Source organism: Sebastes fasciatus, chromosome 11 (assembly GCF_043250625.1).
Source record: "Sebastes fasciatus isolate fSebFas1 chromosome 11, fSebFas1.pri, whole genome shotgun sequence".
Classification (NCBI taxonomy): domain Eukaryota; kingdom Metazoa; phylum Chordata; class Actinopteri; order Perciformes; family Sebastidae; genus Sebastes; species Sebastes fasciatus.
The window spans coordinates 26,027,222-26,159,418 of record NC_133805.1 but is presented as its reverse complement, the minus strand read 5'-3'; the positions used below and the strand labels follow the sequence as shown (position 1 = coordinate 26,159,418).

The 132,197-nt window shown below is 40.4% G+C and overlaps 1 protein-coding gene across 3 annotated transcripts; it reads left to right on the top strand.

Moving 5' to 3' along the window:
• The first annotated feature begins 52,824 nt into the window (after positions 1 to 52,824).
• LOC141777538 (netrin-G1-like) lies at positions 52,825 to 130,259 on the top strand. 3 transcript variants are annotated; one of them, XM_074651889.1, is made up of 7 exons: positions 52,825 to 53,122; positions 59,780 to 60,445; positions 88,079 to 88,722; positions 112,609 to 112,781; positions 118,216 to 118,242; positions 119,877 to 119,921; positions 127,924 to 130,256. In XM_074651889.1, the coding sequence occupies exons 2-7, from the start codon at positions 60,188 to 60,190 to the stop codon at positions 128,160 to 128,162; spliced, it is 1,386 nt and encodes a 461-aa protein (XP_074507990.1). In that variant the 5' UTR covers positions 52,825 to 53,122; positions 59,780 to 60,187; the 3' UTR covers positions 128,163 to 130,256. The 3 variants fall into 3 exon arrangements, with proteins under 3 accessions (XP_074507990.1, XP_074507991.1, XP_074507989.1); XM_074651888.1 differs by lacking the exon at positions 52,825 to 53,122 and adding an exon at positions 53,997 to 54,563; XM_074651890.1 differs by lacking the exons at positions 52,825 to 53,122; positions 119,877 to 119,921 and adding an exon at positions 53,995 to 54,563 and having other exon boundaries at positions 127,924 to 130,259.
• The last annotated feature ends 1,938 nt before the right edge of the window (positions 130,260 to 132,197 follow it).

The following is a 132,197-nucleotide window of genomic DNA, read 5'->3' as shown; positions in this document are numbered from 1 at the left end:
TAAATGGTGGATAATTGGAAAGGCGATGGCCTGGAACATGAAAATGGAAAATCAGCCAGAGGCATTTTGGGATTTTTGAAAATCTTAAAATTAATATTTTTTTCTTTACTAGAATTAATTCAGCACAGATAGAAGTAATTGCCGTAGCATTTGCATATTGTGCAAGGTTTGTATATGTCTGCAAATGGATTTGGATTTAAGATATTTAAGTTTATTAATCTCTTCGCTGGTTTGATCCTCCTAAATAAAGTATAATACAGTAGTTTATATGGATTTGGAAATGGATCTATAATGTCAAACAAAGGTATGAATTAAAGGCTTTTTTACATTGCAGGTGTAGAGTCATGGAGGAAGTAATCCCTTTTGTTTAAGAAAATAGCGATTTGCGGCTCACACCGTGACTTGTGTGAAAACCACGATGCATAAAACAAACATTTGTCACCAGATAACACTATGCTGTATATATCAGCAGGGTGCTCCCCCCATTAGTCTGCGGAGTAACGGCCACCACAGGGAATTGTTTCTTCACCCCCTAATGTGTAACATCATTCTTTAAATTTAAATATCCTATTACAATTCAATAGATGGAGAGAAAAGGGATGAGCATCTGAAGGAAAGGTACTGGACCTGCCTGGGCATACTAAACAGATTATACATATGCGTAGGGGCCAGCACTCCTCTGTGAATAGAGAGCTATGGATTTGCCCAGACTCTGTCTCTGGCATTTTAATCCAGTGTGGAGATTAAAGCAGTAATCCACCTTCATTTCAAATAAATCGACACATACTGTACATCAGGTCCTCATCATTGCAGGTGTGGTCTTAAAATCTTTTGGAGGGTTTTAATAAATATTGTATGGATACATTTCTATTGAAGGACAAATGCAATGTACAGCAACGAGGCAACGAGATTGTTAATATAATTTCAGTGAGGGAGAAGTGGGTTTTCATGTTATGTTTATGCATGCAACGTATCCTCATGGTACATATGAAAGGTTATTCCAAATTTTGCATACGTTCTCCTATGAATGTCCAGCAACGTGTCAATTTCAGCAAGTTACATGCATACAGTCTTTTCAAAATAAACTTCGGTCTTCACAGGAAACAACTAGGTTAGGTTTAGGAGAAGATCGTGGTTTGGGTTAAAATAACTTACATCGTTTGTATGTCAGTTAAAGCTGAAGTAGGCGATATTGGAGCAAATATGATTAAAAAAAGTTATTTTTATATAACCTGAAAAACATAATGTGCCTCTGTGTCCTCCATTGCTCCTAACGGCATCTGCAAGATTTCACAGACCGGAGGGAAACAAGCAGTAAGAGCTGATCTGAGGTCTGCTGTCCAGCTGCCGTCTATGAGAGCCGGCTATCAATCACTCGCAAACTCTGACCAAACGGTCAAACTAGGCAACGCTGATCAAATATGAATCAATATCATGTTACGTTAATGCCTATTTCTCGCCTCAAATGTTTTCAGAATCATCTTGTAGTGTACGATTTAGCTGTAAAATGAGAAAGTTTGTGTACAATCTGCTGAAAGAACGCCAAGTTCTGGTCACATGATCGGAGCACAGCCAATAGGAACGCTCTCTCAATAAAATGACCTGTGATCGGTCAAAGTCTACCGTCAAGGGCTAGATTTTCTAAAGCATGAAAACAGAGCCATGAGGAGGTGCAGAAGTCTAGTTATCTCTTAGATCACTTGAATTATAATATGCTGAAAGGTTTTAATGGAATTTTTGCCCAATGATATCAAAAATATACTGCCTACTGCCACTTTAAGTGACAAATACATATAAATCTGTTGATTTCTGGTTTCACGCAGGACACGAACACCCATCCAACCCGACCTCCTTTCTACGCAGTTGTAGGAGCCATGAACGATTTCAGACAGGAGTAACGTTTGTAGTAATGTAAATTAGGTTTGAGACGCTTTATATTTTTTGCTATTGGTATTCGTTAATGTTTGGTATATTGTAATTTATTACTATGTAATTGTGATGATTTGGGAGATTTGGGTGACATGGATATAGGCGGCACTAATTGTTAATATAATCAGCTGCTTACCTGGGTGCCAGACGGAAGAGGGGGTGAGTGGGTCGCCGTATTTTTTGCTATTTTCTTTTGATCGCTGTTGATTATCCTGATTTTGTGCATGTTATGATAAGTTGATCATTTTCATTTAATAAGATTTTGTTCAAACTATTTTTTGAATCTCAGTATATCATTTTGGTAGCGCATCGGATAAGCAAGCCGGGCCCGACCTCAGCCTCTCAGCAGCTTTTAGTTTGTTTCCTGAAGTCGCTACAGCAGTGTTTGTCGCTCTTCATACTTCACAATAGCGTGAATTAAATACGCATTGATTTCGTGGGGTAAATACCAATTACAGTGCCTTCCTTTTTCATAGTTATAGCTATGGGCGATGTATGAGAACAGCCTGGTTTATGATCAAAAGAGGTCGTCTTTACATGCTTTTGACAAGCTTAATCAGAGATCTCTTGTGCTAATGATCTATAAAAGGCTAAGCAGGTCTATTTACGTCATAGTTTTACTAGTGGTATTGTTGTGGCCAAGTTCAGAATCAACCATAAATTCCCAGCTGCAGCTGCAAAGAGGAGTATGACACCAAATGTTTTAGAGTGAAGAGTTTTGGATCTTTGAGCTCCTATGTTTAGTCCCCGAGGGCAAAACATAGACCTGTCTTTTAGCTGTTGCTTCGAATGTTTCTAACTGCTAGAAATCTTGTGACACAGATAGCTACTGAACTCAATGTTGTGACATTGTCTTGTGTGCTGTGTTGCTGGTGCTGTCTTGATGTACTTTTTTCTGTTTCTGCTCGTGCTGGCCAAGTGTCCTCCACTCTCTTTAGGAGGCATCAAACGATGGTATATCCTGGACCTTGTGCGCCGCAAAAATATCTATCGATTAAATATCTGCTTGCTCAGTTTATCCTTTGTTTTAATCTCATGAATTTAGGAGAAAGATCGTGGTCATGGTTGAAGGAGACAACTGTTGACTGTCAACTGTCAAAACTCAAAAATGTGTTTCGCTCATTGTTTCTTCATTTGATGCTTGAGCTTCACTTTGCAGAATGATGTATGTGCAGAGTTTGGAGGCTGCTGAGGAAAGTAAAGTTAAAGTTTCTCTGTGCTCACCTTAAATCTGACTTTAAGACGTGTTCATATGAGCAGGTTTTTACGACATCACAACTAGTTTGGAAGCCAATTGTGGTGAAATTTGAAACCTCCAGAGCACATGCCTACACTTCTCTGTAGTAGGAAAGATCTTGTGTCCACCACTTGAAATGAACATATTCATAGATTTTGAAATTTTCAATGAGGGAGAGGAAGTGAATGTAATTTTAAGAATTTTGAACCAGTCTTAAAATATGTCTGGATGGGATCTTTAATATAGGATTACGTTAATATTAGACAATTCTGCAGCACACAATTTAGGTCCAATGCCAACATTCAGGGCCAATGCAGGAAGCATTGCCCTTTGTGTAGCGAGGCAGAAATAAGGGTGTTGAGGTCGGGTTGGTGGATGGACATATTGTGTGTCAGACTAATCTTTCCCTAATCTTTTCCTGGTGTTCCTAGCCCTATTTGTGACCTCAACGCTCTGTATGTTACATGTTGCAATGCTTTCGTTTAAAAGCTGCAGGGCACAGCCTGTGGAAATATTTAAACATCGGTTTCACCCCAGGCGAAGATGGGTCTTATCCTGTTTCGACAATTAACACCTGTGAGATCACAAAAATACCTTTGAAATTGTAAATCGCTGCCCAACAGAAAAAAATTTACATAATGCGGAATAATGTATGATGCACCGAGGTCACAAATATGGCTAAGCAGCCCTATTAAGACAATTACAAAGACAGCCTTCTATCACCTGAAGAATATAGCAAGAATTAGAGGACTGATGTCTCAGCAGGATTTGGGAAAAAACTAGTCCATGCATTTATCTTCAGCCGACTTGACTACTGTAACGGCATCTTTACTGGTCTTCCTAAAAAAATGATCAGACAGCTGCAGCTGATTCAGACTGCTGCTCCATCAGTCCTCACTAAGACCAAGAAAGTGGATCATATCAGTCCAGTTCTGAGGTCTCTACACTGGCTCCCTGTCTCTCAGAGAACTGATTTCAAAATACTGCTGCTGGTTTACAAAGCACTAAATGGTTTAGGGCCAAAATATATTTCTGATCTTCTGCTATGTTATGAACCATCCAGACCTCTCAGGTTCATCTGGATCAGGTCTGCTTAGTGTCCCCAGAGTCACAACTAAACATGCAGAAGCAGCGTTCAGTTTTTATGCACCAAATATTTGGAACAAGCTCCCAGAAAACTGCAGGACCAACTCCAACTCTGAGTTCTTTTAAATCAAAGCTTAAAACTTTCCTGTTTGCTGCTGCCTTTATTAAACCAGATAATGATCTTATACTGCACTAGAGCTTTTACTCTTGTGTGTTATATTCTATTTTAGCTTCTATCCTAGCTTTTATTTTTTAGCTTGTTTTATTATCTAATCTTTAATGTTTTTATGTTTTTATAACTGTTTTAATTATGTCTTAATGTTCTTTTGCACTTTGTCGCAATGTTCTTGAATGTTTATGTAAAGCGCTTTGAATTGCCCTGTTGCTGAAATGTGCTCTACAAATAAAGCTGCCTTGCCTTGCCTTGCCTAAGCAAACACTTTGTTTCTCGTCTTTGTACTAAAGTAGGATAAACATGTCCTGGACTTAACTTAGCACTACACTGTTGGATAACTGAACGGAAACTCTGGATAACTCAAGCGTATTTCCAAATCTGTTAGAGTTCCTGTTCCTTGGTAACCAATGGTTACAGAACATACCACATAACCGCAACGTCCGCGGTTCGATTCCAGTCATGTTGAATGTCATACCTCTCACTCCCCCCATTTCCAGTCTCCTTCTACTGTCATCTGTCCAATAAAGATGAAAATGCCAAAGAAATATATAAAAACACACAACATACACCCTAAAGGGACCCACTGTTGGTCGACAAAAGACAACCCCAACTATAGTTTTGTTATCCAAAATGAACACCCCAGTTCTTTTCCAATCAGCGCTCGCCGTGGTGATGATGGTACCGTCTGTAGGATATCAGCCAGAAAATGTGATACTGTATTGATCAGTGTCGGGGAATTCTCTTTTCATTTGTCCCTCTCACAGTGAGGTTACTGCTCGAGGTCAGCCAGAGAACAATACGCTCGGAGGGAGTCTTGATCTCACTGAAACACGCTTCAGCCAGGGCTGACTGAGGCAGCAACATCCATCTATCCATCTATCCATCCATCCATCCATCCATCAATTTTGGAGTTTGCCATGCACATGCAAATGTGAAAAGGAAATAAGGTATTATTTTCTTCACTCGCTGTCAGAAAGGACACTATGGGGTAAATCTTTCCTCTGTGATAGCCTCAGGCAGTCAGGATCTCACTGCTATCAGCATGCTCCATCTTCATAATCCTGCCTTATTCAAATGGTGACTGTTTGCCAAATGTTGCTATGTTTTATTAAATCCTCATGTATTTGGATCCACTTGGCTGGATCACGGAACTGGATGAGACACCGCCACGAAAAAACACAATCACATTTTTAGACACGTATTGAAATTAGACTCGAACCAATTTCAGCTAATCTCATTTTTGGATTTTTCAGAATGTAAGCTTTAATGCATCTGAATATATTGTGAATAGTCAAAGTGTTTGGGAAGAATTATAAAAAAGCGCCCTTGCTAAAATATTCATGCGTAAATTATTCTGGAAAGGAAAGCATCAGTGCTTAAATGCTGCATTAAACATCAACACATTGGGATAATTTGCATTGTTTCATGGCCTCCTTATACAAAATAACCAAGTGTAGTTGCGCATATATTGTTGGCACTGTATAGACCGTTGCTCTTATCATTACTTTTGAGAGTAGCGAAACATTGTGCATAAAATAAGCTGGCTTTTCTATTCAAGTTAATGACTTGTTATTAGCAGGACAATGACGATGATACATTTCATCCATGCTTCGGTATTTTATTATATGCTTCCTATGAATCTATTCAGTCTTAATCCAATAAATCACGATAGAAGGCAAGTGGTGGGCAACAGTGAACTGGCTAACAAATCAGACTGGAGCTTTAGAATTTAGGTCACACTTAATTTTTCATCTAATATGGAAAATACATTACTGTATATTGAAAAAAATATATACCCTCTACAATTTATGTGTGCATGGCTTGGATCACTTTTTCCCAAGACATAAGTGGACATCTTTTTTTCTGCTCTGCTCTGTGTGCCATCTTCAGCTCAGAGGAGAGCCAACAGTCAGGAAAAGCCAAGACGGCAAAGTTTTCAAGAGGATTACAGGCAGACTTTGTCAAACAACCCAGGACAAGGAAATCACTTTCACTAATCCCACTCTCTGATGTCCGCCCCACAAAATGTCCCTTTCATCAGCAATAATTGAACATTGAGCAGACTACCATTGTGCTGGAGTCATTTCCTATGCCCTTAGCCTTTTGACTTTCAAAGTATCTTGTCTCTCTGTGCCGTCTCAGATTTAGAGAATGTTCCGTCAGTGCTCTGATACTGTATGTTGAGTGATTCCCTTACAGGATATAGCTTACAATTTTTGGCCCACATCTAAATTAGCATTTCAACTTAAACTATAAGAATTCCTTAAATTCCTGACAGAAGCACATGGCTAATTGTTATACAGAAGGACATCAACTGACCTTCCTGTCTTGTTGCCTTTAATGCCTTCCTTGGTTGGGTTGGTTAGCTTTAAGAATGAGGAGGTGAGATTAGTTGGGTTTAGAGTAAGAATATCAGGGTGAGCCAACCAGAGGCAGAGTAGGGCGGGTCATGCCTTCGCCAAAGTATAAAAAAGTATCACGACCGGGAAGGTCCGATGACTCATTTGGCATAATAATTAGCCATTTGCTTCTGGGCTGTTCAGACTATTGGGTTTTCGAAATAATGGGCCGTCAGAACAATGGGATGGCACCCCGAATTCTACGTTAATTTTTCTAAAACAGTGGGTTTTGTATTTCAGACAGAAGAAGACGAATATGAGTGTCTTATTTCTAGCCGCTAACTGCTGATTTTGTGGTCTAAAATGATGACTATCACCAGCAGATTTAATTAAATGTAGTTAGCAAGGTAATTAATAAAACTTTAGCTCCGTGAGTTGGTTGAAAATGCTGTCTAGGCTGACTGAATTTCCAGCTGAGTTGTGTTGAAATTTGAATCTTGCAATAGTGGTCTTAAACATGTAATTCATGGCATCATACATGATGTCATGCCAAAAGACTGAGACTGAGGTTAAAGCTCATGTCCCAGCTGATGATCCAGGAAGAAGACATGGAAATAATGTCCACTTGTACTGCAGCGTAGAGCTAGTTAGTCCTAGTCCTAAAAATCACATGATTTCCTTCATACCCTGTTTAGCTGCTTAACTTACGCTGGGTTGCTGGAGTGTATCTTTCTCAAGCAAAAGTGCAGGAAAGAGCTGTTAACATTAGCCTAAACTGATGATGTGCTACTCGCTGTTTTTAATGTGACCTTTAAACCCACAAACTAATGTAGTTAGTTAATGATGTGCTCCTTGGCTTAACGGTCAGTTACTACTGGAAGCATTTAGCCAGTTAACTGCTAATGATTGCAGCTCATAGACTGTGTATAAAGATGGACGACATGGCCCCCTGGTGGCTGGCTGCAGTATAGGTCATAAATCCCGCCCTCTCGATGTTAGCGGATGGGACATGGCCAAAACTAAAAAGTACAAGTACATGTCAAATAAAACGTTCCCAAAGATGGTTTCTACCATTTTAGGTAGTTCTTATCACACTGATTTATGTTCAAATGTTAATTTTTCTGATGAATTTGGTTTTAATTAGTTATTTGAGGCTATAAAAAGGGGGTGAGACGTCATGATTGACAGCTGCGAGTCTCTCTCGCTGTCAAGCTGCGGCCATGCTCGGCTCACGATTGGTTCGGGCGAGTGACCTCGATACCACGGCCCCACTGCCCGATCACTACTGCGCAGACTCTGGCTCCAAATGATGTCAAAATATCAAGATGGCATGTGTCCGGAATACTTTGGCTTCACTTCTGTACAGTGGGAGGAAGTGGTGATGTGTCGTCCATACAATCTACGCAGCTTATGTTAGAGCAAACACACAGTTCCTTACACTTTTACTGTTGTGTTTTTGGTTTCTTCCAACAGCCCTGTACATTGTTGAGAAATCCAAAGCTTGACAGAACATACCCTTCCTAGTTACGGTTGCTAAACTATGATTGGACAATCGCTGTTTGGGAAAAAGGTTTACCGAATGGTCAGTCCTCATCCTCTGTGTAAAATTCAGCAAGATGGTTCAGTTTAACCTAGTGTATCTCAATTCAGCAGCGCCTGCATGTGAACCATAATTTCAAAGTGCTCTATCCCAAACTGAGTTAGTGAAATGTCAAAGTGGGCTTTGGGTATTGCTCATGCATTTACAAGGAAGGACAGGGTGTTAAAGTTTATACATTTGGGCTTGTTGTTTTGTCTTGTTCCCCGGCAGCAGGGAGTTCTCAGGCGCTGCCATCTTCACACGTGGTTTAGCCTGGGGCATTTTAAACCCCCTCCACGACACACACACACACACACACACACACACTCACTTCTCTCCTCCTGTCTCTCTTTTTCTGTGTCTGTCACTCTCTCTCTCTCTCTTTGTCTGTCTCTCCTTCTCGCTCTCTCTCACCTTCTTTCTTCCCCTGTTCAGTGTTCAGTTAGTGAGTCCCTCAAGTCTATACCGGACCACTTCCTTTGACACACACAGCAAAAGCCTGTCTGTCAGCGCCTGCACTGACAGGATGAGGCCAAGCTTCCCCAAAAGTTGTGTGGGTGTACGTGAGTATATGTAAGACAGAGCTGTGTGAATACAGTACTTCTTTGCACGCTTTTGCATGAATGTGATGTCACATAAGCAAGGATGAAAATCCTGTGTCACATTTGATTTGACAGGGTTTTATCGACTTAAACTGAAGTCATTTAGTCTCGTTTGGAGTCCATCATGGTTTTTGTCACTTTACAAGAGCTTGACATTGATTGTTTCCACCTTATTTGATCGTTTAAGTCACTAAGAAGATTGGCTGTTTTGGTTTTTATTTTTGATATCCTCTCCGTGAATCTTAAAAGTCCTCAACGACTGATTCAAAGTTTGATGAATGGACACGATGGCAGGACGGCTACTGTAAAAGAAGCTGCTCAAAACCCATTTTGAGCCATAGACTATATACAAGAAAGAAGTGATAGTCACCGTGACGTCACCCATTGGTTTGCGGACTGCCGTTTTGAAGCCTCGAATTCAGCATTTTGGCCGTAACCATTTTAGTTTTTGGCCGTCGCCATCTTCTTTTTTTGCAACCAGAAGTGACATGAGAGAGTAAAGCAGTACAACCGAACGCTGAATAAGATATTTTTAGGCGACCAACATGTTACAATTAACTTTCGTAAAATGAAAACACACTGTCAAAGTGTTAAAGTTTAAGATGAAAACACGGACAACTCCAGATCGGACAACGCCGTGGTAACAACTTGTCAATCACAAGGTAGCCACGCCCTAAAGCATCCCCTGCTTTATGGTCTATTTGACTCTAAATGGGACCATCATTTACTAAATGAACATCATGCTGTATTGAAGAAGACTTGAAACAAGCGATTGAAACCATAAACTCATGTTTACAATGTTTACTGAGGTAATAAATCAAGTGAGAAGTAGGCTCATTTTCTCATAGACTTCTATACAATCAGACTTCTTTTTGCAACCAGAGGAGTCGCCCCCTGCTGGCTGTTAGAGAGAATGCAAGTTTAAGACACTTCAGCATCGGCTTCACTTCTCAGAACCTGTTTTTTTTTAGCTCTATTTGTCATTATCACAAATATTTCTGTTTTCCCTCTTTGTCTGTAATGTGCTCCTAATTAAAGAACATTGTTGCGGTTAGGTAGGATGTACACAAATGTTCATGCAGCAGCACTGTACTGTATGTGAATGCCAGCATTGTTAGGTGATACACAGCAGTTTCCAATATGAGGTAACATATAAACATGTACAAACGGCAGTATTCACTCAGCAATTTCATTCAAATGTGGTAATCAAAGACAGAATTATGCAGATGAATTAATTCTTTATCAAAGTCAAAATGGATTAAAGCAGTTGACATCAGTTTCTGCCAGGATTGGGTATTTTTAAAAGCAACTGAGATCGTTTCTTTTAAAACAGCAATTGGATTTAGTATCCTCTCGCTTTGACAATGTACGACGCACCGTGAGATAATATATTGGAAGGACAGAGAGGATTAACAAATGAGTCACAAGGTGATTGTCTACTACCTTTGCACCTTCACGAGAAAATGCTTGAGAAAAAGAGACGCGCCTGGACAAATTGCTTGGTCGACTTTGTTATTCTCTTCAAGGGCATTACGCCATCCTTACCTCTTTGTCTCTGCAGGCTTGACTGGTGCAATGGAACAAAAACGTTGACACCTTGTTTCAACAAATGACAAATGACAAATGCATAAATCATTCAGGCTCTGCCGCGTAGAGATTTCAGTTTGACACAGTCTCAGGATGTTTGATGCTCCACTGATGAAAACTTCCACGGAAGCCCACGGAAGGCTCATGCCAACGCCGATGTGCTAGAATGGTCAGTGCTGTCGTTCACGCCTTGAATTTGTATCATCATAAGACCCACGACGGTGTGAGATGCCAACGTGTACATTTATGTTGCTACAGACTTGAGCACAACTGCAATTTTACACATTTAATCATTCATGCATCTTACTTAAGGACATTATTGGTTTGGTAAATATAATTAAAAAATAAATACTGTGAATCAATAGACTAATGCAGGAATAATTCAATTTACAGCCTCACTGCACTCATATATTGCACTCATATTGTGCTTGACCTCAATAGTGAAAGAGTCCTTCCTCTGTCAGAGGTTAGTATTCCTGCGTGAACTGAAACAATATGTGAGATTTCCAGAGAGAGTTCATCTTATTGAATGAAGATATATAATAGCACTGCAGCTTAGGTAATATTGTAAACACACCAACACAAAGTGGTTCAATATTTGCTCTTTGCTGAGATAACACAATGAAAATACAGAATATTTTACCAAGCCTGAAAATATTCCATGTCTAATTTGTCCAAAACGGCAATTTCTTCCGCTTTCATTAACTTGCAAATCATGCAACATTTCAATTATTCTCATAGTACGAGTATGGAACACAATTACTGTAAATTGCTTCCATTTCTTCAAAAGTTACTGTATTTCCCAAAAAAAAACAATGTTCCACCGATGCACTAATCTATCTTCATGCCCATTCAATTATCTATTTAGCCAAACGTATAATTACTCGTCAGTGCGCCAGAGTGTTTATTAGGATTCCTTACACACAATTTAAATTGCCCCATAAACAATTTGTAGGAGCCATTAGAGCATCTCAAGAAGTGATTCACTTAATGAGGGGGCGGGATGGGAATGTTGAGATGATGAGACGGGAGGTTGTAGCGAATACGCACCATCCGGTGACATTGGGGAAATAGACAATTAGATCTTGGCAAGCTAAACGGCTACACACTATCATGATGGCTTGTTTGAAATCAATATAATGAGCTACATGTGGAGTGTTGTAACACTTCTCTTTTTACAGAAACAGATGGAAATCACCCCTCCCTTGTGCTATTTATGAATGAGTGCTTGTATAGAAAGCTGAGTTGGATTTTAAAGGAGATCACACTGTATCTCACTGGTGTTATCAAGTGGGCTTCTTCCCGTCACTGACGTCTTGTTGAAGTTGGTTCGTGCTGCCTCCAGAAGGCTAAACAGTAGATGTGTGAGTGGAATAATTAATCTGTGTAGCAGCTGTCCCTCATTTATGATGATTGATTTACCCACTCACAAGCCTGCAGTTGTAGATGTGCAACACGGAATACATATTTAGAATAACGCAGTCAGCGGAGGAGGGAGTACTCAGATCCTTTACTTGAGAAAAACATAATACTCAATTACTGCAACAAAACTCTATGTAAGTAAATGTATAGAAGTATAATCACCAAAATGATTTAAAAGTATTAAATGTACAAGTACCTCTGCAGAAAAACATTATTATTACAGAATATATGACATATAAAGAGCACCATTATAGCTGGTCAAGGTGGAACTAGTTTTCACAACTTAAAGCTGAGATAGGTAGTATATTTTTTTTGGCATTATTGGGCAGAAATTCCAAAATAACCTTTCAACATAATTGTAATTCAAGTGGTGCTTCTGGAAAAGGCAAAAAAAAACAAAATTTGAATACACAGCTCTTATCCTGCAGCTCTCCTCTCTCCATCCTCTCTGTCCAAAGCCCATCCCACTAGACGAGCATGGGCATATGCACACGTTTCATACAGTAACCTGTATGAGTACTAGTCATTAATTTCAATCATCATCCTTCATACAGTAACCTGTACGAGTACTACTCATTCACTACCCTTTAGAAAGTGCATTACTATAATCGTAATGCTTAAATTATATGTTTTCATATAATTTCTTAAGTAAAAGTCAACTGAACAGTACAGTATGTCTTTTGAACTTCCAAACAAACCTTGAAGAATAAAACTTAGACCACAAGAGGTACTGTCATAACTTATTCACCAGCAGGCTAGGACTTGTGTTTTGACACCTCACTTCAAAGTATCTGGATTCTATTTCATGTCGGCATTGGAGGAAAGTCAAAAGGATGCCAAATGCAAAATCCGTCACCGAGGTCAAAGCTACTTCCCAAGATGACAGAGGGGTCGACAGATTCATTGTCAGTGCAGAGATACAATGCCACCTGTCCTTGAAATCCTGTTCTAAGCATTAGCTTTGTCTTTTCTATCCAGCGTGACCAGCTCTCTTTTCTCTTTAGCTGCTCTTTCATCTGTTATTTAATGGAGGGATTGCCAACATGAAAGACATGACCACTTTGCCTTTCATCACAATGACATCATCCCTCTGGCTACACCTGAGAACTTGTCTGATTAAAATCGAATGCTGTAAGTTAAGAAGGAATCCTATATATCACTCCTGTTGTTGTGGATGGTTTAATCAAAAGCCCTGCTTAGACATTAAGGTAAGATATCATCAGGGGGTCTGAAGCCTCTGGATTAAGAGTGAACGGGAGACAGGTTTGTTTCCGTATTCCCCTCAGTGCTTCCCATACATGCCAAAAGAATACGCCATATATGCCCATACGACAAACAATACAGAAGAGACCGCTCAGGGACTTGTTCATGTATTAGCCTGTTAGCCTGTGGATACTATTCATGGCTGTGTGCAGACTTTGGCGAGCCTCTCAGCTACACTTTGGTTGATAGTTAGACAACTTTTAGAGCCTGTTAGTCTTTTGCTCTTCAATTTAAAGGTGCAGTGTGTAGGATTTGGTGACATCTAGCAGTGAGGTTGAAAATTGCAGCCAACTGAAACTTCTTCCGTGTGCCAAGCGCGTAGGAGAACTACAGTGGTCGATGTGAAAATGTGAATGGCCCTCTCTACAGCCAGTGTTTGATTTGTTCGTTCTGGGCTACTGTAGAAACATGGCGGCCAGCTCCATGAAGAGGACCCGCTCCCTACGTAGATATAAACGGCTCACTCAAAGGTAACAAAAACACAATGCTTCTTATTTTAGGTAATTATACACTAAAGAAAACAAACGTATTAATATCATATTCAATTTATGCCAATAAATGCTATACACTGTTCCTTTAAATGTCAAGGTCATTTCATATTTCTGCTGCTGTCATGATGCAACATACATGAGTTGATCGATTTTTGTTTATTTACTTTAAAAACACATAGCAGCAGCACAACTATTACATTAAATATTTCTTGATTTTATAAGTTTTCAGTTTTATGTAGCCTACAGCATATTTTTTTTGGAGGATAATGAAGTTTACTGCCTTACTTCAACTCCATACCCGCATATCATGTTAGTGTAGCCCGCAGCCTGGTGGCCAAAAAGATGTGCAACATTCAATACTTGAAAACATGAAATACACGATACATTTAAAGGAACAGTGTGTAGCATTTAGGAGGATCTATTGGCAGAAATGGAATATAATATTAATAAGTATGTTTTCTTTAGTGTGGAATACTTGAAAATATAAATCATTGTGTTTTCATTACCTTAGAATGAGCTGTTTATATCTACATAGCGCCCAGAACGGACAAACCAAACACTGGCTCTAGAGAGGGACATTCACATTTTCACATTTTTGCATGGGTGTAGTTCTCCTACACACAGTTGGTTGCAATCTGCAACTTCATTGCTAGATGTCGTCAAATCCCACACACTGCACCTTTAAAAAGGTCCATACCCGGCTATACCAAGGCAACATAACACTCAAAACTCCCAGCACTAGAATAATGAGCATTTTCTATATGCTATATAAGTGTGGACAGCATCTCCCTCAGCGTCCCTGCTGTTTTCTGCTGTTCCCTCAGTATCGCAGTATCAGACTCAGTACCAAGCAGGTGTTTTTACTAGATCGTTATCCCAACTTTGCAGTCCTCTTATCTGGATCCTGATAAGACCTCTAGGATCTGTCTATTTGTAAAGTACTTCAGGATAAAAAAGGCATCTCTGAGGCACAATAATTCGCATTTATCTTGGACTTTCTGTGTTGAGAAAGAGAAGGAAAGAGAGGACGAAGGTGCAGCTGGGTGCCTACTTCTTAACGTCATTAATTACAAGGCTTAGACATGCAGTAACATCAGTAGTTTCACTTTAGATTCTAACCAAACATTTATTGAAGAGAGCCCCTTGAACCGCTGCACTGATTTTAACAGAAGCTTTCTCTTTTTCATTGAAGTAGAAATGTTTCGCTGTACTCGGTCCCCCGGAGACTGTGAAGACATCTTCAAAAGAACACCTGCCCTTATCAGTGTGCTTGACCTATTTCCCCAGCTCCTTTGCTTCAACCCTCCCTTCTGTACAGCCCGGGCTACAGAGGACAGGTAATCCCATTGACACCAGCAGAGACTGATGCAGCGCACCTGTGATCTGGTTATCTTGCCCTATCTCGATCGCAGATAAAGCTGGCAGCGATCCAGCGAGGTTCTTGTGAGAGTTATGGGGTTGTCACAGATCATTGACTAGTGTTCAGCTAAGTGAGCATTAAACTGGATGTTATTAGGGTTAACATTGCATGGCAGACTTTAATGATGCTGCTGATAATGGCTACAGTCATGCTAAGCATGCAGTGTTGTTTTGCGCTGTTAGGCAAGCAACAGGAATTCAAGGTAAAAGAGTGCGGGTATTTATGGAATCACCGAAGAGAAGACCATGACTATATACTTTAGCAGCACAGTATGGATCATGTTATATAAATAATATGCACAGAACAACACACAAATCTGACTGGAGAGGGCTTCTACATTATGAAAACAAAGATAAGTAAAGAAAATATAAAAGTAGCCTGGGCATGGTCAATGAAGTGGAAACAGCTAAACATAAACAAACTTAAATATTGATGGAGGATGCGAGCCTCCTGGGAGGAAAAGCGAAGGCGTCTTCTGGTGCCTCTGCGTCTGTCTGAGCTGCAGCGAAGCACGGGGAGCTTCTGCAGCTATAAAAGATGTGAAGCAGTGAATGCAGTCCTGATCATTGCTGGGCATCGAGGTGCTTAACGCATTTTTTACTCAGTTTAAAACATAATGTGCACTTTGTTTTATCACAGCAGTGCAACTCAATCCGCGCAAGAGTTGTCCACTCATTCAATTAATCGATTTCGCTGTCATCAGCCACTCTCTCCCCGCGCGCTCTCTTCTCTATCCTGTGCAGTCTCTCTTCCTCTCCGACCTCTCTGCGGGCTCTTGATGGCAACCGAACGGTCATGGCGAGGCCCAGCAGGTATTTAGGCTTTCAACGGCTCAGGATAATGTGCATCTAGTGCATGAAGCTAAAAATGTAGCTACTCAGGCCTCCCTAATTCATTTAGCGAAGCCCAAGGAGGCTGCGCTCGGGATATGCAAAATCCATCAGCTGGCGGAAAGAGTTCAGGCGGGAGCACACCAAACAAAACTGCCTCCAAGAAGCTGAGTGTGTGGAAGAGTTTTAACCCCCTCTGTCACAATAGCTGCTTCCCATCAGATGAGGCCTGATCAGTCACATATAAAGGTGCATAACAGGAACAAAAAAAGGCAGAAGTGCTAATTAGCGTCACTACTATCAGATCAGATCTATGTTGTTTGGCTTTGCTGGTGAATTCCACTGGTTTGGGAGCTTTTTCGATGGTTATTTTTTTCTCTGCAGGTTGCATCTCCTGCACAACCCCAGAGGCTTGTGCAGGAAATGCTCATCTTTCTTGCTAAGGAAACCAGGGCAACCACCTTCTGACAACTCCCTCGACTCCCCTGGCTTATAGAGTCAGACAGCGAACACATGCATACTCACAGGCACACGCCAACACATACTGTAGGTGGTGAGAGACAAGCACACATGCATAGAGATGCGGGCAGACAGATGGATAGGGAGTTAGCAAGACACAGACAAATGTGCTTAAAGTGCAATTCATATATTGCTATTTGTTATTACTCACACAATCCCATTACCTTTTTAAAAAAGCCTCTCTATCAATGTGACAAATCTCGGTATCATTTAAAATGCTACAAATATTTTCAACATCCTCCTAAGAAATGTTTCATACCCAACGTGCTGCTATTCAATTCGCAACCTCTAGCACGGTGGGGTTTATTAAAAATTGATTGACTCTTGTCTACCCTGATGATTTTGCTATGCATTAAAGAAAAATGTCATCTGCAAACTTTTTTGATGTATTCACACTCTCGCACCAAATTTTCTCTGGTGGCGACAGAGGTATTGAGGCCCGTCTTTGACTGATGCGCTGTGGCACGAGTTGTCTTCGGCTGAGACGCGGACTGCGGAGGGTTTTGACAGTGTTCACTCCAAATATCCTGCTCCAAGTAGAGCTGATCAGAATAGACGCTTCTCTCCGCATTGCTAAGCGAGTTCCACATCACAGTCTGTCACCACTGTCAAAAAGTGGGGACCGCAGTTGTTATGCTCACTTTACGACACGGCGATGGCCTGTAACATATTGTTACCCTCTCAAATATGTCAGTTTTCCCTTTCATGCTTGAAGTATATGTCTGGACTTGTTATACACAAAATATAATATTAAGTGGATAGGAAATGGCTAAAAATATATCAAGAAATACGGTGATTTCTGTATGAATTGATGTCTAAGACACCTTCGTCTTCCTTTCAGGTACAAAATATCACACATATCCTTCCATCAGAAGCAACATACTGTACATACAGTACCTGTGTGTGTTGCTTTATTACTTACTGACTTATCCAGCCAAATATTAGAAATTAAATTTTCTAGTTATTGTGAAATGAAAAGTTATGATCACTACGCCTGCAGGTATTAAGGTATAGTTATTAAAGAATTCCCTTGAACATAGGATAGTGCTCACTTAAAGGCCCTTAGCCAAGTGTTTGTTCAATAAAAAGTTTTCTGCTCTGACCTCAATACATTATATACTGGAGTTTGATTTCAACATTTGCTCCATCAGTTTAGTGTTCTACTCCAAAAAGTAAGATATCCACCATGAAAAAACACATTACCTAAAATGTACTCGTTGATATTTCTAAAGTTGAAATATCGAGTGTCACTGTTTGGTCACTATGGAATGAAGTTATCCAAGATCTGTGAAATCTGACTCCTGCTACTTTATGCTGGGACTCCATACAGAGCAGACACTTTCACTCTCAGTTTGTAGCGTCCGACGTCTGACTTTGTATTGATAACAAGGTGCTGATGCGAGAAAATAAACTAAATGTGTTTTATTTCTATAAAAAAAAGCAAAACGGCGGTGGGTACGTAATGTAATCGGTGTGTGCCCGACCACTGTGTAACACCGACTACCACGGCAAGCCCAGGCAACCACACTGTGGTCAGTCTGTCACACCTGTAACCACACCCAACAGTGATGTCATGGTGTACTGACCACACCCTGAAGTACGTTTCTACATAACTGCAGCAAGGTGAGAAGTTAAACCCCTGGACATTAGTAAAATCAACATTTCCAGCTGCTGTTGCTCTTTACAGTGGCAATAGAGTTTTTTTGCTTTAACTTAACATTGTAAGTAAGTGTTGATTACACACTGTAATGGCTATAGAATAATGACACCATCAACATTTAGATTGGTTCCCTATAAGCCCCACTTTCACTAAGCAATTTTGTCTGCCTCCACGGTGGAACAACTGGAGTAATGTTAACGTTAACTATGGAAACTATGCCCGGCAAAAGACTAGACCACTGCACTGGTCATAGATTAGATTTACTGCCATTTGCACAGGTACAGTACAGTACAAATTGGAAATCTTGTGCATATCTCTCAGTCAGCTTAATATAAAAGAGGCAAAGAAAAGCAGTTAAAAAGAGCAGAAATGAAAAAGAAACACACTATGAGTTAGTTAGTTATATATAAAAAATGTAGAAATACACATACAAAACACTATGAATTATTGCACCATGAATTGTTTCACTATGTAAAGAAAATACTCGACAGACTCCAACTAGAACATAATGCTGCTGCTAAACTTTCAACTACAACCAGGAACATAGATCAACACGACTCGGCTTGTAGCATCTCTGCACTGGTTTGTTTTAGGATTGATTTTAAGATTTTTGGCTACTTTGCTCTTGCCCTGTTTCCAGACTCCAAACCTCCCAAGCTGACCAATTGTTTTTGGTGGTGCCATGCAAAGATGAAATAATCAACTTTCTGCAAGTTTTTGTAAAAGGTTGCAAGGAAGCCTCTTGTTTATTTGATCCAACCGTTGCAAAAGTTGGAAAATGTGCCAAGACGCAAAGTATGATACAAATAGATTTAGCTCATAATGTTGATTACAAGTAAAAAACTAAAAGCTTCCAGTGTGCAAGTTCGGCTTTGAACAGACTTTATTGGAATTCGACAAGGACAACAAGGACCTGACAAGCCGATCAGAGTACAACAAGCAGGGGTGTATGAAAATATCAAAAATTTGTGATACTGTATCGATTCTCAAAAACACTATTGATTTAAAATTAATAGTTTACATGCAAGATTAACTCAGTAGATACTTTATTTCATTTGCAAAGAGATGTGCCCTCTCCAAAGAGTGCTATGGTGTTGGATGTTGCAGTGACTGTGATAAATGCAAATGCAGATCCCACTGTTCTGATTGCATCAAAAAAAAAATTCACTCAGATTTCCTGCATATGGTGGTGTGTTATTTATACTATGACAGTTTTCCTACAATTTGATTAAAAAATTGCAATATAACTCTTTGCTTACAGTATTGCAAAATATCAATATAGCAATATATTGAATCTTAACCCCTGTATGTGGTGTATCAAAGTGTATCAAACCATGGTAAATGAGTACGCTTGTGTGTTTAACAATATCCCACCATAAGATGGGTATATCAACAATTAATCATCATGATCAAAACAGGTACCAGCTTTAAGGAGAGGTGGACTGTTGCCATTGAAGTGCTGTTATCTTTTTTTGCATATCATCTTTATTTCTGTCTCTTCTTTGGTCACTTCATTTGTTCCTTTAAACTGAAATCTAAAAATTCAAATCAGTCTTAACAACTGTGGCCATTTAAGTTTCCTTTCCCTACAGACAGCCAGAAGGTAACTCACAAAGTACATGCTGCGCTCCTGCTGAGCCCTCTGGTGATAATAGCCTCCCAACTTTCAGGTACTAACAATAGATGGTGTGAATTAGTAAAAGTTAAGGAAGGACAGAACAAGTCATTTGGGTAATAGGACCTTGTAATAATCTCATTAAAAAGAGGGAGATGAGCACAGGGACGAGACCATTAGAGGTATTTATTACTTTAGTTCTGCAGTGTTTTTTCTCATCAGCACCTTGATTGGGATTCTGCCTCGGTGTTTGGCTGCTGGGCAGGATGGCCAGAGAGAGCTCCCATCAACACTCAGGTGAAGTGAAATCTCAGACTGACGGAGCTTTCCCTGGTGACTCGGCGACATGGCTAATGGCTTTGCTCAGGGCCTGCCCAGGCATAGCTTGTCGATACAATTCTCTTACGTTTTGCCACTTGCCAGTTCCCATCTGGAGCCAATTCATGAACTGAGATGGTGTGTAACTTTCCCACGAGGTCACCGCCTGTCTCCGCATAACACTTAGCCCCAGTCCTTCCTTCCACATTCCCCTCTGGTCCACTCTCCTCGCGCTCCACTGAGCTTCTGTTCGTTGTGACAGGCCATACAGTGCAGTGCATTACAGTGAGTCAACTTCTTCTTTACTGTAAAGGCTTTTTTTCCCCTGAAAAAATGGCAATAAGTGCTGCTGTGGGCCAATGAACACAGTCAATGCACCACTTCACAATATATATGCATGTTTTAATACTTATGTAGAATGTGAGCACAATTTTGAGAAAGTGTTATATTAAGGTGTTTTTATTCTTTGTTCCTGTGTTTATTATTCAGATATACATGTATCTTGGTATATCTCAAGTATTTGTCAAAAATGCATTTTGGAATATTTATATTTCAAGGTCCTTTTCTTTTTTTCCTCTGTATAACATTACAATTAGGGCTGTCAATCGATTAAAATATATAATCACGATTAAGCGCACATTTTTCATCTGTTCAAAATGTACCTTAAAGGGAGATTTGTCAGGTATTTAATACTCTTATCAACATTGGAGTGGCCAAATATGCTTGCTTTATGCAAATGTAATACTGTATATATTATTGAAAATCAATTAACGACACAAAACAATTACAAATATTGTCCAGAAACCCTCACAGGTGCTGCATTTAGCATAAAAAAATATGCTCAAATCATAACATGGCAAACTGCAGCCCAACAGGCAACAACAGCTGTCAGTGTGCTGAATTGACTATGAATTGCCCCAAATTGCATGTGATTATCATAGAGTTTTCTACGTTCATATGATACCGGTATCTTCACTCTAGCTTTAAAGGTCACATATTATGCTCATTTCCAGGTTCATAGATGTATTTTAATGTTGCACTAGAACATGTTTACATGCTGCAATGTTCAAAAAACCCTTTATTCTTCTCATACTGCAGCCTGAGTCTGCCTGCCTCAGAGCCTAATTCAGCCTCTGTCTGAAAACCCCTGATTCACAGCCTGTCTCCTCCCACTCTGCTCTGATTGGTCAGCGTTTTCTGTCAATCAAACTTCCTCAACAACAACAGCGTCACCCTCCCCCTCCCTCCCGGAGAAGCTCTGGAGAGAGAGGAGCTAGAATAAAGTTTATAAACCACTTTAAAGTTTATAAACCAGAAACTTCACCCAGCGCACGTTACCGGAGGAATCTGATCAGAAATCGGCGACAAATGATGAAAATCTGCGTCCAGATTCCAGGTTTTCCTGACGGTTTCTCTCAGGTAAATAATGCTATTTATAGCTCTGTTGGTTAGCTCAGTGTTTACCTCATGCATCAACTCTGTAAACCGTAAACATACACTCTGTTTTACGTCTGTCTTTACAGATCCATCTGTGAGAAATGACCGACAGAATCATCCCAGAGGAGAGCAGACAGCTGAAAGCAGATAGCTGTGAGCAGACAGCTGAGAGCAGATAGCTGTGAGCAGACAGCTGAGAGCAGATAGCTGAGAGCAGATAGCTGTGAGCAGACAGCTGAGAGCAGACAGCTGAGAGCAGATAGCTGTGAGCAGACAGCTGAGAGCAGACAGCTGAGAGCAGACAGCTGAGAGCAGACAGCTGAGAGCAGATAGCTGAGAGCAGATAGCTGAGAGCAGACAGCTGAGAGCAGATGGGAGATACAGAGCTAACCCGTTAGCATGTAGCTACATGCTAACGGGTTAGCTACATGCTACCGCTATGAGACGGTGTGTAAACACAGCGACCATCAGGGTGGAAAATAGAAGATGTGAAACAGTAGTCAGTTCATTATTTCTGCTAAAAGATAAATGTATGGAAGATCAGAGTAATGGTATATTATTTACAGTAGTAGCTGTCTCTGTGTTACCATGACTACAGACCACCGGAGCTTAGCTTACCATAGTTTACCAGAGCTGAAGACTTTCTCCTGTACCATGTTAACATAACTAACTAACAGGTGAGATGATTACAAATGCTGTGAATAATTAATATTGTCATCTGTCTACTCAAATAAAGTTTGACTGTGAAACAGAAATGTGTTGTGTTGCTTACAAGTCACTATTTACTACCTGTACTCTGCTACATGCATGACATCAAATATATATAATATATAAATATCATCTGTTTAAACAGTGTAATTACATAAAGCCTTTGTGAAAGAACATGTTATATTTAGATGATGGGAGTACATGAAGACGGTTCTGCTGGTTCTTGCAGACTAACAGTAGGAGCTACTTTGCTCAAGTTCGGTTGAGGAGGAGAGACAGTGACGCGCTGTGGGGCGGGGTCAGCTACTGAAGGTTCTGCTCTGGTTCGACCAGGAAACCCTCACGTGGCTTGCATTTCTCAAACGACGTCAGAAGAGAAGGAAAAGCTGCGCAGCGTTTTTCGACACCCATTTCCGGACAAACGGAGGAGGAGAAAAAGAGAGAGGATGGTCTTTTATGATACTATGGTGGCCTGTAGACACACTGGGGACAGATATTGATGTTTAAAAGACATGGAAAAGTGCATTTTGCATAATAGGTGACCTTTAAAACAGAGCCCGCTTCAACCTTAAAATTGCAATTTGCATTAATGCGTTAAAGAAATTAGTGGCATTAAAACACATTTGCGTTAATACATTATTATCGTGTTAACTTTGACAGCCATAATTTCAATTTTAAAAAAAAATTATGACTCAGGTGCAGTCACACCAGATTTCACTCCCCATTGATTTCTGTAAGGAATGGGCCAAGGCGTATTTGCTTCCACTCTTTCGTTCACATTCAAAATGGCGAGGCTCTCTCTAATGTCCAGCCGGTTTTAATTTGGAGGTTGGGATTGACTTCCCCTTCAAGAAATAGTGATTATTTAAATTCTTGTTTATAATTTAATGACATGGCGAAACAATACAAACAACAAAAAGGAAGGGATACTGACTGGCTGCAGTGAGCGCTATAGGACAATGATAGATGTTAATGACAGCAAAGTGTTTAATAAGCTGTTTAGCCTTTGTTGACTGTTGTAGCCCCATACACTGTTTATAAGAAGTGGACGTAGTCACCGTTTGTAGTGGGGACTACCATTTTGAAGCCTTGATTTTGTCATTTTGGCTGTCGCCATCTTGCTTTTTTGCAACCAGAAGTGACACAAGAGGGTGGAGCTAAATACAACCAAGTGACATTTTTAGGCGACCAAAACGGTTATAATCAACTTTAATGAACTGAAAACACACTGTGAAAGGGTTGTAAGACGAAAACACAGACAACACCGAGACCGGACAACGGCGTGGTAGCGACCTGTCAATCACAAGGTATAGCCACGCCCTAAAGCTTACCCTGCTTCATGGTCTATTTGACTCTAAATGGAACCATGAGCATGAACATCATGCTGTATTAATGCTGATCTTGATGGCTACAACTGAAATCAAGCAAGACTTAGAATAAACAGCGTAAATAAATTGTGTGAAAGATATCCATAAAGTATTTAGCGAAGGTTTGTAGTGTACTGTCTGTACAAATAGCTCCTCTGTCAGTCGTCCAGATAATAAAGCGGTGAAGAGGGCTGAGCCGTTTTAACAACTTAATCTAAAAAAAGTTTTGCTCATCTCATTTCAGAGTGGCTTAAGCTTGTGATCCACCAAAACATACCATCCATAATAAAAACAAAAAACTTTGTAAGCTGCCACAAGTCAAGTGCTGAACAGCAGGAGGCTGTCAGACAGCCCGGCTGAGGGGGTTATGGTTCCCACTCACCCAGTCAAAGTGCATATTCATTCACGCTGCTCCGCTCTGGTTCAGCGCTGAACTGTTCAACTGTGTCTCAAGGGTGAGCATCAGACAGGCATAATTTCAAGGCCATGCACTGTTGCTCTCATTACTATTCTGAGCCATATTTACCTGTTTAGCAGAGGGAAGAAAAGGGTGAACAGGTAAGACTGAAATGACGTTTGATCAATTTAAACAGGGGGGACTTGTTTTAGATTTTTTTCTATCAGAACCTTGAAATAATGATCTGTAATTTTTGACGGCAAAATAAATAATTTATGGAGAACATCTTTTTCAGACCCACTCCATGACCTTTTTAGAGTCCAGAGGCCTGAGCATATGCCAGGATATATTGGTCAGAAAACATGGAGACACCCTGGACAGTTCATCACAAGTGCTAAAACACACAAACACACACACACACACACACCTACACGTTCACACCTATGAGGCTCCACTTGACTGGACATGTATATCTTTAGAATATGGAGGGAAACAAGTAGACACAGTGAACACACACATGCAAATACACACAAAACACAAAAAGGTTGACGGCTACATATTCTAATCCTGGTTCTTTGAACCCCATACAGTATAATGCTGCTGTCTATTCAACCTCTTGTCTTCATGAGTCAGTGTTCTGGAAATTTGCATGTTTTCTGTTCAGCCTAAGTTGATGAGCTCCAACATACTGTATGGGGAACTGGCTCATTTGTGTTGAACTAGAGGAGTAGTGGGACGGCAGGAAAGCTGAGGGCGTGTAGAGGGCTCTGCCTCTAGAATTTGCGTTCAAGTGCACCATAATCATTCTGACACAGATACTGTAATTGTACCCCATGCTGTAATACTGACACAGAGACCCACATTATAAGTGGTCACATAAGGCTGCCACTCTAGACTGGAGCCTACTTGTCGCCTCTTGTCAGCATATTCCTATTGCTTGTGAGCTATTTAAGTTTTCTTTCTCCCTATAGCAACTTATAATTATAGATATGTAGACAGAGTTGGCTCTAATAGGTAGTATATGTATGAGGCTGTTCTCATATATCGTTCATACCTATACCTACTAAAAGTAATGCACTGTAATTCGTACATATCCTACGAAAATCAATTTGTAATTGTCCAGGTAATTGTGAAAAAGGAAGTATAAAGAGCGAGAGACATGATGTAGGGAGGGTGTCGGGGTGGATCGAAAAACACCGGACTTTTGCTCAAGAGACCGGTGTTTGTACCCTGTGTGAAACCAGAAGTTAACGTTGATTCATTCGTCACGTAACTTCTGTACTTTAGTTACGCCACTTCCGTATATTTTAACACAGACCATGATCTTTTCCTCAACCTAACTAAGTAGTTTTTTCATGTAACTTCCGTACTTATTTTAACCCAAACCACGATCTTTTTCTAAACCTAACTTGTTGCCTAAACCTAACCGAGTTGTTTCCTGTGAAGACAGAGGTTTATTTTGAAAAGACTGGAGTGGAAATTGACCCATGCTTCGCGTGCTGCTGGACATTCGTAGAAAAATGCACAAAAAATGAGGAATAGATATCATACGGACCGTTGTATGAGGATATGTTGTATATATATGACAGCTATTTCGATTTATATATTTGTGTATTTGCTTAATGCATTTCCTTGTATGTATTTGTAACAGTATATCACGCGTGTTTATACATTATTTTTAGTACATATTTATAGGGGTACTTTTTTCTATATATACTGGTATGATCCTTTATAAACCATCATCATCTTTATGTACCTTTCTGTACTTTATATATGTTATACAGTATATGTAGCCTTGATATACTATCGGTGAATATGCAATGTATTTTCTTACTAATATTTAATATTTGACTAACTCTTTGCAACAGGTGCAGTATGTCTCATGTGTTTGTATATGCATTATATTAAATGAACCATTAATTCACAAGACAGAGATAATTGGAAAGTCTGTAAAAATAGATGAATTGTAGATATATAGATGTATGACAGCTGGATACTGGAATACAGAATGGTACCCAATCATTCTAATGAAAGATGCTCTCCAAGTGCATCCACTAAAAAAGTATATTTTCTCTTCCAGGTTTGCTTTGATGTTGCATGGCTCACAACATACATTAGTGTTTTTCCTTGGCTTTTCTTGCTCGTTCTATAGGCTTTATACATTTTCATGGTCTATAATTATTGACTGTATTTCTAGTTCAAGTTTGTGTCATGTCAACAGTTTGTACTAGGGGTGGAGCGGTTCACAAAATTCACGGTTCGGTTCATATCACGGTTTTGGGGTCACGGTTTTCGGTTCGGTTCGGTACATTAATGTTACAGCGAGGAGGTCATGTTCTGATTTCAACATGTTTTTCATTTATTTGGCAAAAATAAGACAAACAAACAAATGTTTGCATTAACAAAAGTATGGCTTACAAAAGGAACATAAAGATTTCTTCATTGTCAAATCTTAATTGGTCTCTATCTAATCTTCTACAGTAATTAGTGCAAACAAAAAATGCAGCTTTGTTATTTTCATATAAATATGATGTAATTATAGACTAAGGCCATCAACATAAATTGAAGCATAAGCTCAACCAGAACTTTACTAAAAAAAAAAGAAAAACAACAGTATAAGATATGTCTCAATTCCCTGATTATCAGCTCTTACTTGAAATATTAATTTTTCCACTCAAAAAGTGCAGTATTTGGAGGAATACGGTTGGATTTATGTACCACTGTGCTATTTAAAAAAATTAATAAATATAAAACACATTACAGGGATTGTGCTGCTGGAATTACTGTGTTGCTTAAGTGTATAGCGCGGCTCAAGTAACGTTACGTTAATCAAATGCTGAAATCCAGCATCCTCCGCGACTGCATAAGGCTGCATATCTTTCACTTTAAACCTCCCCGATGCTGCTGTTATGTTTTTTGCCCTGTCTGAGTCTGCATGTAGATGCTGTTTAAATGCTGCGGGGAGAAGGCACCGCTGCTCTTTCCTACCCGAAGTGTTGCCGCTAGCATAAACCACACGTGTTGCACAGTGCTTACAAACAGTTGCCGTTTTATCCACCACTTTTTACCGTCATTTTCATGGTAACACTAAATCCGTAATGCTCCCATACAGCAGAGCAAAACGATGCTGGTGGATCCTCTAACTGTACTTTATCGTGTCTACTTGCCATTTCCTTAACTGACTGACAGCCGCACTTCATCCGTGAAGGGGGCTGGGTCACGCTTCATCAACACATGCGCAGTAAAATATTGTCTACACTCGCCGAACTTGTGCCAATAGCAACGCACGACCGCAGCTTCAGTTACACTGCGCATGTGTTTAACCCCGTACCTCAAGACCCATGTCGGCCCGTGTCCCAGCCTCCTTCAATAGGCCTTGATTTATAGAAAAAAAAACACAATCGGCCTCATAACTTATTTCAAATGAACCAAACAATTCATACACGACCCGAACCGTGACTAGTGAACCGAACGGTTCGGACTTTTTACCTGAACCGTTCCATCCCTAGCTTGTACTGTATGTCTCTGTTCTGAAGGCATTCAACTGTACGGGGAGTGGATTACCTAACTCTCTTAATACATCAATGCTGTAGACCCAACAAGCTGCTCGGCAGAGGGCAAGAGGGCAGCAATGTTTTGCTTCAAGCACACAGCTCAATAACTGTCACTTTACAGGAAGTTTACCAGAATAATCATCACATCCTACATTTTCCTTCTGCCATGAAGAAAGTGGTGGGCAACCACTGCTGGAGTCGGTGCACCACATCGTAAAAAGACAAAAGCACCCGTCTCTCATATACCCGCAGGTCTCTCCACGGAGCAGAGCGTATTGTACCTGACACACACCAGCCATCAGGGAAATATGCCACCTCCCACGTAGCTTCGCCTCTCGGCAAAGGTGGTGGAAACACACAGTATATCACACAATGTTTGACTCAATGTAGGCCCAGGCATCTACCTCTCACACCCACAGGTCTCTACTTGGTCCACGGGTCTCTTCCGCATCCACCGTACTCCGGTAGCGAATGCCACCCACAAGCTATCCCAGCTGCCAAACAGTAGGTGGTGGGAAACAAAATAGGCAGGTGTATGAAATCCAACAACACCTCAAAACACAAACCACAGTCTCGCAGACGAAAGGTCTCCTGGTGCTAAGTAAGGACACAGGGAGAGACCGTGACGGTCATTTGTTAACATTACTTACAATATGTACATGCAAAATTAGTATCATAAAACAAGCTGAGTGAACTAATGTGCACACTTCCATGCAATTATAGGCCCATGCAAAGTCTTTCCAAACTAAGAGAAATGACACTGCAGTTTCCAAAGTGGAGTAAATGACACAGCCTTCTAATAGATATGTACCATAACATAGAGAATATACAGACCGTAACACTGTTTGTTTGTTTTTGTATCTTAGAAGCCATATAAAATAATTAAAACTGCCTACTGTGTGGAGCTCTCTTTACACACAAGAAAGCAATGGCCCATTAATATCACCCGCAGGCAAATCCTTTGCCTGATCTGTGTCTCCTTCCTTCTGTGGAACAACACCATTTATGATGCAGTGTCCAATTATACAAGGCAGGAGCTTGTCAAGGGTAATGAGCCCTAGTGACCCCTGACCCCACGGCCGATTTGTCTGTGCCTACGTCTTAATAAGCAGAATGCCGCTGCATATCACTGCTGTTGTGACATTTTGCCATTCAACTCATTTTCCTGCAGACTGTCAGCAATGAATTTATTAGAGAATCAATGTTTCGGTCATGGACTTTTTTGTTTTGTTTGGCATCAAATTTACATTTTTGAAACAACAACATCTTTACACTTAAAGGGACTATTTGTAACTTTCAGAATTGCTTGTTAACAGCGACACCTGTGGCCATTAAGTCAATGGAAGTCAGCATCGGGCTCGCGCTTGCTTGCTCTAAATAGACATGAACGAGCACAGTGAGGCGACACGCGTCAGCTAAAACCACAATCACTCTATATTTCACCTGCTTGGCAGTAATGTTAGCTGACCAGACGAAGGTCTCTCCATCAATCACTGCTGGCTTTTCCTGCCTCAGCCTCCGGGGCTGAAGCAGTAAGAGAAACGTTATCGCCTTCCGACTACGCCCGCAGGGAGACACCGGCACCCGGTCGGAGACGACAACGTTTCACTCAGCGGAGCTCCGTCACTTCACAAGACACGGGAAACCTCTGTTGGTCTGGAGGAGCTGCAGCATTTATTTCTGCACCAACGTCCACTGTACGTTCACTAGATATTCTCAGAGCTAAACTAACTCTTCTGCAGTGTGGAGTGAGCGCGCATGCTCGTCTAGAGTTGGAGCGAGACAGCGAGAACGCGCGCGCTGTGTGAGTGAAGGCAAGCAGGCAGAAGAGCAGTGACTTCAGCCACACGCAAGCGCGCATACGCCATTCAAAGGGTTTCCTTGACCTCTGACCTCAAGATATGTGAATGAAAATGGGTTCTATGGGTACCCACGAGTCTCCCCTTTACAGACATGCCCACTTTATGATAATCACATGCAGTTCGGGGCAAGTCATAGTCAAGTCAGCACACTGACACACTGACAGCTGTTGTTGCCTGTTGGGCTGCAGTTTGCCATGTTATGATTTGAGAATATTTTTTATGCTAAATGCAGTACCTGTGAGGGTTTCTGGACTTTTGTGTTGTTAATAGATTTCCAGTAATAAATATATAAATACATTTGCATAAAGCAAGCATATTTGCCCACTCCCTTGTTGATAAATACTTCACAAATCTCCCTTTAAGGTACATTTTGAACAGTTCAAAAAATGTGTGATTAATTTGCAATTAATCGTGATTAAACATTTTAATCAATTGATAGCCCTATTTTTTTTACAGTAATTGATTTTTTCCGCCCTTTATTAATCATGATGAGGCCAGAGATTCTCATCACCATGTACAGCCGTGTCTCCTATGTTCCCATACAAGGAAACTGCATTGTGAATTACATTTGGAGGGTTTGTTTTTGACCTATCACATATATGTTTGTAATGACAGTCCACAGCAGTCCACGTAGGAAAGAGGTCATCCATGGTCAGATCAGAGGTCAGATCAGAGGTCAGATCAGATGGAGTGATGGTTTTGAAAAGAGGAGCATCGGTGCGTGGAGATCTTTGTCCTGATGTTAGTGAAGATATGGACAGATATCCCTGTCTCCTAATCGTTTTCCTTTGTGCTGAAAAACATGATTGCTGGTGGGATTATGTTCAGAGGCAACGTTTTGTTCGAGTGAATGAAGTTCTACATTTATGAACCGCACAGGACTCACACAGAGGAAGAGGAGGGAGTGGGTGGTGGCTGTACAAAGCACAGGACTGTGTGTGGTTAGGTTTAGACAAGAAAAGTGCTCTGGGTAAGGTTTGAGAAAGATCCAAGGCAGAAAGGCCACACTATCATTGAAGAAGTTAATGAATGACATGAATTAATAACATGTTGTGTCTCTGGTCACTGCACATTTATCTGTATTAAACCCGACCACAATCTTTCTCCAATCAACTTGGACGTGCTTCCAGTGCTTAATATGAAAAATGTTTAATAATGCAGATTTTGTACGATCGGAAAGCTTATTTTGGCAGAAGACAAATTAATTATGCTGTCAGTGAATACTTTGCTGATATGATAATTAACATTTCCTCATTATGTTAATAGAAACTGTAATCTGTTGTGCATTACATTTCCTTCAAAACATATTTGGTGTTGCAAATTAGGTGTATATAAACATAATTTCTAGGAGACAGGGTTGGAAGAGGGGGAGTACAAAGAACACACCACTTATTCAAGACCAGATCACATAGGCATGTTCTCAACCAGCTTCCCTCTTTTTTTCTCTGTGCTCTTCACACTATATTCACATATTCATTCCCGGGACAAATGACTCTGCAGTAGTGACGAGTATTTATTGGCTCCAGCTCCGATCGGCAGTGATGGAAACATGGCACCCGGGTAGGACGCGCAAATCTTCGCCCCTTTTCTGGTTTGATGCTATATGACGCGCGTTAAAGTGAATAAATAAAATCAACAGGAATTATTATAATTTATTAACGTAAAAAACATACAATTAATATGCTCTTCTCAAAGCCACCGGACCCCGGTCAGACAACAGTCATTTTACCTCGCTGATCGTCGTAAAACACACTTCATTCAAACTCGACAGAAACTAAATAAAATTCATCTTTGTTGGTCTTTCCACTGTTCCAACAATCATCAAAGAGAGACTGAATAATATAAAAAAAGAAGTAACTACTGTAACATTTTCACTGTTTACTAACCCTGCTTCTGGTGCAGAAAGGAAAAAACAGAAAGGCCAGTACAACAGCATGGCATACTCAGAAGTCTATTGCCTATTTTTGGCAGGTTTCCTGTGTTTTAAAAACCTGCATAAATGCAATAATTTTGGTAGGAAGAGGGTATACCACAGCTATCCACAGATGCTTATCAAGCCATGCAAACATACACCCCGGCTTTCCATGTGAAATGAAAAGGGTGCATCAGTATATCCCTTCATACCTGGCACCGCTGCTACTGTCTACCCACCAGGCTCTTCGAGGTAGGGGGAATATTACATGGCTCTTTTTTTTATGTTCTCTGTAAATCCTGTGGGGAAATTACCCAAGCCCGGTCACCACCGTTTGTGACAGATGGAAAACCTTTCCAAAGGGATTATAATGTCCTAGACTTGCTCTCGTTTCTCATTTCTTTTAAAGCCCAGGTATCAGTTATCTGTCAGCCGAGCTCCGGATTGCCTTGACAGAGGTGCACATGTCTCGGCTCGCCCCTCGCTGGAGAGCGGATGAAATTCCCCGTTATGACCTCTCTGTCTCTGCCATTCACAGCTGTCAGGCAACACAATGACACAATGGCGACATTTGAAATGCACCCTAATAGTGCCCTGTTGGGCCTTGTTACCACTATCAGCGAGGCTTTATAGCCTTTCACTAGTGTGCCACACTCACAACAATTGACCCCTCGAAATGGGATTAACTTTTAAGTACACATCTGGGATGACACCGTCGGAGGGGAAATAGACGGCCGGCTCTCTTAGAGAGGATGTTGTTCACTTCTCTTTTATTGAGATATAATGTACTGATGAGAAAGGGTGGTGCTAGCATCAATGTGTGTGAATCCAGGCTGTTGTCCGCATGGTTTGTTCAATGTCCTATAGGGATGTCACGAGAACCGATACTTCGGTACCAAGTCGATGCCCAAATTCTAAAAAAGGGACGGTACTCTTTTTCTACAGTACATAAGGTACCGTACGATGCCTGTAATGGTCATTGGTAGGGATATGACGGTGAGGAAAATTTCCCACTGGTTAATAAACTTGTGACAACACCGGTGTTACCGATTACAATGGACATTTTACAAGAAAGATGACGGTCAATATATGCAGAGCGCTGACTCTGATCTTTACTGTCGGGTGGCGGTGTGTCTGGCCTCTCCGGTAGCGCTTTTGCTCCGGGGCTCCGCTGCGGAGGTCTACCTGGCACCGCTGCTCCCTGCACACCGGCTGTGACAGATCCATCAGCCTCGCGGCGATTGCCTCATTAACATTATGGTTCCCTTATAGAATTGAGATTAAACGTGAAATATTGCCAAATAGGTGCGTTTGCTTTTCACTTCGACAACAAATCCTCTGCCATTTCTCGGTGTGTGACTCCTGCTACTCTGAGCTGACGGACCAGATGCGTTCATGGTCAGTATGTAGCGTGTGTGTGAATACGCCAAAATGAACGAAATGGGTCAATTATTTGTATTTATTACTTAAAGGCTACATGCCTCTGTTTTTCGTAATGTTCAAATGTTATTAATAAAAGGGTACGTGTTGAATTACATGGGATTTATTGTTGTTGTTGGGTTTTTTGTACTGTGGTATCGAATTGGGTATCGAGAATCGTGGAAATTCACTAGTATTGGTATCGACTACTAGATTTCTGGTATCGTGACATCCCTACTGTCATGTATCTAAGAGTATTACCAAAAAGAAACATGCGTGATGACATTTGGTTGGGTTTTATCTTATCATATAACAAACCTGCTAAAATATTAACAATACACAACAGTACATATACAACAGCATTTCAATCAATCAATTTAACGTCACTTTAGTTTCGGGGCCATCATTTTTGAACAAATGCAACCAATGAAATAGCACAACACAGCATAAGGTTTAAATGTTGTATTTATCCAGACTGATATAGCATGCCAACTTGACGTGCAAGATGGTTTGTTACACAGAACCATCTGAGATGAGTGTTGTCGCATCACACGCACATAAACCAAGCCCGTAGCTGCCTCCCAAGCTGACACTGATTGGTCTGAACCACTGTGGTTCGGACACAGACTTTACTTGAAGCCTGACAAGATGGATTTTTGCGTGATCTTGTGACACCGTGAGAATCCAGCTGCCGTGCAAGGTAAACGGCATGTTGACATTGACAGCGAGTCGGAACAAAGCACCGTGCTTAAGAGCATTTCAGCGGGAGACATCGAGGAACTTGAGATTTGATTCAAACTGGTGACATAAAGGTGCCTGCATGCTTCTATACCATTCCCCACAATGCCACTGGGCTGTTGTTTTTTCCTACCTTCCATTTTTTAAGTGTTTGAACTTATCCACATGAGGGTGAAAAAATCCATTATTTAACTTGCTGTGACACGTAAGCATGAAGAAATAGAGGATACACTTAATGACATGAACACCTACCCTTGACCCAGGAGGTTAGGAGACACAATTCAATGCTTGATTGGAAAAAAAAAAAAAAATCTTTAATGGAAGTCTGCATTTGCTGTTCTTGTAAGCACTCACTTTTTGTACAACATGATATTCCCACTGGTTGCCAGACGCTAATTCAAGACTACCCACAATATTAGAGGAAACAAAGCCTGAAGGAAGCTCATTACCATATGCTGGCCCCCTCGTGCCTGCACCGGCTGAGGGTGTGCTCTATATATTCATTGTGCAAAGCTCCACCAGGGGTATGGATATACTTCCTTACATCTTTGACATTCATATAAATGACATTCAGTTGCATCGAACCTCCCAGGTCCATTATTTTCTGCTCTCCCATTAGCTCCCCAAGTAAGACAAAGAGAGGTATCCGTGAGGAACTGCTTAAATAAGTCATTTGAAGAAGAAAAAGGAAATGACTCAATGCACAGAGCATGCTTTTCAAGTCTGCTCTGTTGAACTGTATATGTAATACAGTAAATGCTGTAGTTTAAAGAGAAAACAGCAAAGCAAACCGCATCCCTTCTCTCCTGAGGAGACACTAACACACCATGTTTTCCTGGCTCTAGCTCCGCACTCAACACAGACATGAGAGTGGTGTTCTTGTCTCACTATTAGCAAGAAAATAAATACACACATTGCAACAAAAATGTCAAAATATTACTTAAAATGTTTTCCGTTTTTCATTAAAACTCCTAGAAAAATCCCAAACTGATTCCAAAGCAGCAGTAAATGAGCTTGAATCTGGAATCGTGATAACATACTCTTCCTTTTGGACCTCTGGGTATTGAAGTCTTAAATATTTAAACTGTTAACTCTTTCATTTAAGACTGCCATCATGGGGACATTTTGCTGCACATGTTTAATTTATATTCATAGCTGTTTATATCTAGATATAACAAACATATGTGAACATGTGTCTGAAGGGAATAAAGTCTTTCATCTGAAGTACTTTTTTACCATTTTTCCTAGATGTCACTATCTAATTAAAATACATAACAACTAAGATTTAAGAAAAAAGATAACATGAGGGCACCAATAAAGCTTTGAATTTAAATTGACATCTAAAACGAAGTCTTTTAACTGACCGAACCTCAGAAATAGGCGGGAAAAAAAAAGAGAAAGCAGCCGGGAGGGTAATCTTTGGAGACAGGGTTGTAATTTTGCTAAGTGAGTCATCAAAGATAGCCATTTAATCCCAGATCTGTCCCACAGGACAGAGGAGGAGAGAGCTCTTTTGATCAGGAAATGAGGCCAACACTAGGCCTCCAGAGAAATACCCAAACCCATTTTGAGGATTGAAGTCAATTCTGGGAATGAAAAGATCAACAAACTATCTATTTTGTCAAATGTTAAAGGTGGAGTCAGCGATTCTGGGGAAAGATTGTTGATATTTGAACTGAACACCCAAACAAATACCTCCCTCTAGATTTACCGTCCCACTCGCTCCCACTGTCTTTCTCTCTATACGTCCATGGCCTTTTCGCCTGTCCTGTACACGAGCATGAATGCCCCCTGCTGCTGATTGGCTGGAATGATGTTGTGTGGCCCGGTCCGGAGCCACGTTGTTTGTTTCCCATTTACAGAGCCAGAGCTGTGCATGAACACCGGATTTTTTTTCAGTGTACACACAGAACGGACAGCTAGCAGACAGTGTCAATGTCTATATCTGTAGAATATGGTACAGACATGGAAAAACACGTCCTGTTCTGTTTCAAAATAAAAGCCCTCTAGCATTTTTCTGTGGACAAAATTCCTTAATTTGTTAAGCCACGGTTTGTATTCTGAAATATTTGCAGAACAGTGTTCAGTAATTCTGGATTATTGCTACGGCAGTCAATCAATAAAAATATATAATCGCGATTAATCGCATGATTGTCCATAGTTATTTGCGATTAATCGCAAATTTATCACACATTTTTTATCTGTTCAAAATGTACCTTAAAAGGGAGATTTGTCAAGTATTTATTACTCTTATTAACATGGGAGAGGGAAAATATGCTTGCTTTAAGCATGTATATACTGTATTTGTTATTGGAATTCAATTAACAACACAAAACAATGACAAATATTGTCCAGAAACCCTCACAGGTACTGCATTTAGCATTAAAAATATGCTCAAATCATAACATGGCAAACTGCAGCCCAACAGGCAACAACAGCTGTCAGTGTGTCAGTGTGCTGACTTGACTATGACTTGCCCCAAACTGCATGTGATTATCATAAAGTGGGCATGTCTGTAAAAGGGAGACTCGTTGGTAACCGTAGAACCCATTTTCATTCACATGTCCTGAGGTCAGAGGTCAAGTGACCCCTTTGAAAATGGCTATGCCAGTTTTTCCTCACCAAAATTTAGTGGAAGTTTGGAGCGTCATTTAGCCTTCCTCGCACCAAGCTAGTATGACATGATTGATCTCAATGGATTCCTTAGGTTTTTTTAATTCATATGATGCCTGTATCTTCACTCTAGATTTGAAACTGACCCCGCTACAAAGCAAGATGTGTTAATGCCTTATATAAATTACTGACGTTAAAACAAATTTGGGTAAATGCGTTATTATTGTGTTAACTTTGACAGCCCTTAACCTTTTTTTTTGTCTCTCAAATAAATATAAATGACATTTATAATAAAATAAAATTGCCATTATGAAAGGCAGCGCTGTCAGTGTGGACACCACACATTAGAATCGCTGACTGCACCTTTAAGTCTGTGGTTATCCAATTAAGTAAAATATACACAAATAAGGCTATTGCTGTGCAGTGGCCATGTCTCTAGGAGGAATTGGAGAAATTAAAATTATGTTCACGTTTTAGCCATCAAAAGAGAAAAAAAGAACAACTTGTCAGCCAGTGCCTTGAGAGGCGTTAATGATATTAGCGAAGCCTGGTGATTCAGTAGAGGTGCAATTTAAGTTCATTATTCATCCATCAGAGTGGATGCCCTGGTAACTACACAGACACATTGGCTGCTTACTGTATGTAATGGTTTTATTGTAAACATGCTTTGTATCATTCTCTGTTATGCAACCATTACTCTCTCACACACAGAAATATCACAGCTTCGACGGCTGTCCTCTATTATTGAACAGAAAGAGAGAGAGAAAAACTGCAGGTGGTTGGCGTTTAATATTTAAGAGGTTTCGCTGGATTCCAGCACCTGCCTTGCATACTGAAGAAATAGCGAGGATTTCTCGGCAGACCTGGCCTGCGGACCCTGTGGCCTCCACGCCGCCCTGCACCCCACAACACCCCCTCCACACCTATCCTCCCACCACGTCTCTCAAACCCATCCCTGTCTTCTCCACAAATCCTGCTCTGCACCCAAACACTTCGACTTCATGCTTTATTCATTTTCCATAACATGAACATCACAAGTAAGTCTCTGTCTGTCTGTCAGCCACTCCTCAGATTTTGAGATTAATGTTAAACCCGACAAACAAAGAGGATTCAGTGGTGGACGATAATGGATAGGTGCTATTTGCATTGTAATATGAATTCATTACGTCTGTCTATGAGATGCCTGACTACTTCAGCGCTGATGTGACGTTTTGTTTTCCGCGGAAAACAACGCTTCCTCCAGATGAAGGGGTGGAGATAGAGGTGTCCTTGTTCATCTGGAGAAATGTTTATCATGATTCCTACGCACTCCTTTCGTTTCTGACAAATCAGCTGCAACACTTTTACACCAACATTTGGGGGGAGATACGCTGGCACGGTCCCTCAGGACTCCCAATTCTGAAGCTTCTCATTTCTGTCCTCTCCGAGGCACCCAGTAGGGGAGGATGCAATGTTTCATGTTTAAAATGAAAAGAGGTGTCACGAGGCGTCACTAAATGCACGGGGACGGTGTTTGATTGCTTCGCTCTGGTATGAGGGGCTGTTCTCGTGTCTGTTTGGTGCCCATCACTTGCTGCTGGTTTGCCTCATCATAAATAATGCAGTCTCCACCTTGCCCACCCAACACCTAAATGAAGACAGCCTGCATTGCAGATTCTCAGAATGAGAAAGGTTACTTCAAGGAGCAACCCGAATGAAAAAAACAACAGGAAACGTTTGACGAAGATGCCTCCGTTCGAGGGCGGTGTTTACAAATATGTGTATTCTTGTTGGAATGATGTGTGTGCGTGTGTGTGTGTGTGTGTGTGTGTGTGTGTGTGTGTGTGTGTGTTGTCAGGGTGCATGTTTCTGTTTGTGTGGGTGGAATAAATAAAGGTACCCTACATATTAGGGGTAGTATAGAGGGAGAACAGAGAACTCTATGGGTGGATACGTGAGCCTGTAAAGTACAGTAGCTCTATCTCCAAAAATATCATGTTTTTTGGGGGAGATAAGATTGGCAGAAAAAAATATGTGATGACAGTTATCTTCCACATAAAAGTCTGCTCAAGCAATGCTCCAGAAAACTTGTGGCTGAGACATTCCCAACTATCCGAAATCTGCTTCCCCTCCACTTTTAATCACCCGAGTTTCTGATGAAATACCTTAGCTGGAGGCATGTCAATGCCTGTTAATACCGTGAGTAAAGACAAACCAACTGTTCTCCAGCTGCAGCATAACAATGAATGGCTGAATGTATAAACAGATGCAGTTATAAATGTTGGAAACTCATTCTTAAATATTCATGGGTCGCAGGTTTAAATGCGGGTAAGTCATTATTAAAAGGCAATGGGTATAACTATCTAATAAAGCATTGATTCAGCAGGTATAAATGTTAATAGAGTCATTAATAAAAGCTCATAGGCTTACCAAAAAGCGAGGCAGTCAACATTTATTAAAAAGTGGCATGGATAAATGAAGTATATAGCAGGATAAGGGTATGAGCTAAATATTTTATTTTACTGTATGTTATTCTATATTGAAATATTGATAGATAGCCTAAAATAGAAAATGTTCGCAAAAATGAATTGACTGTTAACTGTTTACAGATTAAAAAAAAACCAGACATGAATATCTTGTTTTAGACCAATACAGTGAATTAAATAACTGGCAAATCAAGATATTCATCATATTGATGCCAAAATCATATGAAAAGCAAATAATACCAAGTTTCATTTTTCTTTGTTATATGTATGTTAGAACGGGTCAGCTCAGCAATAAAAGTACTAGCCGCATATAAGAGCACTAGTCATATGAAAGACAGAATAAAATGACAATAATAAGAAAGAATGACATTAATAAAACAGAAAGACAATGATAAGATAAAATGACAATAAGTTGTAAGATAAAAAGTGGTGACATAAATAAAATATAGTTCTATATACACATGAAAAGGAGGATTGAAAAAGAAATGAGATAAATAGATAATTAAAAATATAGCACCATATACATATATGAAAAGCCATAAAGAGGATCTAGTCATTCACAATGGCCTCATACACCTAAATATATTAAAGGGATAGCTGTGAAGATATAAACAATAGCCAAAGCTCTTTTTATATCATCTCATGGTACACTAAATATTGTCATACTGCCCAAACATACACCAGAGTAAGATCCATATGAATAAAGTGTTATGCTACTTAACATCTGGTCTTGACTCCTGTGACTTGACAACTGCTGCTCTCAATATTTTTGCATTTTTATTTCCCTCATATCCCTGCCACAGATGAAAGCTGACTTGACTAGAAGACATTAAAAACAGCAGTGTATCTTATCTTCTCTCCTAAGATACAATCATTTCCCTTCAAGAAACATTTGACATTCAATAATTGACACTCAAAGTCATTGAATTGATTGGTCAGTTCCTACTGATTAGCTGGAAGTGGCAGAATACAAGACTATCTAAAGTAGTTGTGAAAAAGATATCTTCAACTTCATTTGATTAACTCAGACTGCTGAAGCCTCATATAAATTTTGTCTGAACAATTTTTCCATGAAATGAGGACTGTGGATTTTGTGAGCTCTTTTCTTAACGTTATGAAGGAATCACTTAACGACAATTACGGACAGGAAGGACAATTGCAGCATCCGATAACTCAATGTACATATGAGCATTGTTTCAAGACTTGAAAAATGTGAACCTATCCTTTAAAGGAACACTGTGTAACAATTAGGGTAATCTATTGACAGAAATGGAATATAATATTATTAAGTATGTTTTCTCTACTGTATAATCGCCTGATAATAAGAATCGTTGTGTTTTAGCTAGCTTAGAATGAGCCGTTTATATCTACTTATATGAGCGAGTCCTCTTCACGGAGCCCAGAACGGACAAACTTAACTTTTCCTGCTTGGGTCAGAGGTGATATTATGAATCCTACTACAGCGAAGGCATGACCCGCCCCACTCTGCCGCTGATTGGCTAACCATGATATTCTTACCCTAACCCTAACCAATCTCACTCCTCATGCCTAAACCCTCCCAATCCATCCAACAAAGGTGCGATTCCTAGCCAATCGGAGGCATTAGAGTATTGCGGGTCATGCCTTCACTATAGCAGAATTTGTAATTTAGCGAGCCAGAATCCATAACGTTGCCTGCTCCGGAGAGATAATCCTCACCGTTACTCCTCTCGGCTGATGGGAAACAAGACACAGGAAACCTCTGTTGGTCTTGAGGAGCTGCAGCATATATTTCTGCTCAAACTGCATCTTCTACTGTACATTCACTTGATATTCTCAGAGCTAAACTAACCGTGTCTTCTGCTCCACTAGCTCACTTGTTCCTCACACACATTCACTCTCACTCTCTCTCTCTTGCTTCACCACTCACTTCCCACGTACACACAGACTCTACGCACTGGCTCTGCTATTCTCCAAATGACCTACGCTACTCTTACAACAACTGGCTCTAGACAGGGCTATTCACATTTTCGCGTCAGCCACCGCAATTGTCCTACACGCTTGGCACACGGGAGATGTTTCAATCAGCAACCTCACCGCTAGATGTCGGTAAATCCTACACACACTGTTTCTTTAAGTGGTGTTTTTACATTGGAAAATACTTGACTGTATCGTTATGGCCCAGGTATTTATCTGTAGTTACCTCTGGACCCGAGGGGTGCACCACGAAGCAAATTCGACAGAGCCAGGCTTTTTTTGTCACAGATCCGAAACCCCACTTAAAAATAGCGGGTAGTACCATGACGGTGGTTATAAACCAGGCTTTCTTCTTCAGGCTCTGTGCGCATTCCCATAAAAAGAAGAGCTTAGAACGCTGGACATCTTTACCTATTTCAATGATTGGCAGGATAAATATTCTAAAAATGAAAATATTCCCTACATTTCTCTATCTAGTCCAGATGTCAACCTGCCTCCTCCCTCATCTCAAAACTGCTCTATATTTGGCAAAATAAACGTCCCAGACTACGTTTATCTTTTTTTGTATTTATCTTAGGACTGAGGTGGTCTTAAATGTCCAAACATCCAATGGTATTACTGGGCAGCTCGACTGCAATCCATCACGTTTTATTTTTCATCTGAAAGCCCTCCAGCTTGGATGGATTTGGAATTCTATTCTGTTACACCAAGCTTACTATTGCACCTCTATTTGTATTCTGCAGATTGCAAATACCTGAGAAAAAATACAGACAACCCTATTGTATTGAATGAGATTAACGTTTGGTTTGACACTTGTAAATATTTGAATATTAACTCTTTCTGGTCACGCGTCAGGCTTTCGGATATGGGCTGAAAAGGTGTTAAGGATAGTGCAGATATATACGGAGAAGATGAAGTACTTACGTCCTTTGCAGCTTTATCAACCAAATATGACATTCCAGAGCATAATTTTTTTAAATCTCTCCAACTGAGGAGCTTTATATCCTCGTCTCAAAACCATTCATTAGATTATACCGGTCATTTCCTCATTAGGAGGTAGCAATCATAGGACATTGTTATGATAAAGGTTTAATTTCATCTTTGTACGACTTGTTTGTGTCTGGGTCTGATGAATCCTCAGAATCTAAACTGAGACTATAGCGAGATAAAGATGATGAAATATGGAGTGATGCACGTAAGAAGGCTCCGAGGCAGACAGTCAACAGTAGCCTGAAACTTATACAGTATAAGAGGCGGATGCGTAGATACATAACTCCTGTTAAAATGCATATAATTTAATGACATCATTCCTGATGCTGGTATCAAGTGTAATGAGGCAAGAGGGACACTGTATCACTGTATATGGGAAAATGTGTGACAATGAAATCCTTTTGGCAAGATATTATTAATATGATGAATCAAATTTTATCAAAGAAATTACTACCAGATCCTAAGCTTTTAATTCTGGGTATGTATCCTACCAACCCACACTTACAAAGCAAAGATTTTAGATTCGTAAATGTGTGTATTACAAGCTAAACGTACAATTGTTCTTAATTGGAAAAATGTTGATGGGCCAAGATTTGGAATGTGGATTAAAAGAAATGGCATAAATATGAATTTGTTTTAACACAGTAATGCAACTTGCGATTTTTAGGTGGTAGAGGGCTCAGTTTTAAAGCTACAGTGAAGATGCTGGTATCGTATGAAACTAGAAAACGTAAGGAATCCATTGATACAAATGTCATACTAGCTTGTCATGGAAGAGGATAAATAACGCTCCAAACTTACGCCAAATTTTGGCGAGGAGAAACTGTCATGGCCATTTTCAAAGGGGTCCCTTGACCTCTGACCTCAAGATATGTGAATGAAAATGGGTCTTATGGGTACCCACGAGTCTCCCCTTTACAGACATGCCCACTTTATGATAATCCCATGCAGTTTGGAGCAAGTCATAGTCAAGTCAGCACACTGACACACTGACAGCTGTTGTTGCCTGTTGGGCTTCAGTTTGCCATGTTATGATTTAAGCATATTTTTATGCTAAATGCAGTACCTGTGAGGGTTTCTGAACAATATTTGTCATTGTTTTGTGTTGTTGATTGATTTCCAACAAAAAATATATACATACATTTTCATAAAGCAGCATATTTGAACAGTCCCATGTTGATAAGAGTATTAAATACTTGACAAATCTCACTTAAGGTACATTTTGAACAGATAAAAATGTGTGATTCATTTGTGATTAATCGCAGTTAACTATGGGCAATCATGCAATTAATGGCGAATAAATATTTTAATTGATTGACAGCCCTAATAAATTCATAAGTTAATATTCATTTTACCACTCGCTGCACTCTCAATGCCCACTGTTTATTTCTAATGTCACAAATGCACATTCTACAGCTCTTAAACTTTAAGCTTGATGCAGCATATTTAAACATTATACTCAAGAGTTGCATTTCGGTCTGACACGGTCCCATAATGAAGGATATGTGGAAATCACTGAAATGAACTTTATTGATTGAATATCATCTGTGATAAATACCAATAGACTCATAAATGTTGCAACTGGTGTTGTATTAGCTGCAATACCAGCAGTGTAAAAATCAGGACCAAGCATAAATCAGCATAAATCAGCATAAAAAAATCATAATAATAAGGTAATGTTATGGCATGGTTTAAAAGAATTATACATACTATATATGGAAATAAATGTCGTATTGATTAAAAATACTGTATAGCGAACCATTAATGTATGCTACCTGCGATTTTATAGAAGGCTTCCTTTAGAGCCAGCGTTGGCGAATGACCAGAGAACACTACAGACATATTCAGCAGCTCAGCGAGGGCAAGATGAACCTTGTGATTAAAAGAAAACAGTATTTTCTGCATCTGCTGACATATGTTCTCGCAGCAAAACAAAACAAAACGCAATGCATACAGTTTGTGCTACTGTAATTGCACTTTGTGGCATTACTAACGTAACGTTTTGGCTCAAAAAGATTGCATATATAACATATTCTCAGATGAGAATCTGTACCGCTCATAGATGAGTATTGACAAGAGTTTGCAAAGGAGTTGATTATTGAAAGGTTTCAATCTGAAACTCTGAACATAAACTGGTCCGGACCAGGTTAGGTCTGCAGCATAAGTTGCCATGGCGATCTAGCCAGGTTAAAAGAGAGACATTGAAAACTCAACATACCTCGCTAACTAATGTCGCCTCTGGTCTCACCTCAAACTCAACTGGATTTGCTCTGAGAATTGACTTGACAACTAAGGTTGTCTGGCCTCTGTCCCCGAGGCTACAGAAGCCATGCTGGGTAACCCTGACCATTATATAACATGCAGTAGGTGATGCTTCTTGGTTCACATTTATTTAGAAATACTAATATCCTGCCATGTTTAGTGGCTAAACACAAGCAAGATAATAATCTCAGAAATAGCAGTGAGCCAGGTTTTCTTCTATTCTTATTTCAAAGTGAAATGCGTGCAGTTTAGGGGAGCCGGTGGGAGCGAGAGCTTTGTTATTCGTTGAGCTGGCTGGAGTTTTTGAAGATGTGATCTCTTTCCTCCTGATACTACAGCAGCTTCAGCAGTTGAGTTCACTTTATGAGCAGCACAAGTCCCTGTGGTTTTTTAACATCCCAACAGGTTAACCTCAATGAAAAGTAGATTAGACATGGGCGAGTGAATGCTTAGCCAAGCATTTACACACACAAATCAAGATAGTGGACTTTATTTTAGAGTGTACGCTAACCTTCTGAATCAATATTCTCTAAGTGCACCTAAACATTAGCGAGCAGTCTCCACATCAAAATGTGTTACCCTCAATCAAAAGTAGATTAGGCAGAGGTCAATGACTACCTTGTCGGCTGCCAATGGCCCATGTTGGAAATAATGAACCGCTCAGAACATGACAGACACAAATAGCATGATATATGAGAGTAACACGCTCAGCACAGGCTGCACAGGCTTAATTGATAGTCAGGTGATTAATAAGGCGGAACACAAGAAAACTCCAATCCATTAATAGTTTCATGTTTGCGGGACAACACCCTCACGGCACTGTCTGTAGAACAGCGAGATGTATGTAGTAGCGACAAAGAATAATGAATGGCTGCATGGAATTTTAATTAATGACAGTGGTGACGTTTGTCTGTGCTAAAGCGTGTTAACATGCGCCCGGCGTTGGGTGGTTACACTCTGTTGTCTGTCTCATGAGTGCTTCTACTAGACGTATTCAGCGCTCTGTAATACAATCCAATTTATAGATAATTGATTCTGGGATATATTCCATCTAAGTCTGCCTTCTGGGAAGTAGACCAGTGGTCACACAACTACTGAAAAGCTTCGAGACATTAATGTCGAGCCAAGAAACACTATCTTGGTCTGATTCATTCTAATGATTTTCTTTTTTCATTCCCCCTGACAAAGAGATGTGATTTAATAAACTTTACAATATGCTCCAACAACCGACGCCACAGTTTCCCAGTAAATGAGGCTTTAAACCACACCAAATGTCACCCTGGCAAAGATGAAGCCACAGAGCAATTAACATGTTATGGTCAGCTATTACACATTTGTAATCTGCACTATAAAGCCACCCTACTGTAGCCTGGAGAGTGTTTATCGGCATGTCAATCCACCGGAAATCTTGCAAGGAAATCTCAGCTCTCCTCTGCACCACATAAAAAGTCTAAACCTTGTCAAGACAAAGCAAAAGAACCTCAGGGAATATGTGGACTTTTTGGCATGCCGTACCTAATAAATGTCAAGAGGCTCACATGGGTTTGTAGACATGTGAATCAAAACTTAGAGCTGCCAGAATCAACGCTTTACCGCAAAAGAAAAAAGCATGCAAAGCCTCCTCCAGTCTATTACCTAGTAAGATGTTCTTTTTCACCTCCAAAACCAGCAATGATATGTTTCGTTGCATCCAAGCTTGTTTTATGACATGTTGAGCACTCTGATTGTACCATTATGAATGCAATTTCTATTCAAAGTCATGAAAATTTGAATAAGCCTGTGGCGAGTATGAGCCATCTACACTACATACAGCCCCAATTAAACACTCGCTAGCATCATCTCATCTGTCTATTGAAGTAAAAGGGCAGGACATAATCTGAATGTGTCAATTGGCCTATCGTTTCAGATGGGAATAGTTCACATTTATCACCTCATTAGAGTTAAAATTTCAGCCTTTATTCTAAAAGAACGCTTTTTATCTCCTCTCAAATATTAAGGAGGGGAATGTTGATGAACTGATTTGTTGTTACGGTTAAAAATGACTCGTGTCATCCATCATGTGGTGAAATGTAGCACAGCTCCCAGAGAGGTTGGCGCGTTGCCCGCTTCTCTCAAAGCAAGAGATGCCGGGATCCAGCTGCTTACATGCCCTGGTTTTGGTGCAACTGAGGTGCCACCCGCTTGCCTCTCTCACACCTGGCAAGGAAGTGAGCCACCCACTCAACAAGCAACAAGACTTTAATTCAAGATTCCAGGAGTGCAAAGAGTACAGTCTTGGTTATCTATATATCTATCTATCTATCTATCTATTATAGATGAATGTAATAATAGAACTACGATGCTTTATACCAATTACTAAATTCATTCCCATGTGTAAAATGTTTCAGTAATACTCTACTCAATATTCTACTTTACTCAGACTTTGTCTTCAAATTGGATTTGGTTCCATCAATGGTTTTCTTTTGCCTTCTTTGCAACAAAGCCAAGTCCAGGTAGCATCAGTGCATGCTAATGAGGGCTGGTGTGATTGGAAAAGCTGTGAGTGTTCTAGCAACACCACTAGTGTTAGCCTGATAATCAAACTGAATTCACCTTGTGCTCATGTTTCTGGGCTTTCCGAACCAAAAAACGCAGGTGCGACATTGTACAGAGCAAGTATCAGTTTTGACGAATACACTTGCGGGAAGTTGCGGCAGTGGTTTCTAGGACAAAGTGGGGTCCGGGGACCCCCTAGGGGTCCTTGGCACTCTGTCAGGGGGTCTGTGGAATGATTTGCTGTAACATTTGCTCCAATAAAACAAGCATATTGTGTTCATTACTCCTAACCACATTAGCCTTGGACCAATAGAAACTGTGATATGATTGTGACACACAGCAATAAGTTCATTTTTTTAAATTGAAGCACTTACTGAAAGTCAGCTTTCGACTGGTCATTACAAAATATCTGGATTTATTAGGACGATGCCAGTCTTGCTACTGCCTTTAAGATCAATTACTTGAAATGAAGGCTATAAATGCTGTCAAGTTGAGTTCAAATGCAATTTGAATAAAATCCCCCTCTGCTTAAAGGTATAAGTGGTATTAACATTCAATGACATTGCAAATGTCCTCGCTGTGTTACTAATAAAGGATTAACTCATCTTATCTTATCTTAACATGATTCAAATTGAAATGTGTTTCACTAAAAAACATGTCTTAAATAATTAAGTTGAAAAGTTTTAGAATACAAATAGTTCCAAAGGTATACAGATGGTAGTAAGCATATGCTTAACCAGTGTTACGATTATGAGGGGGTCAAATAACGATGCTGATTTAAAGGTTGTTATTGCCGTACAGCCGTGTCGATCCCATTCATACTATATATTCATTGTGACGGAGGGACTAGAGGGACTAGGTTTCGTGCAGCAGGTTATTGCCTTTCCGCACTTGTCAGCTCATGTCCGTGCGACCGTCCTTGTGTATAGTATATAAGTATAATCAAAGCTTTATGATCACAACGCTAACTTCTCTCTTTTTTGGTCCCATTCATACTTGTTGCCAATTTTGTGGCCGTATTTCTGCTAGCATCCACGATGCTGCGTGTATTGTTGTGGACACATGCAGCCACTTTCCCAGTAAAAGTCTCCACCACATCAATTAGTTTAGCTGCAAAGTTGTCAGCAATGTTTCTGCCTGCCATACTCTTGTCAGCCCGGCGCAACGTTAGCGAGTGTCCGACAGACTGTGTGTGAGTATTAAGTTATCAGTAAAGTTATAGCTGTGAACTTAGCAGTGCAGTGAGTGTACAGTTTATTTGTCGATGAATAAATGCTACAACTCCTCAAGACCCAAGCCAATCGTCTGTGTCTTGGCAGCCACCTGCTGATTAACCTAGCAACACATCTGGCTCAGGCTCACTTAAGCTGGACCAGCTTTTCTCCTTTAAGTGTCGAGCCGCTCCTCTGAGTTTTGCTCAATTTTTTGTGTAATTTTTAATATTTCTTTTAACCGTTTAACTGAGCGGTTAATTATTAACATCCCTACCGCGTACAAAGCTCCAATCGGTCGATTGTTTCTCCAAGCTGAAGAAACTGGCGTCAATGAGTGCAACACCAGACCTATTTGAATCGATGAACAAATCGGAAATGGGACGAGACTATCAATCCTCATCAGCGTGGTTTGATTTGTTTATGATGATTGTGTTGTGTTAACAGAGCTGGCTCATTATACTGGTAACCAAAAGAGGTAAGGATTTTAAGACAGAAGTAATTGCAGTACGTTTTATCGGTTACATTTCACCACAAAAGTAAATAAGGATGTTTACAAGCTTAATTTTATGCTTAGTGTCTCAAATCAGCATAACTTTCCCCAGCACACACACACACACACACACACACACACACACACACACACACACACACACACACACGGACAGACTGCAGTGCTTGAACTAATTCCAAAGAGTGTTTCTTGACTCTCCCACCTCCTTCCTTACCCTGATCACTTCCTGTTCTAAGCTGCACTGCAGTGGCTTTGGCATACTCTCCAGAAAAGTGTCACATATTCCTTGTACACAGAGACTTTTATGTGAGGTAACAACCCACTGAAATTCACAACTATGTCTCACTTGGTGAAAAGATACACTGTCATATGCCACCGCACGGTCGCTCAGCTTGTCACTTTAAAGGTGAAGTTTCACTCCAATTATTAGCAGATGTCAGGTGACGCAATCAGCAAAGTAAACAGCTATAACAGCCGTCTCACCCAAGCTTTACAATAGATGAGTGATGTTTGTCAGCAGTATGTGAATTTAGCTCTAATTATAGCCCGGAGCACTGTGAGATCTTTATGTAAATCACCAATACCTGAAAAAAAATAACTTTTGGGTTAACTTTCACTGGGAATTGGGAAGTGATCTAATATTTATACCCCCTCTAATTGCATGCCATAATTACAACCTTGGCCTTAAGAAAGGCTTTGGAATAAATTGAATTAATTTGGCAGCCATAAGTTGTGCCTGCATGCTGATTCACTCTGCTCCACCTCTGGAGAAAAATCTGATTAAATACACTAATAATACATTTAAACCAGATAGAAATGCTTCATGAGAAAAAAAAGAAGCCTGGAGCTGGTTTGGAATCAAAACAGTGTTATTCCAAGAGAGAAAATCTCAACCCACACATGATGACAACAGGGTTGAAAAGTGGCTGGACACAGACTCATTCATTCTCCCCATCTTATCTCTTTAGGTCTGCATGTTTCTTCATCCTCTCTCCATATCTGTCTCTTCTTCTTTTTTACTCTTTCTCTTGACTGCTCACACACAAACACACACGTACAGGCCTGCTGATCCCGTCCCCCTCTGCGGTCTTCCAACATGCAGCTGGGGTCACGGATGATTAAAGCAGTGGCAGGTGGACTCCACTTTGAAACTATCAATAGACCCCCGAGAGCTGAATCAAACAGCAAACCCTCCATCTCTGTCAGCGCGAGCTCTCGGTGGCACCGAGGGAGAGGACATGCAGAGGGTGAGAGGGCAGACTCCGCCTCTGTATCCTCATCGTACACCGTAGCACGCTGCTGAAAAACACGCCGAGCAGTTATGGAGGAATTCCTGACTCTCTGATGTGATTTCAAGCAGGCTTTGTGGATTCATTCAGATGACCCCGCTGCCTTTGACCTGTGGTGGCTACGAGGGAGTGAGGGGAGCCATCTTCTGCAGCATTTTTTATTCCTACTACACTGAAGTAGTTTGCAAACATTGAAATTCAATGAACTGTGGTCTAATAGTTGTTGCTCTACTGTTTATGGAATAAAAATAAGGAAAGCAAAGACTCATGTGGAGTGTTTTTAACATTGGGGCTTTGGACATTTATTTTTAGCCAAGCTACTTGGCTGTAGGGATGGTAGTGGTAGTCAGTGAGTCGGTCCACCGCTTTGGTACAGACTGAAATAACTCAACAACTATTGGATGGATTACCATGGTCATTTATGGTCCCCAGATGGATGACTCCCACTGACTCTGGTGATCCTCTGAAGTTTTCCTATAGCGCCACCATGAGACATTGACATTTCTGGTTTTGAGTGAAATGATAAAAAAAACTGTTGGATGGATTACCATGAAATTTGGTAAAAGTAGTTGTAATCACTTTGGTGATACTCTGGCTTTTTAACCAGTGCCATCATCCGGTCAGAATTTTCATTTGTCCAATATTTTGGTTTATGATCAAATAACTGTAAAACTAATAACACTCCCAACAGCCTCAGATGTACTTTGTGTGTAATGCTAATTACCAAATATTACTGTCAGTGTCAAGTTTTGCCTCGTCAAGGCATGAATATTACATGTGTGTATGAAGGTGCAGTACCAGCAGTAGGGATGCACCGATACCGGATCGGATATCGGGCCGATACTGACTCAAATAGTTGGATCGGATATCGGTGACAATGGGGCCGATCTATTCAATTAAATTCTATGTTTACATTCTATATACATTATATACTGAAATTCTAATTCCTGTTTAAGTTTTGACCAATTTGTTTCTGCATTAAAAATGTTTACACTTGAATTGTAATTCCTGTTAATTTTGAAGATTTTTTTGCCAAGTTGTTGGTGTACGATGCATTTTAATAATAAATAACAATTCACTAAATTTATGTTGTGTAATCTATGTATTGATTTGTTACATTTTGTTTTACAAAGTTAGGAAAGCAATGTTTAAGTCAAGCCTGATGTTGCCTTACAAACAAGAACTAGAATGGCACTCGGAGAGCACAGACCTCCGCCCCCCTCTACATTCAGCTTGCGCCATCATCCTCGTGTATTTTTGTTTATGATGAGATCAGCTGAACGCAGCGGAGCATCGTAAAACACTTCATTCAAACTGGACAGCAACAAAATAAAGCTCACCTAAACCGTCGTTGTTACTCTTTCCAACTATCACCAAGTGTGCTTTGGTCGAACTCAACTGTAATTTCACAGAGTTTAATGTGAAAAACGCTGAATTTACAGGTGTCCCCCCCTCCCTCTACCCCCGCTCTCTCTCTGTCCCTCTCTCTGCAGGCAGAAGGAAAGAGGCAGGGTGACGCATCATGAACGCGTCATCAGTTACACTGCGCATAATGCACAGGCTTTAAGACATGCGAGTGGAGTTATTAAAAAAATTCCCAAAGCCGGATCATGATCCGGATCGCCACCAAAATCTAATGGATTGTACATTGTGCCACACCCAATCCCTCTAAAAAGGTTCATTCAAATCCATCACGAATTTTTGGAGTAATCCTCCAAACGGACAAACCAACAAACAAACCAACAAACAAACCAACGCCGGTGAAAACATAACCTCCTTCCTAGGCCTTCGGCCTTGGCGGAGGTAATAAAAGAATGATCCCAGTCACTGTCACACACAGTGAGGCATACAGCTTATTAATTAAACACTGGTATCGGATCGGTAGTCGTTATTGGTCAATACCCAAAACCCAGGCAGGTATCACTATCGGTATTGAGACTCAAAAAGTCGGATCGGTGCATCCCTAACCAGCAGGGGGCAACAAAACCACTAAGTCAGGTTTTGGAAAAACGTCATGATTGGCCTTACAATAAGGACCTAACCTAAGTAAAATACGTATGGAAACAATGTAACCTCACTACGAAAAACATTTGACAAACGTCACTAACGTAACTTACAAAACAAAACACTGGTCTTGAATACTGGACTCCTGGTTGGAAGTCCTGTGTTGACCCCTCCCTCCCTCCCTCCCACCTTTAGCATTCTTTCTCTCCTTTTATTCTACGTCATTACATTGCAGTCAGTACAGACTACATGGTGTGAAAATGACATGCCTAAAGCATATTATCATGAATATCAGCATGCTGACAAGCTCAACTAAAGCTTGGCATGCTAGCATTGTCACTATTGAACCATGTTAGCATGTCAATGTTTTGCCTAAGAGACACTGTCATGGCTGTAAACTCTTTGTCTTGTAGCATTATCTTCATAGTTCACTACATTTTTTAAGAAATTGGTACATACAGATGCATATATCTATCTATCTATCTATCTATCTATCTGCACTGCTTATAATCAAAATGACCGAGCACAGTCATGTGTGTGACTGTCAGGGCGGCATGGTAGTATTTCCAGGAGGAATGATTTAATGGAAATGTCAAGAGCAGCAGTCGCTCCGAGCAAAGGCTGAACCCTCTGATACAATGTGAGCCACTTTACCTCGGTGGGGATGAGAGACTTGTTGTCATTCAGCTCCGGTCCCCGACCAAAATCTGCCTTTATCAGAACAGAAATGGCATTGTCACTTTTTTAATGGGATTACAGCTCTTTCATTGCATATTAATTTGCCAGAAATCAATACGGGCCGTGGGTCCATTTGGGGGCATTTTAAACATTTAGCTGCTTAGTGTACATTCTGGGGAAAAGAATGATGAAGAGCTAGGGTTTGGAAATTAGGCTTGTATATTCTGATTTATGAAAAGGAAGAGATGGAAAGAAAGAAACAAAGAAGGTCAAATGGACCCCTTTAAAAGGGAAATGGTTCATTCCAGTGGGGTTTATTCTTATATTCTGAGATAAAATGGATGAATGGATGTAAGGAGGGGAGGAAAAAAGGATGATTAAATGTAAGAAAAAGGAGGATAGAGGAGTTTTTAACTATAATAAACTGCATTCATCAACTTCTTTACAAAACAACTGTTAAAAAGTGATTTAAAGCATCAGCTTAATGAATAATATGTGACTTTATTCATTGAAAATTTAACTCCAGCATGTGGTGAAGTTGCCTAGGAGCTGTCCAGGGTGCTGAACAATGCATGCAAGTAGATTACAGTAAAAACAGAAAGAAAAGCTTTCCAGCACCTTTTTGCATTTCTTGTTTTTACAAACAACAGAACAAAAACGCCCCAGTTTGCTCTGTGTCTACCTCTAAAAAATATGAATGGAGAATATAAAAGGCTAGAGTTACTGATTGTACAACTCAGCAGTTTTTGAGCCTTTTATTGCACCGACATGTTATGTTGTAATCCACTCAATGACTGTAGTGACCTTCAGATGGGTGCGGTTGTTCTTATCGTGCCATCTCCACCAGTTGGCATTACAGCACAATTAAAATGCGTGTTGAAAGCGAGCTGTCACCGTGGCGGCTGCTTGGCACCCTGTAGTGGAGAGGGTGACATCTAGGACTCCTCGCCAAGGGAGCCCGCTAGACGCACCTCACTCCAGTTATTCTCTCAGCTCTCTGCCTTAGAAAATTCAACCAATAATAATTACAGCAACAACAACAACAACTCCGGCCAAGAGGAGTTTCTCCCCGTTTCCTTTTTCTTTCTTTTTTTTGTTGGCAAAGCGCAGCTCCAATCTCACACATCCTTACATGGAAGGTAAGATTATCTTTTTTGTTTTCGAGCCCCTGAAGCGGTGATGTTGTATAGTGGAGATGATATGCGTAATATGTGACCTCCGGGCGGTGACACAGACAAACAACCAAATGATATTGTATTTTTTTTTTGTTGTTTTTTATTTCTTCGGCGATGCGATTCTTGCAAACTTCGGCTGCATTTTTAATGTGTGTTGCACTTTGGATTTCTGCCCCGAGGACTTGCTTCTGTTAAGTTTGGGTGGATTTTGCTCTCCAACACGCGTCCTGAAATGTGGTAATAAAACTCAATGAGTACACTAATAATGCACGGCGTTAAGTAGCTTATATGTGATGCGCCTGATCACACATGAAGATTGTCATTCTTATTATTACTGTATATGATGTAGTCGACAATGGTTGAACTGTTTTCCACATGACATCAGTGCGTTTTAGTTGGTTGCTGTGAAGCGATGCAGCTCAGTAATCATCGGGCAACTTTAAAATAGAAGATTCCACTTTAGTGCCACTGCAGATGTTTGTGTCTCTTGTTTACGAAAACGACTCCTATCATCATGCTTAAGAGTTTGGACACATTTCTTTCATATGAATAAACGGGAGAAAATCAATTCAGGATTTTTTCAAAAGCATCACAGTGAGATAACGTCACTTGCTTTGTTTAATTTTAGTGATGGAGTTCCATTTTAAACATGTCAAAAAACACTAAGATCCGCCTGTTAGAATAAATGACTCCAGAGAGCGTTTTTTTGCGCAGTTGCTCGAATTTAAAACCGCGTAAAAAACAAACGGTTGAAGTTGAGATTTTAACAAGCGAGGCAGTGTTATTATCTTTAGGACCCGGCGGAGCGCTCGTATGTAACTGGACATAGCGGCTCCATCTGAGGCAGATCGCTTATCTCTCTCCTCCTCACAACTCGGCTGGAGCTGACAGATCTCTCCAAGAGTTGTTGCTCTCCGTCGGGATTTGTGTTTTAATGCGTCTTGATGGACTTTTAATGAATCTTTGAATCCCCTGAACAGGCTACTTTGTTTTCTGCGTGTGCTCATTCCGATGAACGCTGCTGCGCCAAAAGAGCAGCGCTGCATAAAGACAAACAGCTCTGTGTGTATGGACACCATCAGTCGAGACTCGGCGACGTCTGTAAGCGCGAAAGAAAAGCTGTGAATGTGAGCGAGTAGCCTCTGTAAACGTTATTTGGAAGGACAAGGCTGCTTTTAGAGAGACGCAAAAGTTGAAAGAAAAAGTTGAGGAGGAAAAGAGAAACCCGTTGTGCTCTCCATGTGAATGCGCGCTTTCTGCGCATACATCGCTTTTTATTCATTCATCCATCTGCTTGAAATTAGAATAAATTAGAAAAGAGAGGAATCGTGTGAAGATATCTTTCTCCAACTACTAAAGAACTTGTTGAATGAGCAGCTCGTCCCATGAGGAGCGCATTTAAAATGTGAGTATTGTGTTTTGGAGCATTCAGATTGTTCATTTTCTCTTTTGCATGATGATGACAATCGTGACTAAATGGGCAATTATAGGGTAATTACAGGAGGGCTGCTTCATGGGCGGAACGTTAAGTGTAATCAGGTTTGAAGTGGCTTAAATGAATAAGGAATGAGAGGCACATGAAATAGAATTCAGTTTTAGTGTCTTGAGGAGGTTTTTCTTCTTGCTTATAAATGTGGATTTGCATCGTATACACTTCATCTGAAGCTGCTGTTATTCTAAACATATCCTCATTATCCTCAGTGGTTTAATACATGGACTAATGTGACTTAAATGAATAAGGAATGAGAGGCACATGAGATATAATTCCACAGTGTTTTTACCATTAAGTTTTACTGTCTTGAGGAGGTTTTTCTTCTTGCTTATAAATGTGGATTTGCATCGTATACGCTTCATTTAAAGCTGCTGTTATTCTAAATAGATCCCCATTCTCCTCAGTGGTTTAATAAAAGGACTAATGTGACTTTAACCTGTTGCGCAGCAGGTCAGTAAAGTCAGATCTAGGTGTGCCTCGCCTCTGCGCAAAAACATCTGACCCAGAACAGACAGAGCACAGCTTCTGATGAATATCTTAAGTTGTGATAAATGGTTGCATTATTTACATCTTAATTTAAATTGTATAAAAAAAAAAAAAAAATTATTGGACTTTTTTTTCTCCTTATAGTCTCTGTCCTGTGTTTTTTTTTCTGATTGCATGAATGTTACATGTCCTGGATTTTAAAAATGTTTGCTACATGTTTTGCGTTTTTGCATGTTAGTGGTTCAGGAGGAGAACTTTGAATAATGTATGGCATCACATTTCATGTGTGTGGCTGTGTGTCTATCTCTGGCTGGGCTCCATGTTGAGGGATCCCTCACATTGTCTCAACTACATACATCTTCTCAGGGAAAAAAAAAACCTTTGCATGAAAGCACAGCCAGTCATTGTTGTAAATAAAAAAAGTGACACCAATTGCAGAGGTTTAAAGGTGCAGCCCTTGGGCATTTAATTGTATGTGCTTACGGATGTAGTGCAGCAAGGGTGCTGTTGAGAGACAAAGAAATGAAGAGGGTTGGAAGAGAGAAGGAGCAGGACTGAGAGATTGACTGAGATACCAAGAGAGAGAGAGAGAAGGATTGAAAGACAATAAGAAGACAAATGCGTGCCAGTACAGACATGCTTCTGCCTGCCAGTCGATCCCACTGTGACTCATATGGAAAGGGTTGGTTCTTGGCTCGGAGAACGTTGGATGCATTAACCCGTTTATTGTTGCACTCATCAGCCAGCCACAAAGCATCAGTCTGCTCAAACTGGCTATGGATCAGAAGTTATTGGTTGGAAGTCAGCGGAATCAATAAAAACACAACAAGGCGGTATTGTGTGCGTGCACATCCAAAATCCTGACCAGGTGCTCGATACAGAAAGGCAAAGGCAACAAAATAGCAATTGTTGCGGGAGGATAAACCACAGTGGGAGCATCAGTTTGGCTGTCAGAGGGCTTTTTTTTTTGTTGTTGTTCTAAAAAATCAATAAAAGTGTCATCTTGAAATCACTGATGTCAGCGTTTAAGGCTCTGGCTTGTCCAGTGCGGAGCACAGGAGCAGATGTTGATGTCCGGTATTTCAGCACCGTGGACAGCTCCCTCCTCAACTTTGCCCTGTATGGGAGCCAAGAGGCGATCAGAAAAGCCACACTCAGAGACAGAAAGCAAAGCCTCACTTTAGCGGGGATTACTATAAAATGAATGGAACACACACCCGCCATGGTTTTTTAAGAGTCTGGCTGGGAGTTTGTAACCAATATAAGCCACAGGGCTCGGCTGCCTGCTGACTTTTAAAACACTCTGCCATGCTTGAGCTGCCCAGGGGATGGAATGCAAGCGGACACAAGGGGGTGTTTCAGAGGCTTCGAAAACAAGTGAAGGAAAGAGTCAGCGAGAGAAAGAGGAGGGTGGGGGGGTAGAGAGAGGTGAGGTGGTCACCCTAAGCTCTAGGCTCTCTCTCTCTCTCTCTATTTCTCTCTCTCTCTCACTGCATACAGAGAGCTGCTCAAATATTGATGACTTTTAATATAGAGTCTGACCTCATATTTTTCTCAGTGAAATTATGACATTCCTATGAGCTTCTCTGTGCATTTTGAGTGCCACTGGGTATGAGGTATGAGGTATAGATGCAGGGGCGGGGGAAACAAGGGTAGAAGATTCTAATTTTGTTGTACAGTATATTGCATTTATAGATTTTATGTGTAATTTTAAGTAAAGATGTTGATGTTGTTTTGATGTTTTGACCTCTCTATAGGAGATGAATTAGCTTTCTAAATGGTGTTAGAGCAAAAAAACAGATTTGAAGCATTTTATATTGTACGCTTTTCCCCCCCATTTCCTCTCACATTAAAGCTCTGATGTTGAATGGTATCTGTCCACAGAGGTTCACCCTGACACCTTACTTACATCTGTATAGATTTCATTACTCCAAATGTCTATGAATTAAATTCCCATGGTCAGCTTCATTTTGCTGTCGCTTATTAGTCGGGATGCAACGATACCGGATCGGATATACTGACTCAAATAACTGGATCGGATATCGGTGACGATGGGGCCGATCTATTAAATTAAATTCTATGTTTATATACTACATATATTATATACTGGAATTTTAATTCCTGTTTAAGTTTTGACCAATTTGTTGCTGCATTATAAAGGTTTACACTTATATTTGACCAAGTTTCTGGTGTATGATTTATTATTTTAAAAATAAATAAAAATTCAGTAATTGTGTATCTATGTATTTATTTGTTACATTTTGTTTTACAAAGTTAAAAAAGCGATGTTTAAGTCAAGTCTGATGTTAGCTTACACATAAAAGAATGATCCCAGTCACTTCCATACAACTTATTAATTAAACACTGGCATCAGATCGGTACTCGGTATCGGCCGATATACAAAGCCCAGGTATCGGTATCGGGACTGAAAAAGTCGAATCGGTGCCTTCCTACTCTATAGTCTTTATAGGAGATGAATTATCTGGTGTCAGAACACTTAGAAATAATTTATTAGGCAAAATACAGATTTGAAAGATTTTATATTGTACGCTTTTTTCCCCCGTTTCCTGTCACCTTAGTAGTTCTCTGATGCAGAATAGTATCTGTTCACTCTGACACCTTCCTTTCATCTGTATAGATTTCATTACTCCAAGTGCCTATGAATTAAATCCAACATTCCCGTGGTCAGCTCCATTGGCGGTCGCTTATTAACTTTCAATGTTCCCTATTAAATAAAAATAAGATGAGCGAGCCCTCCTCGACACTGCAGCTGCTGCCTAATTTAACTGTCTTTATAATGAAAGTCAACGTCAGTATTATGAAAGGGTACATCTAGGTGTGTGTGAGTTGAGAGGAGTCTATCCTGTGACACATCTCTGATCAGGGACTGACATTTATATTTATGAATTTTGATACACGCATGAAAGAAATGGCTTATTCATCACTCGGAGCTCCAGCCGTGTTATCAAATTTGTAATTGGCCTCTTCTGAGGAGTCTTGTTGATTGACATGAGCACGTTTAAAGAGCCAAAATTCTTTCCCCGTACGTTTTCTTTCCCCCCCCCATCAGATTCTTCCCCTCAGCCCCAACCAGAGGTCTGTCAAATGAAACCTGCCATCCATACCTCCTGACACGGCTCACTTTGAAGGGTCTGCCGAGTCTGAATGGCAGCGCGGATAATTTTGTCTGGCTCACACGAACATCTGGCATTACAGTTGGAATGTATTCAAGCCTGTAGTCATTTTGTTAAAGGGGCATTAGGTTGGGAGAAGGGAAGCAGTAATTGCCTTAGATGTGGTCAGAAACCATTCAAATTGGCACAATTTTCAGTCCAAGACAAGATGGCCAAGTTAAAATACTGAATGCTAATGCCTCCGTATGTCAGCAGGGAGCACAGAAACCAGCCTGCATGTGTGAGCCGCAACAGCTCATTAAGATGATTTTCTGTTTCCCAAATCTGATCGGAATCTTTCTCCTTTCACACGATAAACCTTTTTATTAAAATCCTTCCGTTAATTAATGTGATTTGACTTGATAAAAGCTGTAATCTCGTGACAGAAAATCCAAAAGTAGCTCTTTTCCACTGAAAATAAAAGACTCCACATGCTTCAAATCACATTTTACCTGAAACTATTTATTTCAGCAGTGACAGCTGTCAGTCACAGCTGGAGCCTGAAGGGTTCAGAGTAAAGCTGCTGACTGGAAAGTTACTGGCTCAACTGTATATATCAGCTGGTTGTGCCGAATATTTTTTTAGGCCTGGATTTGTGTTAGAATAAATGTGATGTGACATTGCACATTTGTAATAGGCTTTTAAAGAGGATAACCGTACATGCTTGTTGGAATTGTGCCCTAAGTAGGCAAAGGTTCAATTGAAATGTAAGTACATTTTTCACTCACTGGAACATGGACTTCTTTTCACTATGATAAAAACCTCAGGCCATCCGAGCACATTGACAGGCAACCGTAACTATTTACAGTGTCATTACTCTGTTGCAGGCAGCCGTATATAGCTGCTCAATTTTATTTTCTCCACTACCGCACACACACACACGTTGTACCTGAGACATTGAGATGGTGTGGGTCTCCACTGACTGCTGCCAGGCACCATTACCTGATGAGTTAGGCCATCTGACTGATGGCTTGTGATAGCTCAGAGGAACGCACAATCCCTCAAATAGACCATTTCTGTCTCCCAATTTTACTTTAATATTTCCCAAATGCCTCTGAAAGGCACTGGGAAAAATGCGACTCCACATTCGGCTCTAAAGGAGCGAGAGAATCGGAAAAAGCAGTAACTTAAATGCAGTGACTTGACACATGGAAATAAGCCTTTTTGTATGAAAATCAAATGGAGATTAGATCCGCAGAGCAAGCTCGATTTGAATTGTGTACAGTGATTTTGCCATGGTTATTATTGAGGGATACGTATAAACATAAACAGTGGAATGCATTGTGTTTGTGTATACATTATGTGTGTGTGTGTGTGGTAGTAGACAGTGAGACGCGCTACTTATCCACCTCAGTGCCCTTAAACCATGCACAGCCTCTGTTAATATAACTGTAATAAAAGTAATAGTGTTTCAAATGTTTTATGTGGTCCGTTTAATTCACCAAACGGTCTTCTTCTTCTGTCTTATAGGATGCTGCCTGCTGCAAAAACCACCATCGACAGGAGATCAAGCTAACACATCTGACAGCCACTGACTTATGAGGAGTGTCACTCCTCTCTGCACATCACATCTGACCGTTCGTTGACCCTTTCATCAACGCCCGACACTTGTGAAGAAGCTCCCCTTGTTGACACACCTCATCAACCAGGCAGAAGTGGCAACAATCAAAGGCAAAATAAGTGAATGGGGGCTAATCTTTGCCTGAAGCCACTCACACAACAGAAAGCAACATGCTGCCACAGTTCCCAAATGCACCATTGCACCGTTCGAAGCTGCAGTTAATTTAGAAAATCCTCAGCGATATTGTCATTTCTGTGACAAAGCAGCAGCTGTAAAGACAAAAAAAAAAAAAGAAGTTCCACAGAAAACCATACAGAATGAGATCAGCGATGCTTTGGCCCGTATTGTTCACTCTGCAAGCCGTGTGCACCAGCGTGTCACATGCCATGCAACATTACCCGGCGGCTTGGGGACACTATGACGTGTGCAAGTCCCAGATCTATACAGAGGAGGGCCTGGCGTGGGACTACATGGCCTGTCAGCCAGAAGCCACCGACATGACAAAGTACCTGCGAGTGGCCCTCGACCCCCCAAATATCACGTGTGGAGATCCGCCAGAAACCTACTGCGCTTTGGTGAGTCGTAACCTCGGCTGTCCCGTGATGGAGACAAATGAGGCTGTAGGCAGGATCACACAGCATACTGGGTCAGGGATAGAGAGCAGTGCATACAAGGCAACGTGCTGCCGCTGCGGCAGAGATTAATGTGCACACCGGGTTTTGTGCATTAGGATACAAGTGCTAACATGCAGCAGCAGAGTCACAATCTAGACACACGCAGATGGACTCACGTGAATATATATGCACAAATCCTGGAGAAGCAGGTGTGAAGATACACAGATGCATATCAGCACACACTAAAACAAGTACCGCACAAGGACTCATATTCACACAGACATGCACAAGCATACAGGAAGACATACAGTACAGTACATACACACAACAGGTCATGAATAACAGTCAAATTGCAAACATTTCTGAGCTCATCTGACTGGTCTAGCGGAGTTAAATGAAAAGTGTAATTTTTTCAACGATACTGTGGTTTATCTTAACACAAGATCACAAATGTCTTCTTGTTTGTTTGTATGTCTCAAAAATTCTACAGAGTCATCGAGGGGACAATTTAATAGATGGGAGAAAAACCTTTTGCAATCTCTTTGCGTTCCCTTGATAGATTTTGTGCTCTTGCAAAACGCTCAGTGTCCGAAATTAACTGTTTGACTCACCAGCCAAGGGGGACTGGTAGATGAAAAAACCACCAGCCAGGCATATCTGTTATCGTCCAAAATAATAAATTGCCTTTTTGTGTCACATATACATTTGTTTCGGTACATTTCATTGAAATAATAAGGCTATATGTTGAATATAAATATGAATTGATAAACCGCCCAAGCCTAGTATACAGGCTTGAATTGATTAACCGTCAAAATAATCTAAATATTTTGACAGTTAATCAATTCAAGCCTGAATACTAGGCTTGGGCGGTATCTATTTTTTCATAAACTCCTGGCATTTCACTGGGTATAGGCTACTATACGGATTATGACGGTATTTGTGTAAAAAAAAAAAAAAGACAAAAAAAGCTAAACAAAACTCAGAGAAGTAGCTTATCACTAAAATGAGAATAGCTGGTCCACCTTAAAGGTAAGCCTTTCAGCCCACATGGGTCGTTGTTGTCGCTAGCTTTAGGGCTAACCTCCTTCGCTTTAATCAGCAGGTGGCATGCAAGACACGGGAACTTGGTTTGTGTCTTGAGGAGTTGTAGCATTTATTCACTGACAGTCTGAACTGTACAATCACTGTGCTGCTATGTTCACAGTGTTACTGCTAACGTCGTCATCACCGTCAGACACTCTCTCTCTCTCTCTCTCTCTCTCTCTCTGTCTCTCTGTCTCTCGACTGGACACTCGTTAACATTACGGGCCACTAGTGCACTACACTAGCTGGCAGAAACCTTTCTTGTCTCATCGTCACCCCAAAATACACATGAACTTTCTCGTAAACAAACACAATCTCCGTTCAATCAATCTCTAACGTTAAGCACACGGCGCGAATTTGTGCGTGTGTCAAACTCCGACACAGAGAGCAGAGGACAGAAGCAGCGCGCCCGAAATGGCATCAAAACACGGTACAGACTCTCAGTGTAACCAAGCATCGTTTTTTATTAAAGGACTATTTTGGTACTAACGTTAAACCACCAGTATACCCACCGGTGTGGTAGACAGCCTTATCAGATTACTTGCCAAACGGAAAATCTACCAGCATTAGGCGCTTGGCAGGAGTTCATTTCGGACCCTGAAAACGCTGCATGCAATTGTAGAACTTTAATGTTATTTTATTTTCCTCCTCAAATAATTGTATAACTATACAGCATACTGTTTAAACATATGAAGGTATTTGGTCAAAAATATTGTGATATGGATTTTGGCAACCAACCCTACATTAAAAAAAGCACACCCAGACACACATATGACGTACATGTGACTGCACATACTGTATAGTCAAACCACACACACACAGAGGGAGGATCAGCGTTAACAGTAACAGGGTAATTGTACTGGCGCAGTTATTATGCACTACAAGCTCACCTCATTGTTCAGCGTTGTGTTTCATTGGCCCATATCAACCATTATCTACAGTTCAACCCCAGGTTGCACTTGTTTAGAATCACACTCAAAGTAAGCAACGAGAGCCCATAGGCTTTAAAGTGCTTCATTAGAAACCGTGTGTGAGCCCGCAGAGAGCTCCTGCAAGTAAATATTTACCAATTAAAATGGGCATCTTTAAAAAGGAGAGTTTTTATTCTCGCAGCTCCAGATGGCATTGAGACATTTAATGCCGCTGTAGGATCAAAAAGGAGCCGGCCGCCAGTCATGTGTGACGTTCTGTGAAGCTTTATATCAAAGCGAACAGTGAAATCTTTATCAGCACAGTAGATTATCCTGAATACGCAACATAACACACATAACACACATAACACAGGGAGAATAAAGAGCAAATAGAGACAGAGAGAGTCAAATTGGTAAGACTGATACTATATTTCACTACAGTGACTGTTGGTACAGTAGTTAAAAATGCTTTGTCACAACTTTGTCCATGTTTCCCTTTTAATTTCTTTGGATTGTATCTCTTTTTCAACCAAAAAGTGATGCAGAAGGGTCTGACAAAGCATTAGTATTAGGGCTGTCAAAGTTAACGCGATAATAACGCCTTAACGCAAATTTGTTTTAATACCACTAATGTCTTTAACGCAATTGGCAATTTTTGGGTGGGTAGGTCTTTGACTAGGTTGAAGCTAGAGTGAAGATACTGGCATCGTATGATACAAGAAAAACCTAAGGAATCCATTTGTACCAACCATGTCATACAAGCTTGTCGCAAAGGAGACTAAATAACTCTCCAAATTTATGCTAAATTTTGGCGAGGAAAAACTGGCATGGCCATTTTCAAAGGGGTCCCTCGACCTCTGACCTCAAGATATGTGAATGAAATTGGGTTCTACGTGTACCCACGAGTCTCCCCTTTACAAACATGCCCACTTTATGATAATCACATGCAGTTTGGGGCAAGTCATAGTCAAGTCAGCACACTGACACACTGAGCATATTTTTTATGCTAAATGCCGTACCTGTGAAGGTTTCGGGACAATATTTGTCATTGTTTTGTGTTGTTAATTGATTTCCAATCATAAATATATACACACATATTTGCATAAAGCAAGCATATTGTCCACTCCCATGTTGATAAGAGTATTAAATACTTGAAAAATCTCCCTTTAAGCTACATTTTGAACAGAAAAATGTGTGATTCATTTGCGATTAATCGCAATTAACTATGTACAATCATGCGATTAATTGCGGTTAAATATTTCAACCGATTAACACCCCTAATAATTTCATATTCCGTATACTGCATACATATTGCATCATTATTTTCATAAGTTGTATATTTCCTTTTTACATTTCTTTGTCAGGATATGTTGTGTAGTAATTGTTACGCAATTTATAAAGTTGATTTATACATTTGTAGATAAAACTACTACCAGTGAATTTTAAGGCCTTATTACTTACCAGTATTGTAGGTAAGCTGTTGAAGGAGACATTGGTCACTTTTTATTGAATAATGCTTTTAGCCAACCCTAGCAGCCTGGATTTAGGGATAACAGTCCGTCGCTCAGAGGGTCGATCAGTCAGTAAGTCCACCACTTTGGTCCAGACTGAAATGTCTGAACAACTATTGGATGGATGGATCGCCATGACATTTTGTAAAGACATTCATGTTTCCCAGAGTCCTACTGACTTAGGTGATCTGCTCCTTTTCCTCTAGGGCCATTAGAGCGGTCAGAATCTTTACTTACTGTATCCAGTGAAATATATCAATATCTACTGGATGGATTGGGACAAAATTTTGTACAGACATTCATGGTTCCCAGACGATGAATCCCAATGACTTTGGTGATCCTTTTACTTATCCTCTTGCATTTCCATGAGGTTAACATTTGTAATTCTAAGTGAAATGTCTTGATTGGATGAATTGCCATGAAATTTGGTAGAGACATTCATGCTCCCCTTAGGATGAATAGTATTCACTTTGGTGATTGCCTGAATTTCATCTAGCGCCATCATCAGGTCAAATCATCAGGTGTGTCCAATACTTTGGTTTATGACCAAATGCTTGCCAAACTAATGACATTCCCATCAGCCTCAGCTGTAAATTTATTGTTAATTAGTTTAAATTTTAGCATGGCTATAAGCTTAAACAAGATGGTGAACTTGTTAAACATTATCTGTTAAATGCTAACATTGCCAGGGTCAGCATGTTACCATACTGACATTAGAATTTTGCTCACAGCAAAGCAGTGCCTCAATTCAGCCTAAAAAATGAGCTACATGGCTATAGATTCTTAGTCTTGTTACATTATTTTTAATTATACTGGTCTTAGTTTTTGGCTGGACCGCAAAGGGCCAGCCTTACAAACGTAAAAGTCTGTCACTGAGTGAGTGATGGAGTTACACGACTGGTCGACCGAGTGTTGGAGTTTTCTCCTTGTTGGCCGTTGCTCTTTCAAAATGAAAAGGTCTTGTATGCAAATGAGCCTGTCCAGCGCAGCGCGTCCGGCTCATGAAACTTGGACCAAGCTGTCAAACTAGGTGATGTAGTTCTAAAATGAAACAAGATTCAGCAGTGGTATAGACTATTTCTTGCTTAAAATATTTTCAGAAGTATATTTTAGACAGATAACAGAAAGATTACGAGCAGGCTGCCATGTTTGACTGTTTGAAACCAGGGACCATGATAGGGTACGTCACCGCTTGAATGGCCAGTTGAGTGGAGCAGCGTGTCCCCTAGTGTACTCGCCAGACCTGGTGGACATGTACGGCTGGATTTAACATTATAGACATGACCACTAACTATTTGTGTAACAATTTAGCCACAAATTCACAGACTGACCAACACGGTCAAGCCATATCCTCAGTTTTGACCAAGTTTTGTTTTTAGTGGGTTGGATAAAATTCTCTCACCTCCTGGACTAGCCGAGCCTTATCAAATGATGAAATGCTATTTTAAATCCAAAAAATGAAAAACCTTTATTTTACCCCCTGAAAAGTTAGAATTTTATAGATACATTTTCACCAGACAGCAACGTCTGAATGGAAAAACACTTAACTAACGCATCATATAGTTTAATGGACAACAAAAAAAGTCAAATTCTAATCATAAGTAGAAGCAGTTTAATCCCCGTATTAAATAAATTAATGATTGGTGTTTTAGACATTGATGTAATCACGGCAGGTCAAGGAAAACAAAGATTACCGACCTGCCGTAACAAGACATAAGTGAGCAATAGCATTTTCAATCCCCACATTCCCCGACACGTGAATATTCAAGCTGTACCTTCTACTTGACTAAAAGCTTTTGTTATGCGACTGCTCAGAGACGTCCCTACATCTGACTGTCAGGATGCCAGGATCACCTCTGACATGAATTTGAGGTCATCATTGTCTAGATGATCAAGAACACAGGCTCCTCCTGCACTCGCTTAAACGGCTGTTGTGCGTTTGATCTGTTTACATTCTCGGCTGGCACAGAGGCAGACTGACACCGGTGACCTTATCCACCGGTGCTTCCCGAGAGTTTGTTGGAGATGAGAGCAGCATGCAAATGAGCTCTTTTAGCCAATCACCAAGTTGCCTGCAGTGAGCCTAGTCTAATCACTTTCCCCAGGAGTTGCTTTCCCTCATAGCGGATGGTCAAAGAATCCTGGATGTCTCGTTCCCCCCTCCCTTCCCTCTGTCTTGTGCTTATGATTTCCATCTCCGTCGCTTAAGGATGTTTTTTTGTCCAAACTAAGCTCTGCTGAATATAGTTATCACCGAGTCTTTTGCTCATCAAAAGGGCATTAATCATTCAAGAGGGGATCTTTTATATGTTAAGGTTTGAGGTTGTTTACTTTTTCGATGAGATGGTAAAGATACCCTTTTGGTGTTGGCTCTAATACCAGGCCTGCTTTTTCTTGGATGTTTAGGACAAGTATCAAAGAGAGTCCAGGATAAACAGTGTCTAGGACAGGTGTTCTGCATCAGGGAGTTAGCCCTGTTTTTATTTTTAGCTGCAGACCTTCAGGGGTTCTTCAAAATGTGTTGGTATTAAGGCTGTTCTCCCGTGGTGCATTGTGGCACTGTCACTCACTATCATTCAACAACATGGTTTAAGGTCTTTTTCAACTAAGAGGCAGTGTGCAAGCTAAAACATTTCACACATATGCTGTCATTTATGTCATTACCACTCCAAATTTGCATATTATTTCTCTAATATTTCATGCATTCTGTTATAGCTAATGAAGAGAAAGACATTTTTGATACTCAGCATGTTCACAGATTAATACAAATTATCCAATTAAACCCATTTGAATGGTTGTAGGCGAGACAGTTATTACACTATTGCACCATATGCCCCCTAATGAACAATGGCTGTTAATGCAGAAGAACGCCCGCTGAACGTCATCTGCATCTAAAACCTCTCATAATCATTTTTGATCTGGTTAACAGACATGAGAGTGTATTTAATTACAGCACTTCTCTCCCTCTCTTAAGTCCAAATCAGGTTGGCTTTGGTGGATTTAATGGCAGTTTGCAAAAGTGGCAGCCCATTACAACGACTTCATTGAGAAAGGAGGTTTAATTTTCCTGCAATTCAGAGTTAAACCAAATCATTTGTAGTTGCCAAGTAATGGGCATGGACGAGTTTATTCCACAAAACATAAATAAGCGTTTGGCAGATGGCTGCCACAGCGTCTTAAAATTTTCACAATCTGAAACTGCTGGGTAAATACATTCTGTTTTGTTAAACAGACCACCCTGTCAGGCATTTCTAACTGAGACTGCCATGGTGGAGTAGTGTTTGGATTAGTACCCTGCTCATTACAGAACGTTTCGCCCAGTGGTTTGAAATGTGGCAGTGAAAGGAAGAAGTTGAGAGACACTCTGTTCCTCCAACAACATCTACAGTGATCTGGCAGTAGATCTCAATGAATGAACGTGAGCTTTGAGTAAGGTGTCATCGGCCCACATGCTCCACAGTATCGGCAGCCACGCTGATTCATCCGCGTCACGTTGGCAATTGTATAAACATTTGTGAGACTGATTCAGTAATGGTGCTTATTCCTGCTACTCCGAGTCTAACTGGGTAGATTCTTGTAATTCCTCTGAACTTTATTCAGTTCTCTCAGAATGGATGAAAGGAGTTGCGGCTGCCAGTTCACCACACGGCCCCCTCGGAGGCTTAGGAAGGAAAGACGAGACGAGAGCTCCCACTAAGCTGCTTGGAGACTGCCGCGTTATTGACAGTCAATGCAGCAGACTTATCTTTGCATGCAATGACGGGAGTCATTGTGAACTTTCAATCTGTGTCTTACATGCCCACAAGAATTGACGTAATAGACTTTAGAAATAAATCGATTACAGATGAGAGAAAGGGAAGTAACCGTTGCTACAAACGGTGTGAGGCCATTGACAGAAATAGTGAATCTGCAGAATGGCTACTGCATCAACTCTATCTCCTACAATATGTTTATATATAGGGATGCACCGATACCACTTCTTTTCAGACCGAGTACAAGTACTTACATTTGGGTACCCGCCGATACCGAGTACCGATACGAGTACCGATACAAGTACTTTTCTGTTCCAAAAGACCCTCGTTTACAGACAGCTGGAGGGTGTGAGCAACACACGGCAGGCTGGGGAATACCGCATACGAGGCAGTGCGCCGCAACCGGCTCTAGGTCAGCTTGGAAAGGCTCGGGGCGAAGGTGCTTCCCGGGGCCGTGGACAAAGTAGACGGGGTTCCCTGCTCCCGGTGCAACTGTCAACCGGGGCGGACTGTCCTCAGCCAAGGCGAGGCTCGGCCCACGTAAAAGGCGCCAGGGGTCTGCGGCGATGTCTGCAACCCACCAGACCCGTCTTGAAACACGGACAAAGGAGTCTAGCGCACGCTTGAGCCAGAGGGTGCAAGCAAAACCCCGTGGCGCGATGAAAGTGAGGGCCGGCGCGAGGTCGGATCCTGGCCCCGAGGGATCGGGCGCACCACCGGCCCGTCTTGCCCGCACCGTCGGGGAGGTGGAGCGTGAGCGCGTGCGATAGGACCCGAAAGATGGTGACGAAAGGTTAACGTCACGCTGCCGTAAAGTGGTATCGGTGCCGTTGTATCGGAGCCGTTTTGCAAGTACGAGTACATGAGCACAGTATCTGACCCAATACCCTATACTGGTATCGGTATCGGTGCAACCCTATTTATATAATACTAATTTGCTTTGCCAGTTACATTTTGGAGGAAACGTAATTGCAGCCTGAATGAAGTTAAATGGCAGTTTTCAATCCAGAAAAGTAGTGTACATGCCATAGACACTACTTTATTGTATGATACAGCACATAAAATTCCACATAGAATTCTGACACTCAAGTAAAGTGGCGGAGAGTAATAGGAAATAGGAAGTGTCTATGTCTGTGGCAAACCAGTTTGGGCATCTCTAGTTGCTTAAATGACCGAGCAGTTCAGAGGTCATACCTGAAAGTGCCCTTCCGTCTTGGGGAGAGGGGGGGGATTCAGTCATCCATATATTTGTTTGGGGACAAGAAACAGTTGGAGCGTTGAGCTTGCCGTCAACCTTGCGCCCTTGACTCTGTTCTGAACTGGCCCTGCCCAGCACATCATCGCCGCACCACTGCGTACCAAGACACCGAGATGACATGCAACATGTCCCCTGACTCCAGGAGAGTGGGGAGTCATCATTTATTCCTTCACTCGCCTGCCACCTCTTTTGTCTCCTGGCTTTTTAATTTCCCTGTCCCTTGTTTTCTGTCAGCTGATGATGCATAATATCCATGCCTTGTTTGAACATGTGGAGGTTGGATGCTCCATATGAGGTGAACACCTGACAGATAGAGATATGTCTGCATTATACGCTGGGATCTTTGACAGGTTAATTCTTAGAGGGTTGTAAATACAAACACAGATGAATTATGCATGGAGATACAAAAGAAAGTGATGGGCTTTGTGGTTCGACTAGACAGTCTTCCTGAGCAGCTTAACATTTGAATGCATGTTTGCTGTCTGAAATAGAGTGCCTATATGCATTCATTCTTTAAAAACTAAATTACATATTACATGAATAGCCAGTTTGGAATATTTTTTTGCAGGTGTATGCAGGACTATTGCTTTGTCAGCACAAATGCTAATAACAGTAGGTTTCCTTACAATAACAGATTGTCTTTCACTAATACAAATGTTGTCCGATATCCATATACATTCTCTTACCTATTCAAGTTCTCCTATATCCATAAAGCACAAAGCCGTTTTATAAACTTATTCTGTGAAACAGATTGTACAGTTGTATATTGTATTTTACACTCTGCCACTTTCACTGACGTATGATGAAACCAAGCTGCGAGGAGTGGCAGACTGTCAAACCTTTATGGACTTTGATGTTCTGTTTGCCCACTGTGTTCAATATGATGTAGTGAAACTGTGACATATGTTTCCATTTAACACAGCTGGGGTCGAAGCACATTTAATTCAAGCGATGCGGAAATATCAGAACACATTTTATCGTTATGACATGGTAAAACAAACATCAATCTATTTTAAGTCTTGTTTCCCCACAGTGTTTTAGAGCAGTAGCACCTCCCCTAACGTCAGTAGAAATTATTTGATTTTTAGGGAATATAATATTAGGTTCTTTTAAGCTTGCTACAACACATAGCAAAGGCCACATATTAATATTTACTAGGTCTGTCAAAGTTAAAGTGATAATAAAGCGTTAACGCAAATTAATTTTAATGCCACTAATTCCTTTGACGCATTAATGCAACCAATCTTTCTGAGGTTGTAGCGGGTTCAGTTTTAAAGGTGAAATGAAGATACATGGCATCATATGAAATAATAAAACCTAAGGAATCCATCGGTACCAACCATGTCATACTAGCTTGTTGAGAAGGAGGCTAAAAAATGCTCCAAACTTGCATGGCCATTTTCATAGGTGTTCCTTGAACTCTGTCCTCAAGGTATGTGAATGAAAATGGGTTCTATGGGTACCCACGAGTCTCCCCTTTACAGACATGCCCACTTTATGAGAACCACATGCAGTTTGGGGCAAGCCATAGTCAAGTCAGCAAACTGACACACTGACAGCTGATGTTGCCTGTTGGGCTGCAGTTTGCCACGTTATGATTTGAGCATATTTTTTATGCTAAATGCAGTACCTGTGAGGGTTTATGAACAATATTTGTCATTGTTTTATGTTGTTAATTGATTTCCAATCATAAATATATACATACATTTGTATAAAGCAAGCATATTTGTCCACTCCTATGTTGATAAGAGTATTGAATATTTGACAAATCTCCCTTTAAGGTACATTTTGAAAAGAAAAAAAAATTTCAATTAATTTTTGATTAATTGCGATTAATCATGGACAATGATGCGATTAATGTGATTAAATATTTTAATCGATTGACAGCCCTACTTACAATACAAAAAAAACGTCCTCTCTTCGTATGTTATTTTGACAGTATTATTTTTACCCACAAAGTTTGATAGTTTTAAGTTTACATGTGAGAATCGGCCAACTGAAAGTGAAACGATTACATCCCTACTTCTCGCCTCTCTATAAATTCTAGATCAACAAACTTTGCACAAGATATTAAATCTTTTTTTTTCCCTTTAGGTTTGAATTTTAAAACAGGATGACAACTCATTAGCATTTACTCCCCTGGGACCCAAATTGCAGGAGATAAGATGATATTTTGGAATGATTCAAAGGAAATCCTCTTGCCTCCCGATATGACTCAGTTTCCTTTCTTCCAGTAGTCCAGCCACATTTAACTAATTTGCTCTAGACTCACATGCAAACACATTTTTGCTGCTTGCCTGGCAAAGGCATACTATAATATACAAGCATGAATGTTTCATCTGTGAATCAGCGTGTTTGTCTTACACTTCAGTACACAGGAAACAATTCGCTATTTCAACGTGTGTGGTGTCTGTCAATAGTTCTTAGAGAGTGACAGTATTTCAGAGCTTTGAATTAAGTACTTTTCTAGTGATGACGTTGTAGTTGTGACCCTTGGGCTTCAGCTAGTTTGAGATTGACTCCCCCCGCTCAGAGAGCTTCCTGTCTCTGTCATTTTGTCATGTCCATCTCAGCCCTGCTACCTTTTCTATAAAGTAATAAGAAGGTAACAAGACTGTCCACACTGTAATTTTAAAAATAAAAAGGAATTCCTTCACCACTGAATAGAATTCTTTGTGTTCTCCCAGCCTTCGGTGCTTGTACACCCATTCAGCATCCTTTTTATGCCTGACAAGCTGAATGGGATTCTTGTAAAAGATACAGTAATTGAATTACTCCAAAGCTATTTGGCAGGCGGGTTCTTTGTTGCTGCACAAAAAAACTCAACTTGGCTCACCCATGTGCCAACGTTTTTTTTTAAGATTCTTTCATAGCAGGGAAGTACATGTGAAGGACTTCCCCTCCCGCAAGACACCGTCTATAATTTTGGCGAGACTGAGAAGTGTCAAGCAATCAAGTAGTTCTCTCAAGGGAGAGGAACGCTTTGAAAGCTTTAACCTCAAAAGTCTGTGTTGGTGGGAACACGGCTTTGTTACAACGACAGCCTTTTTAAAAAGGCCACTTTCACCTATTTAACATGAAAACACAGCAGATAACCTCCTCCTGAATGGAATATAGGAGCTAGGATATGACTGACTATGATACAGTAGTAACACAAATGTGTAGTGTCTCTTGAAGTGGCTTAGAGACGCGTAGTGAAATTGCAGGCTCTAGAAGCAGAAAAAAAATTAATTTCCGCGACCCATATTAAGGATGGCATCAATGTGCATATCCACACCTCTAAAGCACTCTTATCTATTTAAATATGTCTTGTTTGTTTACCAGCTTGGTTGCAACAAATAGCGTATGAATGACCCTATACTTTGTAAGTCATTTTGCGTGCAATAATAACGTCTTTTTCTGCTTTTGGCGTGTCATGTGTACGCCATGTAGTCTGTACTGACTGCAATGCAAATGCATCCGCGTACTATATGCTACGCTCAGAGCTAGTGAGCTAGGATAACAAGTGAGGTAGACTGATTATGGTGGATGGGTCCAACAAACACAGGACTTTTAACCAGGAGACAAGTGTTTGTGTCCCAAAGTGTTGTTGAGTTATTTTGACGTTACGTTAGAGACCTTAGTGACATTTATGGCGTGTTTTCCGTGTTTTTTCCATGTTACATTGTTCACGTATGTATTTTACGTTACGTTACGTTACCGTAGTTTTGTTGCCTAAACATAACAGCGACCGTTTTACAGTACCGACGTGTCGTTACAGTAAACGACACACGAAAAGCCAACACTAAGCTTGTGGCTTATAAATGACATGCGAAAAGTCTAAAATATTTCCTCGGGTCAAGATTTTACACTTCATACACCTTCCCATGAGATCGGGTCGGTTTAACCTTTACATGAATAGATATGTTAAAAAGACGATTAGTGATTTTAGGGGAGTTACATATTGGAGCTATTTCCCTTTGCTCTGTTTTTTGTATGTCTAATACTGTTGTTGATTGAACTCTTGTTTTTAGCAGCTGAATACCATTTTACAAACTACAGGTTAAACGTCACAACTCAGCAAATGTTCTAAGGGGCAGAAGCTAGTTCAGACATGTCTGTTGGTCCTTACCGGAGAGTGTTGATGAATATTATGGGTATGTATGAAACAAATTACGATGACCAAGTACCCGCGCTGAGCCAGTGAATTTTCCTGGGAGCTGTAGTTTTTTTGTATGTTAAAAAAATCAATCACTGTATAACTTTCTTGGAATCACAAAGGTTTCATTTTCAGATCTACAGTAGATGATAATTTATCTCAGAATATGGAGAGTAAACCACAGGAACACATTTTATTTTTTCAGAAAGGCCGAAGAAAGAAATATTCAATGTGTGAATGTCTTTGGACAGAACCAAGTTATCTCTTTCCCTCTGTTTCCTGTCTTTATGCTAAGCAAGGCTAAAGACATCCCATCTGCAGCTCTATACTTAACACAGACAAGAGATTGATATTGATCTTCTCATCTTACTCTTGGAAAGATAACTGATAACTGTATTTCCTAAAACAATGCCTTAAAGGCGTTACTGTAATGTGTGCAGCACATCAACTTTGAACTTTGTCCCCTCTAAAATCCCCTAGAAGCTGGCAGCGTTTTGACCTTTTGAAAAGGTCAAGCATTACACGGCAGAATTTTTGTATTCATTTTTGATTTTTTTATTTCCAGAAAACATGTACCGAGTCGAAGGGGCAAGACTTGAAAGAGAGAAATAATGGCAAGATGACAGGCTACTGTTGCGACCCACCTCCCCTTAGGAAACCCAGCCATCATGTTGTCAGGCCATATCGATCTCTGAGAAAGAGTGTAAGAGACTGTGCTGTAGAGAGGGAGAGGGGTAGGCATGAAAGTGCAGGAGGGAAGAATGCCCGTTTCCAAAAGTGACTGGTGTGATTTTATCATGCTCAGTGAAAGGGTGACATTTCAGTAATGCTTTATTCCTCACTTTGGCATTTCAAATTAATAAAAGCCTCTAATAACTATGCAGATTGAAAAGATGGAGGACGAGTTGACACACTATGAGCTAACACACTGATGAACAATGCCGCAATTTCACTCTCACTGTCTCTCGTTCTTTCTTTCGCTCTCTCAATTTCATCCCAGTTTCCATCAATTTCTCAGTGCTGACCCCTGCATCTCATTGTAAAAGGCTGAGTCTGTGTCCTCTGACTTTCTTCTCAATGAGAGAGCACTTAGAATCCTTCAGCGGCACATTGATGTGTTTTAAAGCCGCTTATATGAAACTAGCAAGAGTCAAAATCAATAATGCAATGATTTTAGAATAGTTTATCAGTGTATTGTTAGGGCGTAGGCACTCTAGGGTAACAAATGGATTACACTTTCTGTATGGCCTAATAGGAGTGAAATAGAGTAGATCGAGAAATTTGGGTTTGTGTAAACAATTCTGGGTTGCATAGTTACACTTGATGTGATCAATGACAATCAAGATTTAGAACACACAGAAGTCTGGTGGCTTAGCAAAGGTCAGCTACCCCTTCCTAAGGACGTGGCCATTTACATCAGCAAAGATTGAGGCTTTTACATATGACATTTGGCCATGATGAAAAAACTAGAATTACCGCCTCACGGTTTTATGCCTCCACCAACCAATCAAGTAGCAGTTTACATCCATGTCTGTCCAAAATGTCATCACTTCATCATTTTGTCCTATTAGACATTGGTGTGAAATTTTCATAATTAGCATATTAATTCTTGAGTTAAGCCAAAAATGTGTTTTGTGATGTCACAGTGACCTTTGACCACCAAAATCTAATCAGTCTGGACGTTTGTGCCAAATTTGAAGAAATTCCCTCCGGGCGTTCCTGAGATATCGTGTTCACGAGACTGGTGCGAATGAGTAAATATAACCAATAAGACTAATACTAAGGCTGTCAATCGATTAAAATATTTAATCGCGATTAATCGTATGACTTTCCATAGTTAATCACCATTAATGGCAAATTAATCAGACATTTTTATCTGTTCAAATGTACCTTAAAGGGAGATTTGTCAAGTATTTAATACTCTTAACAATATGGAAGTGGGCAAATATGCTGCTTTATGCAAATGTATATATATATTTATTATTGGAAATCAATAAACAACACAAAACAATGACAAATATTGTCCAGAAACCCTCACAGGTACTGCATTTAGCATAAAAAATATGCTCAAATCATAACATGGCAAACTGCAGCCCAACAGGCAACAACAGCTGTCAGTGTGTCAGTGTGCTGACTTGACTATGACTTGTCCCAAACTGCATGTGATTATCATAAATTGGGCATGTCTGTAAAGGAGAGACGCCAGGGTACCCATAGAAACCATTTTCATTCACATATCTTGAGGTCAGAGGTCAAGGGACCCCTTTGCAAAAGATCATGGCAGTTTTTCCTCACCAAAATTTAGCGTAAGTTTGGAGCGTTATGTAGCCTCCTTCGCGAGCTAGTATGACATGTCTGGTACCAATACTTAGGTTTTCTAGTTTCATATGATGCCAGTATCTTCACTCAAGCTTTAAAACTGATTAAGCTACAACCTAAAAATTGCAAGTTGTGTTATTGCGTTAAAGAAATTAGTTGTGTTAAAACAAATTTGCGTTAACTCGTTATAGTCGCGTTAACTTTGTCAGCTCTAATGAACATACAAGTAGTGTTTTGTATTATGTCATGTTTATATCTAGTTTAGTACTCTTTGTATAAGTGCATTCATTGTAACATATTTAGTACCTCAAATTGTGCGTATGACAAACACATGGCATGCCAATATAAATGGGGGAATCAACATTTTCTCATCCCAACTCGTCACATACTGGCGCTTTGTCAGGACCCCTTGGCGTCACTTTATAACGCACTGGGAAATGTCTACCTTTTACCGCCCAAAAAAGCCCTGGTCGGGGGGTAGTACTTTCTGAAAGTACCGGAACTTTCCGGGTGGAGTTTTTTATGGATGACCGTTGCTGATTGATGGAACACACACACACACAGCACTGCTGCTTCAACTGTACCGCTTCATTCATAAAACAAGGAAGTACTCTAGTATCGATTTTGAGACCATTTTAGGACGAGGGGAGAGACTTTAATGTCTTTTTTTTATAACATTAAAGTTAAAGTTAGGCTCTGCTGTCGGCTTCCTGACTGATTTAAAAGAAAAAAAAAAAAATAGAGAAAAAGAGAGAGAGATCGTGCGAGCGAGCTGAGCGGGCGAGCGGTAGAAGAAACAGATGTAGCGCGGCAGTGCTGTGCATGTGGGAATGAAAGGTTATTTTCTGATTGTTTCACGTTCTAAAGCACAAATAAATAACCCTCAAACACTCAACAGATGATTTACTGTGGAGACAGACTCTCAGGGTTTCATTTTCCTCCTCTGCATTTCATTCATTACATCCAACGTGCATCAGTAAATATATGCAGCAGTAAATATCGTCGCAGTGAGACAAAACATATTTTTTCCAGCGTGTTTTTTAGATGAAACATGTAGTCAGACTGAACTGCAGGCTGCAGAGTGTTCACCGCTGTGACCACCAGCAGCCCTCGTCTCATGTCATGTTGCTTTTTCAGACGTCAGCGGACTAATTTGAGTAATTTTCGTAGGTCTTTAGACCTCGGTGGAAACGCAGACAACAGTGTGCTGAAGGAACCGCTTTGTTCCTTGAAAGGTAAATCCAGGGACGAAAAGTCCTAGGATCTTTTTGTGGAAACCCAGCTTTAGTTAGGTTTATGGAAAAATATCATGGTTTGGCTTAAAATTACTACGTTTGTAAAGTGAAAGTGAAACTTAACATTGTGAACACAAAGACAGATTACACGTTGTTTGGGACACCAACAGCGGCCTCCTGGATGAAAGCCTTGTTTGTTGGACCTATCCACCACCCCTCCCACCCACGCTATGTGTGTCTTTTTGCTCATTAAACTACGTCACCACACTCCCTGACCACTATCTCTGAGTGATTAATATTGACGTGGATGGGTTTGCATTGTAGTTACTTGAAATCCTGGTGTAATTCAGACAGTAAAGGGTGCCTTGTGCGACGGTATCACACGCTGAGGAGCGTGACAAAGCGACGGTATTTGACGCCCTGCGAAAGACGGGGCTGGAATAAACTCATTAACACAAAGCACGAGTATAATACTGTTTGAAATATGTGTAATCATCTTAGACAAAATACTGACAGACTGTGCAGTATGATCAAATCAAAATACAACATATGAATCTTGTCAAATGGGCGAGGCCATCTTTATCAAACCATAAAGAACAAATACTTCTAGCACTAAATGAGACACAAACCTACGACCCCGGCATTGTTAGTGTCATGCTCGATCTCGTCAGGATCAAAAGAGATGCTTGTAAAATGTATCTGATGTGTTTATTTTACACACAAATATCTGCCCGTGTCAAGTATTCTCTCTAAAGTATCTTGACAAGAGAGAGATATAATTTTTCACCACACAAGCAGGCAGCGTTTCATCCAGAGGCTGCTTTGGAATACAGAGCGCCGCAAAGAGAGGGAGAGATCTAGCAAAGAGAATTAAACATCCTCTCATTATAGCAATGTGAAAGCGTTTTATTGAATCCTGACATCAGAGGGAATCTAATCCCACACACAACCAAGCTCACACACACGCAGACACGCAGCCATACACACACTAATACACAGTAAAAATATGCAGGTATCCCTACATGCAGATAAACATACACACAAATGCAACAAATACACATGTAGAAATGACTTTGATTCGGTTCTCTGAGATTTCCACACATGCAAGCAAATGCACACTGATGAAAGCGCGCCACCATCCCCCATGATAATAAGGCGGTGTTAAATTTACCCCAGTGGGACTCTGCCACATGGGACAGATAATGAGGCCAGGTGTTAATTAATGTGGAGTGCGTTTCCCCTCGTCTACCGACGCCCCGTGAATCCCAATCAATGCTGGATCGCGGCGCGGTTGATTTGCCAAGCAGTCTACTTCAAAAGCCCAGACTGGCTGTACTGCAGTCCTCAAAGGGACTGCTTTGGCGAGGGCTACGTTCCAAAGGGCGGAGTACTTGGCATGTGGCAAATTCGAAACACGAGCGCCGGGAGAAGTTTGTGTTTTGGTTTTGATCAGACGTCGGCGCCGATGGCAAGTTACAGCCATCACCTCTGTACCCTCTGATGTGCAGTTTACTGAACCACCTGTTGCATATGTTTTCATTTGGTTTGCTGTGTGCAGCCTCACACATGACGTGAGTTTTACCTACAAATCACAACCTTGGCATTATTGGTATTGTGGTGTATCTCTACAGGATCAAAGTTTGCCCCATATTAGAGATCTCTTTTTTGTTTAATTGCCTGTGAAATATCATCACAGGTTACGGCCGTTTATGAGCAGTTTTTTATTTTTTCATTCTCTGGTTGTTTTCATTTTCAGAGGCTCAGGGAGCTTAATATATCCAATTTCTCAGAAAACAATGGAAACATAATTCTGTGTTTAATTCTTTTATTTCGTTTTATTTCGTATTCCTTGTTGTGACCCTTTAAAATGATCCTAGGACTCCCAAGTTGACACTCACTGGATTCAACGTATCCTTATACAACGGTTCACATGATAACTTACAAAAAAGTTATTTTGTTATTTTTCATGCATTTGCCTACGGATGTCCAGCAACACGAGCGATCAATGTGCTTGCGCAAGCCCCTGTGGGTTTTAGGCAAAAAAACGACTTGGTTAAGTTTAGGAAAAGATCGTAGTTTGGTTTAAAATAAGTACGTTTGGAATACTTGGTCAAATTTAGGCAAAAAAAAATACTTGTTAGGTTTCGAAAAATATCATGATTTGGGTTAAAATAAGTACGTTTGAAATACTTGGTTAAGTTTAGGCAAAAAAAAATACTTGGTTAGGGTTAGGAAAAGATTTTGGTTTGGGTTAAAATAACTACGGAAGTGGCGTTACGTAAGTACGGTAGTTACGTGACACATAAGTCGGAGACCTCTGGTTTCACACGGGTCACAAACAGCTAGCTCCTGGGTGAAAGTCCTGTGTTTTTTGGCCCACCCGTCCATCCCAACCTCCTCCCTTCGCGGACTCTAGCACTCTTTATTCTACGTCGTTTGTCCTGGGTTATATACGAATTAAAGCGCATGTCTTTTTGCAGGTACGAACAGTGTATGAGAACAGCCTGCTGGATTACATTACTCAAGCAAGTTTTGGCTAATTGATTTTTATACTATAGAGAAATGAATGTAAGCCAATGGTTGACCGGTATGGTAGAAAAAGTATATAATAGTGCTTTTGTGCTGTACAAACATGATATTGAATTGCCATTATCTGTTGTCAGGTCTGAGACGTTCATAACCCTCCAACCTCAGATGTGATATGATGGTGCACTTACAGGTCAGATGAGCAATCCTCCTGTCCTTCATTCCTCTGAAGGTCAGAAGAATGAAAAGCCTGGCTCTGTGTTGAGCCACTGCTGGCCCTGACTGCAGGTCATTAAAGCTCTATTGAGTTTCTGCCAAAGCTCTGACTCTCCCAATATCTCACCATGGCTCATCTCAGCTGTCTCTTCCGTCAGGGCTTATACCGAGCCCTGAAAGGATCAACACCCAGTCCCTGTGTTCGCTGTACACTTGAGCATTCCCTCTTCGAAAAAGCCGGCCGAGATCTACCTTGATATCATCCTTTTTGGCCTGGCTTCTGTGTATCACCACAAACGTATCAACCTCAGTTATATCGAAGTACCATGTGAGTGCAGGGCATAGAGGGCTTGCCTTTTCGTGCTGATGGAAAGTTGAGATTTTTTTGTTGTCTCAAAATGGGCATCTTGTGATTTTGTCCAGTGGTGCTTCAGCTCAAATCATCATTTTTGTGGTCCTGGATCAACTCCCTGAACACTGAATCACAGACGAGTGATATCACCAAGCTGTCATTTGTCAAAAATTCTCCTCCTCCGGTGCACGCCGTGAATGAGGATGGGCATCCGGAGGTGTGATAGAGGGGGTTTGGGCCAGCGACAGGTCTGCAGGTGTCATGCGGCAGGTTAGGAGGTGTAAGGCCGAGCAGGATGATGGGCTGATTAATCCAGCAACACCTCGGGTCCAGTGGGAGAGAGTTCTCTCACGCAGCCACAGAGGATCTGTAGCGAGGAAGTTACTCAGCACAAACTTGTAAAGTACACACAGGTCACAGACTCATTAATGTAATATTACTGTAGGTTTCACATTGTAGATTTACCACACATACTGTGTATAAAGGTAAGTAAAGCTTCAAAAGATTCAAGTTTAAAGGGAAATTCTCGTTTGTTACAGTTTTTTTCTTATTTTGGCCATCATCACTGTTGGTAACACTGTACTCACCAAGATAATTGCTGAGATTGGGGAATATGGTGATAATGCTACAACAAAATTAACGGACCGAGGAGTCAGATGATGGTGTACTGTAGGCTTTGAACAAACCCACCCAAACTTATTTGAAAGAGAGAGTGGAGGTGAATGGTAAAATAACTACCCACACCGTCCGTTGTAAATTGAAATCACAGTTAACAGACCAACTTCCTAATTTCAATTTTGACCTGTGAAATCATCCGAGTTCCTGTGCCTTAAAGGTGCAGTGTGTAGGATTTGGTGGCATCTAGCGGTGAGGTTGCAGATTGCAACCAACTGAAACTTCTCTTGGAGAACTACGGTGGCCGACGTGAAAACGCCAATGTCCCTATCTAGAGCCAGTGTTTGGTTTGTCCATTCTGGGCTACTGTAGAAACATGGCGGCCGGCTCTCCGTGAATATGACCTGCTCCATATTTTCTGGTAATTATACACTAAAGAAAACATACTTATTAATATTATATTCCATTTCTGCCAACAGTTCTCCATAAAAGCTACAAACAGTTCCTTTAAGGGATTGTGATCAGCATTTCGGGGCTTTCACATTGGGCTTGTGTTCAACATTTCTGATCGTGTGACCACTAAGCAATGGCTCTGGTGAGAATAGCGCGTCACAATGATCGTACCCAAGTCATACTAAAATGAGATTATCCTTCAAAGACTATGATCTTTAATAATTCAAATCATACTTGTCATTTTAAAAAGTTTCTAGAATTGTATCTAGTGCAATAAAGTAATGTGTTGTAATATAAAAACATATTATAAGAGCATTACGTTGGTAAGAAAATGCAATTCATGCAAGGCTACGGAGTTGTATATGGCAAGAGTAACAGAGGATAGGGCAATAACATTAATTCTAATCTGAAACAAACATCTCATCCTTCTATACAGTTTCCACTGAATGTATGCATGCATCTACAGTCTCAATGCAGGAGTGCAGTCTGTGTATGTGCTGTTTTTATATAGGCGGGAGGGTTGGTGGAAACTCTGACGAATAAAGAACTAATCAAAATTGAATGAGTCATTATCTGATTGACCCATTACTTGCTGACAAACTGTGCTGTATAATTTTCATTATTATACCCTTCCAGTGTTGTGGCTTCTGACTAAACTGCTTATCAGTTTATGTACTGAATGAACTCTTTACATGCTGTGGGCCTCTGTGTACACCCAAAATAAATTTCCCCCAGGACTGTTTGGTTGCTGATAGCACAATATTTCTTTTTTTTTTTCCTGAAAAAGGGTGCATCAGTCAAGCCGAATTAATTTTAAAAAGCGTTCACTAAGCAAAAAAAATGTGTGGCCCAGTGTGATTTACAGAGAAACAAAGAAGTGAGCACATATCAAACTTTAAAATGTCACAATGGTGAAATAACAAGCTTGCCCTAGAGGAGATGGCTCAAGTAGAAAACTGCGGTGAGTTCAATCTGCTATCTGAGCTTCAAGTCCAGAAATCTGTCAACTAAACTGATTGGTTGGATTGCCTGCGCCCATCCTTCAGCCGGAGCCGTCGTTGGCCAGAGGATTTATCTGGCGAGCCACATCTTGTGTCAAAAGGCACATCGAGAGGTTACGCTTTGTCAATCTCACAGGCCATATGTCACTCATTTAAACATCTGCCTCACATCGCGTCGTCGTGTGCACGCGTGTGCACGCGTGTGCACGCGTGTGCATGCTACTGTTTGTATGGAGTAGTTACGATTTTATTGATATAATCGGTGTGCAACAGATATATTCTGTGTTGTTTGTTCTGTCACGGTTCATTGATTCCTATAATAGAAACCTTAAACTATCGAACACAACCATGAAATTACATCTAAACATCCACTGAGCCTTCATGACAATCTGAAGGCCTGAGTGTCCTGAATGCTTTATATTCCACTCAATGACATTTGGATGCACATTTCCCAGCTCCAGCCTCTGTCTCTCTTCCTTGTTCTCTTGCTCTCCTGCTGCGTGACACCCTGATATTGGATTGACCTCATAGGCTGCAGAGATCGGGACATCATTAGCTGCGACCAGCCGCAGACTTGCTGCTCAGGCCTCCTGCACTAAGCCACTGCCCCCGGACAGATCATATAGCGCTGATAGAACCCAGCTGTGCTCTCCGTTACACAGCAGCCATGGTGGCAATAGAGATGTCAGCAAGAAGAGGCAGGCCATTAGAAGCCCTTGCAGCACTGTATGTAATGTCAATAGGTGTGGGTTAATCTGACTTCTATGATATGACCTAATGGGGGATCCTTTTAACTTACGAACCTACAATGTAAGTTAAATATGTAGCATAGAAACATCTTGTTGAATAAAAGGTTATTAGAGAGGCGACTAGGGCTGACGTGGTGAAGGAATTTCCCCTGCGATGATAATGATTGGCTCAACAGCGGGATATGTGGTAATATTGCAACTTTATATAAGATTTATTGTTAGGCTATTATAAGGTATATTGTTGCTTTTTAAATAGTGTAGCATAATGTAAATACACAGCGCTCCTATTGCAAAGAATTAAAAAGGAAAAACGTGAACATAGCGGTTGTGGTGGTTGCTTGCGATTATTATGACAGCTCTAGAGGCAACACATGAAATACAGTGAAAGATCATTTCTACACGTTCCCAGTTTGTAACTCTCTGTTATACATTTTGTAGCTCAGGTTGAGAAGAGTAACTAATTTCCTGTGCGGTGATAATGACTGACTCAACAGCGTGATATGCAGTATTATTGCCTTTTTGTTTTGCAAATTACTTGATTTATCCAAATTTTAGTGCTATGTAAATAAGCTTTATTGTTAGGCCATTATTAGGTATATTGTTGCTTTTTAAATGACAAAAGATGATTAAATACTTGTTTATTGTTAAATACAGAATACAGAAGAGCAATGAGGCGCAGCGTTTTTTATTTTCAGCTTAGACGCTTTGCTTGCATCTGGTTGCTATGATAAGGAATATCTGCAGAAATAAAAAATATCAGCACAAGGAGGAGAACTTGCTCTGGATGAAGAGAGGGCTGAAGCACGTAGGGAGAGAGGACAGACCCGCCGGTTTATGTGTATTCATTTCTCCTCTATTGTTTTTGTTGTTGTTATTCACCACTTGTACATGTAGGATGTGACGGTTGGTCTCTGTGGTATTTGTCCCGCCCCTCCTCCATTGTGATTGGACAGCTGGGTAAAAGAGTCACAGTGACGAGGGCAGTGTTTTACTGAAAGTTGAACATTTTTCAACTCTCGACGATCAGATAAAAACACCAAACGTGCAGCGCTCAGAGCAGAATAGACGCTCAGCTACTTATCACGCTGCTGCCGTTTGTAGCATAGTGTAAATATGCGGCGCTCCCATTGCAATGAATTAAAAAAAGAAGAAACGTGTACAGTAGCGGTTGCAGCGGTTGCAGCGGTTGCTTGCCATCCCCTGCGGTTTGCTTGTTAGTAGCGCGGTACTGCAATATTGCGGTTACTACCCTAGTTGCGATAACCCTGATGACATCAGCATGACATCACCAGGGTTATTTTTCTTACTTTAGAAAGCCCCCCCTGAGTGGGACTCATCATAACAAGTAAACAAGTCTTTATGCATAAAATTGTGCCCATTTGATATGCAGCATATTTTATATGATTCATATGATTCATATAATACGCATATACTGTATATCATAACATAATAACTGAAAAAAGTAGCATTGAATCATAAGCCATACCTATATTATTATTATTATAAAGTTAGATAAGTGAAGTAATTCTGTAATATGATATTCTACCAGCATTAATAATTATAATAAAATGAATTCATTTCACACAGATTTACAATATTTAAAAAAATAAAAATAAATGTATTTCTCAATAATGTAATTACATCATCAACATATTACATTTTGGTAAAAGCCTATAACTTCAATACTAATCCATGCTAAATTATACTTTCATGGCAGCAATTCTTTTGTAAGGGTGAGTCACATTTTTCAATCGGTCGATATCTCATTTTGGTACAAAACTCTTGTTTCTTTGTAATTCTCTGCAGACTATTTCCCTCTCCCACAGCCATGATCACAGGTAAAGGATCAAGCTGAGAGGGCTTATTGTTTTCCAATAGCTGCCCCGCGGCACAGTACTGAAGCCCTGGGTCTTAAATGACCACAGAAGGTATTGATCTTCATAAGGCACTGTTTTCGTTGTTAAATAAACACCACAGGAAATCTGATGAAAGAACCTCACCTTTGTCTGAGTCTCTATCGGTCAACCTTCACCTGGAAAGCATTCCAGTATGGTGGGCTTTACTGGGAGAGAGTAAATACTGTGCATGCCACTTAATGTTAGATTGGGAAAGTGCGTTCACATTACTGAGTGTTATTAATGACGGAAGGGGCTTTTATGAAAGGTTTGTCCCCAGCCAGCTCCCACATGTGAACGGGTAGAATGATCACTTCCCTGAAGGCCTGAAGTCGAGGCAGGCAACGAGAGAATGATTATGGATTGAATTTATGACTTGCTTTCCACTGGTCTCCGAACACGTCTTCTGCTGGCGTGATGAAGCAAATTTCTCTCTTTTTAAAACTTCTATTTACTCTGCTTCTCACTGTTCAGTCAGGAAATAGTTTTTCTCATTAGCCACGGACGCCGCGGTCTGAGTGCTTTATATCGTCTGTGAATAAGGCTCCCATTTCAGGAAGATGCAAAGGCGGCCACCCCGCTGCTGCCCCGAACCTAACCGTGACAACAAATGAAACAAATATAAGTGAAAATTCATGCTCTTGAACGACAACAGGGAAATCACTCTCTCTTACACCGTCTGCGTCTCTCTCTCTCCCTTCACTCGCTCTCCATGTAGCGTCGAGGTCTGAGCGCCGAGCGGACCTCCAAGGCTGTTCAAGCACAAGCGGGGAATATAACGAGCCTCAGCACACATCATTGGAAAACAGTTGACACTAGTACAATTTATTGTCAACGTCCTCCCTATTACCCCTTTAACTCTCTCTTTCAGATCTCCCTTTTCTCTGCGTTTATGCTTTCAGCGCGGCCTTTCAAGCTTCGTCGGCTTTGTGTGCGTAGGTGTACATGGACGTGAGTGGAGAATACTTTTAGCTACTGAGATCTTCCTTCAAAAAAAACAAAACGCAAAAAGGTGTACTTGTTTAACACTCTCTCTCCCTTCCACTCTCTCTTATGCTCTCACTCTCTGTCTTACCAGCATAACCCTTATTACCCTCCTAATTGGATCATGCAACGCTCCTTTGAGTCGGTGGAGCAGGCCAAGTGACCCGCAATCCCTCAGTCTTGTTCTACCTCGCCCCATAGTTATCACTTCTACTGTAGCTGAGGAGCTGATAGCATATCAAAGTCCCGCAGGAAATATAATGAAACTGAGAAGATCTGTATCTTAAAAACAGGGAAGTCATACACACATCGTACTGTGAAGATGATAAAGCATCAAATACATTTTCTGTTTGGTGCGAGAGGAATTCAGGGTTTTTTACTCAAAGACAAAAAAGCAGCCATTGGTCTTTGTAGATAAAATATAATGGCGTGTGCTTATCAGTATTCCTGCCAGTGATCTTCACCCGACAAAGTGGCAGTCTCCGCTGAACGCACTGCAATGCCGGAGAGATAAGCGAGTAATGCTGCAGATAGCACTGTTCTCACCTTTAGATAATTTTGCGTGTAGAGTGTCAGATGATTGCTGATTATCGAACCGCTTTACAGTTGATCTGAATCTCATCTGCACTTAACCTCATTGTTCCTGGAGCAGAGGTGAGAGGAATGTCAATTGGAGTGTGTCTTGTGTGCTCTCTGGCTCTGTTTCAGCTCTCTCTCTCTTTGCCATTCACACACACACACAGGGATACATGCTGCATGTGCACACACAAGCAAACACATTCAGAGCCCCTCTATCCGTCTCACAAACAAACACGAACGCATCAAGAGCTCCTCTTTCTCCCCGCTAACACGCTCACACTAACACCCAGACTCGCTGCATGTCTATAGAGCAGACACAGGCCCATGAAAAATGCATGTCCCTTTGCGTGTTTCATAAGAAACACTCATCGGGATTCCATTCCCATCTCAGCTGAAACACCACACAGGAATATCAATTACACTGGCAATTTGGGTGGCGGTTGTAGGCAGGGAATGGCGCTGAACGAGAATATGGGATCCACGGTGTCATCGTAATGAGAGGGTCACCGTCTCCTGCAGCTCTAAGGCCGGCATTGCTTGCGCACATTATAACATACACGTCGGCTTGAATGTGAGAGAAGTGCTGTTGAGTACGGTGGTGGAATCACGATAAGATGACGAGCCAACGAGGCACTGGAAAAGCAAATGACCTTTCACGGCGAAGTGGACCAACAGCCGACCTGGGAGAGGCTTTAGGTTTTGTAATCATGAGGGTGAGACTGTTATTAACGCGGGCTGCTTTAAAATAATAAGTGATCTAGGATTCTACTTTTCCTCTGAATAGTTTATGCAAAACTAAATATTTGAGAGCAGTTTATCCCTATTTTTCTTCATCATTAATCATTTTTATTGTGTAAAACCTTTCCTGCACAACGGTAAACTGGCTATAATTTCAGATATTTTCAGCATGGGCTTTGATTTCTAATCTTTTCACCATTAATCAAACTCGTTAGTTTGCTGTAGAGTTATCTACTCCTAAACTAGCAGGGAGAGCTACTTTCTGATACAATCCAAAGGTCTCAAAAGGGAAGTCAAGCAGTCTAACACAGAAATCAATTAAATCATGCTCTAGACCACTTGTCAGCAAATTGAGAAAGATTAATTTTATGACCTGGCTCTGGTATAATTACTGTAGGTGTAATGTTTTGTTTTGTTGTATTGTCAAGGGGTCTGGCTTTTGTGTATTTCTTGAATCGTTACAGATACTGCCATGATTTTGCATGTATGCTGTATATGCATATATATATATATATATATGCAAAATGTGTTTTTGTGTAAATTTACTATAAAAAAATATGCTCAAATCATAACATGGCAAACTGCAGCCCAACAGGCAACAACAGCTGTCAGTGTGTCAGTGTGCTGAATTTGACTATGACTTGCCCCAAACTGCATGTGATTATCATAAAGTGGGCATGTCTGTAAAGGGGAGACTCGTGGGTACCAATAGAACCCATTTTCATTAACATATCTTGAGGTCAGAGGTCATAGAACCCCTTTGTAAATGGCCATGCCAGTTTTTCCTCGCCAAAATTTAGCGCAAGTTCGGAACATTATTTAGCCTTCTTTCACGACAAGCTAGTATGATATTGGTTGTTACCAAAGGATTCTTTAGGTTTTCTAGTTTTATATGATGCCTACAACATTACGTACAATAACGTGTTACATGTTTGGTTATTGATGCCTTTTTATATGAAATAAGCTGCACTGAATCACACCCCCAGAGTTCAACAAGTAATGCATTGCAATGTTGTGAAGACATATACTTTTAGAATAAAGTACTACCTCACTGGGTCCACATTCCTCTTCATATTGTATAGGCTAGTGTCCCTGAATTCAACCCCAAATTTAAACTACTTAATTTTTTTTATCTTGGGCATTGCACTTTGAAAATACTGTATTTTGTAACAACTCATTCTATACTATACAATATCTCAAGAGTTGCACCATACGCATTTTCATACCCTGCTTGCAATGCACACTTACATGTGTGTGTATCTATCTCATTCTATCACAGGAGAATCCTTATATGTGCAACAATGAATGTGACGCCACCACTGAGGAGCTGGCTCATCCTCCAGAGTTGATGTTTGACTTTGAGGGTCGCAACCCTACGACGTTTTGGCAGTCCACCTCATGGAAGAAATACCCAAAGCCCCTCCAGGTTAACATCACGCTGTCGTGGAACAAAACCATCGAGCTGACCGACGACATCGTGCTGACCTTTGAGTCAGGCCGACCGGAGCAGATGGTCCTGGAAAAGTCGCTCGACTACGGCCGGACCTGGACCCCGTACCAGTTCTATGCCACCGACTGCCTGGACGCCTTCACCATGGAGCCCAAGACAGTCAACGACCTCACCCAGCGCACCCTGCTGGATATCATCTGCACTGAGGACTACTCCCGAGGCTACGTGTGGAAGAACGACAAGACGGTACGTTTTGAGATAAAGGACCGCTTTGCCTTCTTTGCCGGGCCTCGGCTACACAACATGGCCTCGCTGTACGGCCAGCTGGATACCACCAAGAACCTGAGGGACTTCTTCACCATCACTGATCTGAGGATTAAGCTGCTGAAGCCAGCCACTGGAGCCACCATGGTGGATGAGAATAACCTGTCCAGATACTTCTACGCCATCTCTGACATCAAGGTGCAGGGCAGGTAAGACTCTTTTATAATTCTTACTGGTCTTTTAAAGCAGCTTCAGTTTATAGATTGGGGTTATAAATTAATAAAAAGACAAACAAACCAAAGTTATGTTTACATGCGATGTTTTTCGCCAAAAAACACTGTGTGTATCCTTAAGGTCTAAACAAACATGTTGAGTTCAAATCCTTCCTCATAAATCATTTACAGAGCTGATTTGTCAATATTTTAAATCGTGCATGGGTTACATCCGAGTTTACTTGTTTGCAGTCTTTTTTCTTCACTGCCTTTATTGGTGCATTGCTGCACCTCTTTGCACAGCTGTCAACAAAACCTAAACACCGAAGTGGAGGTCTTTCACAAAAAGAGCCTCCAATTTTCTGTTAACTAAAACTGACCTTTGTCGGGGGAGTTATTTTTTCAAACAGTAGGAGTTCTGTGATGATATCAATACTCCTCAAATTCCTGTAGTCCTCAGCAGTGGATGAAGCCAGATCAATAATGATGGATGTTGTGGAGGGATTGATAGGAATTATATTATTATCATTTTCACAGAACATCAGTATTACCTGGGGTGGTCGATTAGACAAATATATAGGCTATTGGCGATTGGCTCATCGTTTTGGTTTTTTTGGGCAATATTTTGGGCGATTTTATTTTTGGTAATTTAATGGTCTGCCTCCGAAGAACAAGAGCCTCTCAGCCGCTGCTCAGTGGGCCAAAGAGAGGGTTTATTTCGACCAAACCAGAGTTGGTGATTGTTGGAAAACTAACAAAGATGGTTTTGGTGAGTTTTATTTTGTTTTTAGTGTTTTACGACAGCTGATCTCCGAGCTGAAACTAAGGCTGCGCGCCATGCCGCCTACACACACACATAGGCATCTGTGCGAATACATCGGCAAACACCGGTTATTGGGCTGACGATGGCCAGTTGGAAAAATTTTACATATCGCCCAACCGTAGTGGCCGACCATGCGCTATTGAGTTCCAACAGTTTGCAGGTTAATTTCAAACCATAACACCACACACTGATTAGCACTACTTTAAGAGAGCTCATCAGTGAGCTCACCTGCTGAGGTGATCAGCTGGAATGACAACCTACAGACGGTGGCTTCTCCGTGGTACATGGCACCACCCCCGGTGTAGACCAACCTGGTTTTTCTGTCTTCTGTGTAGAAGTTGCCTCTTCTTGTTGTTGTTGGGGTGGTCCAGTTTTGGCATAACAAAATCCAACATATCTCATTTCCACAAAGGGACATCAGATATGTTGCTAATTATGATTTTAGAAATCACCATCAACTGACCAGAAAGGTTAACTACCACAGTCTAAACATGAATGCAAGTCAATCCCAATGTCCCCCCTAATGCCTTAAAGGGATAGTTTGGGTGTTTTGAAGTGGGATTGTATGAGGTATTTATCCATAGTAGGTGTATTACTCGGCATGCCCCCAGCATCGATAAACGGACAGGAGCACAGGCACTGGAGCAAAGAAATACAGTGCTGTGAACGGGGACGGCAGAAAAATATATTTTAACCACCTAAAAAAAAGGCTCACCTAAAAATGTTTTATATCTGTTTAAGTGTACGCTATATTTATAATATTTCCAACGTTGAACTGAACTGAAAGTGAAATACTGTTTTTGTCATCTGAGCCTGCTGGCTTTAGAGAGAGCATTGATAAGTTTCACTTTCAGTTCAGTTCCCCATCAGAAGGGAGAAGGAAAGGGCTGTCTGACGGCAAGATAAAGATGCGAAAATATTCTAATATAGCGTACACTTTAACAGATATTGATTTTTTAAGGTGAGCCTTTGTTCTAGGTGGCTAAAATATGTTTTTCTGCTGTCCCCGTTTACAGCACTGAAATGCTTTGCTCCTGTGTTGGTACTCCTGTCTGTTTCTCCAAACTGGGGGCACGCTGACCGTCATCTACTGTAAATAATACACCTACTATGGATAAATATCTCATACAACCCCAGTTCAAAACACCTGAACCATCCCTTTACGCCCTAAACCCTCAGGGACTTACTGACGTCACCTGGTAAATGCCTGAGTGTGAGAGGCTGCAAGGGCTCAAAATGGTATCAGTACGAACGTGACAGCACTTTGCATGTTATGTACAATTGTGGGATTTTATTTTACTTTTTTTACTGCCTGATTTGAACGTCTGCCAGGCTCTTGCCTTACGAGACAAGAGGTAATCGTCAAATAATCAATTGATTCGTGTTTGTCAAAACAATATCATTAAGCAAATTTAAAAGAAAAGTTGATGAATATACTCTGATTTCATGGATTTTTTATGTACCATTTTAAATGCTTAATGGTAATTTAGTGTTTCTGTGTAAATTTAAAATGCCAGGCTGAATACCCATGTGCCGTCCTCTGTTTACCTTTCTTTTTTTTTTTAACGCCTCTGGGCTTTCCCTGGTAACCCTGCTTAACATCACAAAGCTGTGAATTGTGGGTTATTCCCTCAAGCAAAATCTGCAATAATGCGATCTTACGGAAAGTGTGCATATAAGGGCTCAAATTGACAGTTGGACAGCCCTTAAACCCTCACGGCCTTTGCGGGAACGCGGCTCCAAGGCCGCGAGTCTGTGAGTGTGGACATTGGGATTGGGTCTATGAAAGCAGTTTTATAAGGAGGATTCCTAAGTGAATAAATACATTATATTACAGATTAAAGCTTCAAAATGCAAAGGCCTAAGTCTTGCACAATTTGCACTTGTAGACTTGTAGCAGTCAAAGTGTTCAGGTGGCCCAGACACCTGAATTCAACCCAGTCCAAAAGTCTGTTTCTAAAATTAGTCTGAATCAGGCAAAAAAAGGATCCGCCTGAGCAGACGCTGAACCCTACTCTCCTAAATTACTTATTATAACCCTAACTTGACAAGGACAGAGGGCTGAGATTTCCTCCTGTGAGCCGTGGCGAGGAGAAGAGTTTTAATGCATGTCTCTGCATTTTTTATTGCGGACACACATCAAGATTCCGGAGACATCTCATAACCCCATAATGTGATATTACGATTATTGGGTCAGGTCGAACATAAATTCCGGAGAGCCGAACTTACTTTGGTTACATTTTTTAGTTTTAAAACATTGTTGTCAGTTTAATTAAATAACAACATTACCGAGAGCTTTCCTGTTGATTACCACAACTTTTGATGAATACGAACATTTTTACACCGTTACTAATCTCTATATAATTACACAAATGTTCTTATTGTAATTAATTCACTTTTTTAATTACACCCACAGATATCACCATCCACATTTCTCATTGCCATTATACAAGCAGAAGTCAGCTGCTAAGGCTGTAAACAGAATAATATACTGTATGACTAAATGTTTATTAACTGTGTTTTTTTATTCCAATTAAACCAGTTCAATTTAGTTTATTATTTACTTTCACACAATAGTGGGGACAGATGCCACAAGACGGGAGAGAAAAGACATCTAAAAGTGTTTTTATATTCTGATGAAAAACAACTTAAGTGTAGAGTCTTATGTGAAGCAGAATTTAGCCAAAAGTCAAAGATCTCCGTGTGCACAGTTACGTTCAGGTACATTACCATTAGCTATAGAAACAGGCAGTTTTACTGGCCTCCCTGAGGAGAAAAGACTTCATGTGATTTAGGTGAGACTGGAGACAAAGTCGTTTTCAAGTTTTATTGCTCATTATATGATGATTTAAGGGCTCTTTAAGTGAAATGCCCTTAATTTCTGAGTTTTCCTGGATGAATGACCATAAGAAACGTGAGCTGTATTTTAGGAAGGGAACATTTTGTTTGGCGATTATTATTTCTATAGCTCGGGTGAGGAGACAAAGTTCTTTTTTGCAAAGTAATGTAAGAAGTTATGTTCATATTATAATAAATAAATAAATATGATAAAATTATAGTACATGAAGTATAACTTTCATTTTATTAAAGCTGCATTAAATGATTTTTGGCCACTTGGGGGCAGCTGAATATGGACATTTCATCAGCCCAGTCCTTATGGCAAACTTGGTAGCAAACAGTTGCTTATTCCACCAGACACATAGCAATATTAGCATTCATTTGGAGTCCATTCATTTGGCCACCTGATTAATGGAAGTCCAATATTCAATCTCCTTTTAGCTGTGGTCTGGTTGCTCAACCCGGTCTCACGGGAAGGCGTATAAATAGCACAACATCACACAGACATTCCACTTGTCATGAGGACCCATTTTATGCTTTCCACACGTCATTTGTCCGCAGTTAGGTTTAGGCAACAAAACCACTTAGTTAGGATTAGGAAAAACGTCATGGTTGGGCTTGAATTAAGTACGTAAACTAAGTAGAATATGTACAGAAACAACGTAGCATAAGTGCAGAAAGCACGTGACAAACGTCGCTAAAAAAAACACGTGACAAACGTCACTAATGTAACTTACAAAACAAAACACCGGTCACGAACACTGGTCTCCTGGTCAAAAGTCGTGTGTTTGTTGGACCCATCCTCCTCCCCAACTGCTCGCCATAAGCGGCCTTTCTCGCTTTTTATTCTATTTCACTAGCTCTGAGCGTAGCATATTTATGCGGATGCGTTTATATTGTAGTCAGTACAGACTACATGACATACAAATGACACGCCGAAAGCTATTGCAAGCTAAATGCCTTGCTCATTTTCGTGTCATTGAAATGCCATTTTGTGCGACCGGACTGGGTCTCCACCAACTCCTGAGGGACAAATCTGACTTTATAGCTGCTAATTGCTCCACTTTGTTCAGCAGATAGTCGCTTACTTTGTCTGTATGCCATTTGGTGCTGAGCAGGTAGTGTACAGTGCATTTATTAGTTTTTATCGCTGGAAACAAGGATGATAAAAGCATGCGTCTGCTGGCCCAAAAACAAACAAAAACAGTCCAAAAATATATTAAAAAGATTTGTAGAACTGCAGAGTTAGGTGATTTGTGTGGGTTTGTCACTAAAAGCATCCCCCTTCACATCAAACACAATAATTTGATCCATTGTTAATATAAAAAATATTGATTAGCGCAGCTTTTAAGAGAGCCAATTCTATTCCACCTCTTTGAATTTAGATATTCCTCCGTCTCCACTTAAAAAAGTGTAAAGGTTTTCCTATTTTCCCCATTTTAAAACCTACATTTTCAGTAGAATTATTCCGTCTGCTTACCGGCATGTCGTTAACACAGCCTGCAATGTTGCGACGTATAATATATCCATCAGTGAGTCATCAGAATGCCTCTGTGATTTTCAGGGAATGGAAACATTGTCGTTTCATGATGCATGGAAATGGCCCACATGATGGTCGTAAAGCCTCTACAGCTGCTCTCCAAATGGGAACTGTGTTGCTTGCTGCAGTTGGTTTATATGAGGATAACTAGGTTGGTAATGACCCATCAGATGGGCCCTCGGTGAATTGAAACAGTTAGTCCCTAATTAGAATTCAGTCGACTTCAATGGCAGATTAGAACCATTAGCACGTTGGCTAATTGGTAGGAGACTAATCTTGTAATTAAGAGCATTTGCAGCTGATTAAATGGTAATCATCGGAGACACATCAGTGAAACGTGGAGACATTCAGAATTGCCAGGCCGTGGTTCCAAATTTAGCCTTGCCCTGTTTAATAATGAGTAGATTTATGGCTTAATCTATGAGGTTTCCTTTTTGAGCAAGCTGTAGTTTACGCTTTAAATAACACACATTTTCAAACATCTCTAGTACGTTTTAATCATCTTTGATTTGTTCAGATTTTTGCAACCAGCAGTCAGTCACTGAACATGAGCTGTCATAACTGGCAAAACATCTGACAACACTTTATGATGTTTGATGACTTTGATCACATGCCACAACAACTTTTTCATAATGGTGGCAAGTGGTATTCGCAATTCATCTATCAGAGCGATATAAAAGCTATGCAGTCAGACACACTCTTCCAATATTCTCACTCATACTGTAAACATGAATTGATGAGTTCTACATTGCAGGGCTTGCCACCAAGCAGAGAATAGCATCTCCCACAGATATCTTATTTTGCTATTCATTAGAAAGAGTAAAAGGTTAGATGGGAGGAAAATAAGCTATTTTGCCCAATTTTCCATCCTGCCCCCGGGTATCAAATTCAATTTTCCACCAAAAGTTTGCAGTGAGAAAGAAAAGAAAATAAACATACGATTTCTGTCCAGAGGTGGATCAGTAACTCACTTGAAAGAGGGCGTTGGAGACGGGTGGGGAGAGACTGATTAGAGTTCCGACCAGACTCAGCAGCCTCCTGGCTACAACCAAATGTGAAAGCCTTATCACAGAATGACCATCCTGTCCGAGAATTCCCAGAATACTCCACAAATGCTGATTAACTTTCACTCATATACCGCTGAATATGTGCAGTGTCAGGTGACCTGCGGATATGTTTGTGAATGTCACAGCTCTGAATGGATGGATGCCTAAATAAATGTCAAATTATATTTCCACAATGATCTGTGAATGCTTTTGCCTCATTTCACACTTAAATTTCAGAAATGACAAAAGTAATATGAATTCACCTTGTTTGCGTAAAGTTCACAAGAAGTTTGCAAATATGAAAAGATAATATAAAAATTAGTCAAAAATGAATAAGTCATTTAAATTGGTGAAAATGTTAGAAAAAAATCAATCATAGAACAATTGAACTCACCCACACCCTGTTTTTCTTGAGGATCATTTTGTCACACAAGGTCACAACGTTTCATATTTAAACCAGGGCTGTCAATCGATTAAAATATTTAATCGTGATTAATCGCATGATTGTCTATAGTTAATCACGATTAATCGCAAATTAATCACATTTTTCATCTGTTTGAAATGTACCTTAAAAGGGAGATTTGTCAAGTATTTAATAGTCTTATCAACATGGGAGTGGGCAAAAATGCTTGCTTTATGCAAATATATGTATATATTTATTATTGGAAATCGATTAACAACACAAAAAAATTACAAATATTGTCCAGAAACCCTCACAGGTACTACATTTAGCATAAAAAATATGCTCAAATCATAACATGGCAAACTCAAGCCCAACAGGCAACAACAGCTGTCAGTGTGTCAGTGTGCTGACTCGACTATTACTTGCCTAAAACTGCATGTGATTATCATAAAGTGGGCATGTCTGTAAAGGGGGAGACTCGTGGGTACCCATAGAACCCATTTTCATTCACATATCTTAAGGTCAGAGGTCATGGGACACCTTTGAAAAAGGCCATGCCAGTTTTTCCTCACCAAAATTTAGCTTAAGTTTGGAGCGTTATTTAACCTCTGCGACAATCTTTTATGACATGGCTGGTACCAATGGATTCCTTAGGTTTTTTAGTTTCATATGATGCCAGAATCTTCACGGCTTTAAAACTGAACCCGCTACAACCTAAAAATTGCAAGATGCATTTATGCATCAAAGATATTAGTGGCGTTAAAACAAATTTGCGCTAATGCCTTACTATGACATTAACTTTGATAGCCCTAATAATTAGTTTGTTGTCACCTTTAAATACTTATAGATACAATAGAGTTGCATCAGAAAACCGTCAGCAACTTAAAACATCGCAAGGAATTACACTCGCACTGGATGATTCTGCACCTCATGATTTATGTCCAATGCCAAGTCAGTACCAGTAAAGGAAGTAGTGAGCCCTTCAGGCAGAAAGAAAGGGTGTGGAGGTCAGGGTGGTGGAATTTCAGTCAAGAGACCGGAGTATGTGAACCTCCACATTTCTCCCTTTCAGTAACACACATCTTGCAAAGCCATGCACTGCAAACCTTCAGCTCGCTGCCACCCCCGCTCTCTTTCACAGTGAAAGAAGTATGAAATATGGTGAGCGATCACATATGTTGCATCTATCTAGTAGTGTTTCAATATCAGCGGGGAGAAAGCCGACCCTGAGCAATAAAACCTAATGCTGTAGGTAACCCCTTACATCCAGCTCAACCCTTACCGTACCTAGTCGTACTATAGATATCATGCTCAGAACTGATTACTCTGGTAACACAATGAATCCACACAAAAGTAAATAAAACAGCATCCTCAACATGGTTCATTTGTGCAAGTTGAGCGTACAAATCTTTAAAGACTGAGGCTCATTACCTGCAGGCTCTTGGAAGCCATTGCGAGAAAAACATAATGAAATCCCAAACTTAAGTGCCCGAGGCAGGTTGAAGCAAAGCAGGCACGCCAATAAAAGTAAATAACATTTCATTCAGAAATAAATCCGTAGAAGCTCGAGACGCCACACACGGTAACACAAAAGAACCAGAGTAGATTTCTCCTTTAATAATCGAAGAATTGTTGCAGAGCACAAGTTTATAAAAGTGGCTTTACAAGGCTCAGAATCACATTGCTCAAAATACTGTGACAAATCTTCCTGTACAATAGAGGTCTTGTATGATAGAAAAAGTTGTGGGTAAAAGAAGACATGAGGAAAAGCTAGTAGGGGGATTATTTTTGTTCACCTCTCCTGAGCAGAGAGTCGTGTGTGGCGGGGGTAGCCGTGCTATTGATTTCTAATGTTATTCCACATCAACGGAAAACAAAAACCTTGAACCGTGCAGGCTGTCCCACCTTTCACGTCTCCCTCTCCATCGTTCCTCACTTATTGATCAGATGTCTGCTCGTTAATTAAGACGTGACCGCTGCCGGCTGGCTGCGCGGTCAGAGCTGCACATCTGCAGGGCTGCAGCGGGGCCTGGGAATGAGAGGCAGCTAATCCATAAGTGCTAATGTGCTATTTTTCTCATCCCCCCCATGTCATTCTCTATTTTTCCCTAACCGCTTCTCTCGTTTTTCTTTTTTTTACTTACCTCACTGTTTCTTTCTCTTTTCCTTTTTTTTTTACCTAGTTTTCAAACATTGTCAAAGCAACCATAAAATAACTTTTTAACACGGCCACAGGTCTTATGTCAAGATACAAAGCTATCACTATATATATACACACATACAGAGACATGTATTTCCAAGTTCATGCAGTTTAGAATGAGTGGGAATTATGTGTAATTAGGCAATGTTATTATATTAAATTAGATTAAACTTTATTGTCATTGCACAGAGTGCTGGCACTGAGACAATGAAATGTAGTTTAGTATCTAAACAGAGTGCGGAAAGCAGTTAAGTGCAGAGTAATGTGCATAATAGAGCCAGGGCGAGCGTTTTTTCAAACAAGCGACAGCCTGTTCGCTGACGCACGGAGCAGGTTAGGGCATCTTCATTGGGAAAAACTGAAACAATCTGATGTTCGCTCGTTCACATCACATCCAGTTAGGAAGAGGTGTCAGGGGTAGATATGTAAGGGATAATGTACAGCATGTGAAATATACTCTGAAAGGGTCTTGCATCGCCCTGAAGGGGGTTTATTTCACAACAATGACCCACTAGCTGTACATTATCCCGCTTATTACACGGCTACTTACTTTAGAAATCAATAATTTGACACAAAAACTGTCCGTAAGGGTCCAACATCAGAACTGCCTCCATAGCAACGGACAGTCAGTAGAACGCCATGATTGACCAATCAGAATTGTGTATTCGACAAAGTCAACAAGAATACGCTAAGATATATATACAGTTTGAACAGTATGAAACATGCAGCAATTACAGTTGGTCAGTGTGGCCATTTACTCTTCTATTACTGGCATAACATTTTGTATATATTTTGTATACATTTTGTATTTTGTATATATTAACTAACGACGTATATCTACTTAAGAACTAATTTGTGTAGCGCAACTTGTGATGCATAAATCTCCAGTTAACATTATTATGAATATGCTAAGTTTGAGTTTAAGACAGTTGGTGCAGCTCCAGGATTACTGTACGCAAAGACACGTTGATGTTTCTCAAAGACTTATTGATCATAGAACATTTAATCATTTTTCATTTCGGAAAATATGCCATTTTTGATACTAGTGTTGTGCAATTCAATACCCAGTGAAACGCTGCTCTGTAACACATCAGGAAGTTAGAATATCTAATGTTAACACGACTGCAGGCTTGTAGAAATTAAAAAGAGAGATGTTTTATTCCCTTCTGACTTTCTATAATGACAAATATTAAACAAAAGCAAATGTCAAAGACAAAACATATCCTGATTCTTCCCTCTGAGATAAACTGTACAAGAATTATTCAAAGGCAATTTAGATACAAAAGAAATATAGTTTTAGATAAGATATGAAACATTTTAGTATTATTATATGCTCCCCAATGTTCCCCTCGAGCTATAGACAAACTCCGTATCCCTCTCTCCCGGTGGGAATCTTGAGCTCATAAAAGTACCGTATCACACACTTCAACTGTATCTTGCACTTAAAAAGGAGTCTATCCAAATGTAGCTCCTCCACAGTGCACTCACAGGACGGGCATCGCACCCAGCTGAACCACATATAGAAGATCTAAACAAGGTATGCCTTCCAACGGTTGCGTATAGAAATTCAAGAAAAAAGTGTCATGATATTGCACCATATCATCGACTGTATAATGTGCTGGGATATTTCCCTCCCTCATTCATTTAAACTTCTGACATTTGAATACTTCTATCCCTACTACAGTATGTTTGCATGTCTCTCTCCCTCTTTCTCTCTGTACATTTATAAGGCAGGACAGGATGCAGCGGGAGGAAATAAATTCCTCTGGAGTGTTTGAGTAAAGGATGTTGTTGAGTAGCTAGATGGAATTTGGCGTTGATTTTTTAGCTCAGTGGGTTCAAATGATTTCATAATTTTTGACTGTTGCAAAGTACACTTCTGCAAAGACGGCAGAGCATGCACAGTTGCACAGTGTGTGTAGTTTTTAACCCAGCCCAAGTTTTTATACTTTTTCCTCATTCAATATTTTCACATTCAAAAAGGTTTTTGAACCCAGATCCACCCTCATCTTTAAGCAATTTCTGTTTCCCTTCCTTTAAAGATGTTTGCTGCCTCCGACAGATGCTTTTTCATTTCATGTCTAGTGTGAAGACTGTGTCAAAGTGTGCTGTTGAATCACCTATTGCCAACGTTCAATTGTTGATACCATTATTTGCAATTTAAATCATCCCCGGACAGTTAACAGCATACATACTACATGGTTAAGTAGCAGTTAAGACATCTTTTACCTTTATCAACCTCTATAGGTGACGAAAAGATATGCATCTATTCCTCTGGAGTTACATCAGACTGTAACTCAAATTCAAAATTTCAGAGATCTCTAAATAGCTAATGAGCAGCGTGGTTACTATCTTTAAGACACAAGGTATAGTTTATGGAAATGTCTGTTTTAAAGACCAGAGGAGTTTACATTCTACAAATGTGCATGCAAGATTTTTAAGGCTGCTTTGATATTTTTTTAATTAAATCTCTCTAATTTAACTTTAAATGGATTTAATGTTTCTCCACAAGATTTACGGCCTTTGACACTCCTTTGAGGCCACCATTTAGTGAGCTAAGATTCACAGAAAATGTGATTGCACTGGTAAATACATAAAGAAAACGTGAACCTAGAATTACTGCCTCGTTGTTGTATTCCTCCGCCAACCAGTCAAGTTGCAGTTTACGTCCATGTCTGTCCAAAATGTCATCACTTCATCATTTTATCCTGTTAGACATTTGTGTGAAATTGCCATTTTTTGGTCTTCGAAGCTTTGGTGAGAAATATTTGAAGGTATTCGAAGCTTCGGGACAGTATCACTGCCACACTACTGTAAATACACTCACTTCTAAACATAACAAACAGTGATATCCGTCTGAGAATAACTAATAATAAGAATTCATGTTGAATATGAATAATGACTAATGTGGGATTATTCTACTTTGGGATTTATACATTATTATTACATACTTGTTTATAAAAAAAACAAAAAAAACAACAATTCAAATACTGATTTGAAGGTTGATAACCATGGCAACTGTTGAAGCTTCAAAGCATTCGGGTCAGCCCTAGGACGGACGTGAGGTCGTAGTGACCTTTGACCACTGCAATCTAAGCAGTTCAACCTCGAGTCCAAGTGGACGTTTGTACCAAATTTGAAGAAATTCCCTCAAAGTGTTCCTGAGATATCGCATTCAAGAGAATGGGACAGACGTGAGGTCACAGTGACCTTGACCTTTGACCATCAAAATTTAATCAGTTCACCCTTGAGTCCAGGTGGACATTTGTCTCAAATTTGAAGAAATTCCCTCCAGGCGTTCCTGAGATATATTGCAAGAGAATAGTCGGATGTACGGACGGACGACAACCTCAAAAACATAATGCCTCTGGCCACGGCTGTCACTGGCGCAGAGGCATAAAAAAGTGCTTATGTGGTTACATTGGATAAATTGACCTTAACATGACCTAAGCATTTCTAAATAACGCCTACAACCCTGTCAACAGGAGCAGAGATCCAACGGAATCATTTACTGAAGAGGGTATCTTACATTGTCCATTATTTAGCAGTTGAAAGACTTAGACTTGAAAGACATGAAAGGCTAGGAACATTCATTCATTCATTATCCGTAACCGCTTATCCTATTCAGGGTCGCCGGGGGGGCTGGAGCCGAATCCCAGCTGACATTGGGCGAAGGCGGGGGTACACCCTGGAAGGCTAGGAACACAGGATACATCGATATGGCCCACAGCCAAAGTAAACAGCGAGCCAAGCCGATCAAACACAGGACACTCATTTTTTAGCACTGGACTGGAATCTTCCTGTAAATGGCTACATCGCAGTCTTGCCCTTCACATAACCACACCAGCACAACACAAACCACACACACACACAAACTCTCTGGCTCTTATCCAGCCTCTCACATACAGTATGCACACACACACATATGCCTCCAATCCTCCAAGCCCGTGCCCTGTGAACCATGACAGCTGTAGCCAGCTTGATTGACAGAGTTTGAAAGTCAGGTTCAAGTGCAGGTTCACACGACCCCCAGCGTTACTCCGCTACCACCGTAAGGCTCTCTCCGGCTCTGCCAATGCCTGCTCACTTATCTTCCACCAGATGTCTGTCACATGCTGCGATGTTTTCTGCCAGTCATCTCGCCGTCTCCAGCGTTTAATTAGTGCTCATTAAGGCTCAGGCTTTCTTTGTAAATAATATATGGAGGGAAAGTACATCAACATAAGCTGTCTCTGGTGGGCCGGCAACCATGAATAGTAAAATCATCAACATGTCCTTTTTGCTACACTTACTGTATGATCAAGCTTGACTAGTACTGGAACAGACAAGGTTGTGGTGGCTTCACGAGTTCAAATGGTGTATACATGTGTGCATACGTTTAAGATGAACGTTAAAGCATGTTTCTTCTTTCTCATTACATAAAAGTATTAACACTACAGATTTGTACTTTCACCCTTCACACTGGAGTAGGTGAATACATGCAGTAAGCACCACTTGCATGCTTCTGTGCTCTCACACACGCACACAAACACAGAGCATGCAGCCAGCCTCTGATTTCCATATTAATATGTCTTCCCATTGCCGATTTCTTCACGGCTTCCTCCTTGTCTCAGTGGCTTACATCACATGAATGAGGCGGCCCTCCTAGGGCTGAGGTGGGTAGACATTACCATACTGTATGCCTACATCAATGCACAACCTCAATAATAGGCCCTGTCATTGAAACAAATCACAGGCTTTCAGTGGCGGTGGCCCAAGCCACGTAAATTCAAATTTCATTTCGCCTCGGCAGAAAATTGAAGCAGGGGGAATTAACTTGTGATCCATTCCTAATATTTCTCCAACAATTTGGGGAGCCCTGGCGTGGCTACTTTATATTTCGACGGGGGACGCAAACAATTTGCTTGAGATGTATTACATTACACCCCGAAGAATGACAAAATTGGCCACAGCACACAGCGACGAAAACAAGCCTAATCGGACTCTTCAATTTCACGGTGACACAGCCTGGTGTAATGAGGTGACTCTGTGTCTCCCCTCCTCTCCTTGTGAGAGAGTTCAATGCCATCCAAAAATGTAAGAGCAGTCAATGTAAATGTAACGCTGTCGAACTCATTATGTTGGCTGGATTTGTCTTGTTCCTGCTCAAAGTATTGTTGTTGACTTTTCTTTCCCTATTCTTGCAACTATGTGTTTGAGTTTTCTAAAGAGAAGCCTGGATGTTAACAATTCAGTTTTTGCCTCGTGCTAGTTATGAAACTGGATAGATACTGTTTTCAATTCACTGTTATGAACCTTCAAATTCAAATCAAGTTACAGCAAACGTGCCTTTTTTACCTTTAGGGCTATTTTTATAAACATTTCACTGTGTTAACTGCATATTTATTTTTAAATCACATTATGCAACGCTGTATTATTAATTTGAATATACATGAATCATTTTATTCCACAAGAGTAAACACAGTTTAACAAACCAGATAACATTTAACATATTTTTCCACATGAAAGTATCCAGTTTATTTGTTTAGCACCTTTCAACAACAGGACCACGGGATTTAGGAAATACTGAGGTCATGAGTCCAAATCCCTCCAGCATTAATATTTAATTCATTCAGTTGACTGTTATATTGTAGTTTCTGTAAATGTAATGTAAAAAACATTAAAGGTCTGAATGCTGTTTCCAAAACCTTATCCAAACTTAAAGGTGCAGTGTGTAGGATCTGGCAGCATCTAGCGGTGAGGTTGCAGATTGCAACCAACTGAAACTTCACCCGTGTGCTCTGTAAAGAGGAGCCGCTCCCTATGTAGATATAAACGGCTCATTCTAGGGTAACGAAAACACAACGATTCTTAATTTTAGGTGATGATATGCTAAAGAAAACGTACTTATTAGACAGTGATCAACCGCTTATAAGGATCAAAAAGCTTGGGACAGAATCAGTCCTATACATACGCTGTTTAAATTATTTGCTTACAGTAATCAAGTAGTCTGCTTATCGTGTTCATTTTGGGTCTTTTCATAAATGACAACATATAGAAAAAAATTCAAAAACTACGTAAGACTAACGTTAATATAATTATTATTATTTTTTATTTTACTCCCTTACTTCGCCTCGCGGACTATCTGCTTTCCGGCTGGATGCCTGAGGCTGATGCTGCGTGCACATAGATACCTTGACGGGAAAAGAAAGTCATCTCTGAATGAAAAAACGAACCTTTGTGGTCCTAAAAGTAGTCAAATTTCAATATTTTGAGACAAAAAACACTGGGAACAGCCTTTAAATAAACAAAATGTGTTTTTTTCAAATTGTGTACTGGCAAAAAAAACACAAAGTGTTCTACAGAAGACAATAAGCAAGACTTAAAAAGAGCAAAATCAAATACAGGATAAAAAGAAGCATAAATTGAATAAACAGATTTAACAGGAAAATAATTACGGTGCAGTGCGAGATAGAGTATGAGTGAATAGTCCCAAATTTAATTTAATAAAAGGCGGCGGCAAACAGAAAGGGTTTAAGCCTCCGTTCTCAGAAGATCTGAGAGGTCTGGATGTTCATAACACAGCAGCTGACCACTGATAATCATTCGTCTTTGGCTCCAAAAACAATTAGTTCTGTTTTATCTTTGTTTAGCTGGAGGCAATTTCACCATTTCCTCCATGTTCGCATGATTCACAGCATTCCTTCCTCTCATGTAAAAGACATCAAACAGCCTCTCTTTCCCTGTAAGGTGTTGCCAGCTTGTTCTGGTTTGTTCAGGTAACACATTGACATTCATCTAAAACTTTCAGCAAGGCCAAAGTTTCAGCCTTGATCTCTCCATATCTGTCAGAGCTATCGCTGGTCGGGATATGGAGGCTCTCAAAGTGTCTTGTCGAGGAAAGTTTCAGGAAACTTCAGTATGTATTTATACAGCATGGAGGCGCATTAAGGTTCTGACCATGGGCGACTTGTGCGAGGGAACAGGTGAGATATAGAGCTGAGGGAGGCTGGTTTGCTCAGTCAGTCTTAGCAGTCAGAGTGGCAGTCATGGGTTAAATCTCTAATGACCAAAAAAGACAGAAAAGAGGCTTTCCAGTCTAAAATAGCTAGTTTATAAAATTCTCAGTAATGTCTGTATACACATTTGTAGGTTTAAAGCTGGAGTAGGCAGATTGGAGCAAATATGATTTAAGAAAAATTTATATTTCAAAAAACAGTCACTATATCCTGACAGCAGTGCATGAGACAGGTAATCTAAAAAAAATGGTGTGCCTTTGTGTCCTCCTGAGTCCCCCGGTGCTCCTAATGGCATCTGTAAGATTTCACAGACCGGAGGAAAACAACCAATCACAGCCGAGCAAGAGCCTGCTGTCTATGAGCCGGCTGTCAATCACTCGCGAACTCCGATCAAACGGTCAAACTAGGCAGCGCTGATCAAATATGAATCAATATGTTATATCAAAATGTTTTCAGAAACATCTTGTAGTGTACGGTTTAGCTGTAAAATGAGAGTTTGTGACCCGGCAGTCATGTTGAGATCAGTTGAGGAAAAACCAAGCACCGCCCACCAGCCGGAGCAAACATTCACAGGTTATTATGGAGTTATTGCCCAACGATGCAAAAAATAATCTGCCGCTTTAAGGGCAATGGTCTTAGGAGAAGAAAACCTTTTGTAGGAGCTGCTGGCACTATTTTTCCAAAAGTAGATAATATGCAATTCTTATTATCTTCATTTTCCGTATCTTCATAGCAGTGGGGAATAATTCACAGACATTTTAGCTACCGACCTTTCATCAGTGTATGACCTGGCGCTGTGAGCCTCAGGATTTATACCCTACCACGGGTGCTAACAATCAATTAGGTCAACCACATCATTGCCCCCACAAAGAGAGAGAACCTCAGTTGAACCATAGGGAACAACATGAAACACCAGGCACATATAGTACTGTCTGTTAGTCAGCATCAGCAATTGTTCACATAGAATATAGATTTATAGCAGCAAGGAAGCCATGAATTGAAGTGTGAAATATAGAGAGTGCAGACCTTATCTCATGGTGTGGCGATGTGCAGGTCAAAAGACGTCAGGACTAATATTGATTAAAGCAAACTGTTGGGGGGGGGGCATCAATGTAGCATTTTAAAGACTACATTTCAATGTGTAGTTAGAACCTGCTACACTGAAACGCTGTTAGAGTGATGGTTATATACAACCAAGTTGTCAAAACAACTTTTCATCTTAAAGTTAGCCCAGTTATAACTGAAACATACCAGCGCCTCCTCTGAGTGGGATGCTATTAATGTTATTGAATACATTTCTGCTTTTCCAGCTATGACGTGTCGAAACGTCTGCCGTGAAAAAAGGACTATGCTTATAGAACTTTTCATTGCCATTCTGTTGCTAGGGCAACAGCTTTGGTCCAAGTTGACTTCCTGTCAGCTACTGCATTAACAAACCTTGCAACAGGAAATACAAACGTTTATGTTGTCAAGCATGAAAAGGTTTATATTCTTTTTCTTTAAAAGGTCTTATTGATGACATTTTTATTTAGATGAATAATATTTCAGTATCGCTTCTCCATTCATGAAATTATGACTGTGAACTAATCATTTAAAAAAAAATTGACGGGTCTAAAATGAATGTTTTGTTTATCTCTGTGGAAGATAACGTTTGGTTCAAGGTTTGTGAGCCAATAGTATAACAAAGTTGGTGTCACATGGTAGCTCTGAGAATAACAATTTGACATATTTAAACAAAATCAACAACAACTACCAACAGCCATAGTCCTTGCAACCTTAACACCTACATCACACAATTAGCCAAATAGATAATGTTCTGTTCAAAACCACGTTTTGTTCATCCAACTCTACGTTTCAAGAAAACTTTCTGTGCATATACTTTTAAAACACGGCAAACCTGACTCAATATCAAATCATTCTTTCAAAACACAAGCACGTTTTCTATCCAAGAGGAACATGAAGTCAATCCGCACAACGACTTTCAAAATACTTGAAAACAGCTGATGGCATTATAAAAACTGCATTACTTTTCATGTTTTCAGTAGACCTGCATACATAATAGACAAAATGAAATCCATTGTTGTTTTTTTAATTCAGCTTCCTTTTACTAGGCCTTTACACCGTGGGGACGTGACGAATAAACAACACAAAAATGCAGAATACTTGCTTGCAAATATTATATGTTTATTGTGAAAGGTATGAATGGAAGTTGTGGATCTGCTATGCGTTGGCTTTGTCAAGGTTGAAAGGAGTAATAGAATTCGGCGTCTTGGTTTCGGACTACGGATCCTTTGTGTTGTTGTTTCATAGATATAGGAGCAACTCAAACCGTTCCGCACAAAGTGATTGGTTGATGCTTTTATTCGCGGTGAGAAAGCTCAGAAAAATAGACCTTGTTCTGAAAACATTTTTGCTGTGTAATATTTGCATTCTGTGTGAAAGTACCTGCAACAAAACACAATAGTTTGAAAAAATAGGCCTCAAACCACCACTAGTTTTGAATGTGTGCATTTCTGGAAACATACTAATTAAAAGTGAATGAGTCATTTCTACTTTATAGAATGTAGAGTAGAAAACAATTGTAAGAAGCTTTATTAGCAACATGAAATTGCTGCCAGTGCTCAAAAAAAAATCCAACACACATGGCCTTTGGTTCCAAATGTGTAAGAATAAAGCACACAGTACAGTAAACAAGGCACAGATGGGGGGAAAAACACAAAACATAGCCACATGTTCTCGTCCACATCACATCCTATATCATCTGTCGCTGTGCCCCTTGGATAGAAGCACCTGTTTAAACTGTTTGATTTTTGAAAATGTGACTACAGATTTTTCTTGGAAGTCACTGTCAGGTTAAACTTGAAAATTAGCGAAAAAATGAAAGTTTCCCTACCTGTCAGTGGGGGGCTCTTCTACTTCGAGGTTCTCATTTAACGAGTTCTGTGCTCCTCTCTTGTCTTGAATCAGAGATGCTACAGTAGAAGCTGTCACGAGGAAGAAAAGCCGTGTTAGACATAGTGAGCCTGTCAACACAGTGCCAAGCAGCCAGGAGAAGCCAAGGTTAGGCAGCAGACGCAGGGCACTGCTGCTGTCTACTCCAGAATATCAACGTAAACTAGCCCCTCGTCCTCACCTTCACTTCACTGTAGACATTTGTTCTTTGTTAAATTTGGCATGCTCATTCACGGGCCACAATTCAGTCCAGAATCCGTATCACATTATTCACCAGGTGCAGTATAAATCAGACACAGAACATTATAATGTCTTCTTTTTTCAATGTGAGGATTAAAGAAGGTAATTTATAACTCAGAAGGTCATGACAACACTCCTAATTAGATGAAGCCTCAAGTCTACCATGTTGAATGTAGATTACAAAAAAAGTCACATATATTTTCTAGAATGGGATTTAACCCCACAGATAGTTTTTGATTATATTTGCCCATGTTTCTCTCTCTGATATGTCTTCCTCCAAGCCAGTTCAAAGAAGGTGAAGGGAATTTAATTTGTGGTGTCCACAGCAATGATAAATTTGATTTATAAAATTCAACAGCAATACAGTATATCTTTCCAGAGGCAATGTCCTAGTCACTCTGGACAATTTACAGACCTCCCTGTGAACCGTTTTCATTGAAACTACTTGATATCAAAGAAATAACAACAGTTGAAAGATGTTGCTGAACAAATAAAATCTTAGATAGAGGAAGGAAAATATGTTTTTTTGTGATTTCTGATGAACTGATCCTTTATGTAGTATCTAGTAATGACTCCCATTACACCTTTCTTGCATACACATTCACCTGAACAATAACAGACATCCATAACAGTGTAATTTCATCCTTCTAAGAGCATTTTGATCCCCAGCTGAAGAAATGCAATTGATAAAGAAGGGACAAAGACGCTTGATGATCTCCTAAGGGAGGGTCACTTGTTTGGATAATGGATAATAATAATTGTTATTGGGCTATACAATGGATAAAAGGTCATTAAAACTTTATAAAATGTGTTTTTGTAATGGTGCCGGTTGACAAAGGCCGGACATACAGGGGATATCTTCCCTCTTGTGGCCCAAACCGTTGACAGTAAAACTCTCTGATTTCAATATGACAATGCCAGCGGCAAAAGCATCACATCCCAGAGCTCCCCCGGGTGCACATCCTGTGCTCCATCAGCGTGCTACGTGCACCGGTTGGGCTCGATGATCCAGATTTTGCTGGTTTTTAATTAAGTGGAAGGTCAAATCTCATCGCTCTTGACTTCAGGGAGCTGCTGCTGTCTGCATGGCAGAAGAGCTACACCCAGTCATTAATTTTATGGAGCAGGGACTTTAATTGATTAAAAAGTTAAGGACTATGGGGAATGCGGGGTAAGAGGCACGAGCATCTCGTTGCTGTGAATGTGAGCTGGTATTCAGTCACATTCATTATGGCTGCCAATGTTGTGAGACAACATTGGCATTAACCTGAGGAAAGATGGGGATTTTCTTTTACGGATAAACTTAAGAAGTTGTTTGCAACTTTAATGTGGCTGTAGCTGTGGAAATCCATGCAACTGCAATTACTTTTTTTCTGGTTTGAATTTAAAGGTTTGCATGGTCATCTAAGGTTTATATGAATTCCTGCATGTTCACGTAAGATTTTAGTAAGTTTCGTGTACTTTGAGGCATTGAAAAAAGTCAAAATACTTCTGTAGAATTTCTAAAATTGCAATGAGGCTTTCAGACACTGATTCCTGTGTTACTGATGATTTTGCCTTTTCTGTTTCCAACTGAGCTCCTCTCATCAGATATATTATAATATATATATATAAGATATTTCATAAGTATATTGCCCCTTCAAAAATAAGGATTTTTTTAACTTACATTCCCAATTAAAGGGGATATATCATGAAAAACTCACATTTTCATTGCTTGTGCACATACATTTTGGGTATCTGGAGTACCTACCAACCCACAAACTTTGAAATAAGACAACCCAGTCAGTTTTTTGTGGGCCGCCTAGATCAGAAAACGTAATTCACCAAGCCATTCAGATTTGTCTCCCCTTCCTATGTCACTTGCAGGCTAATTAGAATATATCGCCCACAGCTTGAGAACTACCTTTGTAAAGGTGCACCATATTTTCCTCGCCAGCCAATCAGAGCAGACTGGGCTTTTTCAGGTGGGGGTCTTAAAGACAGGCGCTAAAACAGAGCGTCTCAGACGGAGGGTGAATATAGGTATATTCAGACAGACGGTATGAGAAAAATAATGTTTTTTTAACATTAAAGCATCTAAACATGTTCTAGTAGAAACTCAAAATACAACTATGTATCTGGAAATGAACATGATATGTCCCCTTTAACACTTTTTAAACTCCTCTATCTACAGTAGCATTTATAAGCGGTACCAGTCAGTAGATAAATGTTTATAATAACACACTGTTACATAGTTATAAACAGATATACAGACTTTTTCCTATATGAATTTTTACATTACACATCCATAACTTGTGTATAAACAAGTTAATGAATGATAGATAACTACGTATAACACATTTGAATATGTTGTTTTCAGTAGTTTTAAATACTGTACTGTAGTTTTACGTACACAAACAGGTAATACATGCTTTATAAACACACTGTAAAAGCATTATAAGTCAATAGAGTATATCAATACCTTGTTGTTACTGTATGTTAACATACAAAGGATTTGTGCATGCATGCATTTGTGCATAATCATTTAGTAAATGTTTATTATCAAATCAACTAAGCTTTCATTCAAATACAATTCAAACCCTATTGAAGCACCTTTCAGTAAGTATTTTTTACAATACAATAGTGTTATTAATATTCAGTATGGGTTTAGTGTGTGTATGATGCTTATTAAATGCTAAATGATGGGGTTAAAATAAGGTGTTACCCATGGGTGGATGTTACCAGACATTCACATTACCTCAGACCATATTCACTGGCGTTTTACTGCTGCTTATCAGCAATACAGAACAGGCTACAGTTTCCTTGTTTCCCGCAGTTATCTATCATTAATGTGAGATGTCACAGTAAGGCCAGGAAGTCAATTAGAATGGATGTATTTCTGACTGCTGCTGTCATTTCTCTGTCTCATGTTCGCTGGCGATTGTAGGCAACAGATACCCGGCTCCTCGGTCTCAAACGGGAGAAATCTTCCCTCGGAAGCACTTTGTAAACACAAACATAGGAATGATGTGAAATCATGAGCCGCCCAAACCCCTGGGGACGGGTAGTGTGTCAGATCCATCGATGGTCTCCCCGCCCTCCAACTGTTTCTGTATCACCCCCCAATCTCCCAAGACGTTGAGGTCACTAGTTGTAACCTTTTACCCTCTTAGGAGTAAAATCAAATACGGAGAATTATATTTGGAATACACATGGAATATGAAACTAATATCTCATGTGACCACAAACAAGGCCGGTTCTGCCGCTGATAGAGCTCTTCACTGGGAGTAAACACAACTCTCACTACAATTAAAATGTACCTTAAAGGGAGATTTGTCAAGTATTTAATACTCTTATCAACATAAGAGTGGGCAAATATGCTTGCTTTATGCAAATGTATGTATATATTTATTATTGGAAATCCATTAACAACACAAAACAATGACAAATATTGTCCAGAAACCCTCACAGGTACTGCATTTAGCATAAAAATATGCTCAAATCATAACATGGCAAACTCAAGCCCAACAGGCAACAACAGCTGTCAGTGTGCTGACTTGATTACGACTTGCCCCAAATTGCAAGTGATTATCATAAAGTGGGCATGTATGTAAAGGGGAGACTCGTGGGTACCCATAGAACCCATTTTCATTCACATATCTTGAGGTCAGAGGTCAACAGACCCCTTTGAAAATGGCCATGACAGGGCGCCTAGTTAGCTAAGTTGGTAGAGCGGGCGCCCATGTAACAAGGCTCAGTCCTAACCGCGCCGGCCAGGGTTCGAATCCGGCCTGTGGCCCTTTCCGCATGTCAACCACTCTCTCTCTCCCCCCTTTCCAAGACTCTATCCACTGTCTTGTCAATAAAATGCAAAAAATGCCCCCAAAAAATAACTTTAAAAAAAAAAAAAATAAATAGCATGACAGTTTTTCCTCGCCAAAATGTAGTGCAAGTTTGGAGCGTTATTTAACCTTCTTTCTGAAAAGCTAGTATGACATGGTTGGTACCAATGGATTCTTTGGGTTTTCTAGTTTCATATGATGCCAGAATGTCTTCACTCTAGCTTTAAAACTGAGCCCGCTACAGCCTAAAAATCACAAGTTGCGTTAATGCGTTAAAGCAATTAGTGGCGTTAAAATGAATTTGCGTTAACACGTTATCACTTTAAATTTGACACCCCTAATAATATACTCTCTGCTCATTCAGGTTGTTAGAAACACACATGGGAGACAGCAACCAACTTGTTTTCTTTTTCCACAAGCTTAGAAATACAAGCGAGCTCATGTGGTCAGAAGATGGGGTGGTTGAATGTTGAAAATCATCAGGCCTTCTTTCCTCTCCGGTCAGGAGCGTCTGTCAGTTCTGCCACAGTTCTGTCTAATAAACCAGCTCTGTCGGTCGGCAGGGTTTCCTGCCTGAAGGCTCCCTCGACAAAATAACAGTTACTTTGAAGAGAAAGAAAAAAGGAGAATTCTCAGGCTACGCAGCTTGTCTTTGTGCTATCATCTCTCTATCAGATCCCTGTTTTGTGCTCAATTAGCGAATCTCACAGAGTGCCTTTCATTTGGCTCTCCGAGTGGCAAAAGTGACTTATTTGCATCGCTGTTCTCTCCACAGAGACAAATGAGGCTTTGTTTTTTTCTTTTTTTAAAAGGAGAGCATAATGAAGCTTTGTGGAGGCACAATCCAAGTCAGATAACCCACCAGGATTTCAATTCACCCCTGTCAAAAAATCTGAAAAGCACAAATACATGCCGCAGCAGGGGCAGACTTTGTGTACTCCCCCCCAGAGGGTATTGATTTAATGGCTGCTGAATTATGCTTATTCATGTGTCCGTCTTTTGTTGTTATCTTTCCGTCTCAGGTGCAAGTGTAACCTGCATGCCAACAGCTGTGTGTTTGACAAGGGGAAGCTGGGCTGTGAGTGTGAACACAACACCACAGGGCCAGACTGCAGCCGCTGTAAGAGGCACTACCACGGAAGAGCCTGGAGTGTGGGCTCCTACCTCCCTATACCCAAAGGAACGGCAAATATATGTAAGTATATCAGTATTTCTTATATTTGCTAGATATAGAGTGAGTGGTCATGCAGCCAATTTACTAGTAAGACTGTTGGTGCTGGTAGCAACACTACAGCAGACCCTGGTATCTGATGCAATAATGAAACATCCTACCTTTTAAGCAGTTCTCTTTGCTCTTGAGATTGTTGCACCTCCTTATCATATTATTTCTTTGCTTCTGGGCTGCACCTCTCCACATCGTTTCTGATTTGTTCTAAACGGATACTGCTATATATGTAGTTTGTTTTCTTTTGGGTGGTGGACTTAGCAATCTTCCAACAGTACAAAGAGTAAATTTGCATTCTAATGTATATCAGACAGTAAAGTGACTGGTCGTTCAAACTCTTAGAGTGACATTAAACTCCCTCTTTTATCATGTAAATAATGGCTGCACTAACTCAGAAGCAAAGATGGAAGTAAGTAAGTTAAGCTTTATTCATATAGCATATTTTTTTTTTTTAAAAACACACCCTTACAAAGCGCTTTACACACACACACGGAAAATATAAATGAATTAGGTAAAGATTGATTACAATAACAATGAGAGACAGACCAAACTAGAACGACCGAAACATATGACATGGATGAGATCTATAAAAAGGTTTTTGGAAGCCGCTTAAAACAGTCCAAAGATTCAGCAAATCTGGTGAAGATGATTCCAGACGATTGGGGCTAAAACGGCAAAGGGCGTGATCACCTTTTGTTTTGCAGTTGAAGTGGGGGACTGATAAAAGACTGAGATTTGAGGATCAAAAACGGAGGTCAAAAAGTAGTGGGACATGATTCTACTATCAAAATCTCTTCAAGGTGCTAAATGCGAGATTGGGAGCATTTCTATTGCCTCTGCCCGGCTCTCAGCATGGCGACGACGGTGCTAACGGAGCAAACAGTGTTAACCTGGGGTGGAACCGGGGGGTGGGTGCTACGTTTCTGCAACAACGCCGTCAGTCGAGAGCTAGCCAGTGGGGCATGCTCACATACTAATATGCACTGAAAGGTACATGCGGCCGGCCTACAACACACACAGAGTCAGAGTGACTTCTTTCTCTGCTCAGGTAGACATTACTTCTCCATTTCTTTACATAGCAAATAGTTGGTTGCTGCTACTGTACATTAATGCTCTGGATATCATATAGAGAACCTTTAAAGTCTGCTAAGACAGAAAGGGAAGTGAATTTTAGCCCTGCATTATTGGCATGGATTTGACCACATTATTTGCATTGTGCCCAAAACAGCCAATTTACAAACTGTACAGATGTTATCTGTAAGATAGCTAGCAGCAGACACACAGATCATGTCTGTGTTCAGCTCAGCCTCTGACTGAACTCACCAGAAACTCCAGTTCTGTCTGTCATTTTGTTGTACAGATTGAAACACCTGTCTCTATTCAAAGACTGTCTTTGGTGTTGGATGTGAGTGGCCTCCTTGATCTTTGTCCGACCGCTCACTGACTCCTCGTTGATCATTTTGACCCCTTTCATCCCTTCACATCCAAAGCCCATCCTTGAACAGGCACAGGGTTTTCAGTTTGACAGTAAGATACAGACGGAAGCTTCACAAAAGGCTTATAAGCCGACCTTGAGCTATGATTATTTTGTCAAACAGGTAGTTTTAGTTATTTAAACGTACCCTATATTTGAACCGGAGGTGTGGCTGATCAGAAAACCCTGATAAAAGTCATTTTTTTAGAACAGTCATATGGGTCATCTTGGAAGGCAGTGAAGACAAATGACCTTTATTGTTATTTAGATATGAGCACTTGTTGAGTATGTTGGGTTTGTTTTGTGGGGACTTAATAATTCATAAGTCATGGCGTGTTTTATTCATTCAGTATTAGGTGAACACAACTTCCTTCCAATGCTTTAACATTGAATTTAGTATTCCTACCTCAACTCCATGACAAGTGTGAACTAATGCTAGATATTTCTCTGCCTGTTCACATGAGGCAGAAGGTGCTCTTTTGCATTATCCCCATTATAATCTTGGACGGGAGTTGAGTCACATTTATCAAATCCCATGCCTGAGGCGGGGGGCTCATTGCCTCAATAAATCTAATACAGCCACTCAGGGATGTGGTGGTGGACGGCCAGGCGAGGCCAGATGGTGGAAGATCTAGCCCTCTGGTCCTCCGTTCACACCGATTCAGCCTTGCAGTCAGAAACTCTCAAGGCAGCCGTCTGCCGGGATTGACAGCAGGTTTATCAGATGCTCAGTTTGATTGTCTGACTTGGATTCTCAGACATGGTGCTCTGATTAGATTTGTACAGAGATGTGATATTGCTATTGATCCACTGATTTAGCGTTAGTACATTTGTGCAGTCAGTAACAGTCTTGCTCTTTCTTTGGGCTATTTGTTAATGATGAATTGGAGGATTACAAGTCATTTGTATGGGTTATGTGTGTTATGAGTCGTGGTTGTATATGCATGTATGTGCACAAATTTATGTGGATGTGGGTGCATTGCACATACAACACATCTGATTGTGAGTGGGAGTTTGTTTTTGGGAACGTCTGTGAACTCTACGGAGATATTGTTGGATTTACCCCCACACCTCTCCTGCCTTATGAGTCTCCCTGCAATGTGGTGCTCGCTGTCAGATTGACAGGCCGTTATTAAAAAATCCAACACTTGGCCGCATCTGCACCGAACTGATGAAACCGAGGTCTAGCCATATCAAAAGCAATATTAGCGCTTGTTTGGCAGTGGCATAAAACGCAATAATGTCACACATGGAAGTGATGTAACAATATTGGTCCCCCAGGTGTTGAATGAACACACTTTTGTGTCGTGAATTATTCTTATTTCTCTCATAAGTAAAGCCCAGGCCCCGTAACATGCCTTTATCCATTATGTGAAGCTCATATTTCCGATGAGGATATTAAACATACAGGCCCTTCGTATCAAGACAAATATGCTGAACGTGCAAAATGTAATTATGGTTTAATAGCTTTCATCTGTCATCACGTCTTCCTCTTTAATCATGGAAGTCATTTATCTCACAGGTAGGAACAGAGCGAGGTCTATTACACATTCAAATCCCTGCACATGCAGATATATGGACATACGTGACCCTTCATCTAATAAATTAGAGGCCAAAAATGGAGCCCTGCGTTGCTATGGGCAATAGCTGTCAGCAGCAGAGAGTGACTGAGAGTGATTCAAATCCAAGGAAACCCTAAAAGGAGGAGAAAAATCTGTAAAGTTGCCCACGGAGCAGAAGAGGAATCACTTTGAGAATTATGTTGACAGTCCACTTTGCAGGGAGCGTCAACTCATCTTGTGTTCCAATGCAGGTTCACAGGTTAAGAGGGGTTGGGGCTGAGAGTTTGATCAGACTGTAGAATGTGCTTTGGCTTCAAAGGCCAATACTGTTTGCCCTCCATTTCTCACACAGAACAACTATTGGTTACGAATTGCGGCTCGCACGCTTTCTTGCAAATAGGGGCATAAAATCGGTGCTTTTCCTGCTGCTGCAGTGTTGTGCACTTGCCAACAGTTGCTGTGACAGCCCCAAACTGGTAATGAAGTGATGAATGGTGTGAAAACAATATGAAACCCCCACTGAAACATAACCACAGAACGACATAAGTGATAAAGCATGAGAAAATTATCAGAAATTGCACTAATTGTGGGGTAGGGTTTCCCCGCTGATTACATTAACGTAACACAAAGATGGTGAATCCACAGCCACATACTGATAAAACATAAGTTTCAGACAAAGGCTGCAACAGGGTTGCCAAAGTCAGCTCACAGACGAGGCCAATTTTAGTGCTCGGAAACCTGATTCTTTTTTTAAGCCTTTTGTCTTCAATTTACAATCAATAGTAGGTGAATGTTTGAAATAGAGGTGTGAATCTTCACTGGCCTCACGATTTGATAACGATTCGAATGCACAACGATTCTTGATGCATCCCATATGTATCACATCCTATCTATAGTACTGCACATGGCTAGCAGTCAGATAAATCTGAAGTGCTTTCAAAAGATCAGACTAAAACATTCTACAATATAAAGCCGTATCTTTTCAATATCAGTATCTGTGTGACCCGCCTTAGTAGGCCCATCCACACCTGGTTCTTGGCTTCATTATTTTTTTAATTGCTGTATCATTACAAAAACAAAACATAAATCCTTCTGCAGTGCATTAAAAGTGTGCTGTAAGGTTTTCACATAGCAGCTCTAAAACAGGGCACATCCTGCATGCCTGTGGCATTTTACACTCCGTGATGTGACCTAGCGGCTAGTGGACTTTAGAAAGTTTAATAGTTACTTTTCCCTTACTCATAGCTCTTCTACTCTTACTTGGTTTAAGTCACTGCATCTCCCGACAGAACAACACCACAGACGAATTTCAGTCTGTATGCACTTTTTTTTCAGACCAACATTGTTGAATGAGAGCATCTAATATTGGTAGCTAGAGCAACATGCTAGCGGGCTACCGAGTGCCGTCTCTCCGCTATGCGCACACGGAGTAGGTCGTGGCTAGAGGGTAACACGCAAATTGAGAAATTCTCGAAAGATGGTTATGATTAGGCACTGACCTCGAATGGTTAATGTTGGTTGTCGGGCAGAGTCTCATAAGAACTTTTTCCTAGTTTTTTTGCAAGTGTTCATAATTATTTGCGGGTTACCTTCTAGACATGACCCACAGAGTGTGTGTAAGCTCTGCCCTCGCTGAAACACAGCGATCAGAGGAGAGAGAAAGAGGAGAGAAATAAGCGCGACCGTAAATGAGAGCAAAACACAGCAAGACAGAAATGAAACCAAACTCCAGATTATGTTCTGTCACTGCATCGATGCAGAATCATTCACGTTCGCATTTCGATGCCTCTTAGAATCGAGAAATTTCCACACCTCTAGTTTGAAAGCTTTTTTTGTTATTCTTCCCTTTCTTTGATTGGATTTTTCTCCGTTTTCTACTGGAAATCACACTCACCTAACAACCGGAGAAGATTACAACAAACTATGAATTATTTGCACATGCTGGTTGACTGATTTGATTCGGAGATTCATTGATTCAAAGATGATGACCAGTATCTACCTTTTAAGACAAGCCAAGTGAAGATAAGGAAAGCAAACTGTTGGCATTTGAAACATAAATGAAAACGTTGATGAAAAGACTTTTTTTTCCACATTTAGAGTTTTGATTCTGTTGACATTTTGTCATTGACAGACCTGTTATTATCATCAGAGGTAGGCGGGTGTTGGACTAAGCAGTGGTCAGGTTCTCTGCAGAGCCATGTTAATCAGCGCACACAGTGGAGACCAATTTGATAAGTGTTGGTGGGCTTTGAATTATTCAAAGCAAACAATAATGTTTTCTCTTGTAGTTTCATGACTAAAGTTTCAAGACTAAAATGAACATGAATCCATGCTTTCACGAATCACTGTTTCTTTGCTCTTTCCGCAGGTATTCCCAGTAATCACGGACCAGTGCGTAAGTTGATCAACCTTTTTAAATTGGCATGCTGACTAATGGTTTCCTCCCTCAGTGATGACTAACTCTTGTTTGACTGATGATGTTGGTGTGAGAAGTTGTGCTGAGCATTACCATTATCATTCATCAGTATGTTTCCCACAGTGAAAAAAAGAATCCATCCTAACGAGGCATTAATGTAGAATTACATCTAAATATCCTACCTTTCTGAATGGAAGTGAACCCATGCATGGTGCGAGAAAACTATACTTTCTCCAATGCAGTTTTAAATAAAAGAAACTGCATCTGAAACAAGTGCAATTTTCTCATCGTATTGACAAGATTTCTATCTTGTTTTAAGAAAAAAAAATTTTAAAATGACTATATTTTATTCCAAATCATATACAGTATACTTCACATTCCTGCTAACAGTTTTGCAAATCATGCTCTCCTGTTTCATATTTTAGAAATGTTGTTTCCTGCCTTTCTGGGAAATGAATGAAAACAAATGGCTGATTTCCATATATTTCCAGGTAGCATTAAAATTAGGGCTGTCAATCGATTAAAATATTTAATCGTGATTAATCGCATGATTGTACATAGTTAATCGTGGGTACCCATAGAACCCATTTTCATTCACATATCTTGAGGTCAGAGGTCAAGGGACCCGTTTGAAAATGGCCATGCCAGTTTTTCCTCACCAAAATTCAGCGCAAGTTTGGAGCGTTATTTAACCTCCTTCCCCGACAACTTAGTATGACATGGTACCAATAGATTCTTTAGGTTTTCTAGTTTCATATGACAGCAGTATCGTCACTCTAGCTTTAAAAAACTGAGCCTGCTACAACCTCCGAAAGACCTATTGCGTTAACTTTGACAGCCCTAATTAAAATCAATGAACAGTTAACTTAATGGCCATGGAGCTTTGCAAACTTTCTGTTGAATTACACAACACAGGCTGGTTTTAAGAGGCTTTTAGATTTTCATATTGTACAGAAATGAATGGAAAACGATGGATGCCTTCCAGGCATCCGCTGTTTTAAGGGAGGAAATACTATAAAACTCTGCAGCATGCTTTGCAAAATGGTCAGCAGTAATAGTGTGTATAATTTGTAGATAACCAAAAACTTGGAGAAACACTAGTATGATTTAAGACTTGCTAGCAGCTAGTTAATAAAATACTGTAGGAGTCCTGTTTGTTTGGGCCAGTGTATCAGCAGGCACTACTGAGAATCATTATCTCCCTTCCACACTAGAATATTTGCTCTAAGCGCACAGACAGATATTTGCCCAAAGCCAGAGAAAAAAAAGAACATTTTTTATGAAGACATGGCTCCCACCATGCATCCGTACGCATGCCTGAAGGCGACGACTCATACTGGATAACAAAAGCAGCTGCCATATGTACATGTCTCTGCCTCTGTCTTGTGGAAGATTCACTCATTTAAGCTGCATGCACACGATTCTACATCAGTCCATTTACTACTCCAAAACAGGGGGCAGAAACTTTCCAATAATTCTGAGGCAAAGCAGCCCAGATAACTCACAGATTATCTATCAGAATCTATGCATGCTGTCCCTGTGCTTTAACTACATAACAGCATGAAATATATGACAACTCAGTGTAATATATAACCTTTCCCATCTTTACACAGATCGAGCAAATGCTTCATCTCTTGGTGTTGCAAATCGTAACCAAGGTAGGCTTATAGGCTTTGTAACTTCAGCATGACATTATAGAAAGAACTGATTGCTTATTGATTGGCAATTTGAAAAAAAAAGAAAAAAAAAAAGTGTAATGTAGAATATTCAAATAGAGGTATGCAGTAGGTTGTTCTCCCAAAGCCCAGATGCTTTCATCCTGCATGCACACAACACACGCTGGTCCTTACAAGGCAGACCTTTTGTTGTGAGAACACTGCAGGGAACGGACCACATGCCTCATGATCACAAAGTCCATAGCCTCCTAACCCCTTTGATCATGCCCTCTTTTTAATTACCCAGAATGCTCTCTGGGGATGCACCCTTTCTGCCATGTTCACAAAGTGGGGAAAAAAAGGAAAGAGGAGAAGGAGAGGGAAGGAGAGAAGAGGCTTCAGGGGGGTTTATGTAGATTGATCTGCAGCTATCTCCAGCTAATCCTCGGGCCCAGATATCCTGTGTAGTGAGTGTTAAGTTGCATCTGCACCACTGCTCTCACAGCCAGGAGAGGGGGAAAAAAAATTAAAAGAGGACTTTCAGGATTTCCACGATTAAGAGAGGGTCTTTCCTTCTCTGCTCTGGACTCACAAGGCTGGGAATGAAATGCACCTATGAAAATAATCCAGTGCTGCAGTCAGAGGTGAAAAGAAACTAGTTACTGCACTGGAGTGGTTTACAAACTTTGCTTAAAAACAACTCTGCTATCCTGCATCCTTTCCATATAAAGTGTCAGAACACAGCATTCCAATCTAACCTATAACAATTTCAATGAAAAGCTTTTATATGTACAGGTACATGTAGGTGTACTGCATTTTCTGCACTTACTTTTGCAGTTCTAAATGCCCTATGACAGTAGGTGTTTTCATAGGAAAAATCCCATTAGTGCAAGGAGAGGTGACATTTCATATTGCAACAGCAGTGTCTCTGAAATAAACACAAGGAAGTTATCTTTAAATGTCTTGTTTTGATTTTGTAAAAATGAAAAAGTAATCATTACATACGTCACCTCTTGCGTTAACGTGTAACAGTGTGGACTTCTATAATGGACATTCTTATCCAGTTTTTTTTTCAATGACCCTAAAAAGTTCCAATATTTTACATGAATAGTTAGTTTTTGGGAATTTTGGGAAATATGTTAATTTGCTTTCTTGCCTAGCTCAGCTTAGCATAAGACTGGACGCAGGGGCAAACAGTTAGCCTGACTGTTCACAAATATGCCTACCAGCACCTCTAAAGCTTACTAATAAACATGTATCTTGTTACATGTTGTATCTATTTCTTGACGAGAAATGGCCACGAAGAAGCAGCGGACACTCCAGGGAGTCACTGCGTCCGGCTGCTTTTTTCCAAGAAACAGTTACAACCTTCAACTCATCATAAAACCACAGCTTTTTATTACTCATTTTTTCCTTTCTGTCCGTGAAGACTGTAGACTATAGACTGTATATATAGATGGATGACGCCTCTCCACTTCCTCCCACTGTACAAAAGTGAAGCCAAAATATCTTGGACACAGGAGCTGCCATCTTGAGATCTTGACATCATTTGGAGCCAGAGTCTGCGCGGTAGTGATCGGGGGGGCTGGAGCCGCGGTATCGATGGCCCCGCCCACACACCCGCTAAAGCCAATCACAAGCAGAGCACAGCCGTAGCTTGCCAGCGTGAGCCACACGCTAACATGGATTTATGACCTCTACTGAAGCCAGCCACCACGGGGCGATCCAGATGTTTTAGCTCCAGACTATGTGGAGCTGTCATGTCGTCCATCTTTATATACAGTCTATTGATCACTGGTGCTGGTAGCAGTATTTTTCAACAACATTTTTTTTTGCTTCCACTTTGTACTAAGCTAAACTAAGCTAACAGGCTGCTGGTGGTAGCTTACCATTTAGTATGGTATCAATCTTCTCATCTAACTAAGCAAGAAAGAGAATATTTTCGCTTTTTTTAACTATTCCTTTAATGTAACTTTCTAATCTTCCAATTCTGACAACATAGGACTTGAGTGAAAGGAAAATCAGACACTTTCTGTCTTCAGATGCAGTATTGTACTGCCACTGTCAAGTGCTACTACAGTATGCAGCTGACACTTTATATTGAACTTCAGAGCCTCGAGTCATGACTAATGACGAAGCCTTCATGTTAATATGATAACAGGAGGCACGGCTGAATGTGGGTTTCAGTTTACCCTGACACCATGGCAAAAGATATTGATCCAATGTAATTGAAGCAACACTATTCTGTCTCAAAGCATATAATTAGAAGATCCTGTATCTGAAAACTGTCTCCAGCTATAGTTAATTGCACTGGTGAATCTAGAGTTAGAAAGGCTTTTTAAAATCTTAAATTAATAACTTTAGTATAAATAACCACTATATATTCCCCTGTATGTAATTATCTTTAATACTATAACAGGTTTCACATGACTAACAAAACTCAGTGATTCGTGTAATATTAGATCTGTTGATATGAATTGACGTATTTAAAAAAGGTTGGCTATTCAATAGAATTATTTCTGCCATATACGAAGTAGATCTTCCACAAAAAGTTGTATCTCAGAGATTTCAGTCGTAGAGTACTGAGGACATCAAGAGTTCACTGAGATGAGAGGATTAAAGAACTGTCTAGGTATGTTTAGGACAGTGATGCTCACCTTATGGCCCACGGGCCAGATAGGGCGCCACGTGACACGCTGAACATTATATAATTCATAATGGAAATAAATTGATTCACAATGAGATTGTTTTTGTACTGTGAATGTAAATTAGGTGCCAGAGTGCATCAAAAATGATCAAATTATCAAAATAGACTAATAGACTAGGTTGTTTATCAAAAAAAATGCCAGTGGAGGATCTCACCCCGACCGAGGCCAAAAATGTCTGTTGTGTTTATTAACTGGCACATGGCCTCATGTCACTTTGCAAAAGTCGCCCCCAGGCAAAGCAAGTTGAGTATCCATGGTTTAGGCTGTACTCATACACCGTTCGTAGCTCGACCTATGAAAAGTAATGCACTGAAATGTGTATAAAGTATATCCCACGAAATGAATATGTATATAATCCATGTAATCGTAGACCAGGAAGTATAAACAGCGTCAAACGCCGCATAGAGGGGAGGTCAGGGCGGATGGGTGGGTCAGAAAACACCAGAAAAAAGGGAGCTCTTTAATACTATAACTCACGACCAGACAAAAATCACATTTAAAAAAAACACACCTTTCCATTGCATCATGCTTCCAGTCACACAAGCGGTAATATGAAATCTAATTCAGCTCTTTGTCCTTCCTGTCTATAACCGTTGCATTGCTGTTGCTGTGGTGATTTTACTCCATGTTGCGTCGTGCAACACCAAGGCCCAAGTATGGATCTGTCATAACAGTTATACTGCTAAAATGTCACACATCTGTCGGAGGTGTGAGGTGCACATATGTCTCAAGAGAGAGTGCGCCGGTGCTTAGCTGGGACTCAAATTGCTGTGTTCTCACTTGCTTCCAACACAAGTCTAAGAGTGAGTGATGTCGGTATCCCTATATAAAGATACAGTTGTATGTAGAAAATCATTCAAAAAGCATGATATTGTATTTTATTATCTATTATTAAGGAGGCACTCCACCGACTTTACTAATCAAGTGTAGTGGACTTGTCACAGAGAGTACTACTCAGGCTGTGAAATAGTTGTATCGTGTTTTTTGTGGCTCTCAGGGGAGCTTTCCAAAGTCTGAAAAATCACCCCCTAATGATGTCATCAGGGTTATTTTGGCTTGGGCTTGGAGACTACAATTTTTAAGCAGAAAGCCTGAGTTCTTTCTTGCTTTTGATGTGTCGATTGTACGCCATGTAGTCTGTACTGAATCCAATATAAACGCATCCGTGTAAATATGGCTCGGACCTAGTGATGTAAAATAAAATGCGAGAAAGACTGCTTATGGCGGGCGGGAGGGGAGGTAGATTGGTCTAACAAACACAGGACTTAAGGGAGTTTTGTTTTGCAAGTTACATTTGAGTAGTGTGTCGCCTGATGTTTGGTGACGTGTTTTCCGTAGTTATGTAACGTTGTTTCTGTAAATATTTGACTTAGTTTACTTACTTATTTTAAGCCCAACCATGATGTTTTTCCTAAACCTAAATAAGTGGCTTTGTTTCCTCAACCTAACTGCGGACGTTGCCGTAGTTTTGTTGCGTAGCGTACAAATGACACGTGAAAAGGCTAAAATGCGTCCTCATGACACTCAAAATGTCCTTGAAATGCCGTGCTATTTATATGCCTTCCTGTGAGGCCGGGTATACATTTTTGGCTTTCATGAGATAATAATCACATTTTACATTTCATATCTAAATTATAAAATGTATACATTTAAATGTAATTGTTTAAATTAGTTAGATTGAGGATTACTAGGCGTGTGTAGTGCATCTTGTTGTGAGCAAAATATAGCCCAAAATCCCAAATTTGTCTCACTGTGTTGTTTTAACACAGACCAGACAGTTTCACTGACATCATAGATAATAACTGAAGATACCAACTCAACATTTTTTTTATTATTTCACACATACCCTGTCACTATGTGAGATTTTTTTTGAGCGACACATAATAATTGAGTTATTTTTCTCCGTTTTTTGTCATGACAGCAGGGCCCTGTTGCTCCACGAAGACACCGCAGGCTTAAGCCTCGCCATCAGCAAACTAATTGGGCTAAAGATGCTTTTAGAAAGACAACGGTCCTGAGGGTCTGCTGGAGGACTCAGAGATTATCCTTCGGCCACAGGAAACAAAGTTAATGTGCAGACTAGACAATGGAGACTCAGCTGATCCCATGATAATTTTTACCAAAACACACAGAGCAGGTGTTTTCCATTAGTTGTAAAATGAGAAAGCTGCTTTGACATTACTGATTGGGGTGTAGCCAGAAGGCCATTAATGTTTGAACCCACTGAGGACAGGAGAGCAGCACTCAGGAGTCCATTTTAATGCATAGTTCAACTACAGACACTTCTGCACTATTTTAAGTTGTTAATTTGTGGGGCATGAATAGACTGACTGGAAGACTTGGACCAAGACTGTCAAGGCCTGAGGCATAATTCAGCAGGGCTTAAAGGAATACTTCACCCACAAAACAACCATTTGCATATCAATAGCCCCCATGTTACCTTGAATTCTTGAAGAAAACTTTGTTTTTCTCACATGCCTCCATGGTGAACTGAGAATCAAAAAACAGAGAAAAGTCTTAATAAATTGAAGTAAAAACGGGGCAACGTTTAAAAACAGCAAAACTACATCAAAACATCCGTTCACAAACTCTCACACAACTTGTGCAGTATAATCAAAGTCTCATTTATCCAGTCGTATGCTCACTACTTCCCAAACACATGCATCTCCACTAAAACCTTACTATTTAAAACACTTCCGCTAGGTTTGCCGCGGTAGTCGGTGTTACCTGTGTTACACGGTGTTCAGGCACACACCGATTCGGGCACACACCTATTACATTATATTACCGCAGCATAAGCTCGACCGGAGAAGCCAGACACACAGCCATCCGACGGTAAAGATCAACGTTCTACAGATATTGAGCGTCATCTTTTCTTGTAAAATGTCCGGTGTAATCGGTAACACCAGTGTTGTCAGAAGTTTATTAACCGGTGGGAAAATTGCCTCACTGTGACATCCCTAACTTCCGCATAACCAGTCTGACGCTTGCACAGGTGTGCTCCTCATCCGTGCAAGTCCGAAAGTGTAACATTAGCATTAGCACGTTAGATATGAGCTGAAAGTCACTAAAATCACCGTAGAGCTGAGGGTACTAAATAATTCATCTTACGTATAGCAATTTGATATGTTGCTATAAAAAAAAAAAAATTATTGTAGGCCCTTTAATTATTAAATCCTTGCTTTACATCACTGGTTAATTGCAAAATATGTACAAAAAATTAGGGCTGTTCTCGACCAAAGACGTTCTTCGATTTTGGTGACTAATCGATTAGTTGAATTAATCGACAGATCTGTAAAACTGAGTTTCTCCACAAAGAATCACACACTTTAAATCTTATTTTTAGCAGAAATATGCTCATAAGTTTCTTGGAAATAAGTCATTCAGCATGAAAAAAGCATAAAAATCACTTATCGACTAAATAAATCTTAGTCAACTACGACCAAAACGACCGATTAGTTGACTAATCGACTAAAATATTGCGTGGTGCTGCAAAATCTGCAGTACAGAAACTGTCAGTGGTCATGACATGCCAGTCTCTACTAATAATATCATAATTCTAATCCAACCCCTTTCAAAGCTGCACTACTGCCTCTAATTATGAAAATGATCATATATCATTTTTATAATTTGTATCATTATTTGTCTTGTTCGATATTGATTTGCCCTTTAAATTAACCTGAATGTAAACAAACAGTTTATTCATGATATATGATTTGCAGATCAGGGTCTGTTGTTTTTGCGTTTCATCTAAACAGAAACATTATGATGTCATATTTTCCAGCATCGACTCAAGTTTTGTAGACAAAAATCTGTAATCTATCTAAAAACATCAATTGTAAATGTCAGGTTTTGTTGTCAGTCTCTGAATCAAAGAGCAGTTGTTTCTTGCCAGACTCATTATTTTTGCACCGGCGTTCAACAATCATGCAGGGAAAAATCTATCATGCTACGCAGCCCCAAGACCTGCTGCATTTTAAGTAAGGAGTTTGACTGACTGGAAGAGCTGCTATATTTGCTCTTATAATGCTATCATTATCAGCCTGTCTATAAATACATAAAAAACTGTTGAACACAACAAGGCTGTCACAACAAAACTCTCGAAAGTAGAGGCAGACGATGCGAGGAATGTGGGTTCACCAAAAGAGTATTTTACAACACTTCATCACAGAATTATTGAAAATCCCATCTTGATGATCGTTCACAGGTGGACTTTTTCCATTTAAAGCACATAACAGCAGCGGCGTCTGTGTGAAGGGGCCGGAGATATTATTAAGTTAAATGCCTTTCTAATCAGTTTTGGCAGGAGTAATGATTATTTGTTGAGTTTATGCTGATGCATGAGCCACATTACTGAAAACCAAAAAATGTGATTAGTATTTATGCAAGGAGATATCCAATTACACTGAAATCTCTTGGCAAATATTACCTCTTCCAGGATTTCACCTCTGCCAGCAGAGAGGCTTCCTGGGATAATTGAGTCGTGAGGTTTTTGTCTGCAAATGTGAATATTAGCTTATGTAGTTCTAATCAATCCATATCAAAACAAAGACATGTTTGGTGGCCACTAGAACAATGCAGTCCTGGATGTTATATAATGTTCCTCTAACAGGGTTGTATTGTTTGTTGAAAGGTTAACCACAGAGAGGAATATAACAGCAATTGGTGAATTACTGAAAATGCTTATTTGCATATCAAAAGGTAATGGTGGTGCAGTTGGAGCCAGGTATCTATCCCATGTCTTCTCCTCTTTCTGTTCTTCTTCGTGTGTCGTCGTGCCACAGGGAAGCAAAAATGTAATACCTGCACAAGGGGGGCTGTTTCACAATACTCTGGCATCCTTTGATTCACTCATCATTAATTTCACATCATCACTGCCATGGTTTGTTTGCTCTTTTGTTTTGCCAGGATTATTTGCTCTAAAGTCCCTTTGGTGCACCTACAAATATCCATAAATCCATATAATGTCTGTCTGTGTTCTTTTGTCATAAACAATCATTCGTGGAAAAGGGTTGTCACACAGGCTGTGGGCTGCATCCTAGTATTCATACAGTATATATGTGGCCTGGTTATCTGTCTCTCCTCTTCCTCTGCGCACTCCTCCACAAAAGTCCTTGGCTTCACCCTCCCTAATGTGTCAGCTGCGCTCTAAGGACACAGAGCGCTGCAGACAGGACAAGAAGAGGCAGCTTGTGCCCTGTGAACTTGCCTGTTGATGTTCTCTGCCGCCCTATCACTGAGTGATCTATTAATCGCCCCTTCCTGTCTCCCCTGCCCTTTTTGCTTTGTCTCCGCAGCTCGTGTGTGTGACAACGCGATGCTGCGCTGTCAGAACGGTGGCACTTGCCACCACCATCAGCGGTGCCATTGTTCCCCTGGCTTCACGGGCGTCCTGTGCGAGAGAGCTCGCTGCCAAGGCCCCGGGGAGTGTGATGACCAATTGTCTGGACGGGCCTCCTTCCATCATCCCCCCATCAGCCGCCAGCTCGCTCTTACCCTTGTAGTGCTCCCGCTATTGATTGTTTCCCTTTGCTGAGAGACCTGAACGGCCTCTCATCCTCAACCAAAACCCTAAAACCACATATGTTGAGGCTGAACTCTCAACCTTAAGGACGTAAAAGGACAAAAGGATGTGTGGACAATGTGCTCAGCATACAATATAAGCAACTCTTTTGTATATCCAAGGCCACAGAGGTGGGTGACAGACAGCGTTGCTAGTGCGACAGATTGTGCACTGATCTGTTATACCGAATGCTAGATGGATTTATGAAAGGCTTGGTGAAGTCACTGCTGTCTTTTAATGTCACAGAGGAAGCGGTTGGAGCCCTCGCTTTGTGATTATGTCATCGGCTTCGTTAACGGCAGACTGGAGACTCAGATAGAGCTACCCACACTCTGAGAGCAAAACTGTACAAAACTAGACACATGATTTCTAAGTATCATCTGAAGTTATTGAAAAATAATAATGTGGACGGGGACATCTTAAAACATCTTGCCTCACTGCCTCCTTCCTTACTTGCTACCTTCTTCTTCTCTCCTTCCCTCACCCCTTCACCTTCTCCTCCCTGTGCTTTGGTGACTCTGGTGATTTTACTTTGCTGAAGGGTGTCTGTTGTTTTGCCAAATGCTGCACATGTATTATTATCAAGCCCCTTGACAAGTACCAATCTCTTCCTTTTTTCTTTTTCAGAGGCTTTGTAGTCATGCTTGAGCTCACCTGTACGGGAAAAAAAAAAAAGTTGTAACATACTGTAACTGTATTTAATTTTTGTATAAAACAGATATTTTCATGACTACGCAAAACTAAAAGATGTATTACTTGTTTTCTATTGCTGCCGACGTGTCCTAGATGTGGACTCATGAGTGCGCAAAGAGTTTGGTTGTATTATTTCTTTGCTTGTGTGGCACATGGGTTCTCTTCATTTGAGAGCTGCTGTCCAAACTATGTTTACAGTACACACTTACACAATACACTTCCACCAAAGGGAAAAAGAAAAAACATGTCTTTGTCTTGTTGTTGAACAGTAGTAATTTTATTAAGTAGTAACATGACATTTGAGACCAGATGTGTAGAGTTTAACGGTGTATTGTTTGTAGATAGGTACAAGCCACTGACAATAGCTGAATGTCATTTTAAAGGATTTTTATGAAAGCTATCAATGCCAATCGTTGACCTATTCACTGAAGCAACAGTTGCTGGTAGCAATATATCAGTCAACAAATGAATTCCTCGTTCTATGACTACAGCTGTTTTTTTTCTAACGTGTTGTAACCATCCTTGTTGTGCTCATGAAACATGGGAGAATCAGAAGAATCTCGAGCCAAAATCCCATCTGCTTTATGTAAATTTAACAAGAAGACTTTGGGAGAAAAAAAAAAAGGAGATTGCACGGCTGTCGCAGAGGTTGTCCAGCTCAAATCTGTAATCAAATCTAATCCTTGAATCAAATGGAAAGAGGGGAAGGTTTCCTGAGCTGGTACGGTTGAAAGCCTGCATCCTGCTGCGGGAGCCTCAGAGACGCGACACGTTCAGGAAATGAGCTTTAATTCATGGAGGGTCAATGAATCGAAATGAAGTCGCATCCCACTGGGTGACATACTGAGCACTGAGAGCAATTTCATTTGAGAGATTAATTTTCTTACCGGGGTTGTCATGAAACACCTAATTGTGTTAGAGTCTACTGTAAGTGCCTCTCATTAAATGACACTGTCGATGAAAAAGAGGAGCGAATGCCTTTTTTGGGAAGCAACTTTTGGAAACTAAGATGAGCTACTTGAAATGGGTTAAAACAGTGTGTGGAGAGATATGGGTGTTATTTATTTAGCAGAGTAAATGTTACATTTTGTGGAAGAAAAAAGAAAAGCGTAAATTTGCTGGAGAAAAAACAACTATGGCATGGTCAATTCATTAAAGTTAAAAAAAATAAATCAACAACATCCTTGAAGAATTGAACATTTGCTAAACATCTCCCCAAAACAGCACTTGTTTTTTTTAATCACACGCACAGCGGGCCTGTCAAGCTTTTTTAAATTCCTACACATGTTGAAGTGGTGAGCATTGGGCTGTATTAACAGTGGTTATAAAGAGCTTTTTTAGGCTTTCCAAACCAAAAATACAAGAGCAAAAGTCTAAGGAATGGTAAAAAAATTTGTTTATTTGCTCTAATGTAAACTGCAAACATTAGCAGGTCCATCTAATTAGCTGACTAACCTAAGGTAAAAAATATCTGTTTATGGTAGCACATCCACTACTGTATGTGGAAGTCCTAAATGTTATTATATCATAATACACCTCTGTCCTGTTCTTTATTGGATTTGGGGAAGTTTACCTAACCAAGATTGTTATCTAAGATAATGTTATATTTGCCGCAATATATATGTTATAATTTAAGCATTGTTAGGCCTCGTCCTTATCCTAAAAGCCTTTTCTTTTGTAGTGAAACACAAAATACAAAAAGTAGAGCATCCAAAGTAGGGATGTTCATAATTAACCGTTTAACCGTTAACCGACATTAAGCATTTTAACTGATTAACGCTATCGGTTAAAACGGTTAAAAGAAATGTTAATGATTAACTCAAAAGCTGAGCGGCTCAGAGGAGCGGCTCGTCTCTTTAAGGAGAAAAGCCGGTCCACCTTAACAGCCCACCTTAAGAGGCAGAGCCGGAGTTGCAGGATCCAGGAAGTTGGCTCCGGTCTCTGGCTCGCTTGAGTGGAGCGGAGGAGTTGTAGTTTCGTAGCATTTATTCACCGACAAATAAACTGTACACACACTGCTACACCTACGTTCACAGCTATAACGCCACCCACAACCTCACACTCACCGCCAACACATACACAAACACACGGTCTGTTGGAAACTCGCTAAAGTTACGCAGACTACGTGTGCGGCGGCGAGCATCCGGCAATGCTAGAGCTGCTAACGTAGCACAAATACACACACTGTTGGCCTCTCGCTAAAGTTATGCCGGGCAGACAAAGTGGTGGAGACTTTTACTGTTAAAGTGGCTCGCGACACTACACGCAGCATCGTGGCTGTTAAGTTAACGCTCCCGGACGGGTGAACTGGGGACTCCCGTCAACGAATATCTGTTGTGCTCCTGCAGCTGGTACACCGCTGCATGCGAGGCACAGATCTTGTTGGTTAACGGTTAATAATGGGTTAAAGAGGGTCGGTTATTTGTTAAGAAAATGTTTCATAATGGGCATCCCTAATCCAAAGTCCGTACTGTAAGCTAAGCAGCCAAACAGCTTATCATACTTCTAATGCAAGGACTATAGCACTACACTGCAATACGAAAAGAAGTACAAGTACTGCAAGTAGCCATCAAAAGTTCTATTAAAACTAGAGTTGTCAAAGTTAATGCGAGAATAACATGTTATCACAAAGTTTTAACGCCACTAATTTCTTTAACGCATCAACGCAATAGATATTTTGGAGGTTGAAGCAGGCTCAGTTTTAAAGCAAGAGTGAAAATACTGGTATTATAAGAAAGAAGAATCGATTGGTACCAACCATGTCATACTATCTTTTCAGGAAGGAGGCCATATAACGCTCCGAACTTGCGCTAAATTTTGGCGAAGAAAAACTGGCATGGACATTTTCAAAGGCGTCCCTTGACTTCTGACCTCAAGATATGTGAATGAAAATGGGTTCTATGGGGACCCATGAGTCTCCCCTTTACAGACATGCCCACTTTATGATAAACACATGCAAGTTATAGTCAAGTCAGCACACTGACACACTGACAGCTGTTGTTGCCTGTTGGGCTTGAGTTATCTTACTATTTGAGCATATTTTTTATGCTAAATGCAGTACCTGTGAAGGTTTCTGGACAATAATTGTCATTGTTTTGTGTTGTTAATTGATTTCCAATAATAAATATATACATACATTCGCGTAAAGCAAGCATATTTGCCCATTACCATGTTGACAAATCTCCCTTTCAGGTACATTTTGAATAGATAAAAAAATGTGCAATTAATTTGCGATTAATCGCGATTAAATATTTTAATTGATTGGCAGCCCTAATTAAAACCCTTTTATAGGTTTTTCTTTTTAAAACGCGTCAG

Excerpts from the sequence above, each read along its gene's own strand:
- LOC141777538 (XM_074651889.1), top strand. The coding sequence starts at position 60,188 with ATGAGATCAGCGATGCTTTGGCCCGTATTGTTCACTCTGCAAGCCGTG. Across the intron at positions 60,446-88,078 it reads CAGAAACCTACTGCGCTTTG|GAGAATCCTTATATGTGCAA; the intron begins GTGAGTCGTAAC and ends ATTCTATCACAG. Across the intron at positions 88,723-112,608 it reads GACATCAAGGTGCAGGGCAG|GTGCAAGTGTAACCTGCATG; the intron begins GTAAGACTCTTT and ends TTTCCGTCTCAG.